The sequence below is a fragment of the Xylocopa sonorina genome, chromosome 13, assembly GCF_050948175.1.
Source record: "Xylocopa sonorina isolate GNS202 chromosome 13, iyXylSono1_principal, whole genome shotgun sequence".
NCBI lineage: Eukaryota > Metazoa > Arthropoda > Insecta > Hymenoptera > Apidae > Xylocopa > Xylocopa sonorina.
Genome location: NC_135205.1, coordinates 1,862,248 through 1,984,143, shown reverse-complemented (window position 1 = coordinate 1,984,143; position 121,896 = coordinate 1,862,248). Strand labels below are relative to the sequence as shown.

Genomic DNA, 121,896 nt, shown 5'->3' with positions numbered 1-121,896 from the left:
TGTCATTATGTTGGTCCTTTTTTTTGTGCTGTGGTTTTGATTTTTGCTATGTATTTTGTATCATGTTTTTGTTATATCTTCGTTAAATGGTTCCTGTCCCTTTTAGTCGCCTTTTACGACAAGCAGGAGTTACTGGGGATGTATTCTGATCCCCATCACACAGGGATATGGTGTATGACTTTACATTGTAACTAACTAGGAATGTAATTTTGTAAAATTGTAATTTTAAAACTGTAGTTTGAATAAGATATATTATACATTTGGTCGCACAATAGATGTGTGTTTAATATTGTCTTTTAACTTCATATTTTATTTTCTTTGAAATTTCGAATATTCAAATACATATTTCATAAAATTTTTTATCGACATTAGTAATTATAAAAAGTAATAATTAATTTATAATAAAAAATTTTTTTTAAAGTTATTGTAGCTTTACAATAAATGTAATTAAAAATAGAACGAATAAATTTTCCTGCATACATTTTGCAAATATCTTGGACATTTCGAATAATTATATTGACTTAAGGATCTGCTATCTAAACATTACTAAATATAAAACTATAAATAAGAAATTTCCATGAAATGGTTTATAGTGCATAAAATCGTTGCATCCAAAAACGCAAACGGGATGTTATTTTATTTACACAGATCAAAACATTTATTTTATTTACTCTGTTCTCGGATTTCAAATATTAAAGCAAAAACAAATTTTCAATAGAAATTGTAGTATATTTGCTCTTGTTCAATCAGCAGCTTTTTTTGGAAATTTCTCTATCAATCTTTTTATTAGTTATTTTTTTTAATTCCTAATTTATTGTTAACTCCCAGAATAAAAAAGAGCAAATTTATACATAATATATAACATTAAAATTTATATTTGGAATTTTTTTTGCTTTTATATCTAAAATTTAAAAACAATGCAAACAAAACGAAATTCACAGATATATTTAAACAAGACGCTCAAACACAAATTTCTATACAGATAGATAGCATAGCAATTAAAAAAATTCTGCAATGAGACGATTCCTGGCCGCACAACGCATCGCAGCATCCTCATATCGGTATTTCGAAGCGTTCACCAAAACGCAGTGTCGCAACGACAGAAAAGACGCGACGAGTGGATTCGTGTCGCGAATGGTTGCGCTCGTAAATATTACCGTGCACGGTTAATCCCTTAAATCGCGCAATTCCGGCTTATTGGATCAAGAGCGACGATATTACGGAATAATTGTCAAACCTCATGCGATCGAGGGTTGTTGCGTAACCGATGGAGGGGAAGCCTCTTGCGTAACACGTCTTGCGACCGCTTTTCCGTCGCTGCGCGATGATATAACGCTCGCTCGACGAGCGCCGTCCGATGGATACGATTTCACGTTGGTAAGGCACCAGGGCCCCGCGGTTCCGTGTCTCCATCTTCAGCGTTGGCGGACCGCGAGTAATTAACCGAAGTCGAGGATACAGATGATCGACTTAATTAACCGGGCAGAATTGAAAACGAAACGGACAATTTGAACGAAAACGTGGATTTAGTGAGAATTTCTAGTTTTCTTCGTTGCGTTTCCGGTTTTGTTGAATAACAGTTCGAGTACCACGTGGCTCGCATTTGAATTGCGTGTATATATAATAACGTGATCTGTTTATTTCTTTCGTTAGGTACAATTTGTAATGATACTGTATAACAGTTTTTAATGTTTGTTATTAATATCTCAATTTTTTTTATATCGAACACGTATTTAAAAGAAGGTTGTAAAGAATTATGTTAATTTTAGTTAGAATCAATTGGAGCACTTGGTATGTCGAATAATATAATTTTAGATTCTTAAATCAAATTAAATTATGGTCATTTATTACTTGAAAGCTAGGGGAAAAAAATGTATCTCTTTTTATAAACTAAAGTTAGCATTGTTCGAAATCGATGCTTTTTTCAGGCCTCAAACTCAATTGGAATACGCAATTGGGCTTTTAATTCTACACGATACAAATAAAATCATAATTCTACGATAATTCTACAATCCATAAAATTTAAATACATATAATTAATTAAGTTTTTATTATACATGTTTCTCATTAAAGATGCATGTAATATATGTATATACACATACAATAGTCCTAGAATAAGTTAATTACTATCGTTATACGGTATTTCATTGTAATTATATTATAATGTATAATTATATCTACAATTGCAAAAGAATATTAAATTTTTTTTAACTTTCCCGCCCAATTTTTCCCCTGTTACTGACAGTCGATAAGTATTGCTTCTCTCACGGTATATCGATATTCGCTATGTATTTCCAACTTATTTCGCGATTAGCTATATCGCATAGATCCTTTATCAATAATCCTAAAATTAAATAACATTCACATCTGCTCGAATTTCCACTTAAACACCAACGTCAATCTCCAAATTTTTAATATCAAATTTAAGAAAAGAACTATTCCAATTAATGTTCTCTAAAATTTAAAAAACAATTGTACCTAAACAACAATTTTCCTAATTTAATCCTGCAATAGCCTCCGAATCATCTTCGATGCGCTCATATTCCCCTCTCTGCAATCCCAAGAAAACTACAAAAATTGCTGCTGTTATCCTTAAAAAAAAATTTATTTATTTATCTACTTTTCTTTTTTAAAAATTAAGAAACTATTTAAAGGAGCAGAGGTAAATCAAGGTAAATCAAGTTTTGGAGATCAAGGCAGGGTTAAATACCAGTGGATCCATTCGTGCTCGTTGGATTTTCCCGGGAATTCGATTCGATCCGAAGGGGGATGAAAAGATGAGAGGGCGCCGCGTTCCTAAAACAGGTCGATACGACCTGCGCGCTCACTCACCACCGATAGCTCAACGGGGATGGACCCGTGCCGATTCTGCAGCTGCGGAACATGCCAGCGAAGAAAATCTCGCGTTTCGTGTCTTCGACCGACGTGAAAGTGGTCGAACTATATAAAGAATCGGCTGACGAGGCGAGAAAGTGCTGAGAATTGGTGGGAATGCAACGTGACGCCGTTCGTATTGTTTGAACCATAAATCGTTTTCGTCATTGCGTGTAATAGTAAAAAATGTTTAGAAAATAAAGAAGATATATATAAATACTGTAGAACCAATAGAGAATATACAAAATGGGGACGAGATTCGCGGCGTGTAAGTACGAGAACAGTAATAATTAATAACGTTCTTTGCATTTTCTTTTTTTTTTTATATGTACACTGTTTTGTTGTTTTAGATTCGTTGAAGCTGACTAGTCTCCACGACTATTATCAGAGGCTTCTTCATGGTAGCCAGCCAGTGCCTTCTGGTTTGGACATGGCAAACACAGTGAAGTTCTTTTCCCAGATGTTGTTGTGTAAGAAATTCAACGTTATCCCATCATTATTTCTCCTATTTTAACAATTATCATCAATAATGTGTGTTTTTATTGTTTTTAAGCTCTGTTGAAGGAAGTTCGCGAGGCGCCCCTCGAAATGGTAAAGTCGCAGAAATTCGACGCAGATCGTATGGCGCTTTACCCCAATTTGGACTATAAACAGCTGTACAACGCCCTCACTCAGCTGATGGACGTCGTTCCCTCCATTCATATCGGTTTGCAAGGTTCGTTCTATAACCTTTCTCTAATTTTCGTTAGGACGTTTAAATTGAAAACAAAGAGAATTAATTTTTCAGCGTTTGGGCAAGCATTGCTGCAATGTATCGCGAGTTTGCTGCCTTTCCTGGACCACGATTTAATCGAAAATGTACCTTACTTGACGGCCAGCTCGATCTCCGTGCTCCCGGTGGAACTTCATCAGGACATCGTTAATTATCTCTGCTTCTACATTTTACCGTTCACTATTAGTAAGTCATTCAATATTCTCACTCGAATCGTGAAATTGGTGTCTTGAAATTTGTCTGTTTGGTATCGCAGCAAGAAAAACCGAGGACGGAATGGAAAACGCGGCTAGCCAGTCGATAGCCGCCGTCATTATGATGATCTTCCAGTACTCCAATAATCCAGGTTTTCAACTATCGTTACACTGTTTTCTACATGTGTATAAATTGAATTTTCTACGTACTTTGTATTCGTTTATTTTTGTTTTCTTCGCGTCTTTGTTCTCAAATGGTACACTGCAATGTGCAATTTGAAATTTTATAATACTGGCCCGTTGCATAACGAAAAGTATGAAAAGATTTTTTTGATCAACTTAATAGTTACTGAATCTTGGATTTTTATCTTTAAACGACCGATGCAATTATTTTTTATATATTTTTTACCGTGTACATTTACGGACAGTTATTTGAGAAATGTTTTATTTTAGTGCATTGTTAGTGTTATAATATTGTATGTATACATGCAAATCCTTAATATAAAGATAGAAAAAATTCTAGCTGAAGAAAAGTACGACACGAGGCATTACAAAATTCATACACTAAATTAATCGCTAAACAAACATAATACAATCAATACAATCCACAACAAGTTACTCTACGTTAAAAACGAAATGAAGAATGCATAACGACATCCCTTCTCATGCGAGATTTCACATTCGACTAAACCAATGTCGAAGATTCGAAAGTATTACAAGTTAAAAAATTAAATACGTGCAATAAAAGGTGATCAATCAAGTATTATGAAAGGATTGAAGGTAAGAATGGACGATTTTTCAGCGCACCATTGCCAATTGTTGGAGTGTCTGATGGCTCTGAAACCGGGTGTTGTAAAAGATATTCTCTGCGTGGTTGCTTACGGCACGGCGCCAGCGAGAGCCTCGGCCGCCAAGTTGCTCTTCTACTATTGGCCATCCTTCAACCCCAACCTTTTCGATCGCAGAGCGGTTTTAGTTAAGTTCGCAAGTACGTTGGAATTTTTACGAATTTTTAGCCACGGAACGTGGACAGTAAAAATTTAAGGGAGCTGCAAACGTAAACAGGAATAAACGTAGATAGAATAATATGAAAACACTCGATAAATCAGTTGTCTATTACTTTAAAATACATAATATAATAAATGAATAATTGGCTTTAAAATTTAAATGCTACAGCATTAATGTCAGTGAACGTGTTAAAATATTTCCTTTGACCAATTTCTATTTAAATCAAATGTGCAAATATTGGAGGACTGGTTTGAATTTGATTACAGACGATTTGGCGCCATTCGTGTGCCAGAGGGACTCCTGCCCGAACGCAGGCAACGCGGAGGCTGGCAAAGTGTGTTACGACCATCGAATATCTATCACTTTTGCTACAGAGACGCCGCCACCGTTGTACCTTTGCATCGAGTGCGCGAATGAGATACACAGGGCGCATCCAAATCAGATGTTCTATGATATCTTACATCCTATGCAACAGGTGTCCATGATATGCGAAAACAAGGTGAGATTGGTAGAAACGAAGTCAGAAACACAGTAGAAATAGAAGACGGGAATTTGTCTATTTTTGATAATGAGTTGAATAAAATGGAGTGTAATGAAACATATTCAAGTATCAGAATAGAATATATGTATCACTGTATACATATCGGTTGTTCATTTTAAGGGAACAATTCATTTCAGTAGGAATAGTTCATTTTAAATTTAAGTTTTAATAGAAGTTGTTTGTTACAAATGAGGATATTATTATATGTTACTAACAATGGTGGAGATTTCAAAGCGAAGTTAGCTTTTTTTTTAAATGAAACCTTATATCATTTTATGTATAAAGTGATAGTAAAACATAGAAGAGATTTCGATGACGAGTCGCACGTATTTCCATGTAAATTTCTAAATTTTAAGGTTGAATTAGTGAACTGTGATTGTTAATGAGAAATTCATCTAGAAATTAGGGAATAATTCACAATATAGTATAATAAACAGCGAATAACTGCAATAATTATTTAAACAAATTTTTATGAGAACAAATGAACTGTTTTTAACGAAAATTATTTAGGTACCAAAGGAAACTTGATTCATAAGATAACAAAATTTCGTGTAACGCAATGAAGACGAATGAATATTAACAATGAAATTAACAAAGTATCGAATAATTATAATTAACAATTATAATTACCAACGAAAAAATAGTAAAAAATTGTACAACTCTAGTTACTAATGAATAAACTAGAAAAAAGTAGATAACTATGATTCCTAATAAACAAAAGAGCAAAAAATTTAATAATTTCACTGAATACCTAAGATTGCCTTGAAACGTAGAACTTCAATGCAACGCGATGGTGTTTCTTTGTTCTATGTATCAAGGTCTGCATGTTCTAAAGTTCCATGTAGCGCGTTAGAACTTCTTAGTTCTTCGGTTCAAAGTAAGTAAGTAATAAAGTCCTAAGCAACACGACGGTGCTTCTTACTTCTACGTAACAAAGTATATAAGTTCTAAAGTTCTATGTAACGCGTTGGAGCTTCTCAGTTCTACGTTTTAACGCAATCGTAGGTACAACTTAACTCAGATTAACTTAAACAACATAAAAAACAATTTATTTTCCATTCAATATCTTCTATACTCATACACGTTACACGCAACAAAAAAATAAAAAATATAAATTCCTAAACGTTCATAACAATTCAATGTTCTACCTCCCAAATTACGCCACTGCAGAACTGCAGAGCCACGGACAAGTCAGCGATCAGCGTCTGCTTCTCAACCGAGTGCGCCAGTTACAACGGAAATCACCCGATCCGGTACTGCCAGCAGTGCCACAACATTCGACACAATAAACGCCGTGGCGGGGATCACGTTTACCACACGGCGCTGCCACACATCACGAAATTGGATTCGCAGACGCAAACGTACATGGTCCAGGCGATCGTCAGGTGAGACACCCAAACTTCCGACTTCGTCCACTGTCCGCTGAGAGATCGTGTACCGCTTAACGTTCGACAGATACGAGAACAGGGGCGGGTACAGTTCGTCGGGGACAAAGGACACTCACAGTCGTTGTGATTTGCACGAGTTTTGTCAGACTGTCGCGACTGGGGCCAAAAGATTTTAATCGTTATCGTTAATAAATGAGATACAAGTGTAGAATATTTGTGGAATAATTTGCAGGCAATTAGTCGAGAATTTTAGAATTATAAAATAAGAGAGAAAGAGAACTGTGAAATATTTTCAATCTAAAGAATGGTGATTAAATTTATGTCAAATTTGTGTTCAAAATATTTGAGCGTCTCTTGGCCCTGGTTAATCGTCGGTGCCGAAACCCCTTCAGCGACAAAAGTGTTTTCGATTACGTGGAAGTATGCGACGCACGATTGGTTCCACTCGTGTTTACCAACCCACAGATCGCGACTGTGTTAACAATTGAAGATGTTAACGTTCAGATAGCAAGCTGTTGATTTATGAAAAAATTTTCTAGACTGAAATTTACGTTAAACGGACAGTTAATAAATGATTTAGTGGTAACAGGTCGCATCCATGCGATGGTTGTTAATCACTGTCCACGATGTTCAATCGTCGAACAGAACGTTCGAAGGAAACACAATGGCGCGTACTAACGAATGATCGCAGGATCATTATTGCTTTGCGTGTTTGTTCGTGCTGGTCCATCCTGCTTGGTAAGACATATTGCTGTAACCACGCTCGATTGAATGGTTAATTGATTAATTAAATAATTAAGATCGAATAGTTATGATTAAATGGTAATTCATTGAGCGTGGTTAATTGATGCTCCGTATTTTTTGAATATCCACAGAAGCGGACGAGATGTATGCCAACACGTTCCAATTAGAAATGTACTTTCCACGTTTCTATTTGTTGTATTCGATGGTTGTTTCGTGCACATCTCGATTCGTTACAAATGCTGGCATTCGTGGGCTTCGAAAGTCTCTCGTAATCTATCGAGGAGGAAGTAAACAATATCTCCACAGTTTTAGCGTAAAACGCAGCGTCAAAAATTTTAGATTCCGAAATTTTTAAGTATCAAGATTCATTTAAGAATTGGAGAATTTAAAAATTGCAAAATTGCAAAATTTCAAACCGTCAAGATACACTTTAAAAATGTGTAAAGTGTTAAGATTCCTTTTCAAAATTGCAGAATTTCAGAATTGCAAGTTATTAGAATTCGATTTTAAAGTTTCAAATTTTCAATGTGTCAAAACACGCCTTCAAGATTGCAAAATTTAAGAAAACCAAATATTAAAGCATCAAGATAATTCTCCAAAGCTAAAAAATTTCCAAGTTTCAGAATCTCAGGACGTCGAAATCACAAGATATTAGAATTTTCTGCTAGAAAACAAAAAAATGAATAACTTAAAAATTTCTCTATCAAAATTTACGAAATAGCTGACGAAACAAGTCATAAAGAAACCATCCTGAGAAAGTCTCAAAAAAATCTTATCGCAATAATTGCAAACACCGACCAATGGCGAAAACAGAAATTTCCTACTTCCTCGATCAACCAGGAAATACTTAACCTGAAACACTAGATCGCGGAGGTCGCCTCGAGAACTATGAATAGAAAGACGTTCGAAGCCGGACAGTGTTCAGCATGGACAAGTTTTTCACCGTGTTGTCCACAAGCGAGAGACACGTGACCCCGAAGCATTCAGCCTCACAGTAGAAGCATAGGAAAAGTGCACCTTAAAAGTTGCAATGCGAGGACACCACGCTGTATCGCGTCCTGGATACGACACACCAGCACCTGGTACCGTTCGACAAATAAAAACGGACCCACTCCGGTGCAGGCTTCGATAGATACCCATTACCCGAGACACACTGGTATGCTGCATGAACCTAGACACCATTTTAACAGGATACCATACGTGGACATTTTTAACTTAAAAAAATGAGAAAAGAAATCTTGTTTTTTTTTCTTATTACGAATTCTATGAGAGATTAGTTTAACGACTAATTATTCTTGATGAATTTTGATTATATTATTTACTTTTTTTCTTTGTTTTATAGTTGATGAGGGATATCGTTGATTGTATACCGATACATGGATACTGCACGAAGTTTCGATACTGCAATTGGCATGAGTCGCCATAGTTAGAACACAGAACACGAAACAGTCAGTTACATTTGTTGTCTCACTGGAAATAGGAGTTCTTTGAACGTTGATCTCGAAGATCGTTTTATGCTACGATAAAATCGATGTCGTTTCTTGCAGCGATCCGAAGTCGTGTCTGATCGAACGAACTTTGTGGTCGACGTAGATTAATCAGGTCTTCGTCGTGTTCAGTGCTATTCAGGAACATGTGTGAATCGTAGATCGACATTGTCGTTGTTCGTTTAGTATTAATTACACTGGACTCTTTCGCGAACGATGATATTTCAATGAACGATTTAAGAAGTGCGAGACAATTTTCATAATTCGCCAAGTATGAGAATACGTCGAGTCGTGAAAGAATTCAGACCGCCGTCGAACGTGGAAGCTACGATTCTTCGATGTTCGAAGTTCTTTCTGTCTGTCGTCGCCTGAAATCGTTAGTAAAAGACTCGAGTCGCGACTGATCAAAGGAAAGGTTTCAGTTAAAGAAACACGATAATGGCAATTATAATGATTTTTCATTGTCAAAAATCTTTGTAGGGTGGCTAAAAAAATGTTGATACATCATTTTGCAATTGTGTCCACGTCCATATTAGACGAGCAACTCGTTTTAACTTGCTACATCGACAAATGAAATGTAGAATTTGATCAACTTTTGGCCCATTTTAACCTAAAATTCTTTTTTTTTAAACTGTATATAGAGAAATACCATAATTGATAAAGGTATACACGTGTGCATCTAAAGTTTAACGGTTATGGGTAATTTTTTAGAAATAATGTAACAAAATATATGCTTTCGTTTGTTCACATTTGGATACCATTAAATGCTATTTAATAATATCATGTACTACTAAACTACTATTAAATACAGTTTAATAATATTTATTAACTTACTATTTAATTATTAAATAGCATCATCAGTAGACAGAGAACACAAAATTAAATCAGATATATTTTCGCTCCATTCGAGTGTTAAAATAATTCCACAAAGTACGCGTACGTATCAATACACTTTGCAGCTACCCTCAACCCATTCCTTCAAACCAACGCGCTTCACCAATTAATTAAAAATCGTCTAACGATTCCAAGCGACCGCTATAAACCGAGAATGTCGATCATCGCAGAGAATCGCGTCGAACAAGTCTCTTCGAAAAGTCAGGCCCAGAGAAAAAAATTGGCCCCGTTGAAGTCGACCACGGTCAGACACGGTTGCGGATCGCGTCCACCTTGGCGCTAACCATCCCCGTTCTCTTCTTGCAGCCTGCTTAAGGAGGCTGAACCGCTAAGTATGGATAGTAACCGTGACATCTCGGAAATAAGTACTAATAAGGGCAGCGCAGGATTCCCAGGGAGCAGCGGGAGCGGCGGCGGCGGTTCCGGTGGTGGTTCCGGCGGGCAATTCGACACGGCGACCCTCGAGGAGAGGCAGCTGCTCGGGAGATACGGTGTCTGGCTGCTGGTGGGGCTTTGCACCCCGAACCAGGACATCTCGATCGAAATACTCGGCCGTTTATTGTCAATGCTATTTCATTGGTTTCATGTTACTGCCTACTCTTTCGATGGTACTAAAAAAAGCCTTATGCACCTTATCTTTTCTGTTGGTAATTTAACACTTCGCATATTATACACTTTAATGATATATACGTAGAACGTAGCAGGCGGATGGGCGGCGGAAAGTGTTCGACGTTCCTCACGGGCGACGCGTTTCGAATCCCTGGGTATATTTCGAGCGGTGCCAGATTCTCACGCGCAAGAATTTTATAAATTTACTTAACTTACGGTTTTGCTCGATACTGCGAAACGTATTTTTAATATGTCGCGTAACGAAATGTGCGTTGAGAAACTGAAGATAGTTTGATTTTTAATCAGACAATTTTAAATACGATAAATATATTTTAATATTGTAATCTTGTCAAATTCTGTGTTAGACAAAACTAACTTTTCTCACGTATAATGTACAATTATATTTTCAATTCTATATCCTTAAAATATGCAATATTGAATTAATAATATTTCAAAGTATAATTGCTGTAATTCATAAATACATTTAACACTGTAAACTTCTAAAAATGCTTCAAGAACAATAAGCATCTCCATCGTACAATTTTTACCAAGATAACTTACACGTATATTTTTAACGCGAAAATGCAATAACCCGCGCGCTATTAAAACAGCCACTAAAAGCACAATAAATATTCTTAACGACACATGGACCGATGCCAATTTTGTAGCACATAAAAGCACGTCAGTTCAATTGATGCGAGATCGTTAGTAGGATCATTAATCATTGCACGAACGACGCGACGAAAAGCTACGGCGATTTGGCGCCGTTGGAATTGGCAAGGATCAGGCGCCAACAATTTTCACGCGTGGAAATCTGGCTTTACGTTTAACTCGGGGTTCGAACGCCGCGCTCGGAACGACTCGAAACGTCTCGAGCCCATCGCTAGACCGTAGGTAGTCTTTGGCCGCGATCGTAGGCACATTCGAGCGACTTTCGTTCTTTTTCATTCGCTCTGTCTTCAGACGCGCGTGAAAAGCGATTGCCACGGAACTATAACGCGACACTGATTTGAACGTTAGACAAAGCGGCGGTCGGAAAAGAACGAAACAGAGATCGAACAAATTTTCCATTTGAATAGGTAAAACCATAAATGTGTACGTGTTTGTCGGTGTTTCACCAAAGCTTAACATCGTGTATACCGTTTATCGTTGGTCGGTACTTGTTGAACAGCTTTCTGTGTCGCCTCCCTGTTTCTCTCTGTTCGAACCACCCCTATTTTTGGTGTTTGTAAAATTGTACCAGTAAATCAGTGCGTTCGATGTGTTCCTGTGTTCAACTAATTCTCGCGAAGACGTCAGCGATGCAACTTTTCTCCTTTAATCGTTCCTATTTTTTAAATTACAATTGAATTAATTATAGAAATAGAATGAACGAACGAGGCAAAATTCTAGTCGCATAGAATTTTGTTCTTTCACAGACATAATGAATTTTCTTCTCTTTTTTTTCTATAAATATTTCATATTCGAAGTAGAATAATTAACCTGGTTGACGTCTGCGTCAAAGTCGAGAGATATCGTTGCCTCTGCGTGTGCATGCCACACACATACACACACAAACACGCGTAAGCTTCTGTTGAAATCTCGAGACACGATGTACAAGAGTGCGTCTGCGTCGCGGCTGATCGAGCCTTTTAGCGATCGATGCATAGAATCTGCGAAGAGGTTAACGCTTCCCAACCAATCGACAAACGTCTCGCAATGTTTCTATGCATCGAAGTAGTGATCCCCTCTAGAATATACCGTAACTGATCGCGAACGATCACCAAAATTTTATCCCTCGATCGATCGTTCGAGTTTTAACGATGCATGCAAAACAGTAAAAGTAACACCGCCAATAGTAATTTGATCGGCTTCGTAACGTCCCTTTGTCTCTGCTGTCTTACCAGAAATTCCGCTTTTGTACCGTATTTGCGAACCAAAAGACACAGTTCTAAGTGTACGATATTCTCAATTATACGACGAATCTGATCAGTGACACATTTATATCCCCTTTTAAGAAAGCTCGCTGGTGGGGCATGCGTCTGATCTGTGATGGTGTTTTCTACTGCAGGACAAGCGGAGAGCGCATTGGAGAAATTGAAAACGGAGTACGTCTGCGGATGGCTGTCGGAAGTGATGAAGACTCATTACGAGGTATTCATTTCCTGCCTCCTTCCGCATCCGGCTGACTACGTTCGAGTTGGAGGCCACTGGTACGATTTACGATACAATCCTTATCTAACGCTCTATTTCTCTCTGCTTTTTGGAATAAATATTAGTTTAGAAATTTTGTATTTATTCGTTGAGCATCAATTTGGATTTCAAACGATATTAACAATTTTTAATTTGTGGTTCAAGTTATGAATCGCATTTTTACTCGACAGTATATAGATAATTGTATAGGTATATATATAATTAAATTTAATAATGTGGTAGTAATAATAATATAATCATAAAATTTGATATTATAAATAAATATTTTATAATTTAATAAATAATAGTGTAAAAATTTAAATAATTAATATAAAATTTTAATAAAAATATATTCAAAATTTTATTTAATATGATATAATAATTAAATTAGTAATATAAATAATGTATATATATACATAAGGAGTAAGGCAAAATTAATATGTTCACCTGTTTATCAAAAACATGGTTTATTGAATAATAATTTTATATAAATCTGCTCAATGAAATATTTTAAATAGCTGCAGTAAAAATAACTACTACGGTAGCATAATCAATTGTTTTTTAATTGAAGACTTGTATGGAAGAATTGATGAAATATATACTGTCTCATATTATATAATGAAATTAAATTTTTAATAAAAATGCTAAAATTAAATTATGGGATTATAAGACCCTATAGAATTTTATATACATATATAAACAATATTGTTCGAATAGAATATACTGCAGAACTGTAAAACTGTAAACAATATCCTAAATTGCAATAACAGGGAGACACTGGCTTCGAGGACATCGCACTTAAAGGACGGCCTGAATCGCCTCTTCTGCTTGGTACCGTACGAAGTGATCACCCCAGACGTTTGGGACTACGTGATGCCACACTGGATGGAAGCCATGGTGAACGACGTGCCGGAACACGAACTTCACGAACTAAAAATGATTTTATGGTACACAAAGAGAAAAGATCAGCCTCTGAATGCAACGATTCGAAGTAAAATTTGAAAATCTATCGGTTCCAGTAAAATCTTAGATCGCGACATGAGTCCCCTAGGCTTCGATGCGAAGAAGATGTATAATTTCGTGGCGAAACGGTTCGTGAACACTTGCGCGAAGGTTCAAGAGCAAGCCTTGAACTGGCTGCAGACGCTGACCATGTTGGAGATCAGCATCCCCCTCTGCCAACTATTCTCCATGTTCAGCGACGGCGTGGCGGTCATGGGCGCCATGAATTCCGCCGAGTCGGAACAGAAGCCCAGTAAAGGAACCAAGAAAGAAGACGACGAAGGAAACACCATATGTGAGCCGAATATATGCATACGATTCATTCCTAGATGAAATATTAGAGCGTCACATAACTTTCTTTCGCACCTCGCTGGAAATAACTTTAACTGGCTACGTTTGTATAAATATGCAGGCTTATCTGTTAACCGTTTATGGCATCGGTTTCAGTTGTCTCAGAGCTCTTTTAAAGTACGTTTCGTTGGTGGCACAGTCTCTTTTAAAATTTATTTCTACACCGTTTAATGTGGACAGTCAAAGGCGTGCAAAATTGCATGTTATGTTGGTTTTAAGAGAAAAACTGTTACAGTTTGATTGGAATACTCTATCGAATTCTGCGTTCTCCTCAAATCTTGCTTCATCCGGTTGGTATTTGTTTCTATCATTAATTAAAAAATTATCTCCGCGATAAACGATTCAAATTCGTAAATGAAATAATAACGCATCTCGAGGAGTATTTTACCCCACAAATAAACTTTAACAATTTTAGGAGTAATGAAGCTTCCTAAGAGATGAAAGAAGATGATAAAGTGAAACCGTTCGTGTCGACTTTAAAGAACAAATATTGTGTTTTCATAATCTTGTCAAAAGAAGAAAAGAAATATATGGGACAGCGTAATATTTCAGACTTTTTCGAATTTAAAGACTGATTAATTAATATTTGTGCAGGCTCTGTGGTGGAGAATGAATCAGGAAAGTCGACGCCACTATCCGACGATGTGGTTCCAACTCCCAGACACATGGAATTCACCACTAACGCTGAACTGAATTTATCGTGCTGCATTCTTATGCTCGATATTTTGTTGAAACAGGTATCAAATTATATTCCAACTATAGAAATTCTTTGCCTTTAGTCAAGTGTAAAATTATCAGTAGTTGAACGTATTCGCACCTCATAAAATTATTAGCAATTACTATAATACTATAGATAAATTTAAAAGATTTGATATCGAGTTGATAAAAAGGCGACCAGGTTTACGACTCTGACTTTCAGCTATTTTTGAGAGCAGTAAAATGATTCCTGTTAGGTCACACGAAATTTTATCTATTCTCGACTTCACTGACCTTACAAAATGAAACCTAAACGCCTACGAGAGGATTTTAAATTTAACTCCTTTAAGAACACTGATACACATATGCACTAACAATTTTTTTAAATTAAAATTATTTTAATTAAAAAAAAAGTTACTCAATTATCAGACGAAATACACACACTTCAATAGATTTTGCGCTTCAATAGATGTTCGTTTTTAGTGACTGAAATCATCCGAATTTTTTGGAAGTCCACTCGTTGTCTCCCTCCATCGTACAGAGGGTGAACACTGATTTGTATTTGTCGAAACGAAGCAAATTACTACTCAGTGTGCCTCTTCGAACGCGCGCGTTCATATCAAGCAGGTGGAAATATACCTGCAGGGATGTAGAACCTTCGAAAGGCTTTGAAATTTCTTTAAAATCAATCTTGGGTGCACCGCTATGTACTCGTAATAAAAAAAAAGAAAAATAATTTGTGAAAGCGTACGACTGACTCTAAAGAAATACTTCGTTTATGAAACAGTTCGGCTATTGAGGACATTGAAAGATTGAAATTTAATTCTAATTGATATGGCCAAGGTCCATTGTTCACGCTCTGCACCTTCATCTTTGAAGCTAAAAACATCTGATACAAAAAATAGCCTTTTTGTCACGGATAAATTCAGTTTTCGAAGACCCCACGTTTATTGTACCTCGACATCGAGCGAAACACGTCCTACGATATTTCTTGGATTAATAACTAGGCTATCGAATGAAAATCGCGTACGACGGAATACAATAAGTTTAATAAATCGCGTGAAGATGGAGTTGCAGAGCGTGGACAAGCACACAGGGATCAACACGTGGGTGTGCAGGGATGCGTGTCGTCTGATGAAGTCGATTGTCGCCTCGAACTGGAACAACTGTCACGTGTGCAACACGGATACCGAATGCACCTATTGCGAGTCCAGAGTGATCTGGCATCAGCTCTGTCTGCAGTTGGTCAGCTATATGGCGCCGGAAAATCCAGCTTACCCGCCTGACGTAAGTCCCTTGCTACACCACCAGAAATAATAGCTGTGACTTAATATTCTCTTCAAATGATTACAACGGTTGTTTGGTACTTTTGATCTTCTTTACGTAATCAATTCGACTGCCTACTCAACTCGAATGCATAAACATTCACGGTCCAATGATTGTTGATAAACTGAGGTATTTCTCATTCGTAAATTATGAAATGGTGGAAGTAATTATGGATGGTGTTTCTGACAAAATTTACGGTGGCATAGTCGCTTTTCAAATGAAATGCGCCGGGATCCTGCAGAAGAAATCATATTTTGCCATCTCGACAATAATTAACCGTATAATTGCGAATATAACAAATTTTATGAATCGTTGGACTTGTTTTGCATGTTGACTCGTTACTATCCATCGTTAAATAAACAATCAAACAAATTTGTGAATCATTGGGCTACGTTAGTAACTAGTGTTGAAGGGACAACTAACCAGCGCACAATTTGCAGAAAATCGTCGACGAAACCGCGGAGGATCACGGCCGTAAGAGTCCAGAAACGTCGAGGAAAGGAGAATCGAAGTCCGATGTGGTGATCAACATGCCGGTGCCGGAAATGCACTCGGTCGGCGGTGTCCTCGCGCACATGCCTCAGGTACATCCCGCAGTAAACCGACGATCGACTTTCTTTCTCACTTGCTGACAATTCTGAGATGTTCTCTCTCTCTATATACGAAATAGTTACACCGCCTAAGAGACACAGCATCTTTCTCTCTATCTCTGTCTGTGCGTGTGAAACACTTTCCGCAACAACAACTAAAATACGCAGCATGCTGTTCAACAAAAAAAAAAAAAGTTGAAAAAAAAAGACAAATACTGTATGTGCCTCTCTCTGTCTCTTTTCTTCTACTGCGAAATGGCGTTGTGTGAACCACTGACACGGTAGGCTAATCTATGTGGCCGGAGGTAGCTATTTTGATCGTTTATATCAGTTCTTCGAACAGATCATGACAGCAACAGTAGAGACAGTTTCGGAGCAGCTGGACCTAGCGGCTATCATGCCAACGGAAAAGGTCATGTCCGCTGTTGCGCGTGCTGTCACCCTCTCCGAAACTGACGTAGGTAAGGAGGATAATTTTAATGATAATTTTAATTTACAATTTGTTTCATATTCGATTAAAGAATTTCATTCCTCCTAATCTTTTTGAAACCGTTAACAAGACTATTTTTAATAAACATCGAACCTCTGTTTCAGCTACTGCGACAGTGAGCGTGGCAAAACCACGACTAATAGGGGAAAACGATCAACCATTGAATCTCAGCCCGGAAAACGAGACGGACGACTTCTGGCACACTTCCGTTGGCAAGTTTCGATTCAACATCGAGGATCTTCCTGAGCAACTTCAGTACATACACAAACTTTTAAAGGTACCATGCTAGATAAAAAAAGAAGATATATATTTTAAGCAATTTAAATTCATTTTTTCTTTTAATTTTCAGGAGATAATGACCATCGATAAACCGGACATATTGTACTACATGCTTCAATGTCTGAACGTGATGTGTCTTTACGGAGACGCTTTCAATATGGCAGTAAAGGATCACCAAGGATTCTTCATATGGTGCCAAGAGAATCTACTTATAAAAAAGTAAGAGTTTCATCTTAACTTCTATGAAATTTAATGTATAAAAATTAGAAATAAGGGGGAAGAGAGAGAGAGAGAGAAAGAGTAGAATGTTAGCATAAATATTTTGTACGCATATATTTTTATACTTCCAGAAGAAAACGCCAGGTATTTTTTAACACTCCAATGACTCGCAATTAACTTTCTTTCACTGTCAGTCATGCTTCTTTCTTCTTATAGTTTATGGGAGCTCCTGAATTCGGAACACTCCCACATAGCCCAAGTCACCGTACCATTGTTGCTCCATTGCGTGACGTTACCTTGTGGAACGGACACTTTCTGGCGCTTGATTCAGGAAGAATTCCACAATTCGGACTGGCGAGTCCGTTTCGTGGCAGGTGAGAAGATTAAGGATGCGTATAAAACGAAACGTTATCAATTCTATAATACGCTCAATAATTGCTCGACAGTCGAAAGAGTGACGCTGATAGCTAGATTCATGGACTCCACTCCTCTAAGAAACGTAATGAGTCTTCAGGCCGCTTTGGCGAACGCATTCTGCTATCTGATCGCCAGCATGGACGATGGCAATGTTTACGTTGCTCAGAGAGCCACGTTGTACCTTGGTACCATTCATGACACTGCTATGAGAGTAAGCATCTCGTGAAATAATTACTACATCTATTATAACACTTTTTGTTGAATACGTGATACTAAGTTGCTGAGAATTCGAATATCGCACTACGTGTCGTTCGAGTTTAAAAGGACACATACTGATGTGTCACTTCTTACATTCTCAGTGATTGGTTCTGACTAGTAAGAAACCTTCAGCAACTCGAGAACTTCGATTTCTTTGTAAGAGACTTTAAAAGAAGTATGGAACAATCTGTACATCTTGCAAACCGTGATGAATATAAAAAGATTGTTGCAAAAAAATTTAATGGTTTTATGCATGCCACACGTGACCGAATTCATTACACATAATATATTATTTTACATTTCTTTATCGTCATATCAGGTGTATAATCATATATCTAATGTATAAAACTTATTCAGTCCCTGATCCTCTGCTTGGAAACCCAATTCGACTCAGTAATAGTGGACCGCCCAATGGTACTGCAATCGTTGTACCAACTACACAACAGCCTCAGCGACAGGCATATTCTAACCTGGGAGTTCTTTCTGAACCGTTTTGATGCTCTATTCCTGGAGGCTCAAATTAATTTAGAAAGATCCGGGGACATACCCTACCCACGCGGTCAGTTTGAAGTCCATCAAACTTAAAATTCTTTATAGAAACTTAACGGTACATAATTTAAGAAGATTGATCGATGAATTAATTCGTAGATCTTAGAAACACGGATTTGAACAGCGAAATTTTTATGAAGAAGCTTCACAGGGCCCAAGAAGCTCTGTCACAGTCCGACGGAAGCGGGACCAACTCCATAAAGACGCTCAGCGCCAGCTTTGGTACCAAGTGGCCCTACAAACGCACCATGTCCGCGCCCGCCTCCATGATCCCGCGACAGGACACCAAGCAAGGTACACGACCAACCCAATTTGTGCAATGTGAATCACGATGCAGCTCAGATTTTTATAGTCAGAGATATACCTATTTCATTAATCATGAGATAGTAACGGACAAAGTGGATATGATTTCACTCAGAGACGTTAAAGTCCGAGAAAGGGAGTGTTCCTTTAACCCATGCAAAGTTCCGAGTCGTATCTGTAGGTTTGTCAGGTTGATAGTATTGCGTGGATCCTTGAAGAAATCGGGTGATTCGTGGTGTTGCCATTTTTATTATTGCACTCACAGTTGTTAGGTGTAGGATACTTTAGAATTAGAATTTAAAATATGCAAGTAAATGATAGAGAATTTCAACACATACACAATATCGTTACAGTTAATTTTACTTAGTAAAAATTGTTTCTTGTTTAAAGAGATATGCGTGATTTTATCGTAACGAAGTCTAAAGGTGCAAGAACTTGATATTTACCTAATTCGCAGAAAAACTGAATTAAAACAGAAACATTTGGTGTACAAGCTGTTTTAACAATTCTACAACGCCAGTCGACTGTCTGGTACAATTACGGTAGTCTAACACTAGGCGTCAGAAAGGTTAAGACAGTGTACGCCTGGTTGTCTACACAGAGGCGCCTAGAAGTGCATAGAACATCTGAAAATCAGAGAACCTACATTAAATATCAAAAAGGGATGCGAAATATAGTTACGAATAATTTCGATGGGTCCATTAATGTAATTCTATACCGGTTTGAACATCCACCACGAACCCCTGACTCTTCAAGGAGACAACAGTCCACGACCAGAATTGATCAGTTAGCATTAGAGTCACAAAAAAGCTAGTCGATCGTGCATCGCCTGCACCACTTCACGTCCTGACCTGTCTGTCACACGTGTTTCCGTCTGTCGGATCGCGCAGAAAAGGAGAAGGTGTACAACCGGCAATACTCGGCGCCAATCCTGAAGCGCAAGAGCTCCAGATTCGGACTGGGTCAGTTGCTGGGGTCCACCCCACCTAATAACAGTATACCAGGTAGAGTAGCGTTGCTGATGCTAGCCTTAGACGTGGCCGTTCCTCTGTGTCTATCTATGTTCCCACCGTACACACACATACACACCCCCTTTCTGCCCTTCTCTCTGTGTACGCGAATAATGTCACGGGACCGTTCGATGCAGACCATTTCCGGTAAGTTCGATGGTTCATTGATCTCCTCCACGAAGGAGCTCGCTTTTGGGTATTATCTGTGTGCTAAGCAATTGAAACGATCGAACCTGTTTTGTCAAACTTGCTTGTTCATTTATCGTGGATGATACTGATTTGCATTGAAAAATGATTACTCTGTATTTTATTTTTTAATTGTTCCATGAGCTTGAAACAAAATCAATTTTAGTAACGGGTGATGTTTCCAAGTTGCTCACAGTGACTATTTTGAACAGTTATTCTTAGGTACTTGTATGCGTAATGTTTGTTGGAAAAAGATTATTGATTCTGTGTGTGAAAGGGTTATACGACGATTTGGCTTTGCGTTGCTCATACTTTGGAAATGGGAGAACTTTGTAATCGAGATAATTGGCTTTTTTTGAAAACTATGAATGGTATTTGCCTTTGTAATTAACGTGCAGTTTTTCAACATTTTTTCATTTGCCATTTAATACGATCCTATCCGTAGATTGCTTGTAGTTTACTTCCCCTAATGTAGCACGAATGTCTCGAAATAGTTTTCTTACCGTTGTCGTGCATGATCGTAGATAATGAAAGATTCATAGAAAATTCTAATTTTAAAGTGGAAGCGTTGGCGGTAAGATTTTATTTGACTTCGGTCATAGTACTACGCATTCGATTTTCTTTGATCACGGATAGCGTTTGATATCGTTGAACGTTGCAGATGGCCACGTTCACTCGCTAAACATGGTGGACGAAACGAGCGCGTTGCCAGGGTACACCCATAAAATCGTCGACTTGGAAGAAGCTGACAAAGAGACCATGCACTTGCTGGTCTTCCTTCTAATGCAATTTCTCTCCAGGCAGGACCAGGTTGGTCAATCATTTTCCTTTTAAATCGTCGATTTAAAAGTAGCCGTGCATATTAATACAAAAAAATTTGTTTAAACATAGGCTTATCCAACGGATGAGAAGCCTCTGTCGAAGACGCAGGGTATCGTGCTACGCCACTTGTACCTGTTGTTGGGCTACAACCAAACTGAACGCACCTTCCATACTTCCCCTCAACGACTAAGGTATGTAATGATAACTTTAGCTAATTAAGAAGACCGAAACTTAACGAAGCACAATTGTTTTGTTATAGAGTTTCACCAGTGTTCAATGTGTTCATCGCGAATTTACCCCAATTGCTGGACCAGAACCACGTGATGGGATGGGTGATGACGCCTCCAGTTCTGGCTATTCTCCAACATTGCCCCTGTCCTCCGCAAGGGATGCCTCCATCTGATCACCAAACGCCCACCTACAGTCTTTGGTACCTGGAACCACAAAATAGGCGATCCTGGTTAATGTCTCTTCTCGTCATCCTCTACAAGGTGACTCAAATACTTTCTCAAATGTCCGCTACATCTATTCACATTTCCAATTTACGTTTTTAATTTTCGCCGCGTGCGAACACAGTGCCAGTACGGTCAGCAACCGTGGTGCAAACAGTTGCAAGTGTTGATCAAGATCGTGCTGAACACTCTGGACACGCAGCACCACCAGTGCAAGAGGATCCCCGCTACCGTAGTGATGGGTGCGCCTCCATCCAGATCACGTGGTACAACCGTTATTGTTTCGAACGACAAAAGCATCCGCGAGAGAAAGCCTGTCCTCGTAAAACGTTCCGTTTGATTGTAGACGTGTCGCAGCCATCTCTAGGCGTGGACCACGAGCTGATGACCGGCACGATGGCCGACATGAGCGCGGAGAGCCCTCCTATGAGGACCCCGATGGTGTCCGTGCACCAACGGAGTCCAGGCCCGACGCACAGTCAAATGGAGACCCACTGGGAGGAGAGCACCCCATCTTGTCGTTACACGAACAAACACTCCAGGTCACTTACACCTCGTAATTGGTTACAATGCATCCTAGATACCCCCAGATGGGCAGATAGAGCATTAGGCTACCCTCGGCTTGGAATGTTTTGCGAGTTCTGCACTCCTCACCGACCCTATTTCTTTTCGTTTCTTCCGTTTAGGACAATTACACGTTCCCAATACCACGGGTATCCAAAGTTACTATGGCATAACCTGATCTAGACGAACCATTTTCGCAATAATAAAGGTATCGATGCTCGTGTCACCCCCCCCCCCCCTCCCACCCCCCTGCCCGCCCCACGTTTTATCGGGCATGAAAGGAGGTAGCGATATAAAACTGGCGGACCGAGATTTGTCGTACGATCATCGATCGCGAAGTACCGTTTACTTTGTACCTTTTTAACAAAATAGCGAAATGGAATAGGCTTGAGCCGAGAGTGTCCCAGGAGTAGACAGGGTCCGGTGCGAGAGCTTACGACACGACACACAGAACTGTGCCTGCGCTTACACCAGTAGCTGCTTGTTACAATTTCCGCTATTGTGAATGCTCTGCAAAGCTACACGATCAATGCGGATGATACGGAGTCCGAGCTGGCCGCAATACCCGAGAGCCCAAAATCTGACAGCACCTTGCATGGCAGCAGCGGTGGGTCGCTTGGCGAGCTGGAAGAAACCCCGTCCGCGGTAACCAGAAGCGTGTCCCTGCACGGATCTAGATCCACCACGACCGACGTCGTCGCCAAGATAGACTGGAACAGCCAGAACGCCGGAAGGAAGTCGGAGGGGTCCAGCAGACCCACCTGGTTCCTCGGCGGCGAGGAGGACTCTCATCAGGTACTTGGAAATTGATCGCTGAACAACTTGAGACTCATCTTTTGTAAATTATTCTTTTCAATAAGCGTATACTTTGTCAAATACCTGTCCATGGCAGCAATAACATCCAGAGTGAAGGTGTACTTGTTACTCTTTTACAACACGTGTCAGAGATTCAAGATTTTTACTTTCGAATCCTTTACTTCACTGTTGTATTGTTCAAGTTGAAATGTTTTTGGGTTTATTATTTGCTGCGGTCAAATATTGTGTCACGTAAACTTGTGTTACCCAAGAGTATACTCGATATCTGGGATGTACTTTGTCATTTCTTCATAATTTTATTAACTTTTTTAATTTTATTAATTTTATTACTAGCCATAGTTTTGCGTTCGCTGTTTTTGATGAATATATTACGCACAATCAAACTAGACAACTGCCGCTAAGACATCTGTCAACGGTGCAATTTGACGTGGGATTAATTAGAAGCGACCAGTTGATTTACTTTTCATTGTTTCTTCGAGCAGAGTGGAAAGCCTGGGCCCCAGAAGAAATGGAGCGTGCACGAGGGAGTGAAGATGATGGTAACGAGCACTTTGCTGAGCGGCCAACCAGATTTACAAAAGTACACTACTCTGTCGAGATTTGAGAGGGCAGAGAAAGGGATCTTGGAGAAAGCGATAGCAGAGAAATCGGGGCCGGAAAAGGCTGTCCAAGAAAGAAACGTTACTGTTCAAATAGCGTTCAACGGAGACACTGCCTCCTCGAAACCCTTCGGGCTATTCAACGCCCTTGCAACTACCATACCACCGCAAATTCAAAGGTTACTTTCATTTCACATTGTCCTTAATGCACCAATCGAGTTGCAGCGTCTAATAAACTGTAAACGTCCAATTGCACTGCAGACACGAGCTACCAAAGGAAAAACCGCCCACAGCTGGGTCCAGTAACTCTGATTCGCCGACCTCGAAACATCTGGGTCGCCAAAAGCGCATAGATCAAAGCGTGACCATAGCCTCGCCTGTGTCTCCGGGTCAAGTGGTTACAGTGACCAGCAGCGACCAATCAAGTTCGCCAGCGGTCAGCTCGATCTCGTCCCAAGTGACGAGCACGGAGAATGGTCAGCATCCTAGCTGGCACGAGCCACCCCATCCCCTAACGGCGCCTACTGTTGAACGACTTCTACCAATTGGAACGACGATTCGTCCGGCTGGTAATTCTTCTCGATTAAAGGAGGCAAATGGGACTTTTGATTGACTCTGCGGTGATTTTACAGGCCCGCGACCAACTCAGCGAATCCTGCGTTGCGAAGACACCTATGGCTCGCCTGAGTCGCCTTTGTCCAAGATGGACGTGTTGACAGTCAGTGAGTATATGTTTGATTTTCCATGGTCGTATTATTTGCAAAATTTAATTTAACAGTGAGACATGTGCTTGTTAATTCAGTGTTGTTATTATTGTTGTCAGAAATGTTGAAACGATTTGAAAGTGTAAATAAATGTATTTTAGGTTCTTCGTTCGATCAGGACAGCGAAACGTGTATGTCAAGCGATGTAACGAGTCCTCGAAGCATATCACAACTGGAATTCCCTATGCCTGAACGATTGTTACCTATTGGGCCTCTCAGAGACTTCAGTGGCCTAGTGGAACACGTTTGCCAGGCCCTTGGTGTCCAAGAAATCGAAGGTACCAAAACAATTGCTTCCATTTGAAATAAAAGAAAGTAATTGTAACTTTTTACTCGTGAAATCTTCCAGATTCGAACAAATTCCATAACGGGAAAAGCAATGGACACACACCGGTGAAACAAGACAGTACAGCATCCGACAATTTGGTAAACGATCTTCACAATTTTCCTGTAATATAATTTAAACGCAAGATGAAAAATGTTGCGATTTTTCAGTCGGCATCTTTGGTTCCAACATCGAACGAGATACACTCGAGTAGGTCGACGAGTCCAAGGAGACTAATTAAACAAGTAGCTCTGGAATCGCCACCCCCAGTAATCGAGTCGTCCGACTACCCCTCGCGAATCTTCGACCCCGATCGAAGAGCTAGACCGAAGGACCATGTGCGTATTCAGAGAGACAGACCTCGAAAGGACAGCGGCACTGGCCAAGATGGCCCACTGGCTAGACGCACTGAATCTTGGTAAAAATTTGGAAATCTCAATAATTAAACTAATTATGTCAAGAAACCATTATTATAGAAAGTATTCTAATTTTAATATTGCAAAATAATGCTACGGTATATCAGTTTTTTTCTTCAAAATGGGACAAGCTCAAGATTTCGAAATCGTTTTATGACCGATTTTGTTGAAAACTTTGTGAAATATTGCAAGCAATTTTGTTCGCAATCAAAATTACACTATGGTAGCCGGAATCTTAATCAACACTTGCAACTGGTTGATTATACCGACATTGTTAACAACGAAAATTAAAAAATATAAAGAAGGATAGAATTGACACCTTCTTCTCATGGAACTTTCTATTATTTTATAAAAATTTCAGTTTCATTAACAATTAGGCAAGTACTTGGTAATTGCTTTAGTCTGCGATACCTTTCACGCTAATAATTTCTTAACTTTATTACAACTTTAAGTTTAAATTCTACGCAAAACATTTCTCAATATGGATAATAATTATTTAAGCCAAAAGAAATATTAATTGTTCGAGATTATTCCCATCTCATTATATTCGTAGGTCTGGCTCCCAATTGCAGCCAAACTTCGACGTCGCTTCTCAGCAGGCTTACCACGCCGACTTCAGTTTGAAACAGAGTCTATTTCGCATCGGGGACGACTGCATTTACGAAAGGTAAACGAAAAATTTACGAAGCCGACGGCAAACGTACGCGCGTCCTCGTAATTTATCTGTTCGAATCGTAGGTGTTCGGAGTGCGGAACAATAAAGGAGGAGTACTCCGACGAGGAGCTTGGACTGTGCATCATCAACTTGGGGACGTTCATCCATCGCGAGCCGTTCTTGGCAGCGCCTCTGTTGCCAGAAATCCTGCGCGTGGTGACAAAGTCCGTTTCGACTTCATTTTAAACTGTCGTGGAACGATCTGGCTTTCAACGAATGTCTGGTTGCAGGGTGGCCCTCAACGCGATGTACCCTTGGCAGAGCGAGACGAACATGCATCTGCCCGGTGGCGCGATCAGCGTGGCGCATCAATTCCTCCGATGCGTGCTCCATCAACTGGCGCCTAATGGCGTCTTCGTGCAGATGTTCCAAACGCATTTGAACGGTGCGCGTTAATTTTCTCCAATTTCTTATGAAAACGTTCCATTTTTTTTTATTTGTAAACGCCCATTTTTTAAAGATACACACACTTTTGATTGTGAACATTGACACTGTCGCTTAATTGCCATACATTCTTGGGAATAATTAGAATGTCAATTGTAAATTTTATTAAATGTTGTGCACTTTGTTTTGAATCTTGATAGATTATTTCGGATAATTTAGTAAGTGTTACTCGATAATATTATTAGAATTTTTCACAGAAATTAGAAAATATATAGTAGTGATGAAATGACAGGGTTACGCTATAATTTTGCAGCTATTTTTATGTATACCGTTTCTGTAAATTTAACAAAGATAAATAGTTGCATCGAAACAATACCATCTTAATGAAATGAAAATTATTTGAACCATTTAAACAACTGTGCTGTGCGATCTTATTGCTAAAGTGCACTAAATATACAGGATGACTTACTTAATTACACCATCTGAATTTACTGATAAATTACTTGCTGTATAGAAAAATATTTTAAACAAATATTTAACAAGTAGTTCGAAACATTATTTTATGTAACAAGTAAATGTAGATGGTAAAATTAATCGATTCATCCTGTATATACGTAACAGAGTTTGACAATGAATGCTGTTCAACAATAATAATTTATATCATATACGAATATCCTACTACATTCCAAGTGGATATGGTTAAGCCATAGAATTTTGTTCGCTATTCTCTTTTTTTTTTTTTTAATAGTTATTTATACAACGGTTGTTAATGTTTTCTTTCTTTTAGAATCAACGAGGATGCAATTTTTCAAGAGTGTCACCCAAGCCCTAGTCGACTTTAACGAACTGAATCCTATTGCACCTCTGCAATTACTACTTGAGGTATTTCCATGTAAATTTTTAATTTATTATCAAATTTCCAAATTGCGCAATGCACTTCTTAATTCACGATCAAATTCAGAACGAGAATATTAATTATTTAGATTAGTCAGACGATGAGATAATGTTTAATTAACCTGACGGTAAAACTTTTGTCGATCTTTCAAGTCGTATGGAACGCACTTATCCAATTTTTCTTTTTTTACCGATGGAATTTAAGTGAAATTAGCCTATCACGGCTATCGAGCTTCCGCCTAAATTCTTTTACCGCTTTTCGTGGATTATCTTCAACTGAGAGCAGAAATTGCTCGTCAGTGATGCTCTGCTCTGACCAACCACGAGATTTATTCTCAAGGCTTCAAATTGTTGATACCATCGACGAACTGTACGCTCATTGACTGCATCATCGCTGCATCTACATCTGCCGCATTCTTGCCACTCTTCCATTTATACAAGAACGCGAAACTCACGCTGATTCATATCGCAAAACGAATTGTAAATCTGTAAGATTAGATAAGCAAACAAAGCAATGTGGAGAGCAAATCTGACAAAGGAAAGTCTGCCCTTACAGTTACGTATAAAGTATGTCCAAAAATTTGTATGTTTTTTGTTAAAATAGAACTTAAAGTACCAATGAATCAAAGTCGGACATTTCATATGTTATAATCTAATGAAAATTATAACTCCAACCAAAGCTTTTCTTGCCCTAAAGACTTCGCTTTCCGAGTAATCATCCACGGAAATTCGATCAAGTATCTTTTCATCCGCACATAAACATTAATTTTCTTCCAATAAAAACTTTAGTTTCTAGAGAATCCTCAATTTCAAAATATTTCTCATCTACGCAGCAATCTTTGTGTTTCAGGCTTTGAACGCGAAAAAGTCCCTCCCGATAGAGCGTCTCCCAATAATTCTGTTCAACATAGCGTGCTACCTGGATTGCCTCCCATTGGAAGCTGGTTTAGGGCCAGGCGCGGCGACCTGGAGCGGTCTGCTCACGCAATTCGACAGCCTCTTTCGCAGGCTCGCGCTGATGCTTTCGTCCATCGAGGACACCACTCCGTTATTAAGGATCATGATCTCTTTACTGAAGGTTCCTGGCATCCAGCAAGCGAAGGTAAAACCGCGATTTATTCCATTTCTTTATCCTCCTTCGGGACTGATTTACGACGCGGCGAGTTCCTCTTTTGTGATCCTCGTTCTGGTTTAGTTGAAATTTCCGTTGATGTTGAATATGACGAACATCATTTTATTCTATATTTGAATTAATGTTTTATTTAACCTCTTATTTGGTACTTTATTGACCTTTTTTTTTAAGTTTGTTTATCGTTATTATGCGTCTTATTGTGCTTCATTTACTTCCGCTTCTTTTTATCATACTTACTCTTTTTCATCTCTTCTTATTTTCTTTTTTTTTCATTTATTTCTTTGACTTTCTATATATTTCAGTCACTTTTCTATTCGAAATAAGAAAGAAAATAATGAATTATTCAGCTGTTTCGTATATCTTTCAATTACGGTCTTAATTTCGAAGAAAAATTCGTAGTCTTGAATGATAAATGTTGGTAAAATTGTTTAGAAGATATTTTATGAAATTTCTAAATAATTTTATCTAAATAAATCATGAAAAATCATGAGACTTGATAAAAATAGACACCATCAAACATTTTAGTGAAACCAAGCACTGTATCTGCATAAAATGAAGATTCACCTTAAGTACATATACTCTCTAATTAACAATAAAAATCTTTACTTCCTACATTTCTCACATTCAAATTCCCGACTTTCCCAATGAGCTTATACAACGTTCGTTAAACACTGCGAAGAATTATTTAAATATATGTTCGTAGAGTATGCTGGATCCATTCGCAAAGGTGTTTAGCTACGCCATTCAGAATTCCACGTTGAAGTACAGTTACCTAACGGACCTCTACTACTTCTGCAGCAAACAATTCTCGCGGGACAGGGACAAACACTTGTTCGGCCGAACGATCGTGTTCGAGCTGATTCAGGCGATCAAATTCAAGACCACTATACCGGACTCGAATTTTCTCCTGCTCCTGCATTTCGTGCTCCAGGTAAACGGATAGGGTCGCTAGAAATTCGACACACGGGATGAATTGTGTTTGAAACCGCGGAATCTTTAGGACATCGGTGGATCGTTGCCTAGCACGGTCGCCCTGGAGAACGTGCAAACGGACACGTCGTCCATTTACAATTCGAACGCCTCCGAGTCCCTCAAGAATCAGCTGTCGGACGTGCTCGACTTCTTGACGGACTTTCATACGCTTAGCAAAGTGAAGGTAATCGTAACAACGCGTACAGTGGCAAAGGATCATCGTAAAACACGGAATTAAAAAAAAGTTATGAAACTTTGGGTTAAACATGTAGTTACACTAAGTTTTCTTTGCTTCTGAAAATTATTTTAAGGGGGCGAGATCAACTCTTAAAAAGTAACAACTTTTTCTGTATCTCTTAGGGTTTATGAGTTGTAATGCGAGATTGAAAAATATTTACGAATTGATTGCATGAATTCCTAAAGCGATCTACGCGAGTATTATATACTTCAAAATTTCATAATTTTTTTAATTACTGGGTTCGAGATCATTTCTTATGAGTCTCACCAATTTTTAGATGCAGTGTAACAAACTGCTGCTAAGATCAACGAACCGATAAATAGAAAACTAATTTATCGTCATATAAGTTCCTATGTGACATGTGCTGTTGCAAAAAATGATTAAGACGCGACTAAATAAATTTTAACGTTCTCATGTTTGTCTAGGGATGAAAATATGCATGTTAGAATAAGAATAATCTCAATTTTCTAAAATTATTACTAATTCTACGTCGCATAAGATCTCATGGCAACTGTCGATAAATTAGTATTCTATTTACCAACATATATGACCTTCCATCACGTTCCCTTCAACCATCAAACTTCCGGTCTGAGCAATTTAAACAATTTTACATTGTTACATTATTTTATATTTCGAGTTCAAGATAGATTCTATAAATTTTTTTATTGAATTGCATATCTTTCTTTATTTTGTAAGAGTTTTACAAAAAGATAAATTTGAACTAATTTGAATTTTTATATTTCTATGAACAAATTGATTTAATTCTTTTATAATAATAAAAAAAGGAACTTACAAATTTTTTTTATAGATAAATAAATTCAATTATTAATTATTAATGTATTCTAATAAGCTTCAATTTTTAAATCGAAAAGTAAATCGATTTTTATGAGAGAAAGATATGACCGCCACTGTATTATACTTCTATTCTGTTAAAGAGAAACGTTTATAGACTTTTGGGTTAATTTGAACCTCAGGCACAGAATTATTTAAATCTTTTTCTCGTGCCATTATGTACAGATAACAAAGCTTGATAAAGCTAATAATTGTCATTAACTGCTGCAAATAGAAGAGCAATAATTGTAAATGCACGAAAATAGATTGAGCGCAAATACTTGGGTACAATCGCTAGAGTACACATCTTTAAGCTATGCGAGATATTTAACAGATAGCGCATCTTATCATTTCTAGGTGTCAACAAAATTAATTAACGTTAATTCGTCAATTTATACAACTCCTGTATATCTGTAATAATTTTTGAAATATTTGTGTGCATATATTTATCACCTCACTATTAAGGGCTGCTTTTATTCCTAGATTTCAATAATTATCGATAAAAAGAGAAAATACGCGTCGAATATTTTTTCAAAATGCTATCAAAGACTAAATAATATCATACTTTATGTAGATTCATGAAATTTATGCAAAGCGGGATATATAAAATTGTATTAATTTTTATAATTAATAGTAAATCAGCACAGACAGACCTAATGACAATAACTAAACAACTTAAGATAAGAAGAACCTACAAATGTATTTATTTTGTCTGTTCATCTGTTTATCTACCTGTTTCATAACCAATTTATCCAAGTCTATCCAATACCTGCTAAAAACAATTCGTATTTAACAGAAAGAATATTTATATGCTATAATATTTATATATATCCATGATCTAGAGTTACAGTAAGGGAATGCAGGCAGGATTAAACGAGGACACACTTGGCGGTATATTGAAATGCGGTTTGGCGCAGTACGTAGCATTAGAAATCACCAGAGGTAACAATCGAGAGAACAAAGCTGTAGCTCGATATCTTCCCTGGCTCTATGGCGCCCCTTCGATGATACAAACAGGGTAATTGCTTCAAACAATCGTGCGAAAGTTACCACTTCCTTAATTATTCAAATTCATATTTTTATTCGTGTCAGCTCATCTTATTTTTAATTGAAATAAAAATTAATGAATATGGATTGAGAATTTTAGAATATTATTTTTAGGGCTCGAGAGTACGTAGACTGTATAGGACATATCAGACTGTTGTCCTGGCTCCTGTTGGGCTCTCTCACACACATGGCGATGTACCCTAGCATTAATAATGCGCACATTCAAGGACAGTTGATGCAGGGACAATCAACTCAGGGGCAACCGACCCCGACAGCACAACCGATACCACAGGAAGTATCCTGTCACGTAGCGGACCATGTGCAAGTTATATTTTCCGGGTTCCCAGAACAGTCTAAGGCATCGGTTTTACATATGTCTTCGTTGTTCCATGCTTTCATACTATGTCAAGTATGTATATTGTCTCATTTTGTGGAAGTATTGTGTGGAAGGTAAACCATGTTGATGAAAGTGTTGATGTTGTCTGCATTTTGTATTTCTTTGTATAATTGAATTTCTCATGAATGTATAAATATTCATGGCTCAATTTAGAGTTGTATGATTTCCATTATTTCTGTTCAGCTCTGGACAATGTATTTGGAGGAACTATCAAAAAATCATCCATCTAATAGCGAGAATCACAATACCACAATGAATATTTTGTTAGACTTCTGGGGTAAGACGACGCCTTGTATACTGCAACTAGTTGAATACTCGAAAGTTGTAAGTAGAGTCCTATAAAACTATCGATGGGTGGAGTTTACATATTTTTTCATCTTTAAATGGAAATTTGCATTTGCAGTTGGCAGAGATGGTGAACCTGCACTTCTTGAGCCTACTCGAAGCTCTCCTGGAGTGTGGATCGATTTTATTAAGTAAATTGCTACCTTTGTGGAGTCCCATTTTGTATTCTCATCACATTCAGGTGAATTATTAAATTATCCAAATGTATTTAAACTAATTCTCCATATGCTGTTTTTCTTCAAAGACTGTTTGTTATTAATAAGAAATTTATTTTTTGCATTAATCAGCTACCAGGACACTTGCAAGTACGTCTACAAAACTGTCGGGACTTTCCGCCCAACAAAATGTGCGAGCACTTCACCTCGTCCCGGCGAGAATCGAATGCTACGCTTTTAAGGTGGCTACATCGATTGCAATTTAAAATGGGACAGATAGAAATGCAATCCTCTGCGGCTACGCAGTTTTATTCGATTTAAAATGGACGGATCGAACAGATCAGAATTATCTAGTCGATAAAGAAGTATTTTATAAAAAGTTTCTGTGGGAACGTTCCATTATTTTAGATGAATGTTGCATTAGCACGTGTACTGGAATAGTAATTTGTTAATTGTTACAGAATATATTTATTATCGTAAAATTTCGTAACCAGTTATTCATTCTCTTATGTTATAGGAACTTTAAGTTTTACATATTCTCTCTCTTTCTCTAAACATATAGGGAAGATGCAAAAACTCTAGTTAATGGAGTTTTGCACACGTTACGTTCGTTTTATCGCGAAATTACTAACGTTACCGATAAAACGCGATAATATAACTGTCAATAAAAGGCTTGTGATTGATTTTGATAAGTCTGTTAGCCACCGCACAAACATAGCCGAGGGATTGGAATAATATTCGCGATGTGGTGCCTAGGGAATTTTTTTGGTAATTAGAACTAATGGTATTTAATTCTGCTCGATATATTTCGCAATTTCCCGATAATGTAAACAATTACCAAAGATTTGAATGTGAATATAATTTATTTTTTCACCAAGAGATACGACATTAACATTGCGCTTCGCCTAGTTATAGTAAATGCGACGCTTCCAGTTAAAAAATAACCGCAGAGCATATCACTTTCAGCGGAACTACTTTTATACATAATCAGTACGCTAGTTTTATGCGTTCTATGCATTTAATTTATTTTTTACGTATTCGTTCGATGCCGTCCTTGACCTTACACATTTTAAATGAGAAGTCGATCGTTTCAACTTCTCGTATCAAGGCCGTTGCGTTTAGGAACTGTATACCACAGTTTTATCACTAGCATCAATGACGTGAGAAACGAGGTTAGAAATGCTTTCGATTTATTAATCGTGAAAAATTATACATTTCTCATGCTCGACAGAGTGGAATGTATACAGTACGTGTATGCATATGTATTTCAATTAAAAGTAAAAGTATCGTGGAATGTGAAATATTTCAGTATTCGGCCGTAATTATACGGTATTTACTTTCCTCTCAGGCAGTCGTCAATAAAAGTGCATCGCTGTTGCATTCTTTTATTTCTCTCTTATTCTAACACCATCGAATTGTATTACATCGTATACAACATTTTTTTCATTCAAAAGTGCTTGCCAAGTATTGACATCGCGCCAGTTTAAAATATTCGATTTCAACAATTTTTGTTTCACATTGCCACCTGCGCTGTGCTCTCTTTCCAGTCCGAAGGGTCCTGAAAATGCCGTTTAAATTCCACTTGAAGAAAAGTCGACAGTACAACGTAGTCTCGAAGAATCAGTATGTGATCTGCATCGAGTTATTGGACACTTCCATAGAGTGCACATTAAGCATCGACAGTCTGGGTCAGGAATGCTTGGATAATGTGACTCAACGTCTGGGACTAGGACAGCCAGAATTCTTTGGTTTGCGTTACATCTCCAGACATGATTCTCCGTCTGCAAGATGGGTTGATATGGACAAGCCATTGAAAAAGCAACTGGAGAAGGAGGCCAAGAATTTTAGCCTTTACTTGAGGGTCATGTACTATGTTACCGATGTGCAACTAATTCAAGATGAAATGACAAGGTGCATAACATTTTTCGGCTATTTAGTATTTTCATACTTTTCTTAACTATCATCACTTATTTCTTTAAATAATCTTCTTCTCAGGTACCACTATTACCTCCAACTGAAAAGTGACGTTTTGGAGGGCAGATTTCCATGTAATTCTAGACAAGCAACTCTTTTAGCTAGCTACTCAATGCAAGCAGAGTTCGGTAATTATGATGCGGAAAGACATACAATAGAGTGCTTGCAACAATGTACATTATTTCCTAAGGTAAGGCTCCAGAAATCTTCTAATAAATAATAGGAAATTCTCTATTTATTCTTAATTTAATTTTCTCTTATTCGATAGGATGTTATCCAAGCAGATCCTGGAGGTCAAGATTCTCTTTTGCATACTGCTGTATGCCAATACAAGAATCTGGTTGGTGTCACTCAATCTGCAGCAGAGGAATTATACATTTCCATTGTTATGCAGCTAGAAGGATATGGAAATGAAACATTCTCTACTAAGGTACATTAACTCTTTCGAGTTGCTCGCAAATTTTAACTAAAGAGCATTTGGTGACATTGATTAACTTGTATTTATCTAATTGCAGGATAGTGGTAACAATGAGGTGATATTAGGAATCTCTATCAATGGGATCATGGTTGTTTATCCTAACACGCAAACAACGCAATTCTACAGGTATTCATTTCGTAAAACATGCAACAAATATCCCGAACTGGTAATCACAATGAAACTATATTCGTGCTTCAGGTGGAAAGACATAAGCAATGTGATCAATCACAAGAAAACGTTTAGAATAGAATGTCAAGCGGAAGGTGAGGAGCCGAAGCAGTTTATATTTACTGAATCACGTAATGCAAAGTATGTATGGCGTCTCTGCATAGCACAGCATACATTCTACATGCAACATCAAGAATCCAGACCGATAGAAAGATCAACTAACGGCTATTTCGTATGTAATATTTTGCTCGTCTAGAGACTATGTTACATTAACAGAAAACGTGTTACATCAATGAGAGATTATAGCGCTAACCAGACCTCCTCATTGGACTGTGCGTTTTTTGTTAATGTTATAAAATTCCTTAAAATCAACGGAATATCTTGGAAACTATAGTACCGTGGATGCGTTTCAATAAAAATGTTGTATCGTATTGTAGGATAGTGACACAAATGACTCTGGAGATCATGCAGTGTCGGTAAATTTGGACAACAGAAATGCAGAAGGTCACACAAGGTGGACTAGCTACAACGATCTCTCGACATCACCGTATCCTGTCGTGTCCGTGTCATCGACGGACATCAATAACTTACGTGCCTTACTCCCGTCCTACAGACCAGCGCCTGACTACGAAACGGCTGTTCAGATGAAGTATAACAACGGAGGGAATCCACCTCAGCCTTATTACGCTAATCAGTCCACGATCGTTGGAGCGGATATTTCGTGCCTTCTTGGTAATGTAGTTAATCGAAGTAGATATTAACACTTTCCGCGTGGATGATGTCGGATAACATATTGGCCATAGTCGACGCAAAAGTATTGCTTGGTTGTCGGTGAGATACGAGGGTAAATACAAATTTGCAGCCTTGTTTAAGATATGTAGTCAGTGTTGTCTTTCGAAAGTTAAAACGTGTTCATTGCGTACCTCAGATCTGTTTAAATAAAAGCTTTTATAGATTTCACTCTTGGTTCTGCTCTCTCGATTTGCTCGGGAGAGATTAAAACTATTTTTGCTCGCAATAATTATACCTTATTTAGTAAGACGAATCAGAGAAATACAGAAAACATTCTGTTCAAAGAAATGACCGTTCATATCCTATTTACGCTCAGTATATTTTCCATGTAAACTGTTCACATATATTGTCAAACCATGAAAACTCTATCGGTAATGTATAAGTTAATGTACCAAACAATGCTTCTGCGACGATTTTACGTTTGCGTAGAATTCTACACAGAATGTGTTAAAATTACACATTGCGAGGTCCGTCGTTAAAGGTTGTATCGAACAATGAAGATCGTCGCATCTCGAGTATTAACGTGTTTTCAACTGGAGCAGTATTTTCAAACAATCATTCACACATAGGCATATATGGCTTTGCGAGGAGAGTAATAGGGAATAATTTATAGAGATTAATGGTAAAGACTGACACGCACAACTTTACAAACTTATTCTTCTTTACACATTATAAATGTATTATTTTTAAATCGTTAATGTTTTACGTAGCGTTGCTTCAGTATATCGCGAGAAACACAGTTACAAGTTCCCCCTATTACATAGAAAAGTAATTTTTCTGATTATATTAATTCTTTTTTTTAACATTATATACAATGTTATGATCTATAAAAATAGTAGTAGTGTATACTTATAGTGAGTTATATAAGAGCTAGATAGTGCTATGTTGTAAATAGATAGTAATCTTATTTTTTTAATCAATATGTTTAGCAAAATAAAATATTTATTGTTATATCAAGAATAAAACTTACTAATATCATCAACCCATAAATTAGTTCAACTTAGAAGATACATTCTATTTTTCAGTAAATTACATATAAATTACTTAAAAATATAAAAACGAGTCGAATATAAGCAAAAAGATAGCTTAATCCATTCATGATATTGTTACACTTGTAATATATAATTCAAGTTCAAGATTAAAAACAATCATTAGCTCTATAATGCAGATGTTTATGTACATTTATATAATTTTGGAAAAAATAGAAATTAAATACAGTTTAATGGATTATTAATTATGTGCCACAATAAACATTTTTTTTTACTCAAACTTTTCAAAAGTTTCACATTCTTCAGCATCACGAATAGCTTCTAATAAAGATATTGGCTCAGGTTTATTTGCAGTTGCAAAATCTTTAAGACCAGCATCGATTAATGCTTGCCTAGTCACAGGTCCAATAGCAACTGCTTTTACATTGCGGATATCATAAGATTTCTCTCTTAATAAACTAACTATGTATTCTACTGTAGAAGGACTAAAGAAAACAAATATTTTAGGCACGTTGTCCATAAACTCTAGTAAATCATGTTCCAAAGATTTACTAGGTAAGGTCCTGTAAACAATTTTTTTATGAACTTTTATACCATTTTCACTAAGAATCTTTTCGATTGTATCTCGTCCAATTTCACTACAAGGGTACAACAAAGGCTTTGATTCCTTTGCGACAGAGGACACTAACAAATCTGCCAACTGTTTGGCATTACCAGTTTCTTTACCAAAGCAGTTTTCTGAACCTAAGTGACTTTTGGCAAGAGATTCAGTTGCTGGTCCTACGCAATATACCGGTAAAGTCTTCCATAGTTGCAGAATATTAATATCTTCTTTCGAAACACGGTTGATTGCCTCCACTGCACGTCTACTTGTAAGTATGAGTCCTACGAGTGAATCATTTAATTAAAACTGAACAAAATGTAATACCTAATAATTGAAAACTATGATTAATGCGAAATCAAGCTAATGATTAATGATTACTGAGTAATTAATGTAATATTAGTATACTTAAATTTCCATTTCGAGCCAAATTATTTCCATGTTTTAGAATTATTTAAAAGATAACTTGACTCTCATTATTTATGTGAATATGCATTTTTTGCTCTAATAAACTAATGCAGGTCCAGGTGTTAGATATCTTCCTCTAGAAAATCATAACAAGGAGGCCTAAAGTAAAGGATAATCCAATCTTTACGCAAAGCCGATGTATTGTAACTTCAGTCCTTGTTACGGTTTTAGAGGCATATGTATGGAATTTTATGATGTTTGGTTTTAAAAACACTTGTATAGGATAGGCCCTCTGGGAATTAGAAATTTTGCTTAGTATTGTTCTCGTTTATTTGTGTCTGCTAATGAAGTTTTGAACTTTCTTTGGAAGCAATACTAAAAGTTTAAAGTATTTTATATAATTATACTATAATTATACTATAATTATTTACTATAATTATACTATAAAAATTATATACTATAATTATACTATAAAAAACTCACATTTACTTTAATGTTCCTAAAAATTTTTAAACTTAAGAAATGTTCAACAATAAGAAATGTTTGGAAGACGCTGAATAATTTGCGGATACAAAAATAAAGGAATAACGAAATGATGTACATAATGGGAATAGGCAAACTATGATTTTGAAAACAAAAATAGGGTCTGCTTAATTTCCAAACAAACACGAACAGATTTTATTCAGTCACGTTTCTTCGAATGCAAGAATAATTTTATTCAATTCCAAAATTCACAAACTTGAAATTCACAACATGAAAAGCACAGTTAAAGGTGCTATATTCTTCCACAAAGAATAAGTTTTACATGTTCATGAACATTATACAGTTCAGCAACTGATTAAGATAATATCGCAATAGTGACTTAAATAAATGTCTACAATTTCAAATTATTACAGTCTCACGACATCGCATTCATATTGAACTGCAAAGAAATGCCAATATCATCGTTCAATGTAGAATATTATCTACAATCATTCTTCTTATACGAATATTTAAAACAATGACATAATTGGAATTCCGGTGATGAAGAACGAAACAAGCAATAGGATTATATCTTATTTATACGTATTATGTAACCTTGTCTTACTAATAAGTGAAACAACGTTTAATCGAATGATCAGAAATTCCTAATCTACTGTCATAAACGACAAATATAGTGCATATTACCGATTAATTTCTATGATGATCACTTAATGATTACGATTACGATTATGATTACCTTTAGATTAACCAATAACAAAATTAATCACGAAACAATTAATTGTTTTCCAATTTTGTATATGATCTGTGCAATTCAAATTTAGGAATAAAATTTGTATGTAACGTTACTACCATAGTACGAGGTCGGCGACAGAAGACACGCTCTCAGCTCTGAAATATTCACGAATTCAAAGCACAGGGTTGTTAAACTCTCGCACGAATAACCAGCAGCGTTTAACGTTCTCGCGTAAGCTTCCTGCGAGTCGTTGTTGTCCGACGAACCGCGGCACAAAATCACATTTTCGTAACGCGGTGCCATACTCGCGAATTTTTACAACGTCATACGCACACAAACCACGACCTTACTCCGATTACGCGATCAAACGTAAACACGCGCGATTATCTCGCGATACTCGTACGAAACGAAGGCACACAAGTGAACTGTACATCGTCAAATACTCAAGGATGCTAATTCGCGGTAGACTGACGCGATTCACGTCAAACACTCGATAAAAATGATAAGAAAAACAACCCGGCAAAATAGCAATTCGTATCGCGCACGGCTGCCATTTTTCACTAATGGCACGGCGATCTGTCGCCAGGGGTCGCGTTCTCTCTCGATTATCGAAGATTGACTTTCGAGATTGAAATATTCGAATAAAGTACGCGCGATATCTGATAAAATTTAAAGCATCAATTGTTAACCAGTTAACTGTGGAATTTAGTTTCAAAGGATCAAGTTTCAAGTAACGACGTGTATAGACGTCGAACGCAAGGCAAAATGGTACTATTATACATTTTACGAAAAACGAGGAAGGATTACATTTTTATTCGTCAAAGAAACTAACAATTCGTTTCTGAATATGTTATTCTTACTAAAATCTTGAAAATTGTCAAAAAATAATAAAATATGTAAACAAGAAAAATTGAAGATAGCAAGAATAAACGAGAAAAATAAGAAAATAGTTTACAAAATTTCAAGCTATGTATATAAAGGGAACATACCATTAAATAATATTCTTAATACGTTTTACTGAGATTTCAGGTTTTTATAGTGAATGGTAATTTTTTATTTTACACGACGAGTATACACGTCGAACGCACCGCAGCAGAGATTTGGTCCGACGAGTATACACGTCGAACGTACTTAACTGGTTAAACAACAAAAGGACAGGCTGGAGAATTGATTTCATTGTCAATTTTATTGAAACACTCTTTAGGGTACACAAGCTATCCTAGATAAGCATTAAGGAAAGTATAAAAAAAAAAAGAAAACACTGAACAACTGCTTACGGAATCACAAAGTAGATGTTTGCCCTCTTATAATCGATAAACGTATCATTCGAACGCGTGCACTCGAAGGCACAACGGTCCTCGACCCTTACGTATCGAGCGTTTCGCCACGAAAACACGAACCATACGATCAAAGAATTAACGATGCGTCACGCCGCGATGATTAAACGTCGTTCAACACCAATCAACTGCAACGCGAGGACGCGGACAATGATATATATCCAATGCCCTGTGAGATACTAAACTTAACAGAAGAAAGGGGGAACACAACGGAGAGAAGATACGAAGGTGGGTATGGAAATTATTGGTAGCGTACATGCGACAGTCGTGGAAGAGCGAAAGGTGGGGAGTTTTGTGCGGTAAACACTGGCAGCACTGCAATCTGTTCTCCTGGCAAATTCTCGGCGAACCTCGACATACGAAATACTCGTTCTCGGGTTCAAGAACGATTATAGCGCACAGAGTTCCATCGTAAAGGGGACCGAGTGCCTTCTTCCTCATACTCATTACGCAAAATAGAATGTTTATCATGGGAATCAAAAAATCTACACCTTAAACGTTAAAACTAGAGAAACTTATGTTACAGAGAACTGTAAGAGCTAGTACGTCGTACGGATTAAAACGTAATTCCTTATTATGATACTATCTCTTTGAACCGGAAAGTGGAACGAATCCTATTCGCTTCCGGTTCTACTTCGTTCCGCCCCCCAAATGCTGGGGGGATAAACTTGGTCGTTCTTGGCGGGATATTCGAATCGTAGAAATGTATAATTCCTTTCTCGCTTAATATTGTTAAAATCACGTGCTCTATTATCATTATCATTACCATTATCGTTATAATTATTAGTATCAGTTCGAAAAATATTTGTAACTACGTTCGCATTGTTCGCGTGGTTCGTTGATCATTTCTTTTCGCCCGTTCAGTTTCATCGACGTGAAAGAGGATAAGGGGCAGAGAGTGAAACGAATATCTTCGAGAAGAACATACGAAAAAAAACATTGTAAAAAGCCTAGTCTAATCTATATCGTACGCTTAAGGTCTACTTAAATAATAATCACAAATGTGAGACCAAGGTCCAGGTCGCGGCGTCTGGCCGGGATCGTTAACCGACAGGCGGTCTCGATACCTGACTTCCGATAAAGAGTTCGTTAAGCGGTTTCTTTTGCGCAATTCTCGGGTGTCACAGGCCCTCGTCGACTTTCTACAAAGCGCTCGGACAAAAGAGAACGTATCGGCAATTGGAAAACAAATCGTTCTGATTTTTGTTCGACGATTTGTTCGCGTGATCGATGCACAACTTTACAGAAAATACAACAATCAACTCACGCGGAGCTAATTGGTTTGCCTTCTGAGTCGTTCCATTAACTAAAGCTAAAGTGAAAAAAAAAGAAGAATAACAGAGAGTACTCGGTTAATATTTCATCGACGTACGAATAACAAATAGAGCGCTCGTCGAACGTCGAACAGGAGATATAACGAACGACTGCAATTTATCAAGCTCCCATTCGAAAGGCGAACATTCGCTACAAAAAAGGGCTCCTTTCGATGGGAACGGAAAACAGAAATCAGAATTCTGGTCAACATCTTCGTTCAGAAAGTCGACGACCATTGCCACGGAATCTTCCGGTACCGGGAACCATCGAAATTGAAAAAAAAACAAACAAACAAAATAGGCGTAAATGTAAATGCCTAAAGTAATTAAGTCGAAGACACTCCGATAGTGAAATATTATGCAACTTACGTACTTTAATTGGCCTTAAACGTAAACATTTAAAGTGTAAAGGTATGACTTAAGTACAACCACAAGAAGTTGGTCATTATTATGGCATTCGTAATCCTTAACTACGCTCCCTATTAGATTAACTAACGGCGCGTGTCAGCGTGAACCTCTCTGCTAATCGCGTGCCTGACGATAACCCGCAATAACCGCGTCGCGAGAAGCATTTCCAGAAGTAATCAGAATCGTCCTCGTTGTCTCCCATACCTATTACGATCGCCAATTGTTCTCCACTTCCTGAGAAGCGGTCTGACGTTTCCACGGAACCAATCTCGTATACCATTTCAATCGATCGTTACACGATTCCGGATTCGACTGGTCCATTCTTTCGTAATCGTCGACTAAACGGCTCTGCTCTTTCGTCTCGCGACTTGTCATGCTTGTTTCAAGGTGTCTGCAGTCATAAATCCCGCTCAGACTTCGTCGTATAAGTAATCTCGTAATAAAGTATATCTCCAAAATCGCTCGCCGAGTCTCTCGAAACTTACGCAAAAAAAGAGGACTCGCAAGTACAATTTCACAAAATTTGAATCTACGAAAACGATTTGCTCTCTGTTTTGCAAGAGAAGAGAAATTTTGTTTGAAAAATTGCTCTCTGAGCCCCCTTGAACAATCTTGTCGCTATTTTTCTTCGGTACGCTATATCTTACTACTACTTAACGCTAGTCGAATCAGAAACTCGGATCCATTCGACTCTACGACTGCAGAGATCCCTCATTTCGGATCGCGAGCGCCCTCTTTCGCGCGCCATTTCCGGTTTCCCTCTGGTCGCCCGGTCGCAGCTTCGCCCGCGGTGGTGGATGCTGTATCAAAATCGCTTCGATCATCGGCAATCGCAGAAAGCACGCGGTAGATATGTCGTCGTGATTCTCGCTCCTCTCTCGTTCCGTTTATCTCTCGCATGGAGACGCGAGCTAGGCTCGAAAGGTAAGATTTTCGAATGGCTGTAATGATTAAAAAAAAAAAAGGGAGATGGTGGGATCGTAGACGGAGCCTGGATCCGTTCCTCCGTCGTTGCTTGAGCTCTGGCTACGAGTTTTGATTAGTCGAAGACATCGGAGATCCTTGAACGCCCCATCCGGACCGCTCTTTGCCTTCTTCAGCCCTTCGTCGGTTCGAATCTGCAAAACGAAGTTTATTCGTTAGTTTACTGACACATTTCTCATTTAAGTCTGTAATAAAATAAATCTCGACTTTATTAATAAACGTATATAATAAAATATAACAGTAACAACAGGCTTTCGTTAATTTTTATTCTGAATTGCAAAACCTTCTTTAATTTGAACGCAAGAATTTTGCAAATAATTGCAGTATAAAACATAAAATACTTATTGAATCACTTGAATATTAATATTATTTAATAAATAAATTTCACATATTATTTTCCTCAACTAAGTTACCCCGATTCATCTCTGTGCGTATCGTACAAATGAAAAAGTAACGCAATAAAGCATTATCAGAGCACTGTTACACGTATAAACCGCAAACAACCCCTTATCCACCCTCATAATTTAGAATCTTTCACTCGTAACCAGTTTTCAGCCTCGTTCATCCCTTTCCCTTTCCATCGTATAGGGAACCGTGGCAGAGCAGGCCGTTGGTAGATCGAGCAAACAGCCGTGTCCAAGAGCATGAAGATCTCAGCTACCACCGCGCGCCATGGCAATCGGGGAAAAGGAGAACGATCTCCTACGGTCGTGCGAGCAGCCCCGATAATCAACCCTCGGAGCGTACCAATAATTTGACGTAATTTAATAAACGCGACCCTGGCGTTCGTCGTACGTGCGCCGGGTCGCGCGACTATCATTACCGACAGTTTGATCGTATCTACCTGGTGCGTAATGACGATGCACCTAGTCCACCGTCGGTGCACCCAGTGCTCGATCATCGGTCATGCAAATTGCCGATGCGGAATATCCCGGCCTCTACCGCCGCGGTATCGAACGTATCCTCGCGTACCACCTCTTACGTGGGAAACAATGTGTCGTGGCGTGCGCTACGGTGTCCCAGGAATGCGAGAAAGAGGTTAGGAGTGAACTTGGTCAGGTATACTGGTGGTAGTCTGATTTCTAAAATTGTTTTTGGTAGATCGAGATAGATTATTGTAAAGGATGCTTTTGTAAGTTTTACTTTTGGTGTAAATTGTGCATGTTATTTTGTGTGAGGTACACTTTCTTTGAACTCAATTGAATATTGGTTTTCAATGAGATTGAATAGAATTAAGTTGCCTTAAGTTGCATGTCTGTTAAAAATGGCGCCAATTGGTGCCTCGCGACAGAGTTAAACCCGAAACCAATCGTTTACGATAGAGGCGCGATCTAGTTTAAAAAGAATTAAATTCACGTTGAAGAATGTTCCCCATTCTAAACACCGTGGAAGGGTATTATTTCGCGTAAAAAATCGGTTCTCCAAAACCCAACCATCCGCCGCGTATCCGCTTAGTTGGAGCAGACACTGAATATTTAAAGTCGCTTGACTCTTCGACCCTCGCGTTCGTTTCCCGCCGCGACTCGTATATTCCTGCGCGTTCGTAATTTCCATCGGTGCTAGTAATAAACGGCCGTCCGTTGCTCGCCACCTCGTGTTCGCGTATCTCGAGGATGGTTAGCGGCGCTCTTTACGCTCCGTTTGATATTCAATTGAAACATCAAGAATTTCAGTGGCGGCCGCCGCGTTTAAATTGCCGCTTCGTTATATTCGTGCGGGACTCGCACGCTGAGAAGGCCCGTGATCGAATAAATAAATGAAATACGACGATTCCAGTGGAAAAGTGGATCGTTATCGGGATGATTCATTGGGGTGGCGGCAGCAGGGGTTGGCGTTCGTTCATGGCTGTTGGAATTTTTCAATGGCTGACGTACGACCAGTTTCGCGCTCTCCCTAACGTCTTCATTGGGAATCGTTTGTAGAACTGGCAATTAAAATCCCTCGTTTATTGCGGCCGCCGCCACGTAATACCGGAGGCGTAATAACACGGTTTTAATAACGACAAATGGCATCCGGAGGCTTCTATTTGTCGGACCAACGTCGCTGGACTGCTTCTTATCTATGTATGTGCGTGTTGCCTTTGGTTTATTTTTGTTGAACTTTCGGTGAATATTTTTATTTTATTGGAAAAGCGTGGTGATGAAGGAATTGAGAGACACGAAGGAAAATGGAGGGCGAGAAATATGTTTTATAATTGAAAATTTACAACTTGAGAAAAACTGCATAGCTCATGATTTTTTTGGATTTTTAATGATTTCTTTATTTTAGTAAATTTGAGTTTTCCTTTTCCATTTCGAACAAAGTTAATATTAGAAACAAATTGATGTGGAAGAGATATATTTTTTAATGAAAGACTAGACATAAAAATGATTTTATCACTTTCAAGTTCCAATACGTGAATTTCCTATTTAAACGGGGTTGGTATTTTTGTTTTCCGAATGCAATTATTGGGACACGTAAGAGTAGTCGAATAATTCGATTTTCATGCTTGAAAAATAGATTTACAAGAAGCTGGAAGGTTCATGCGTTTAATCTAGCAACACGAGGACTGGACATTGTCAAAAATGTTAAATTTTACGATAGTTCTCATATGATGTACCTTATAAAAAATAAAAAAATAGCAATAACAAATTTTTGTGACGATCTTAAAAATATCAATTTTTTAATGATAATGCATAACTTTTGTAATACCACTAGAAAGCTAAAAAATTGAAAGAGATAATAACATCTCTATTTATTAATAATGGCCGCGACACGATCATTCGCTTCGCGAAAAACAATTATTTCTCATTGCTTCAACATTATGTTTAACAATCATTACATCCAATTCCTAAATCTAAATAAACAAATTTTATTTAATTACTTAATACCCAACCCTTAAATTTTAATAATACATATATTTCTTTCTCCACAAAGATAACCACGAACAGATCAAATTTATCTCAACGAATTAATAAGAAAACAACTCATGGAACGTCGCGTGATCAACAGATTTAGACAACGACCATCCTCGACGAACCGAGACGATAAATCTTATCAATGAAGGAACGACGATGATCCGTTCGTGATCGATGGAAAAGGGAAGAAGAGGAGCGGATGGAGATTACGGCGCGTAAAAAAGGAGCGAGACAGAGGGTGCAGGGATTCAAGGTCGTGTTTGCGAAACGGCAATCGAACAGATCGATAAATCTCCTGGAGCATCGACGAGGTGGGCCCGCCCCTATGTACAATGTTGTCGTTTCTCAGTGACGGCGTATTTGCAAATTATTTATCACTCGAAGGTAGGTGGCAATTAGAAGGGCTGTGGTTGAGGCACACCGTCCGAGGATAATCGTGCGAAATTTGCGTCCGACAACAGCCAAGACCTTCCACTCGCTATTAATAATCGTAAACGATCATTAATATTGCGCCCGACGCTAAATCGATGGCTCTTTTTATTTTCATTTGCCCTCCTTTTCGTTCTGTTTGCGTTGGGCCGAGGATGAGATACGTGAGAAGAGTTCTCGAGCAGAGGTTGAACCGCGATGATTTCTCGCGGTTACGTGCAAAATTAATGGAAGGTATAATTTATTGCACGATGGTAAAGTTAACGCGTATGTTAAGATTTAGTACGTAAGTAATTTTTCTGGGTTTTGAAAACCATGGGCTTTTTATTTTTAATGGGACGAATCCGTTGGTGAAATAAATTTAATTTTATATAGTTTTTGCATTTATTGAAAATGTGAACTTATTTTGTGATTAATAATAAATTGGAAAAATGGAGTTGCTGTATGTAAATCAGAATTTTAAAATTGGAATTGTGGAGAATAGAAATTATTTTTCTGTCCCAATAAATATTCATGTAAGGTTTGCAAACTTATATAGAGCTTGCATCCTTATAGTCTCGATAGTCACGAAAAGATAAAATTTGAAAGTTTGGATAGACAGGGTGAGCTTCTTAACCGTGATACTATAATTTACTGTCAAGTTATTTATTATATAAAGAAATGTTGTTTGGTAACGATTAGACTTTTAATCTTGATATTTTAAGAAGATATGAAAGTGATAATCTGTAATAATAATTAATTTCGTAATACAAATTCAGTACTAAATAAGTAATCAACTATTAAATCATATGGAATAGAGGGAAATAGTTTTTAATCGATATTTAATTCAAATACTGAAACATTTTTTATGCAAGAAACAGACAACCAGTACATTACAATTAATATATTCACTCTGTATGCTATTTTATGTTCAGAATAGAAACAAGTATAATTTCTGATATTTAAAAATTTTATATTTCACGTAAAACACTAAAGTACAATTTTTAAAATTAAAAAATTTATGAATCTGCACAGAAATGGTAAAAAAGAAAAAAAGGATCTAAAGCTGGCTATGAGAGCCTGCAGGAAAGAATGGGACAAGCAACAAGGAGAGCGAAAGTAATTTTTCCAAGAATTTCTTCCACCCGAATGTTTTCGTCGAGAGTGAAAAGTGTCTGGCTTTCGCAGTTTCTTTCTTGTCGCGAGAATGGCCGCGTGGCGTCGTGTGAATGACACGACACGAGCCGCCGCGCACGGCACAAGTCGGAACAAAAACCCTTGTGCGGTGCTCCCTCGTGCGTGCCCGCACAATGCCCGTGCGTGCGTGCATTTTTCGGTTTACTATGTTAACCTTCGTGCCTCACCGTGCAACGAAAAGGAAATTGTAGCTCACGAGTTTGCTCAGAGGCAAATATAAATTCGTACCAACTTTCGAATCAATTGAAGCATCTATGCGTACAGTTGCGTTAACGGGTATAAAGAAACATTTTTTTAGTACGATTATTGTACAGCTATTGCTCGATAGTTGTTCCAACGATTTTTGAGGTTGATGACGGACGTTGTATTAATAATTGAGATTTTAGATTATGTTGTACAATTGAAGTAGTGTGTTTGAAAACTAAATATATATCTTTCTTTAATGTAGCATTTTATTAAGATTATTATCGTTAGCAGAATGTTTTGTAAAAAATGTATTGATTTCTTTAGATATGAAGTATATTGTAAGGTACACTGTTTTTTTATTCTGATATTTATTTTAGATAGTGCTAAAGCTGTGATTGGTAGCCATATTGTTTCACATTGCCTGATAATACTTTGTATAAACTTGTAATTTTTGAAAAAATCAAAATTGAAGGGTTAATAAAGAAATCTTTGTATATTTAAATGTTTTGCATGTAAAATTTTGCAGAGACTACTTTCACAAAATTAATAATACCAAAAACTTTGAGGTTTTGAAAAAAGTGAAATCTAAAGGGATTAACAAAACAATCCTTGCGCATTTAAGTAATTTTCGTCCAAAGTTTTGTGTAATTTATTTTACAAAATTAATAGCAACAAAAAACTTTTAGGATTTGTAAAAAAAGATAAAAATGAAAGCCTTAGTAAAACAATCTTTGTATATTTAAACAACTATATGTCCAAACTTTCGTGGAATGTTAAAATACATTTTGTAATCTGTAGTTCAAAATATGAAATTTAAAAAAATTGGATCAACCAGTTTTGGAACTGAGAAAAACCAACAATTGAAGAATTAACTTAAAATACATACAATACAAATAAATTCAACTTTCTTTGTAATTTACAAATATAACAAAGAAAATATCAAAATATCTGCTCTAAAAATACAAAATGGTTTTTCTATCTACAAATAGAACACCATTTTTCAAAACACTAACGCACGTTTGTTCAAAACATTTTGTTGTCGAATCAGTAGAAACTAATTAACTATCGTAACGATCGATCCATGGGCCCTGCAAGTGTAAACTCTTTTGCGAGAAAAACAATTTTAAGAATTATTTGCAGGTTTCCAGGAAAGTTTTTTCGTGCCAGGAGGAAGGTTGCACGTTGTTGTACGCGCAGTTTTGGCAAAGGCTGGTGCCGACGATACGTGTGCAAGGGTCACCGACCCGGATCCCTTCGTCGGTCCAGGATTCGCCAAGGGGGCCCAGCCTGGCTGGGCCAAACTTTCGGTAATGAACCCATTGTTGTGTCTGCCACCGTTTATCATGTCGAAACCGCGGCAGCGAATCTTCCTTCGAGCGGAGATCCTCGGCGAATGCAACCACCGTGCTTAATTCGATCGCGATCAAAGCTGTTTAACGAAAAATTCTACGTTTTACTGTTCAACCTTCCATCGAAGATATTTAAACTGTAATATATGTAGATTATACTCTTAAGCTGTATATTTTTGAAAATATAAAATCGTAGCGCTATATTCTTTTAGTGTAAATGTTAACAATATGAAAATAATTGATTTGTCGTGTGTTTAATTATATTTAAGAATGGATAGAAGGAGAATAATCAGTTTCAGAGACACAAAACTATTGGTCAGGTTGTAGAATTAAGACAATGATTCTTTTTAAGTATTACAACTCTTGTATTGACAGAAATTTTGTATAAAAATTATAAAACGTTATGCGATAATCATTATTTCTATATAACTAATATTTGAGTACAACTGTACACTAAATGAATTAGTAATAGCTATATATTTACATCGACATACTACACACATTGCACGATAATGCAACCACGGATATAAAAGGTACACTAGTTTCCAAAATATCAAATGAAACTAACAAGCACCTCGATATACCTCGCTCTAAAAATCCATCAAAGCTTTTGTTTTCCATCAAAGTCGTCAAATTAGCGAACTAACGCTGTCTCAAGTGCTTGTAGACAATCGTAAGAAAGAGGCTGGTAATTTCGATTTGTGTAACAAAATGTACGACGCGGCGGGAAAGTGTCGGAGGTTCGAAAACAAAGAACGATTCGTTTCCGTTCGCGCAGCTGCTCGCAGCCGCGGCAGCCGTCATAAAGGAGGACCTTTATTGGCAGTCGTCGCGTGGCCACGGGGAAAAATACGGCGCACCGCAATCGAGCCGCGAAAAAATTCGCCACAGCCATTGTCCCAATGCTGAAATGCCCTTACGCTCGTGCATGAATACGACTGCGATGATACCCGCAGCGTGGGTCGCTTTGTTCCTCCTCGTCGCTGCGTCTTACCCCGCAATGGCGTAGGACTCGCGAGGATTCATCTTTCTCGTCGAAAACTTACGAACGGATCTTAATCGCTGCCTTTCTGACGTCGGATCCTAGCGACTAGTGACAGTCGCGCGACAGTACAATGGGAAAGTATTTTTTTCCGTTGCAAAATTATGATTGCGATGGTTGCTAAATTTGGTGATTGCGATGGCAGATCGTACGAATGATTATTTTCTAATTTTAGACGAATTGTTTTAGCGAAAATCAATCTCTTGAAATGTAGTTTCTGTAATACGATATTCAAGCAATTTTATTCTTTATTTTGTTGTATCGAAAGTTTTAATGAGAATTCAATATTTATTAGAAATTATGAGAGAAGGTGGATTTGAAAAATTCGTAGTTTGCGTGAAGAGTAATTTTTTGGGAGTTTCTTGGAATTTTTGTAAAATTAGTAACTTTGTATGAGTAGATGAAGGAGGTTCTAATCAAACAGACCATGGAACCATAAACTTTTCAATCGACTTATATATTTTGAAATTAGAAATTCATTACTAATGTAAACTGTTACTAAAATATAAAATAAATTATAGAACTTCAGACGCAAAATTTATATTGCAAATACAGTAAAGTTTAACGTCAATACTACCAATAGTGACAAAATTGATGCTATAAATTAACAGCAATTTCTTCTAATTTTTAGTATGCCCTACACTTACATTCATCAAATTATTTCCTTTAAAACAAATCAGCCTACTTTAATGGTCAGTAGTTCTGCTATTAACAAATGTATTTGAAAAACATCCTACTCCATCAAAATTTATTAAACGAATTCATGAAATTTTGAAGAAGAGCAAACACTTGAACCTCGAACCAGCGGTCAGAAAACCCGAATAAATTCCACGAGCGTTGCACGAGGGGCTCCAAATAGCCTGAAGTGGAAGATCCTCGAATCCCAGGCAGACAAATGTCGGGCAGCGAAATTTGCACGTCCCACCGGCGGGGAGTAACGCTTGAAGAGCGATTCGTGGTTCAACGACCGATCGTTTGCGAAGCCCTTCAAGCCTGGCAGCCAGTCGGACGTCATATCTCAGCCACGATCGTCTCGGAAGAAACGCTTCGCTTTCGGATTCGCTTTGCTTCGGGACACGCAGCTTTCCGTCTCCCTTTTTCCACGAGCGCGTTCGTCCTTCTTCCTCCGTCTCGCCAATCGTTCCGAGACCGGGGATATTTCCCGCGAGACGTTGCCGTGCCTCGTAAAGATCGGCCTTAACATAATATCGCTTGTGTAAACTGGCGTAAACTAGCGTAAACGAGCGTGACGCGATCGCCGAGCAAAGTGGCTCGCCCTGCGCGCCGGTTCGCCGCTACCACCCCTTCCGCCATTTTGGTGAACCGTCGCGTCGCGCGTGCCACCGTGGCTCTGGATTTCTTTCTTTCTTTTCGACTTGTTTACAGCCGAAATTAACTTATTATCGATTAATAAGCTTCTTTTTGTAAAATTTCATTGTTAATTGATGGGTTTTTGCTTGGGGATAAACGCTATTATAAGTTTCTTTATATTAACTGCTTTTAATTGTTACATAGAATCAGTTGTTCTTTTTTAAGAAGCTATTTACGTTGTAGTTGGTGAGTGTATAGGTAATTAGAAACGAGTAAATCTGTTTCCTTTTAAGTCTTTTGGGAGGGTCTAAGTAATCATTTTTAGCAAAAGGGTTTGTATGTATATTTATTCTGCTTTTTTATATTTTAATATGTAATACTAAGCATTATTATAATTATTAAGTACTAATATGGAAAATATTGAATATTATTTAATTACAATGTTTATTTTCTTTTCAACAAAATTGAGCATGTACCAACTCCCAATCAGCGTATTTCATTTTTCTCGACAATTTAGAATAAAAAAGTGAGCCTAAATCGTGTGTAAAGCATTTACCATTTAATTAACGCCGCAAAACATTCTTCATCTCGTAATCGTTCCCAATACTTAAGATTTTACTGTTACCCGAACAATGCATAAGAATTAAGCAAGCGAAACCGGCAACGAATGTGTTAAGTAGATCGTGTAACACAGCGTACGTGAGAGTCGAACGAAAGAAAAAGCTGGACAAATTCAAATTAACCGAGGCGATAAAAAAGTTCCGCGAGAGAAACTGCGGTAGATCCGCTTCCTTTATTCACGGAGTGTACCCAGGAAAGAAGAAAGGATAAAGTTGCCAAGTAAATTCCTACAATGCTAATTGGATTCTTTATTGGATTCTTTTTTTCTTTTTCCTCCATTTTTTTTTTCATCCTATCCACCGTAATAATGCAACGCGGTGAGAATATTCCGCGCTTGCAAGGGTTTAGCCGATGGAACGAGCCGGTGTTCGCGGCCACGGCCTTGTTTCCCGATCAGGGGTCATACAGGAAGTCCTTTTGCAGAGTTCATACCCATAAGTTACCTCCGCGGCCTTTGTCGCGGTCCCGTGTACCGTTCACCACCGTGTTATGCTGCTCACCCGTACTAATACGTGGATCTTAGTTAAATCTTGTTCGCTTATCGAGAATGAAATTCGTGGGAAGAGCGTAGCCTCGGCGAGGCTCAGCCGCGTGGAAAGGGGAAAGCCGGACTGCGAAACCCGTTCGATGCTGTGTTCGCCGTCCTTCGAATAAGTACGCCTTACACACGTATCACGTGCCTGGGTTCGAATGTTGTAGTTGTAAATTTTGGTGACGCACGGGATCCGTCGAAATTCTTCAACGTGTTTGACAAAAGTAATAAAAAACGAGAGCACAAAGAGTTCTATTCGCGGAGGATGAAACAGAACTCGAGCGTCGAGGTGCGTGTCTTCGCGTCGTATCATTGTCGCGTATCAATGCGGACACTTGCGTTGCAACGTTGCGTATCAATGTGGACACTTGTCGCTACGTGCGAGGACACGCGACAAGTCGATATGTATCTTTGAAGAACGATTTCTTGAAGAAATTGTTAGAATATACGTACAGAAATATAAGGATATTGAAAAGTATCTTCACTTTGTTACGCTACTAAATGAAGAAATACAGATGACTGAAAGGATCACAAGGATCCCAATTAAGAGAGGTTATGATGTTATACACTATTAAAAAATGCAGGCGGAATTGTATTAATTAAAGTTCAGAGTACTTGTTACTGATTAAAAACCAAAAGAAACATTAATAAGAATACTTTTATGCGACGAAAGCAACAAATTGAAGTAAGAAGGGAAAGAAATGCGACACTGAGGCCGCGTAACGGTAACGAGCCGCGAATCCAGAGGCGTTTCAAAGGGACATTCAAAGTAGATCCAGGCTGTCGAATGGAGAAAACGTAACAACAAATGGCACGGAACGAAAGAGCCGAGTGCACGGCACGTGCACGTAGGCGAGCAGCCAGGCTATCTCCTCGATGCGCACACGTCGACTATGCCTTCCTCCTCGCGGTGCACGAGCTGCACAAAGTGCATTGTTGCGATGGCCCGACCCAGATCGTCCCGTTCCACTCGGCTCGACCGCTGTCGAGTGGAAAGGACCCCAAATTCTACAAACCTCGACGAAACTTCGAAGTTGTTCCACCAATTGTTTGTTGAACCATAAAACTTACATCTGTATTATTACAATTCAAAAGATAAACGAACCAATTTAGACCAGAGCACTTGTTACTTTCGATTATTAATTTTTATCTTTTCAGGGAGTTTAATATTTTGACATTAATTTAAAGAAATTTTAGTATTATTGTTCGTATTTGATAAATAAAATATAATCTGTAACTATAACTGTTAGGACCTGTTGAAACTATTTGGACACATGTCGTGAAGCAGAAGGAAATCCAACGGGGTCTGCTAATTTTGTAGCAATCAACCATCGACTCTTTCTTTGCTGACTGTCGAATTTAGCTGTATTTGGCAATCAGCTGATCAGAGCAGCAATACTATCTAAGAAGTCGTTACATTCGCAAGTCAAAATTTAACTATTCTTTACTATATATGCCTATTGAAAGTTTTCATCGGTTTACTTTTGTATCTTTTGCATCATTGTCGCACTGTTCAAGTCGAAGGGCTTCTTGGGTTTATTACTTGCTATGGTCCAAGATTGGGGACACGTGCAATTTCCATGTGACTCACCCGAGGATAAACTTGGTACCTGCGGGGACCAATGGTACGAGACGTCTCCTTTGTTAGAATTTTCCTTAACCAATTAATTCCAATAGCTGCTTCCTTCACCAAATTTCATAAAATGGCAATCGACGAATCGTCGATTGTCCTAGCAACAAGACACACCCACCAGACACCTCTCCTTGAAACTCTCCACTAATATTTGAGCCAGTTTTAAGAAAAATATCATAAAATACAGACCTACGAAAACTTGTTGCACAATTTTATCATCTTTACCTCTTGATCAGTTACCGAAAATGTAACTATATAATAAATAGGAGTTATTGAGTCGTTGATTCTTGTTTAAAAGTTTATTTGTCAATCATATCGTCGTTAAAGCACACATCGTGAAACAACAGTAACATTAGTTCCTTTTAAGAAGAAATAACTAATATTCACACGTCTCAGTATCCCTGAAGAGGACTTAAAATTTCTAGATGCCAAAAAGCGCAAGTGGATACGTAATTACGCAATGTTATACAAAATATTCGCGCAGTACGCGAGAAACTATTATACAACACGAAAAAACCTGTTTCTAATTGAATTATCGGAACGATTACGCGGCCAATTTAAGATACGAAGTAAGTTTTTCGCATGGAACGGGGGTTCTAACGATGTTGATCGCTTATGTAATCCCCGCGTACGATAGCCGCGACGAGATTTTCGCGCGAGGGCAATTATCATCGGAGCGGATCGCGGGTCTCGATATCGATCGGTATTAATTGGCCGCGCGCACTTTCACTGGATGACCTTTATAATCGACGGGGCGCGCGATCTATCATTGTCGCCAGAGAAAACTTAATTGGCCGCCGGTGGAACGTACCCGTCTAATTGATTTCGAGCTATCCGCCACACGTTTCCCTGCCCATCCGGTTGCGCAACCGGCTTCGCGATCCTCGCGTCATTTCCGCAGGTGTTACGGTCAACGTCTGCTCAGCTGCGACAGGTAATAAGGAGCGCGTCGAACTTCCCGACGTGGATACAGCGGACGTAGAAACGTGCTCTTATGGGTGACGTGTTGTTCGATTTGCGAATTTTTTTCTCGCGACTCGGTGCGGAGACATTTTATTCGCTATTGTATCACCCTTTGATTGCGCCAACCCTTGTAGATACAAGATTTTGCTGCTTTCAGTCTCGGTTAACTGAATTTCCTGTTTCATTTATGGTAAAATAGATTTTATTTATATTCTTGTTGTACAAGGAGTGAGTTTTGGAATGTTGAGGTAGTAACTTTATGTTAACTTGGCGTTTTGAAATTTCATTTTTCAAATATGAATTACACCACGAGGAAAAATGTTTCTTTATTTATTATAAATTATTGGGATTTTAAGGAAAAATAAAATGATGTGCATAGATCTCATTAATCTCATCCAAACTGTAACAATACTGAAAATATAAATTATGTTACTTTTCTTTCAGTTCATAATAATTTGATCACTCACTGCAATAGATTTCTTGAGAAGAAACGGAATTAAATGTGGCATTTCATTTTATGGGATTCTCTGACACTAATTTTTACCATTTTCGTTAAGAAAATACGAAACTTTTAAGAGTAGAACATTAAGATTCTGAATGGAATAGCAAATTTTAAATATACTTACTATTCAAAACAGCGCTATTCATACGAATTCACTAACATTAACCGTTTCTATTTTAAATTAACCTATACCCGACCTAAAGTACAGCTATGTCTAAAATCAAATTAAAAATCTCCATCGTCCTCCACTTTTAGGTCGTATCGACACTTAACAATGTACTCAAATAAGGAAACGCGTACAATTACGAAATGCTCGTCGACCAATTCTAACATTAATTACTTCGAAGTAATAACTAACCCCCGTCCTAATGAATTCAGCAACGCACGTTTGAGATAGCTACGCCAGCGCCACGGTAGACGGACCACCCTGTACATAAATCGCAGAAGGAGGTTCCCCTCGCGTACGAGCGTGCCCGTCCGAGTTTCAGCGTGCGCCAGAGCGGCGAAGGTCACAGTTAATCGACCGCGAGATACATAGTCGCTCACTGGTTACAGCGGGAAAAGTAACGAGTGCTATATAATTGCGGCCCTTCGTTTCCGTTTCGCCAGCCTAGCAAGGAACGCGTACGATCCTCGACGCTGGAACGATCGAGCCTCGAACGGATCGGTCTCTTCAACGTAGAAAATTCGTAAACGACATTCGGAAGAAAATGAAGGAAAAAGCGGAAGGTGAAAATAGAGAGAGAGAGAGAGAGAGAGAGAGAGAGAGAGAGAGAGAGAGAGAGAGAGAGAGAGAGAGAGAGAGAGAGAGAGAGAGTTGAGCGATATTTCGACCGCGTGGACAGACGATTTTCGAACTGGAACGAATCGAAAGTGGAAACTCGCGCGATCGACCGCGCGTGTCGAAGCGAGGACGTAGGAAGTTCTCGATGGAGGAAGACGCGTTCGATGGGCGGGACGGAGGGGACGAGGGAAACGGCACCGTTATCGCCACTCTTTTCTTTGTCCGGCGCCGGTAAAAATCCAAGTCCGTTCTGATACTGGCGAACGAATGCTGCGAACCATCCGATAGCGACGAGAAGGAACTAGTTTTTTGAGTCCTCGGCGCGGGGGACGCGTTAAATAGCGAATTCATTGCCCACCCTGTTTTAATCTACATATAAATAGATATTGTTCAACATTCGAATGTTTGCAGGATCCTCCTGCAGATATTTACGTGCGTGAAGGGGTTGTAAATTAAATTGTTATGGACGTTTTTGAAATCAGCATTCAATGACAAGAATTTTTACGAGAGTTGCGTATTGACAACGATTTTTAGTAGTTTCTATTTAAAAATAAAATACGTTTGAATGTAATTGTCCGAGTAAGTTTATGTTGGAAAAATAATTGTTAAGATAGAAAGAATCAATGATATTGAGAAGCAATGAGATTAATGGCAGCACGAATATGTATTTTATTCCATGCTGATTATAGTTAAACTATGTGCGTATAAAAATGAAAAATGGAAGGATGTAGATTTTATTATTATTGAAATTGTAATAATATTGAAAATATAAATTATGGAACTTTTTTTTTTACTCATAATAGTTTGATCGCCCTCTGCAATGTATTTCTTGGGAAGAAATGGAATTGCACGTGGTATTTTATTAAAAAAATAAAATAGAACTTTTTACTATATCTTCAATTTTTTTTCTAACAGAATAACACTATTGTTACTATTGTTACTTTTAGTTCTGCAAAACAAACTTGTAAGAAATATACATTATAATACATTAATCTATTTTGTTTTATTTATACAAAAAGTTGATTACATCCACAAAAGTCTATAGAAATGTTCCGAATTATTAAAAAAAAACTATTTTATTCTATTATTGAAATAGAAAGTAGACTTCATCTCACTGAATTGTAAAGAAATTTTTTAAAAATGTAACGACTGAGAAATATTAATTTTTAATTATCCTGGTTATAAATAATTATTATAAATAACAGAAATTCCTTTTGGTTACAAATATTTGTTATTAATACCAGGAAGATTCCTATTCTGCCTATTCTAGTAAAATAAAGAAGAGTCAAGTGAAAATAATTTTCTTCAATATTTGAATTATGAATAATCCTAAAAACCAGATAATTTAAAAGACAAACCCTTTAATTACAATTCCTAAAAAAATATTTTAGACAAAGACACAACTTTTACATATTCTTAAATATATAAACGCAAAAATATTTCCTCTATATTGCAAAAGATAAAAAAATCTACCAAAACATATTTTACAATCAAATACTTCAATTTCATCAGTACTCACCCAAATCACTTTCACATACGATTCAAACTATTACCGATAGATATCAAATATCTTAAAAAAAAATTCTAACTTATCAAATTTCCCCAAGATCCACGCATACAGCCACGTGCACGCGACTAACAACAACGTGGACCATCAATCTCGTACAGAGCACATCCCTCTCCCTAAACGATCGATAGAACGTATCGCGTTCCACGTTTCAGCGCGGAAACACAGAGAGGAGAGGAGGAGAGCCTCCAAGGATCGACGCGAGCGATCTCACGCGAGCGGTATCGTTCTCGCGGCCGGAAAATCGATCACCGTTAGCGGCGCGCGCGGTCGTGCGGCCGCTGAATCGGCGCCGGCCGATTCGTAGCTACGTGAGAGAGGATAACGATAACGGGAGTGCAACGCCTGGGAAAACGATCCGCGTGTTCGTACGTCTTCCGTGGGACGCGGGCTAATACAATGTTATTTATTTACCAGCCGGGAGAGTTACCGATTAAACCGATCCCATGGCCCGCGGCGAGCTGCCCCCGATGACGAGCCGCGGTCGATCGCTTTTTACCGTGCCCCGCGTCCAACGGAAGCTCGATGAGCCTATTAATTCGTGTCTGTTCTACGTGGCCGCGGGAACGCCGGGATAACCATATAAAGTAGCCATTCTCCGGGTTTTACTCGACTTTATCCGTTCGCCATTGAATTTTTCTTTGTTGATGTAGTTTTTTTTCTATTTTTTCTTCGATCGAATGGTGGATTGGTTGGTGATACTGATTTTTGGTACGATCAATTTTGTCGCATTTTGATTATATTTGTTTTTAAATTGTAATATGGGATTACTTCTTTGAGCTTGGACGGTGGGATGGTTGAATTGTTTTTTGATTTTTTTATGTGGAAGCTCAAACGTTGCAATTTGATATTAGGCAATAAATGAAAAACTAAATGTTTCTTCTATTAATTTAAAAATAACTTGAGATACACTTTTCCTTTATAAATATTTAAAGTTCCGTGATATTTCATAAGTTTTATTTTCTGTTTTATTATATTGAAATTTTTGATTATAAAGAAAGTACATTCCAAAAATTCATGGTTTATGAGTGAAGCGTTATTTTTTAAAGGTTCCTTAGGAATTTTATGAAACGAGTAGTTTGTCTAATTTCTGTACGACTTCATGTACAAGTAGATAAAGGAGATTATAGCCAGACAGACTGTAGAAATATATTTGATTATCTGTGTGATGGATCCATTAAATGGGTTATGATAAATTTTTTAAAATTCAACAGTGTGACCTTACTATTACACGGTAAATTAAAAATTAAATTTCCACCTCTTTCTACTTTATTAATCTTTGCATTTACATGCAACTCAATGTACCAACTTAACAATTATCAAATTACGCTCTTCAACGAAAAAACAAAAATAAAAAAATCTCATAAATCTATAAATATTTATTTCTCTAATAAATTAATAGAAATTAATAGAAAAAGTAGAAGTAGAAATCTAAAAAAAAAAGCACTGTTACAAATACGAATCGAGAAACTACCTGTAAATTTTAAATATCAGTTAACGAAAGCATCGTAGAGCTATTACAACATTGCAATTAATTTTCATATCAAAGCTTTTAAAATCTGAATAACAGGAATTTAAATTAGGTCAGGAGTACAACGCGAGAGGGTGGGACGCGCCATTTTTCTCGTAGCAACGGCTGACATTAAACAAGCGGAAAGAATCCAAGATCGTATCAACTAAAATAGAGTTCGAAGCAGATGAAATAAATTAGAGTGGCAGCGTTAAACGGGGAAACGCAGCGGTTCCGAGGTTCCCCAATAATTAACGCGCGCGTGACGCCAGCGCGTTACCAATCGTTCGCCACGATTTTTCAGCTCGCGCAAATAGTTTACGAGGCTCTCGTGCCCCGCTATCGAGGCACGTTCGAGCGGATCGCGTTGCCGCAATGCACCTCGCTCGGATCCGCTCTCACGCGGCGCGGTTACTCGCCTGGAAAATTATCCAGTAACCCAGTGACACTGTGAGAAGCTGCGCAGGCCTTTCGTCAATCCCTCCGTGCCGATACGCCCCGACTTCGATAGTCGATTCATTCATTTTCTCAAGCTTTCGTCAATGTTCGAAACTTTCCGAGCTTTTAATCGATCTTCCTAAATTTTTTAATAACAGACCATCGTGTTTAATTGCACGTACAGGCAACAAATGTGGAATTTTATTAAGAAAATAAAATATAACTTTTTATTACTTCTTCTATTTTTTTCTAATAGAATAACACTATTGTTACTGTTGTCACTTTTACTTCTGCGAAACAATCCAAATTTGTAAGAAATATACATTATAATACATTAATTTATTTTGTTTTATTTATGCAAAAACGTTGATTACATCCGCAAAAGTCTATAGAAACGTTCCAAATCATTAAAAAAAAATTATCTTATTCTATTATTTAAATAGGAAGTAGACTCTTCATCTCACTAAATTGTAAAGAAATTAAAAAAAATGTAACGAATGAAAAATATTAATTTTTAATTATGGTTATAAATAATTATTATAAATAACAGAAATTCCTTTTGGTTACAAATATTTGTTATTAATATCAAGAAGTTTATTCTGCTTATGGGCAATTAATTCTTATACCATAATTATTAAAATTTGAATCATAGTAATTTAAAAGTAGATGCACCAAAGGGTGAGTTACGCCATTTTTGTTCTAGTAAAATAAAGTCTCGAGTAAAATAAAAAAGGGTCAAGTGAAAATAATTTTCTTCAATATTTGAATTATGAACAATCCTAAAAACCAGACAATTTAAAAAACAACCCGTTAATTACAATTCCTAAAAAAATATTTTAAACAAAGACACAACTTTTACATATCCTTAAATATATAAACATAAAAATGTTTCCTCTATATTGCAAAAGATAAATTAAAGTATTAACGACGCATAAAACTAACAAATTACGATTTTTTAATATTTTAAATATTTTTCTTCGAATATTTGTTTCGAAAATCTTTATGTCATAGATTCTACAAGGTTTAAGTAAAAGATAGGACTAAGATTGCTCGTTTAAAAAAGATTGTGTTATAATTCTGAAACTGAAGAAAGTTTACATCTCTTTCTAACAAAAATTCAGTATTTTTAAGCAAGAATTGTGCGAAACACTGTAGAAATTCATTTTACAATATAAATTTTCAGAATCTTTTATAAGTTTTAAAACTTTTCTCCCGTTCGTTGATAATATAATTGACGAAGAAGGTCAGGCGAAATTAAGCACTCCATTGTGCGGATCGAATTCTATGCAACGGGGTGGCGACTTAATAAACGACGATAAATCAGCATTGAATCGCGAGAGGAATGTCGGCGGGAGGTAGCCGTGGCTGGCATCGCGATTTCTGGTCCGGAAAATTCTCCAGTAACCCAGTGACCTTCCCATCCGCACAATGCTCGTTCGCCAACGATGCGATCTCCGAGGCATTAACTTAATCTGCTGCCATAACCGACGACACGCGTGGAATTCCGGTTTATTCGCCGCGCTTCCGCGAAACCCTTCATCCCTTTAAGAATCGTTGCTCCCTGAGGTAGAAATGGCGCCATTTCTATTCAAACTACCAAAATGGGGCAGTGAAAATCGAGTTGATTCGTCGAATAATTTCACCAATCGAATTAAGTTCTATTAATCGTGTAATTTTTATTTTTAACTAGATTAATTATGATTTGTTTAAGGTAAAATGTTAGAATTTTTTTTTACCTACCCCTTTTCATGTTTTCAGAGATTTAAAGCTTTTACGATTCGATACGTTATAGTTATCATTGTTGAGGCTTTTGATTGGTAGTTGCAGTTTGCTAGAAAGACTGTTGCAATGTTTTATAAGCATTGCGAGTTATATTGTGGGGATTCCTGTGATGTTAGCGAAACATGGCGACTAGGCGTGCATCTAGCGGTGGTGTGAGTTGTTATTTATGAACCACGAGCGATTCGGTTGCGTTTGTTGTCAGTAAAGGTGGATTTTTACAGTGATTTGTGATTTTTTGTAATTGCTTCTAATTTAAGAGAGCATAGGTGTATCTTGCAAAAATAGCGCGTGTTATTTGAACGAATATTGCGATTTAAGGCAGCCCTTTCTACGCTCACGATTTTTAAATGAAAACTGTGGAAGATTATACAAATTCTTAATAGTTTGTCTCATGTTAAAAACTTTTAGAATTTTAAAATTTCTCTTCTGCTTATCCATGATATAATTACAAGTATTTATACCATAAATATTTTATACAAAGTATTTTAATCAAGGTCAGTAAACAAATTTCCACCAATCAAAGATAATTTAATCACAGACCCAGGCAATAAGAAAAGAAATCAACAGAGGTCTGCTCGAAATTATTCTCAACCTTCGTTCTATATTTTTAATGCTTTCAATTTATTTCTCTCCGTCCTCGAGAGACTACCATCGTGGTTCAACGACGACTCCTGCGTCCATTTTGCTAGCAGGGAAAAGGGTTCCGCAAAATTTACCTCTTGCGGCCGTCGAATCAGAGCGTGAAAGCCAGAAGTGCATCGAAGAAGGGCTCCGAGGAGAGTCGCGTGTTCGCCAGCGCGGAGGAGCGTCAGAGGGATCACCTCTGGAGGTGAAACAGGACGAGGATAGGGTGGCGAGGGGCGCGCGGGCACGTCGATATATTAGTTATGCCCGAGGCGAGGTGAGACGGAGAAGCGGAGGCGAACTTCTCCGCTGCCAAGGCGGCGCAAGGCGTGGTCTGTCCCTTTACTTTGCCTTCGCCTGCTTTCTTCTCCTCTTCGACCCTCCGCTCGACGACCGTGTTGCACAGGGTGTCCTTTTCGGAACTCGAAAGCGGATTCAGGTGGCGTCAATCACCGTTTATCGTTCTTTTCTCATAGAGTAGAAGCGTTTTCTTTGGTGCAATGGACACCTTTGTAGTTGAAAATGTTTGTACCTTTTTAGATAAGGGTAAATATTGCCAATTTATTGGTTTAGTACCGACATAATTGATTTTGACAAGCCAATTGCTGTTGGAAGAGAATAATAACAGCGTGTACGATATTCATATAATATTTAGAATTTGTAGGATACCTTAAGTTTCATTTCTTGAGTAGTGATTGCGAAGAAAGATAGAAATTTGCATTTTTTTGTGAACATCCACAGTTTGCATAGTTATTAACATAGAGTTATGTGTGCATAACTCTATCAAATTTTGTTATTTCAATCCTATCCTCTTCAACTGCGATATTTCAACACCTAACTGTGTTATTTCAACCTTATGATGTCCACCTTAACTGTATTGTTTTACCTCGTTAGTATTCTCTTCGACTCTGTTATTTCAACCCTATAACATTCCCCTTAACTGCGTTATTTAAACTCAATAACGTCTACCTTAAATGTAATATTTCCACCTCGTGGTGCACTTTGCAACTGTGTTATTTTAACCTTTTAGTGACCTCCTTAACTCTGTTATTCCAATCCTGCAACATCGTCCTTAATTGTGTTATTTCAATGCTGCAACATCGTTCTTAATTGTGTTATTTCAATCCTGCAACATCCTCCTTAATTGTGTTATTTCAACCCTACATCACCCCCCCCCCCCTTAAGCGTGATATTTCAACATTACGATGTCCTTTCCAACTGTGTTATTTCAATCCTATAGTATCCTCCTCCTCAACTGCGTTAAATAAATCCCCCAAAATTATAGAATCAAACAAACTGAAACTTTTGAAATATTTCTCTTCAAAACACTATTCGAGAAAAATGAAAACAAAATATTATTCGAATTACTCGTTGCTCGCTACACGAATTAACCTACAATTAAACACTTGACCAGTTAAAGTTAACTTGAAGCGTCTCAAACCTTAGATCAGTTTAAAAATTCGTGTTTTAATAGAATATTCGAAGAAGTGTTTCGTAACATTGTCTAAGCATTGACGGAAATCGTGTCGAAGGGGAACACCCAGTATAGAAGTAGGTTCGACTGGTTCACCTCCGCGGCTGGCAACAACTAACGAGCAGCTGTCGGTAAGGGCCCCGGCGACAATAACCCGTGCATTTTATATGTTCCCCGGTCGTGGCCGTATGCATCGATGCATCGATCTCGGCCGAGGTTTTTCTCGCCCACCGCCAGATAAGCGGCCACCGCCGTCTAACTGTTCGTCATTAACGTTATCGATGTCCGCCACTTCGCACAATCGCCGATATTTCAACGCGCAAGCGGTATCCCCGCTGTCCTTCGTTCCTCGTCACCAGAAAACGGCGAAGTCGCGCGAAACTCGAGGAAACCGCTCTCCAGCGAAAGCGAACGGTTCGCCAGTCTAAAATTTCCACCAAGTTTCTGATACGGCGAAGAGTATGTTCATTTATCGAAAGTTATCTACTTTTTAATGTTTAAATTACGTAAATAGTTGTATGTACATATGTAACAGATTTAGAGTACGGTTTGAGTAGCAAGTGCAAGCAAAATAAATATTTTCTCGTACAAATTGTTATTTCTGATGCACACTAAAAATTAGGTAGTTTGTATAAAAGGAAACGTAGAATAATTATAAATTATTATGAGTGTTGGTTTTCGTTGGAAACCAAATACAAAAATTAATCACTTGTCCTCGAGTTAGAAGAGATGGCATTTCTTTACAGATATATATTTCTAAAGTTTGTTTATATAAAAGGCACATATGATTGGTAACCGATGCTTTAGGTCATTGGCTCTATATGTTTTAACTTTAGTTCAATTCTCTAGAGAGAGTGCAAGGCAAAGGTCACTTCCAGTGCGTTGAAATAAAGAACATTATAGAAAAGTAAATCGCTATTAGTTATTTATAAAACCCATTTCCAACAATAAGAATGCTGGAGAAAATAGTTTATGAAGTATAATAAAAAATAATGTGTAATCACTTGACTGAACGAAATTTAAAGACAAATTTATATTAGCTACTAAAAAAATCTCTAATCTCTCTAACCTCTGTTTAATCTCTAAAGAGAGAAATATCTGTAGACTAATAAAAACGAGTAACTAAAGATTGAATAGTCGTATGTCAGAAAGGGTTAAATTAAACAGTAAACGAACTCCAGTGAAGCGCGATAATACTGACAGCCAATGGTTTCGGAAGGAAACAAAATATGCATCGTACCAGGTGGATACTTTAAAAGGCGAAAAAAAGAAAGAGAAAGAGAGAGATCGCTGTCACAACAATTCGAAGCTTCAGCAGGCAAGAATAATTGCCCCCGACAAGGTATGGCGGCCGTCACGGTCAAAGTCAGCGCCGAAACCTTGGGGCCTCGACATCCGGTCGAACCTGAGGAGATCCTCGATTCGAGATAACGCGTTCTTTCCACGGCGCGCGGCTGCCGCGCTGAAATTCGCCTCGATTGTTCTCGCGCGAGCGGCTGCCGAGGGGAAGAAGGTCGCCGCGAGGTCGCCGCCGTTAAACGCCTCGTCAAACCCCGTGAATTCGTGGCGTAATCGAGGATTGCGCAACTTCTACCTCTGGTCACTGTCGTGGACGCGGTCAGTGTCACGGGAAGCTTCCGATTTTCGACGAAATAATGAAAACGGGGAAAAGAGGAATGCTTGAAGCGATTTTGTTCGAATTTAGCTATCAAGTAACGTTGTTCTGCTACGTTATTCGTGAATTTTATACGTGTTTTCCGATGTGGCGATAAAATTGGGTTAATATTAGGAAAAGCCTGAAGTTTTTCGATGACGTATTAGAAATGGGAAAAGAAGTGTTATAATTAATTTTATTTGAATTCTATTTCCAATTAATCCTATTTCGCTATGGTTCTTGAGGTACGCGAAAGCTGATGTTATTTAAGCTTTACTTTCTGCTGATTCTGTTTTGTTAGAGTTTTCAACGATTTTAAATGTGTTCTCCAACATGGCGATGACCTCAGATCCAAAACATAACTCCTTGCAAATCTTACTACGAGTTATTCTACTATATTTTAGGTGCTTTAAAAAATTTTAAATATATTGATATTTCCAATAAAATATTCAAAGCATGAACCAATTCGATCACAATCTTACTTTCGTTCGCTGTCTCTTATTTTCAAATGTCCTTCAGAAATGTTCCAAACGTTCTCCAAAATTTGACTTGAATAACAGAAAACAAGTGCATTCCTTAGTAGCAATAATTCATGGTAACATTCTACTAAGTTCCCCCGGTAAGAGCAGGGCTGTAAATCAGAATGATTTACCAGCAACCCCTTCGTAAAACGCCTAACAACCATCACCTGCCATTAAAACAAGTATCCCCTGCAATTACTAATGGCATTTAATTCTAAACCACTAATAAACGATCGATCTCCCTCCCACTGTGTTCGCGAAACATAAATCCGCGCGAAGTACGCATTAGAACAGGGCAGGATACGCGCGCGGTTGCACGCATACATGCGCGAACGCTCGGTGCTCGCAAAAGAAACAATCCTCTCGACTTACGAGGCTCCTCGAAGCGTGAAAGGGTAAAAGAGGCAGGAAAAAGAAAGGACACAGCCGGATAATTCCGAGTGGCCGGCATTCAAATGCAAAACGCATCGTATTTCTCTCGAAGGAAGAGAAAGAAAGAGGGAGAGAGAGAGAGAAAGAGAGAGTTCCCATTCGCGTAGAGAATATGGTGGATTCCAAAGGCTGAAGAGTAGAGGCGATTCGAAACGCAGCGCAGGCTTAACAGGCCTGCAAAAGCGCGGATTCGAGCGTTTTCGCGGCGAGCTGAGCGGATCCGCAGGGACCGCGCGGCCTCGAGACTGAATAATTCATGATGGCCTCGGCAGGGGTGTGACGAAACAGCCGGAAGGGCGCGAATCATCTCCAGCACGGATTCCGCGGACGAACAACCGCGAAGTAGCCGTCAATAAAATTCAAATATCGCGTTCGAACCGCTTTTAACCGCGTTGCAGGGCCACCGCGTCGACCTTCCTGTCGGATTCCTCCGAGGTCGCCGTGAAAGGGGTGGTGGTGAAAGTTTTGCTTGAAATCGCCACTGTTTAAACCAAACTGTACCTTTTTTTTATATTTTCTTGGGTGTTTCTTTATATAAATCAGAGTATGAATGTAAATAGTTATTTTTCAGAAATATTTTGCTTGAATTTGTATATTCCGTTTGAAGAAGAATTGAATTTTCGAATCCTAAATCAAACTTAATCAGGATTCGACCGTTTCTTTCAGAAAGTTATTTTTGAAAAGTACAAGTGGTCCATGAACATTCTACGGAGAAATATTTTTCGATTTTCTTTCACTGTTCAGACGTGAGTAAATCAAATGTTCATTGTGAAAGAATAGTCATTCAGGTATGCTCATTTCGCACGTTGACATTAACGACGAGTTAATAGTTAAGTGTGGAGAACGAAAAGTATAGCACAATAGTTGAACACGGAAAACAGAATTTATTTAATATTAAACGATATTGAGATGGTTATGAGAAAAAAATTATGAGAATCTGACCTTGTTTACTTTGAGCATGCGCTTGTAATAGTTTTCATAGAGCGTATACTAAAAAATAAAACGTGCGGATTCATTAGCTTACATTTTATCAAGAAGTGTAGAAGGGTTTTCTTCGATTTTATTCGTCGAGCATTGTTTTGAGGTGAAACGTGCTCTTTTTTGGCTAGTCATAGTTCGTAGGTACGAAATTCACCCCCATGTAACGCACGGGAGAATACTATGTGCCCCGAACTAATAATTGAATATAAAATTAGAAAATTTGGTAATTGAAGTTATTAACTGTAAGAGTAAATTTATACTTCAAGTTGTTTTATGTTAGCTCTGATAAGGGAAAGATGTAACAAGCAAAAATGTAATTGAATTCTAATATAGACTAAGCAATAAAATTGTTAATTTTACTCTGTAGCATTCATGAAATAATAGAAAAGTAATTAAACAATAAATTTTCATAGAATTTCGTAGCCACAAATGCGCTTCCACGAATTTCAAACAGCTTTTCTCAAAAGATAGGTTAACCCTTAATTCCTACCTCAGATTTCAATATAAACAAATTCTTGCAAGATGCACAGCTAATTAATAACTGGAAAAATTCTCAGACAGAAGACCTAATTATTTCTTTTATGGTTACTATGCTCAAAAAAATAAGCTCGAACAGCACACGTATCACTTTTTCATTCGCAACATCTACACAGAATTAATTTCAAACTTAACTGTCTAACACCGCCGCTAGAATCAATATTCTCAAAGAACAGACCCTGCAACAAACGTGACGCTTGTTGATGCGAACAGTTCAGCTATCCCCTGAACACGTCGACGCTGTGACGCGTCGATGATAATCGTCAGCTAGGAAGAAGCGCGCGAGCGGATATTGCGTTCAAAGAGAGCCGGTGGCATCGATTAACCGATTAGAGTGTCGATTAATATCGGCACGGGAACGTTATCGACGGTCGATCGGCCGCACCTGGCCTCCCATGGGCGGACGCGGCCATCCTGAACAACGCCGTAGGAGGAAGCGCCGCGCTATGATTGTATGCTAAGCGAGATTCCATATACGAAATACCGATTCAGTCACGACGATTGCGGGAAGAAAAGTCGAACGACGGTGGCGTCGAAGGGTGCGAACTTTCCTTACGAAACGCGAACGATGCTGTACGGGAATTTGAAAATGATTGGAGGGACTCACGATGAGAGAAAGAAGGATAGGATGCGATGAGAACATCTAGGCTACTCTTCTTTCATCGTGATTGAAACTTTAATTACTGGTTGAACCTCGCTGGTTTAGCTTTGCTGTCAGAGCCTTGCGAGAAAAACCATTATCGCCAGATCGATAACATCCGAATGTAAATAAACGAGATTCCATATACGAAATACCGATTCAGTCACGACGATTGTGGGAAGAAAAGTCGAACGACTGTGGCGTTGAAGGGTGCGAGCTTTCCTTACGAAACGCGAACGATACTCGTGGGAATTTGAAAACGATTGGAGGGAATGGCGATCAGGGAAAGGAAGGTAGGATGCGATGAGAAGATCTAGGCTACTCTTCTTTCATCGTGATTGAAACTTTAATTGGTGGTTGAACCTCGCTGGTTTAACTTTGCTGTCAGAGCCTTGCGAGAAAAACCATTATCGCCAGATCGATAACATCCTGTGTCTATTTTACTATTTTACTATTTTATAGCAACTCATCCGCGCGTGGCATAATTTCGTATAATTATCGTGAATCGATAATGAATACTTATTCTGTATTTGTGACGCTAGACTTGGGAGAGAAAATCGAGATGTCGTATATATGTGACGCTGGTAACGAAAGGGTTAAACCTCTCGACGTTTCCGGTTCAATAGTAGATGGCGTGCCGTAAACTTTATCACCGGAAGTTGGCACCAGATTTGTTTTCCAACGAACGTTGAGAACCGACTGACAGAGCGTAGACGCATATATTTGCAGAATCGTTCTCGATATTTGAACATTTCTACCATTGGGTAGGGATGATTCCTTATTTATCAGAAACTTTGTACGAGGACACGTATCTGGATGAACGCGAAGTATAGGAAATTTAGATTTAAATTAAGGTTTAGTAAGAATTTGCGAAGAATTTTAACGAACTTTGCATTACAAACTTTGATAAATATTAGTGTTAGCAGATAATCGATAGAACTATTTGCCATATATTTCGATTCCACGATATTATATGAAGTTAACAAGTGGAGAACGTTTGTTTGAAGATTGAGTGCGTAACGATATAAATGAAATTAAAATACGAGAATAAGATTATGGGATCATAAGATCTCATAGAATGTTTTAAAGAAACATCTATCTGAAATTGCAGGAAAAGTAAAAACGGTAGTGGTAAATCGAAAAAAGCCAATTTTGCTTCATGACCATGCTCGATAGGATTAATCTTATCATCTCTAAATAATCGTGTAAAAGCTGAATTTTTTAAATTATGAAACTTTATCTCACCGACGAATTTTCATTTTCTTAAACATTTAAGTCACGTCCTCGAAGAAAGAAAAATTCTAACAGTAGGTAACAAGTAAACGTTGAAGACCGTTAAAACATTTATGCAATTAAGAAACTACAAACTTGTTGGAAAGTGTATAGAATCTAATGATGGTTATTTGAATGAAAAATATTGTTCATTAAACAAGTTCCACTCATTTAAAATCGCATATTTCATGTGTTTTATAACATAATACGTATAACATTTGAAATAAAAATTGTTAATTAGACGATACGAGGGTAATTGCGCAACCTAACGTCTCTATATTCTTGAACATCCTTCGCTGGGATGGATACTCCATCGAGGTAACTGAAAAACCAGCCAATTTTTCCTGAGAAAAATGCGCGAGAGGGGATACGGAATGGGCATCCGGGTTGCAAACAGGAAGAAGCGTTCGTATTAATTCTACGAGGCGATGAACGTACGCAAAGAGGATCCACGTTTTTGCGGACACAGGGGAGGATAGTTATCGGTTGGTTACACGGAAGTAGGGAATTAAGGGGAACCTGTAAGCTGATGGAAAAAACTGGTTTAGCCCGGCGCAGGAGGAAAAAGAAGCAGCCTGATAAGAGTTAATTGAATGAAAGGATCTAAGCGATGCGGGCTCATTTGCGAACAGCTGCTAGAGTTTAGGTCAGCATATCTGGAAACTCGTTTAAACAATTTCTGTGCGTGACTGTGATGTCAGTTTTTTCTAGCCGTTTCGATTCTTTTTTCACTTGAACGCATTGCGATGTGCATGGCAAAATATTTTTAGTTACTCGATGTTCTGAACCAGCACAATAGTTACTCATCTTGAACTACAAACATTACTCCATATAAATTATTTTATACAAATATTATGAAATTCAATGTATAACTTCCATACAATTTTTTGTATAATTCTAAAATTGTAAATCTTATTGCTTGCCACTACAATTGTATTAATTAAATATATTTATAATTGAACCTTAGTCTATGTGGATTAGGTTAGCAGATTTTTTCAAAGAAGAAAGATATTGGAAGAAAAAGTTAGTACAAATTGTGAACATATTTATTTTATAGATTTAAATTCAGAAAAACCAAATTTTATTCGTTGATGGTATTAATTAAATTATGCAATTTTATCTCACCAACGAATTTTCATTTTTTTAAACATTTAAGTCATCTCCTCGAAGAAAGGAAAATTCTTCAGCTAATAATAAACGCTGAAGACCATTAAAAAATTTATGGAATTAAAAAACTACAAACTTGTTGGAAAAAGTGTATAGAATCTGATAATTATTATTTGAATTAAAAATATTGCTCATTAAACAAGTTCTATTCATTTAAAGCTAATCCTAAAAATTGGATACTTTATGCATATTACAACATAATATGTACAACATTTGAAATAAAAATGATTAATTAGACGATACGAGGGTAATTGCACAACCATAATGATAAAAATAAAAAAAAAACAAGAACTTAGAATGATATAATTAGTAGAATTAAATAATAAATTGCATTTCACCGATACACGACAAATTTAATAAAGACTACAAAAAAGATACATTTCCTAATCTCGCAAAATGAGATAACGTGAATTAATACCACGCATAAAAGTTGTCTAATTACGAGTTAGATATTTACGAACAACATTAATACGTCGTGGAATATTTGCAATTAAAATTGCAAGCGTCGAGGTAACGAAACCTTGAAGATTTCCGGCTGGACGAAACGTCCATTAGGAAAAGCGAGACGGCGCAGCCGGGGAAAAGGCATTGCGCAAGCGTCGTAAATCACGGGCAGAGCTGGAGCCGCGCGGTGAAAGTAGTCCAAACGGCTAATAGATCATTCGAGAGCGGACAGAGCGCGCGCTGTTCAATTTAAATCGCTCGTTCCACGCCGGTTCTGGGACTCTAACGATGATAATTACGATATGAAAATTTCTCTATTGAAACCGAACGTGATACGGATCGCCACGGATTAACGATCTCAGGCTCGATCGCCCGTGTCGCGTCGTTTCGTTCGGTGGGTTAAAACGCGGCCTAACGAGATCAATGGATCGCTCTCTGTCGCTCGCGTGTTTCAGCGAGATCGAATTCGCGCCGCTCCACCTTCGATCTTAATTGAAAGCGGATTATCCACGCGTATCTGCGTTTCGACGTGGTTTTAATTAATACCAATCGGAAACTCGAAGGCGTTGTGATATCCGATCTTTGGAATGAGATACTGGAAATGGATCGAGATTGTAGATTGACAGAGAAATCTTTTCAATGTCGAGGGAAGTTGAGATTAGGTGCAAAACGTAGCCAGCCGTTTCAAAAAGAAACAAACATTTTTGCAAAGCTACGAATCTGCTTTCCAGAGAACATAGCTAATTAATAGCAAAAGTTTTCTAAAAAAAATAATAATAATCGCCTATAAATCTTTATACAAACATAAACACATAAAAAGTAGAATATTAGAAAAATTTATACGAAGAGTGGTAACATTATTTTTTTATCATGTAAATATGGATTTCGTTTATTTTGTTCTTCTTTCTTGATAGAAACACTAATAGTAAACTAATAATATAGTTCTTTGTCTAACTTAGAATTTTTACAGAGTCTAATCTGTCTCATACGACGCCATATTGGTCCCACTTGGGTACTTTAATGCATTCCAAAGACTCTCGACGAACAAATTATGTTACATTTTACTCATATTCATCAAAACATCAATTCATATACAGAGATGGTACTAGTAAGTTTAACTATTATAAAAAATATTTCATATAAACTCGATTCTATCGCTGTGATCAATGATCAAACGGATACACAAACAAGCGGAAGTTATAAAGATTCGTTTATTCTACACGCAAACACGAATTTCCATCTGTTCGAAGGTAGAATGCAAGCTGTGCGTTCGACGATGCTGTGAGAGTCGAACAGCAGAGGATGAAAAGAGTCGAAAGAGTTTGCGGCGAAACGAACGATTCCTGGTCGATGTCGATCGAATAGAGACGGAAGCGGATCGTGCGAGTCCGCTGCAGGGCACGGAACGATCTGCAGAGCGCACGCGCTTTCACTTAAACGCGGGAATCCACTTCGAGGCGGGTGGACACGTGGCGAACGATCGCGATTCCCGACCACGCCTCGGAAGCTTTCCTCTGCGCGAGGATTGCACAATCGCTGAGCTGCTGGCTTGGGACGTGACCCTCTTCGCACGATCGCGGAGCTTCCAGTTTCTACTTTCTCTATGTTACTGATCCTTACAGCAATTGGTTTGGGGTTCAGCAGAAATTGCATCTCAGATTTTGCTCGTATTGATTGTTTTATATTTTCATGGAAAATATAGTATAAGATTGAATTTATCATGCATTGAAATTATTGGAAGATTTTTAGTGAGTTGCTGCAATCGTGTTCTATGATTCATCTAGTTACAGTATTAAAAAAAAATGTTTTGTGGTAAATAGTGTCTATGATTTTTGAAATTATGAATGTGGTATATAATCCTGTAATACGAGAGTTCGAAGTGCCATTGATGTTGTATTAAGTAATTAATGGAAAGAGGCAAGCATTAGTTTACAGTAGATACTCGATAGTCGCAGGAAACGAGTTTGAAGAGATTAGTGCAATAAACGGGGTAACGTATAAGAGTTGGAGATGCGATTGATGTTTTATCAAATAGTAAATAAAGATTAAACGAAGCTAGTCCTGACTTATGCTAGGTACTCCATAGTCGCACGAAACGAGTATGAAGAGATTAATGCAACATATGAGGCAATGAATGAAAATTGGGACCACAGGTAATGTTGTATCAAATAATTAATAGAGATTGCACGAAGCTAGCATTTTCTATAGTAGAAATTCGATAATTGCGCAAAAAGAGTCAAAAGATGTATGCAATTATAAAAATCATACAATAAACAATGTAATACCTAAATGCTGAATTTACTTTTTCGAATTTAAATTGCATTTTTTCATTATCACTATAATCATAAATCGCAACCACTACTCTATTTTAACATTTCAAATAACAATAGAGCTGGAGCTGAAAATCGTTTGCAATCGCTCTCTCGCTGTCAGCTAGACCGCGCTTTCTCTAACGCGTTTACAATAACACGGTGTGAAGTAATATCTGATAAACAAAGGAAAGTAAAAGTGAAATGCGCTTGGCTCTTTTCATGCAGCAAATAAACCTGAAACAACACCAAGCAAAACCCACTCAATCTCTGGAATCTGATACAACTTTTCTGCTATCATCTGACAGTTAATCGTGTAAAAGTCCCAGAAAAGCGAACTCAGCAACAGAACCAATATGGCGACATGAAAAATCGTATCGATAGTGATCGATACCAAAATGGTTCTGCCCAGGGGCAAACGTTGCCTGTAGAAATTTGTCGAAAGGAGAAAGGTGGTCGCACAATGCTCAAGACCGAAGATAATGTTCGATCGAGCGACCCAGTAGGCCCGAAATGCACCGTGCAGCGGTAACCAAGGAAGCTTGAGGTCGGTCAGTGTCGTCTGTGGCCGATGGAAGCGGAGGCTGCCGGGCGAAGCTGACGAACCTAGGTCCTCGACCCTGCGGGCGCCACGGAGGAGCACGGCTCTTTCTCTCGCTACGGCGTACAGCCACTTTGCCACGACACAGCCATAAACATCTCTGAATGGAGACCACCCACCGTCCCTGCACACTTCTCGGAACTGCACTCGCGCATTTCACAAGAACACCGAGCGCACCAACCACCACGCCGCCGCTTTTGCGTGGCTCTCGGTCGTTCCTGCACGAAAAACCACCACGGCCATTCCGCGGCGTCGAATAGCGCGAGCCCAGGGTCGCCAGCCTTTTTTTTTTTTACCCAGCCCGTATCGATAGTACGCGGAAAGGAAACGCGAGTCCAGTTGGGAACTCCGCGCGAGACGGCACCAGAGGGAGTCTCCTGGGAGACGTTCGAGCTCGCCCATTCGAGCTTTCTTTCGCCGTTTCTTTCATTCGCCTTTTCTATGGAGCCTTTTCATTCGACGCACGGTGTTCGCTGCTTTTTTAATTGGACGTGGGATTTTTTTCATTCTTTTATTCGCCAGTTTGTTTCTTAATGTACTTGGGGTGGTATTCGATTGAGTTATTGATGCGAGAACTTTTTGGAGGATTGTTTTTTCTGTTTTGTGGAAGAACGTTGGCTGTTCTTTCTTTTCTTTTACTGATTTCAGAGTTTTAATTTATTAATTCTTTTAGGTTTTGTGGTCAGTGAGAATTTGGAATTTTCTTTTTATTTTATGGAGTTTTAGAGGATCTTGATTTGGGAGTTTTTCGATCAACTTTGAGTCCTTTCAGATTTTGGTAATCATTGAATCATGTTGTTACTAAAAATTTCAAGGAAAGTATTCGTATATTTTGTTTAGAATCTTCTTTGCGATTTTTTCTGGTTTTGTGTTGAGTTATTCTATCGCATCAAAAAATTTGTAAAAGATTTTTTATTTTTCTATAATCCTCTAAAGTCCACATTTTCCAAACTCAATCTATTTCTTGATATCAAATTGAGTCAACAATTAACTTTACAAACGTGCATGCCTCGAAGTAAAAAGAAACTTACAAAGTCCCAGAGAAATTCGATTAAAATCAGCGTAAAGCCATCAGAAAGAACTTTCGACGAGGGTAGAATACACGATTTTAACGAAACCCACGGCGCTCGCTTCGCAGAACCCTCTCGCGGCGTTCATTTTTTCCTCCCCGAGGGAAAACTTGGTAGCAGAAACCGCGACGGCGGAGGGGGGGAGGCGGAAGGGAAAAAAAAGGTGGAAGAAGTTAAGCGAGGAGGAAGGAAACAATATGCGGAGGGGCGGTCGCGAGCGGCGTGCAAACACCGGCCAGTCCGATTTCACGGTTGCTCGTAAAACACCGGGCCCTCGGCCGATTCCGCGGCCGCTGCACGCCGATGCAGGTGCAGCTCGGCCTCGTAGAAGGTGCACGGCCGCGCGGATTTTATACGCGGCCGAGCGCGTACGATGAAAAAGCGGATCACCTCTGCTCTATCGAAACTGCGAGCGACCGGGCTGCCAGAGAGAGAGGGTCGATCGTAAACCAGCCTTGCCCTCGTCCCTCTGCCGGAGAACCTTGCGATCCTCTTCGACGATGGAAGAGGAGCGAGCCCTGCGTCCATCCTTCGATTTTCTGCCGTTTCTTCGAACAGCGCGCTACTTTTTTTAATTACTATCAGTCTAACTTTTTAATGTCGTTGCTGATCTTTATTGTGCGAATTGCGATGGAAGTTAATCGAGAATTCAAGCATTTTTAACTCTAAATTTAAAATAAAGGGGCGTTGTTTGTTTACATACAGATATATTTGTTCCAACGTATACATTATTACAAGTTTCTCAGCCCCTAATATAACTTCTAATTATGTTTCGAGATACTTGTTTCAATCCTTAATTTATCATATGAACGATACTTTAGTAAAATATTAAGAATTCTTCAGCAATAAAAGTAAATTCGTACATAAAACAATCATTCTCAACTCGATTGTCCAATTTGGATAAGTTTCTTGAAAAAGCGAAATTCCAATAGCTCTACAAACGATATTGAAATTGACGTCGCCGAAAGCTAACAAGCATATCACCTACGAGTTACGATCGAACGCATGGCTTCCTTAAAAGAGCAAATATCCCACGGTAGCGACCGCTGGGGAGCCTGGACTTCGTCGATATAATCCCGCGAAGCCGGTTGAATCTTTCCTGTTTCGCAACGATCGCGGCGCGATTAGAGAAAACGGCGTAATCCAGCCGACGAGTATTACGTAACAGAAGAGGAGAGTCACGTGTATTACGCGATGACCAACGCGGTTAGGTGGGCATTGCTGGTTAAGCGCGCGGTTAGATCGGTAACGGAACCCGCGCGGGCGCCATTTCATCGTCGCGGGGATTATAAATCTGCGGTGGAAACAGCCGTGATCCACGACGCGTACGCTTCGTTGTAAATTTATTATTCGTTGGTCGTCCGCTCGGTTGATAAGCGTCCACGATCCGCGAAACTCTACCCTTTCTACCCTTTCGTCGATCAGAATCTCTCTCTTTCTCTCTCTCTCTCTCTCTCTCTCTCTCTGGCGGCCATCGACGCGCTCGCTGATTTTTATCGGTTAATTGTTGCATGCTTCACCCGCGGCGACTTTAATTGAATTTATACGCGACTCGTGTCGCGTTACATCGCCGTTCGGTCGTTGAGATTAAAGTTTATCTAGTCGGAGGGCTGGTGGCGGGCGCTGCGGTGGGGGCTCGATGCTGAGTAATTCGAGGACGAGGTTTAGAACGTCGATTAGAGGCGATACGAATCATTTTCACGCGTGCTACGTCTCGTATGTTTCAGGTGAGAAGTTAGCGGCGTTAGAGTCGAACCGTAAAATGTTGCATGTTCAAGGTCGCGTTCTTCTCGTATAGTTAACGTAACAAGAATTATATCAATCATCCTCTTTTCTTTACTATAGTTCATCTTTGAGTTTTATTATTTTTGCGTGGTTGTTTTGTGAAAATGCAAACCACTGTGATATTCTTTTACAAGATAACAATATAAGAAAGATGAAATCAATGATTCGTCACATATTCTGTTGCTTTTTATTTCGAATAATGTACGACTTACAAATGAGTAGAATTTCTTATCCTTTTCGAATAGAATGCTATTCGATTGTACTAAAATCTACTACTACACATCCAGAAATAAAATAGGTAAGCGTATAAGAAGTTCTGTCTCTAAAATATCCAAAATAAGCTAGTCTTTTTTTATTTGAGTTAACAAACCCAAGTACAAAGATCGAAAAGAAAAAATGGGTCTTAACTAACAAGGATAGCAATACTTTCAGAAAACTACTAAAACCTTCCACTTCGCAGTGCCACAAACGTATCAGCCGAAGACGAAACAGAAGCTCGAGCATTAAAACCGTTGCTCTCGAACACAATAATCCCAGCACTTCGATCTTCCACTCCACTAGTCGTCTGGACCGCGTTCGATCCCAGCCGCGGAAACCTCCCTCGCCGCGGATTCGAAGAGGAGTCGCGCGGGGTGAGACGCGTCCGCGTCGCTACTCGAACGCCGTTCCACCGCGTCGATCCCCGGGACGCAAGTGTAATAAACCCCGTGGCCGAGCGCACACGCAACCGTGCAACGGGCAGAGAGGTTGCCGCGGTGTAATGCGCGACGGTGCATAGTGGTAATAATAAAGTGGTAGTGGTTGGCACGTCACGGTCCAACAGGCCGATCAACCGGCCGTGCGCCGGCCTGGCTACCGGTCTCCGCCCACGCACGAACGTGCACGTACACGGAGCGTCCGTGAATCGCTGCTGCCGAGGATCAGAGCAGAGCAGCTCGAGCCTGGACGCGATGGGTATGGTAATGCGAGTCCTTGACGGACGGACGGCGAGCGCCTGTTCGCGATCGGGGTGCACAAGTTCGAGACTACGAAAGAAGGTTTCGTGGATGTTGGGATTGGTAGGTTTGAGGCTCTTGGGTGAGATCGTGGTTTGTTCGTTCTTAATCATTGACAGTGGAATGGTCTCGATAGTGGTTCAAATTGGGAAGTAAGGATCGCTTATCGAGTACAAAAGGTTAATATAACATTCTGGAAGCTGATAATTGCTGCTACCAAAAGAAGCTAGGTATTAGTGAAAGGTAGCTCTTATTAAGGCGTCGATTATTAAAGTTGGTTCAAATTGGGAAGTAAAAAAGGTTAATATAACGTTTTAAGCTGATAAATGCTGCTACTAAATGAAGATAGGTATTAATGAAAGTTGAAGGTGTCGATCATTAAAGGATTAATAAAGCATCTATGAATTAATTTAAACTTTCTCTCTTTTTCAACACAAAGAAGAGTAGATATTTTAAATTTCTACTTTGCAAGTACCAAATAAGCTGACTGACAGTAGAAAATAGAACACGCGAGGATTACCATTGAACTGGGAGTAAAAGTATGAAAACATGAAGATTTGGCGTTAATACCTCATAACAGATATCGTACTTCATATTTTTTCACAAAACATTATCACAAACCTACAATAAATAAAGTAGCATATTTCTAAGTTCAAACGCTACATGTTCGAAACCAACAACAGAGTCTCTCAGCGAGCAGAGAAAAAACAAGAAAAGCCAGGGTAAAACAACAAGGTGGACTCGCTGCTCGACAACCTTGAAATCCATTGATGTTACAGAGGTTATAGGCTGACGCTATTCCGCGCCACTCGAGGCGTTTATCATTTTCCGTTCGACTGGTCCTTCTATTAAACTCGATGGTCACTTTTATCGTCTAATTCGCCGGCCACAATCGATTCGCGTTTCACCATAAAATCTCGCGCGCTCCGACGAAGGTGGCGAGGAAGAGGCACCCGAGGCTGGCTAGCGAAAAAGAGATGGGGTTCGATTAACCGCGATACCCACGGAGGCCAATTACGTTCGCGGCGCGGAAGGATGCCCGACAATTTCGCCGCGAACCGAGTTCGTCGTCTTATTCTCGCTGCGGTTGCATGTTACACATACTGCGCGCGCATTGGCGCGACACGCGTGGCCAGATCCCATTGGACGATCCATTGGCGTGCCCGTGTTCGCGGTACACGGTAATAGCTACGCTGGATGTCGTACATTTTTTGCCCGCTGTACGCGTCGACAGTGTGAACTTTACCGGTGAATGGGCAAGAAAATATTGATTCTAATAATGGCGCGTAATGATCGAATTACGTTGTAAGATTTTGTGTACCAGTTCTATAGTTAACTCTTTAATGGTCAATGTATGGCTCTCGATGCGTAGCTTCAACGCCATTTACGTTGTCGTTGCAATATCAATTTTGTGTTTTTGTACGTGAGAGTTATATCAACAGTTAAGTTCATGTTTCTTCTTTTATATTGAGTGTTGTATATGTTATCTTAATACTTTTTAGTTATTTTATAAAGTGGAATTTATTATTAAGTTTTGATTTTAACTATTATTTTTATATTCTCCTATTACATGTATATAAAATTAGTATTATTTTATTAAAGTACTTTAATAACCTTTAACTATTATTTCTAAAATAAGTCGATTTTTGTAAGAAAAATATAATGTTTAACTGTTAGAATTAACTTAACCCATGCGATCAGGTTCAAATTCTAAGAAAACCAAATCTGAAGTTGCAACTCATTTCTCTGTCAAATTAAATAATAATAACGATTTATACATAATTTTTTTAGAATCTAGTAAATATACAATATATAGTTCAAACATCCAGTAAAATTGTATTCACCATATTTATTCTTTGGCAAGCAACTAGACGCACGCGAGCAATACTTATAAATATTTCGCAATGCTTTACAAATATTTCGCATGTGTTAAAAATATATCGTAACAAATTTGCATATATCTTAGCAATGAGATATATCGACAAGCATTTCTCTGAAACGACAATAAGATAGAAAGTAAGTAGTAACGCCCCACCATTGGACAGGCCTACCTCGAGCCGCGTCGATTACGCCACTGTCGTCGATGGCATAACGGCCGGACCATGCACCGGTATTTCTACTGGTCTTTCTTCTCTTATTTCCCGCGTGTCAGTGCCGCGTGACTGCCGCCACGATAAGCTGGTATCGTACAAGGCAACAATAACGCGGCGAGGCTAAGCGCGTTAAATCGACACAAGTAGCATCCACCGTACCATGCCGTCTAATCGCTTCTAATAACTGCGATAAACGATCGAGCGGCGAAGAAAAAAAAATAATAAACGGACGGATATCATCGTTACCGGCGAACAGTTAGGTTAACCAGCCGTTAAACGACCAAGCGGAATATAATGGCTCGTACGAGATTATTAACGAACGATAAAAAAGCGGCATTTAAAATTATCCGAGCGAATTCGTGGCAGGTACCGTTACGTTGTTTCACTTGCGAGTACGTTCGATTAATTATTAACGATAGAGCGATTATCAAAGGGACGCCGTACCTGGGCGAGTTAAATTTTTTTTTTGGTTACAGAACTAGATTTTCACCGCGCTGGCGCAGCTGCTCGCTCTCGTCGGCTGACCATGCACGGATACTTTCCACTTGCTCGTCTTTCTTCGTTTTTTCGAGGCCCTGTTATCGATCGAGTTTCGTGTTTAATTAATCGTAAATGGTACGAGCAGGGGCGTGTCCGACTATGGTATCCCATGCATGGATCCAGTTGTTTGGCGAAGGGGGAGAATTACGTGGGAGTGAAGACGTGTACTTATTAATATTCCATTTGATTTGTGCTCGCGAGGGAATGTTCCTCCTTCTTTGCTTTTATTATCTTTCGTTTGTCTAATTGCTGTCTTTGAGAATTTAAAATAAGCTGGAAAATGTTATGATTTGCAAAAATTCGATTTTGTTTGATAGTTATGGGTTGTTCTGTAAATATTGCGAATTCTTTTTTTGTTTTCGACAATGATGAAAGGAAAGCTTAGCTTGACGTTTATCAGAATAAATATGTGTACAATGTATGTAATAATTTTGGATAAAAGGTGATGATGATTCGTTAGAAATGATTTTCAAATTTCAGAAAGTTTCTGTATTCAAGTGTCCACGTATTACTAAGATACTTAGATGATCTGGTAAGATCAGAAGGTATCAGAGAGGCAATCAGAAGTGTAAGACACGTCTTAACACGTCGATTATCGCGTGAGTTTATAAGAAAATCTCGGCTAGAAAATCACGCGCTCATCATTTGTTCCTAATCGTAGCAGAAGATAAGCAGCACACTTAGAACGAAACGTTCTTGGGACGTGCGTTTAGTTGAAAATCTTTCTTCAAAAACGAAGTATCTAAGAAAGCATTTGAGATTTGAGAATTATTTCCTTTTTTACCAGATATTTCTTAAGTAGTGGCGAATAATTAAATTTTTTGTTGTTAAAACTTTCGTCCTAACTTTTGTAATGTTAAAAAGAAAAATGGAAGAGTCATCTCTTAGAAAATCATATAGCAGCGAAGGAAATACCTGTTACAAGGCTTACACAAATTCGAATAGCAGTGATGAAGAACAGCCGGAATTTTTCAGGACGAAAAATATAATATTCTGATTTGGACACTGACACATGCAGTAATAGTCACTGTAAAGATACTATTTGCGATACATTATAAGAATTGGTCGTTGAGGAAGAAAGAAGCGTTGATGTCGACGAATGTACAATTTAATTTAGTGTATGGAACGAATTTAGGCAACAACCATTTCTTTTTACCAAGACGGGCGGTCTTATTAGGGAATTACCTAGCGATATCGATCTCTACGATGTGTTTGTTTTGTTTGTTTATAACGAAACAATAGAACTGCTTGCATTAGAAATAAATAGATATGCTGGTAAGCACTGTATAGTAAGCACTCAAATAAGCGTTATCCGAATAAAATCTCGAATTTTCAGTAAAAAATATTGAAACACAGCAAATTTACTCAATTCATTTGATTATTATCTACTATTTATTTAGGAATATGAGAAACAAACTGTTAAAAACGCATTCCAAAGGACCAAGACAAGGATATTTGCCAATCTAATTGCTTATCCGTGTCAAAGTGATAACATTTTTATTATTCATGTAATTTTAAATTCAAGCAAATTGTAGGTAGCATATTATTGCAAAAAATAATTCAACGAAGACTCTCTATATCTCTCTCTCATTTATAAAACAGTGATGAACACCTGAGAATCCATTAAAAAAACTTCTCTCATACAATAACAATTGAAGTATAAAATAAACAAAAACACTCAATAATCCTCCATTTTATTCCATAGTAAAATACCACTTAATGAAATAAAGAAGAAATCTCAGGAGACAATCAATTACCGGTGCGATCGCATGACGAGCGTTGCGTTTCCAACGGTACCGCCATCACGAGCTCCTCCGAATGGCACCCACGCTCGTAGACGCGAAAAAGCTCGTCTAAATTCGTAGGTGGTATCCTCCCTCGTCTCCTCGTCGTCGCTCGTCCCATCATCGTTCCATCCCTGTTCGCGCGCGGGAATACAGCTGGTCGCTCGTCGTAAATGGGTGAAAAAGTCGCGCGGTTCGAGGAAGGGGTGCGGTACCGCGGCGACGGCGTCCACCGTGGGCAGACAATGGGACGGAACGTCTGTCCGTGTCTGCGACCGTGTACTCGCTCGCGAGTAACGAGCGCCGGAGGAGCTCGTCCGTAATTTGCATGCAATGCAGCCGGTAATGCGATAAATATGCATGAATTCGGGCGTAAGAGTGAAAACACAGCTGCGCGGACGTTGGGACCAGCCGTTGCGACATGCCTGTCGATCATCGCGACCCGCGTGTCCTCGCGTATAAACACGAGCTGCGAGCAGTTCAGCTGGAACTGCGATGTTGTTTCTTGGTATGGAAATTGTCTGGGTTTCGCGAGAAGATCGACAGATGGTGTAGGGTTCTATTATAATTATCGATGCAGGGTTACGTTTTAAGATTGTAAAGAAACTTCATGTTTGGACAGTATATAACTTTGAGACTTTGTAATCTTGTAGGGTTTTTTGGAACGTTTCTTGAATCGTTGATGACCTTAACGATATTTGATCGAGAATTACAGTAGCTAGGTATAATATTGTAATATTTTTTAATCAGAATACTAACTGGCAGAAAGAAATTGCTGAATCCTATATTCGATTGGAAATATTCCAGGTTTTCTTTTTACCATCAGTGAAGAGGGGAAATTGGAATTCAGTGAAGACGGAAGTTAATTTGTAACGAATCGAAAGATGGCACCGGGGCGCGCTCGATTCCTTGATCGTCTCGCTAATTGTAACAGCGATAGAGCAACGGTGGCCATAAAATCGTTTTATAGATACTCGTACCCGTTCAGCGGAACATCGATCGTTTACGAGTTAATTACTTAATTAGCCGATTAGGCGTTATAGAATGGCGCGCGTCCAGGTTACGGCTGGTAAACAGAGAACTGTAAGAAAGACGTATCCATTGAATGACATCCGTGGTACAGATGTGTTAACACTGATTGCAGGAAATTAATGTCTACGAAAAAGCTAGAAGAAACTGTTTCCTGAATTGATTGCCTACCCGCCGGTCGACAAGTTAACAGTACAGTTTCTTGTTTCTACAATTAATTAATCTTCCTATTCCAGAAATTCTCTCTGTTGGGAACAGTAAATGCTGGCTATAAAAGCTGAACAATTCGTAAAATAGTTTAGCAAGAGAATTCATTTTTAGTGGTTCACATTATTGTAATTCCATCAATCCTCTTTCTGAAAATGTTAAATAATGATTGTTAAAATTTCGTGATATATTTGCACTTCAAATATCCTTCTTTCCACCCCCTTTGCTTAAGAATAATAAATATTAATTTCACAAGGCTTTACAAAGAATTTTAAGAACGATTGAGCAACACTCACGAATTATCAATTCACAAAATAACATCCAAACGAAATTAAATCTTCCCAAAAACTGATTAAACAGTAACTTCAAATCATAAAAAATAAACTTATCTACGAATGTTCCCATATCTTCCTTTTCTACGCAAATACTTTTACCAGAAACAACTTCAAAACTCCAACACCAGTACCCAATTTCCAAAAAAAGAAGCAATTGCTGTTAGACGAAGAATAAAATATTCCAGTCGACGATAACCCATAGATTTATAAGCTGAAGACTGAGCGAGACGCATTTCCAGAACAAACGAGCAACTCCATCAGCATGATCCTCGCGTGGAACGCGGTTGCTTTCGACGGTTGAATCGCGATCGTTTACCGCGATGGACCGACCCAGGGTACGCCATTAAGAGCGCGGTGGAGTCCGTGGCCACGGTTAGCCCAGGAGACGCGGACGGAAGCAGGATCGCTCGAAAATATAGATCGCCGCCAATAACGTCGAGCGTGGCGGTATCGCTCGCTTGGGGACTGAGCAATCTCCGTGGTAATCCCGGCGTTCAGGAACAGAGGAAAGCTCCCTAGGCACGGGTAATCGCAGGAACGTGTCGTAGAATTTGTTGATATTAATCAACGTCCAGACATGGCGTTGCCTGCGGCCAGCGCGGGCGATCGCCTCTCGGATCGCGCTTCTGAATTAGACGTTTCGTCACAGACTATTGGTGGCGATCGCTTTTCATGGGAAAAAATTAAGGTAGCTTTAAGACTGTTGTCTTAGAAATTTTGTGGACTTGGTGTATGTTGGTAAATATTAGTCTCGATGAGGAATGGAATTAAGCTTGATTAGTGATATTTCGCGGATTTTTGAAGGTTAGGTTGTATTTTAGAGGTTAAGATGTGTACGTTTGTGATGTAAGGCATTGAATACGATATGAGTACAATCGGATTTTTTAATTGAGTGATTTTTCAAGTTATGTTTATTCCTGTTCGTCGCGTACAAATTTCGTATCATTTATTAGTAGAAAATGTGTGATTAAAAAATGGTTTACATTGAAGCAAGGAAAAATTAAATGATTGTAACAAATATGGCATCTAATTGTATAAATAAGGAATGTGAATTATCTGCTAAACGAATCTATCATGCGTTTAGGTTATCGTTATTGATGATGGAAGCTTAGTGAGGTTTAGTTTATAGTTTAGAGATTAATAAGAAGTGAAATTTTACTGATTTTTCTGACTTTAGTTTGTCTTGTATCCACGTGCCGTATCATCGTTGCGTATCAATGTGAACAATAAGCATTGCATCGTTGTGTATCAAAGTGTATGATTTTATACACTACTTCCATGTGAAATGCCATAACGACTCCTTAATACCCCCAACCTTATGGATCTATTTCACCTCTTAAATCTTGACCATTGCCAATAAACAAGAAACATGTCTAATATCTTCAACTACTCCACAAGCGTACTAAGTTTCTATAATATCGGCGAGTAAAACAAAAAGTAAGTTTACTTATGAGTAACATATTTCCAAGATATTGATTTAAATACATATAGCATCGTAATTTAAATGTACAACGTCGATTTAAGCATTCCTTAACTTTTAAATTATATTTATTATACACAAGGCAATATATCTGCAAGAATGAAGTACTTTGAACTTTCAACAAACTTAACCAAAGCATAAATTTCTGAACAGAGAAAAACTCGATACGAGCAACAGGTAAATCTGTCGTTCGTTATGCAGACAACAGTTTGTTAACCTCGCATAATCGTTGCTAATGAAGGATCGTAAAAGGGAGAACAGTGGGCAACTCTCGTATTAGAAAGATGAACGAGTCCTCGTGTGCGTCACGTTGCGCGAAGGGCGGTCCTTGATAATGAATCAGCTTCGTAAATGTCGGTAGTTAATCCGACATCAATCAAGGGGACACAGTGTGATTTTCGACGCGTCCGTCGCTATTCGTTTCGTCGTTGCCCGGGTTTTTGTCGATAATTCTCTGATACGAGGCTGGCCCAGGAAAGCACAAGCCAGTTATTATCGAACGTCACGCGAATTCGATATCATAATCCTCTGGTGTATAATGTTTTTCTCGCGATTCATGCGTCGTTTAGCTCTTAGCGAGCATGACTTACGTGACCGTGGCTTATTATGCTAATGACGGAATCAGTGGTGAAAAAAGTCTGCTAAACGAATCTATCACGCGTCTAGATTATCATTATCGATGATGGAAGTCGAGGGAGCTTTAATTTGTAGTACGAAAACTAATAAAAAATTTTACCGATCTTTCTCGTTTTAATTCATCGCGTATCCTCGTTGCGTATCAAATATGGACGATAAGCGTTGCATCGTTGCGTACCAAAGTGTATTGTATTGCATTAAATACGTATAGAATCGTAATTCGAAGGCACAGAATCGCTTTAAGCATGGTTTCAAGCAGGTAGAAGCAATAAAATAGAAAGCAGGAATTATTAAAGCCAAGAACCAGACGAATCTTGAAGAAACAAGAGCTGAGTCCTCGTGAAAGCAAAATAGAGTTGAATGGGAACGAATGAAAAGCTTTCTATTGTGCGAATGGAAGAATTGTGTATCTTGAACAATCTGTGGTTCTTGCAAATCCTCTTTAATTGGAATCACAATCATGTACAATGATCAATATTTTAACAAGCATTTCTTAAATGAGAAATCCTCAGAATATTCTCTGACGATCTACACATTTTCAATCTTAACGCTGACCAATAAACGAAAGAAAGATCTGTGAAATATATTTTTCAAAGTTATTATATTTCACAATTTCAACGTAGCATGTATCTTCATTAAATCTTGAGATATCCTAATTTAAATTTCGTACTAGCAAGTGCCTAATTTATTCTTATCGGTTGATCGCGTGTTCGAGATTCAAAGAAAAAAAAGGAGTCATCCGAGAAGGCAGAGAGGGAAAAAAAAGTAATGGCTGTACTTAATTTAATCGCACGTTACTTGAAACCCATAATTATAATAAGGGGCAAGGGTGGCAATTCGAAGTTTTGTAATTCCTTAATGAAGATATACACGAGGAAATGAGCACTGGCTCGGGCCCTGCAAAAACAAAGGAACAAGGTTACTCTTTCCTTCAACAAGAACCTACCATAAGTCCACCGTGTTCGCTCATCAATCATAAGATAGCACCACCCAGACTTCGTTCGCACGAATGCTCCGCTACGTCTCACTTACCGCGCTCTATGCAAATTCATGAACCCCCTTAACGACCGTGCCTCTTCGCATATATTTCCTCCATTTTACGTGTTACTAATTTTACAACTCTTTTACGCCTATCAACGATACTGCTACCCTTAATTAAAATGTTCTATCTACTCGAAAACGTTTTCCTAAATTCTTCATTCTCCTAGCAAACTTTTCATACTGTGTTTTATTTATTTGTTGAACGCGTCTGATTTACTTCGTCGTATTTCACAAATAATATTCATTTTCCATTTTTAAATATTCAAATCGTTAGATAAAATAAATAAACCGTAGAGAACGTAAATAACGGTCTACGAAAATATTTGATCTCACTTTTCAGCGAAGTTTGAATTTTGGCTTTCACTTTTTATAAATCTATTACATATCAACATTTATAAACGTTCATTAATTCAATTATAAATGTTAGTTAAAGTTCAAATTTCAACGTCTTGCATTCTGAAATATTTGGAAGATCATTCAAAATGGCGACTGACAATCGCCTTTGAGCAAAATATTGAAAGATTAAATTCTATTTAGTAAATATCGAGCAAACACGGAATTTCAAATAGTATTAATTGCCAATCAATCAGGTTCGAAGACGCGAAGTGGATAACGTTCAACCGTTCCACGAGCGTTTCGATACGAAATTACCCCGGCTCGTCACTCGTGGGGCTGCGCGTGCACGCGCTCGGTTGAAAATTAACCAGGTGTCCCCCGGTCGAAACGCCGTGGAGACCGAACGGCGCTGCTGGCTGGTTAATTAATTAAGCAGGAAACGGTGGCCTTGGTTATCCTTCGCGGCGCTTGGGCCGTTCAACCTGACGAGGGGTACAACCGGGGCGCGTAGAAAAATTGAGCGCCAACTTCCTCCGCGAAACGTCGTGTTTGTCCGTAGTGGAGAATCGCCGCAAAAAAAGCGGTCACACGAGTTGCTCGCGCTCGAAACGAGATCCTGCGTTTCGAATTAATCGATCGATTTGTTCTAATTAAAATCGAGCGTTTTGCAACTTCTCGTTTGGAAACCCCAGGTTTCTGTAATAATATTCCGTGGAGGAGCCTCTCGTAATTGTTTTCAATTGCGTACTGCATTCTGCAAAACTGTATCGTTTAGTTTCTGTTTTAACAGCTGATTTTTTATGTATTCGACATTGCTTGTAGCAAGTATATTAGATATTAACCTGACTTTCTAGTGTGAATATAATTTTTTTAGAAATTCGTCCTGGTATTTTTTATAGTTTGTAATAACTTTTATGAATTTTATTATTTCTTGAATAATCCTGACATGTGACCTTCGTGTCTCTGAGAGTAAACTCTCAAGTAACTTTCCATGTATTTTTATAGTATACAAAAACTTTTATAAATTCTACAGTTTTCCATAATATTAAAAACTAATAAGATTACCCTCAAAGTCTTAATTTAATTAATACTCTATCAATTCATTTCAGATTTCTAAAATGCTTTTGTATTCCTACAGAAATCTCTTCGAGTCTTCCTCATTTCAACCTAAATTATTCACTGGTAAATTCAACTTTTCTACAAAAACCTCGCAGAATCGACGAGTGCACCTTGTCACCCCTTTCAATGTATCCATGTATAACTTCCGCTTGACACCGCTGCGCGGCACCACGCATGCGTCCACCGCCATTCACAGAAGATTCAGAGATCAAAGCCACGAACGAAGGAGGACAGCCTTGCTCGAACGCTCGATCCCGGTTTCACCGGGAGTAATCGTAATTTTCGTAATACGCGCTCGAGTAGTCGGGGAAGAGGGTTGGCGGGGGCGCGGCGACGGTGAACGCCGACCGGAAGCCACGGTTTGCTCAGCCGTTGAACCTGCTCTCGTTTAATTCCGCTCACGGAGCGGCTTCGAGGCAAACCAGAGCTATTACACCGCCGTGCCTGCCGAGGATGACGTTACGCGTATCTCCCGTCTTTCTCTCGTTATCTCCACCCCGTTGCCTCCGTCACGTTCCTCTGACGTCCTCCTTCACGTCACTTCGCTCTCCTCCCTGTCAACCCTTCTTGACACCTTACGAACGACTCAAGTATACTTTATAAGAAGCCGTAATTACTTCTTAACTCAAGTTTTAAATATTGTCACGCAATCATTGACATCTTTTTTTTGTTAGAGTGTAGGGTGATTTGTCAATGATCGATGATATTAGCAATAATTAGTGTCTACTATGGATATGTGTAGAACAAGTACTTTAATAATGTAGGAAGTTATAAAAGTTTGAATTTTTTTTAAATTAAATGCAAGGATTACTATTAATTGTTAATGTAATTCACGAGATATTTTTTATTGAATAGTTTTCGCAATTTTTTTATTTATCAATACATATCGAGGAATTATTAATAATTATTTGCTTTGAAAATCATGCGTTATGAGTTCGACTAAATTGAGATGAACATGGACGTGATGTAATTTGTGTTTTAAATTAATTAAATTAATTTTACAAATCTTTGTTAAATATTTAGATTTCCTTAATGGACGTTATCTCAAACGTTTTGTATTTAAATTGAAATTATATTAAGACGATTGTGTTAACATGTGTGCACAAAACACACCGCGAGCATTGTCATCCTTAGAATTAAGAGAAAAAGTAAAAGTACAGTCGGAACGCTTTAAATAACCTCAAGACATCCCATATAGCGTATCTGAATCTACTTAACCCGTATGCAAATTCTCTCGAAGCAAGTTAAACTCCACACGGAACGCACGCTCCGTATCGAAAAGAGGAGCGTCCCTGAATAATACCTCGAGTGAAATACCGACGCGAGTGTCGCGTAGAATGCTCAAGAACAGAGATGCATACGCGCGTTCGAACGTTACGTAAGTCTCGCGCGAACCTCAAACCCCATCATTTGAATCCCATTGTACAATTTGATTATGCACCAAAATGGCTACCCTCGAGTGCACCTATCCACTCTGCAGCATACGGTATGATTATTAACGAAAGCATTCAGAGAGCCACGGGACGGTAACATTCCGAGAAACACGGCACCGTTCCCGTTAATTTGTCTGGAAATGGGAAAAGTTTGCCATTCCGCGGGCAACAATGATAGCTCGGAACGCGGTCGCTTCCGGGACCGTACAGGTGCGTTTCCTGGCCGCGCAGGGTGGTGATTAAACGGGGAAGTGGTCGCGACCAATAGGGAAACACTTAAGCCGCGTTTTATAACGGCCAGTAAAACGCTTCGTTAAAGCTTCGAACCCGGTCGGGGATCCTGTAAATTTAACGATTCTCGGACAAAGTACACTGTAACCGCGGCCGTAATCGGTCCACGCCTGTTCCTGGGCCCCGTCTCCCCTCGTCGCCGATGGACGCGTATCGCGGCTGGATAAACTCTCGAGGGGGGAAGATCGATCGCGTTTCGAGCTGTATCGACGCGATTATTTGAAGAGGATCGCGGTTTTTGCCGCGAGTTTACGAGGCGACGAAGTGGCGCCGGTGCCGGGGAGAGGCTTCGAGTTTAACGATAGCTGTAAACGCGTTCGATGACGATCAACAGAAACGTTCGCGGTCGAGGCGAAGGGACTGTTAAAGGCGCGCTCCTTGATCTATCGCTCCGTTAAAAATTCTAAAGGGACTATTTATTGTCCTGTTCGCATTTAAATTTTATGTTCTCCTGTTCCCATTGCTATCCGTGAAAAACACCGTGCACCAGGGTACAAGCAATTAGCGTTCCTCTTGCTTTTAAATGGCGGAGCGTACGAAACGTTATTTTATTAATCAGAATAGAACCACGCATTATGGTTAATTAAAAAGTGTCAAATACACAATCTTATTTATTAATAAAAGGATTCCAAAAAGAATTATGAAAAATTAATACTTCTTACGATAAATCTACTTGTCAGAAGTTTAAGTTTTACGAGTAAAATTGTAAACTATACAATTCTCAAGCGATTGTGTCATCCGGAGTCCAACGACACGCGACGATCATTAGTCTGACGATTCTGCGTCACACAGTTATCACTCTGAGACCACCACGCATAAATATCACAATTGCATTCGTCGCGACTCCAATAATACAGGTGTAACGCTCGAAACAGTGATAACAATGCAACGATCACAGTTGTGGAAGCTTCGAATCTCGCTGTCAGATTTTGAAGAGAGAGAGAGAAACGGAAAGATGAATGGAAAAATGGTACTCACGAGTTAGAGGTAGAGCGTGCCAACACGCCGGGGTGCCACCACGGTGACAGCCAGACGTGGTCCGCATTTAGTCGGCGGCGGTGGTGCTGCTGTGGCGGGCGGCGGTGTTTCCGGTCTCGCGCAGCCGAGGCCGCTTCCGCCGCGAAGCTCCCACACTAAATTCGTCAGCGAGCGCGGTCTACTCAGACGCCGTGATCTGAGTAAACGGTCAACGACTCCGTTGTGAATTCATGACAGGCTTCGACGCTCCCGCATCGCTCATGCGTAAGAAAATTAACATAGAACTGCAACCATTAGTTTACAGAGGACAAACACGCGAAAATAACAGTCTAACATTGCAACGGAACCGAATTTCTTTTTTTTACAGAAAGAAACTAGAATGCAAATATAACAAATTTGTGCGATTACAGTTGGTTTCTTCTTTACCTAATTTTATATAATAAGAAATATTTTCGTTTCTATATTAATAACACATACATGGAATAAAACAAAAATCAATATAGATTGCACTTCTTTGTATACCATTTAAAGTACTATTAATTTGCATAAACTAACGAAAATTGCAAGCTAAACTTAAAAATAGTAATACATAACAAATAATAGTATTAAACGAGTAGATAAGCGGACTGAATTTACATCCACAGCGGAGATGCATATAGATATGTATACTAAAAATACTCTAAAGGACACGATAAAAAAATTCTTCAAGGACTCTTCAATCTTGTCAATTTTCTTCCAGATGAGCGATACGAATCTACACCCACACAGCTTTACTCCGTAATAAAATGACTGAAAAGAAGCAAAAAATGAAAGGAAGTTGGTACCGTTTCTCCGGCAGTTTAGCGCCAGCACCAGAGTCCCCCGACGTTCTACCCCCGGAGTGGCTCGAGTCCAACGTCCCATCCAGTTCCATGGCCTGCTGCAGGTTCGTCAGGCTCTTGTATCTGATATTGAACAGTGGCGAGCCACCCTTGTACCCCGGAGGCGTCTCCTTCAACGGCGACGCGCTCTTTTGCCTCATCAGCGGGCGACCCCTCTGCGTGCCGCTGTTCTTCACGTAGAGTTTCGCTAACGGCGGCTTCTCGACCCTCGGCTGAGGGGTCTCCTTCACCGCGCGCCTCGTCCTCTTCTCCGCCTGGATCTTCTTCGTCGGTATGGTCTCTATCGGCGGTGGTTCCGGTCTGTCGTCGAGCAGAGGGGCGATGGTCACCGTGACTGGCGTCAGAGGCGGGCTGGAACTCTGCGCAACCGGCAACGGGCTCTCGTATGGCGACTTGACGCTCTTGGGCAGCGGCGCGAACCCGCGGACGTAGTCGTAGATCTGATCGATCTCGTCGTACTCCTCCGTGCAGGCTGACGGCGGCACGCGGTTCTCGTCCCTGTAACCCGCGTGCCCTGAGGACGGTTGGTGACCGTTGCTGTGATAGTGATGGTGGTGATGGTGATGGCTCGCGTTGTTCCGGTGATGACCGAGCGGACCGTTGTCCGAGTTAGTCGAGGACCGCCTGAGGAACCCGGATCCGCTTCTGGTCTGCCTGGAGGGCTTGCTCTCGCCCAGTCGACCGTCCAACACGTGCGCCCGGTCGGCTACATCCGCGACGAGACGCGAGGCGCGCTCGACGAGCCTCGTGAACTCCTGCATCGACCTGAGGGCCTCCTCGTTCCGCGCCTTGACCAGCTTCAACGGCGCGGCCAACGGCAACGCGACGGCCGCCCCTTCTCTCTGCAACGGCAACGCGAACACGTGCTCCTCCTCGAACGTGGACAGCAGTCTCAGCTCCGGGACGAACTGGGACGACGACTTGAGGCCCCTCGGCGGTTGACCGTGGACCAGTCGCACGGTCAATGGTAGACGCTTGCTGAGCAACGCGCGAGCAGTGTGCACGCCGCTGATGTTGTCCTCGCGGGCGAGCGCGCTGAAACGTCCGCGCTGATCCATCCCCAACAGGACGCTCTCACCGCGGCAGTCGACGCAGCGCAGGAATCGTCCACGGCCAGGCAAACTGACCTCACCGGCTGTTACGATAGTCTCGCCGGCTGCCAGGGTCCTCGTCCCTTCCGGTACCACTATTCCGGATTCGTCGTCCACTCTGCAAGCTATCCCGCGCACTGTCTCGCGCACCAGCGCGCCCTCGTCCGGGCATCTGCGACAGAGCTCGCCAACGGACTCGATGCCGCGCACCGCCCTGCCCTCCTCGCTCAGAATCTCGAAGTAGCCAGCGTACGAGTCGGGGATGGCCAGCCTCGGCCCCACGCCGACCACTCTGCGACCCTCCTTGATCTTCACCGCCTGAGCGACGATCTTTCGTCGACGTCCAGCCGATACCAGCAACGCGGTACTCTGGAGGCTGGGCGCTGGTAGCGTTGGTACGCCCAAACCGCCGTACTGGCCCTTCGTGATCTTGATCACCGCCGGGAGACGGTACTTGGAGACGAATTCGCGTAGGTACGTCGCTTCCTCGGCCCAGCGTGCCGCCGCAACGACGATCTGACCGTCGGTCGCGGCCATCGCGGCGATCTCACGCCGCCCAGCTTTCTAGCGAGCACGGGCCCCGACGTCCCCGGACTGAGGGCCCGCTCAGGGCCCCGGCAAGCGGTTCTCGCTACTGATGCTCCTGCTGATCGGACGCCGCACCCCTATGCTCCATCTGCAACGGTAATTGATAGATGTCCGTTAATTTTTGGAGTTTCAGGGAACGGAGAAGGTTTTTGTGTTCCATTTGGGTGATCGTTGAAAGATGTTTGTTAATTTTAGACACTTGGATCACAAGTTTACACCATAAATAATGTTAAGTGACTAATATTTATTGAATTAGTTTTAAATTATCTTCTTGTATTATCATAGTAATTTGTCTCGACTAATGTATTTGTGTTGAATAAGTTTTTGGGGAAATTTGTTACTTTCGTTCAAGAGATTTATTATTGATACTTATTAGTTTAAGTTAAATTTGTTTATTTTTATAAGTTTATCTTCTCTAATATATTTCTAACAAATAATATTAATAAATAATATTTATAAGTCTTAAAAGTAATTATTTATCTAATATTCGTAATTTTCCTTCTACAGCTTCATTACTGCTATTAATATGTTTAAATTGAAAAACTCTCAACATTTCTATCCCAAATACGATCTATCAATTATGTTATTTTATATTTTTTGTTTTTCATTTATTCGAGCCTTCAGAATCATCCCTAAAACCTTCATTTAAACCAGTGATCTGGTACCACGTGCTCCTTAAATTCCTCTCTTAAGCAACATTTTAATTTTCATTATACATTCAATGTTATGCTGTTTAACCTCAAAAAAAAGTAAAACTGCCATTCAGCTACTTCTTTGCTCCCAACACTCTACACCATCGTCCTTACACCAACTGCAGCTAAACAGCTCTCGAACTCTTTTTACTTTCGTAAAACAGCAGCAAAGCTATAAAAGCATCGATCACATGCAAGGATCGAGGAAGAAAGCATACACGTCCGTGACCAATCGAGGCAGGCTTGTCCCAGCAAGTCGAACTGGAACGACGAAACGGGCCCGTTTCCCGTTACTTCCTCGTGAGGGGCCCGCGTATCATCGGCGTGACCGACGATTAACGCGGTCGAACCATGGCCGGCGTATCTCGTGCTATCCGACGGACGTACGTACCTGGGCGTTGCCCGCTCGATTGTTTCGAATTTTACGAAAGTACGTAGAGTACGCGGCGGAGGGGGTGGGACGGGGCCCGAGGATCGTGACCAACCGATCGAGCATCGCGCTAAAACCGATTCCCCCGGACGAATTGCTTCACGGTTAGGCCGCGCGATCGCCACGGAAATTCCGCGGTGTCGTAACGCTTGGGAACGGGCGTGCACCGACAGAAGTACCCTCGTCTCGATGCTTCCGTGTTACCTCTCTCGCTCGGTTACGTAAATCACGTTCGAGCCGATTGAAACGTCTCACCGTGACAATTATCGATCCTCCTCGGATAACGTACGATTCCTCAAATACGAACTCGCAGAGCTAATCTCGTGGACTCGAACTTTCAAAATCCAACGAGTAATAAAATTGCAATCTCATTTCTACCATTATTGGTTCTACATTTATCTCCAAAATCATCGTTCAAGATCGAAAACCCAGCACTCTTCTCGGAACGTTTCAATTCCACGTACGAAGGAACCCCGCTGAACCGTCCACGAGCAAACAGCCACGTCTGCGAGCGCGAGCGCGAACGCGGGCCACGCGGAAGCGACGCACTCGATCCAACGCGCGCAATTTATCGGCGGGCCGTGTGAAAGGCCCATTCAGAGCGGCGGGCGTATGCTGGACCGATGTATAATGAAATCGCGCGGTGAAAATCGAGCCGTCTGAAAGGGGAGGAAGGAGGGGCGCGAGATGGCCCGTAGCCAGCCGCAGATAAGCACCGGGGTGACCAATGACCCGGGGCGTCGTGACAGGCGCGCCTCTAGGAAGTTATTCGACACACTCCTGTCCCGCATTCTCCGACACGACACACGTACGCTCGAACCTGGTCGCTCTCGGTCCCATTGCTCGTCCCCGTTCGCGATCTGGCGCGAACCCGGGATCCCCGCCGCTCTACACACCTAAGCTTTTACTCGACATGCAAATTTGTATCGGGACTCCTTTTTTTCCCCTCTTCTCCGACTCTTTTCCAACGGGCGAACGGTGCTTGGTTTGATCGAACGCAGGAAACCGTTAAGTTCCTTCTCGCCGGGCGTGCGTGTTCCCGTGATAAGGCGATTACGCGATACGGGAACAGACGGATCGCATTGTATCTGATAGAGCCGGCCAGCGGAGGAGAGGGGGACACCCTGCGCTTTCGAACCGATGGGAGTGTACCGTTCCGTTGGAATCTCCCCTTTTCAGCCGCGGAAGAGACATCTTTCTCAAGGATGTACGCGAGGGATAACGCTGTTGCCCGCGAGCTTCAGGAAGCGTGGCCTTTGGCTACGCGGCTTGGGAATTTCTCAGATCGGATTCCTCGATCGTTAATCCTCGATTTTTTTGCGAACGCCCCGCCGTCTGACGTTGTTCGCCGCGCTGATACATGAAAATACCCATTTCTCTACTATTCTTTTTCTCGTACCGAAATCGTTAGCCGGATCGGGTGACAATCTTTCGTATTAGAAATTTGCAAGCTGACTGCAAATGTTAACGTCGTACACAAGTTATACAAAGTTACTTAGACACGTGTATCATGTATCCTACATTATTAGACTGCGTGACTTCCGCCATTTTCGTACAATTTCACACTAGACTCTAAACTCAAATTCCACGATACGAAAATTTGAAAACACTCGATTCACGCGTTGATTTCAACAAAAAAGAAAGGTATTACCACCGCTTAGTCTCCACAAAATGGTGGTCCTTCGACCTATAATGGCAACGGTCGTCTAACAACCCCAACGCCGGAACTCGCCCTCCGCCATCCCACGCGGCGACGCGTTCACGGTGATTCTAAACGCGGAATCCACGGAATGTCGAACGAATCAGGACGCGGGATCGACGTAACAGTACCTTAGAATTATCTCGGCCGATTGGAACAATGGCAGCGGGAATCGAAAGCAGCCAGCTCGAGACGAGTCAATGGAAGGGCGAGATTCGTCGGGCAGATAGGCGTCGTTTCTTGAAATATATACGATTAAAGATTCAAAGGTGGACTTTGTGTGTTACGATGGGGACGAGGGGTGTGCTCGATGGCCTGCCGCGATACTTATCGGACCCGATGACGATATACACCACGGTGGACGCCTACGAGCGGGCGGTGTCGCAAACTCGGAAACACGCCGTCTAATCGTAATGTTTTATTGTTACACGGCTCGCGCGGCGAGCGGCCAAGGAATTAGTCCGCGGTTCTACGGCCGCGGAACGACATTCCGTGTGTCACGGGGATCGACAGCACGCGTAAGATGGCGGCCGCAAGGTTTATGCCGATTTTTCGACGCCGCTCGAGCGAACGAGCATACCAAACTCGTTTCGAGGATTTTGATCGTAAAACGATATCCTGAGTGGCGTTTATAGTTTGGTTTAATTAGGAGGTGAGTTTTATGGCTGGAATTTTATTTTTTATTGGGCTTCTGTGCGCTGGGTTTCTAGGATTTTTTTTTATGGATGTACGTAAATCGTGCTTTGAAGTTAGTTAATATGTCTAATGTGATATGGAAGATTAGCTGGAAATATTTTCTTCGTCTTCCATTTCTGTTATTTTCATTGGAGTTCGTTGACTTACTTCGTTTCGTGTTGAAACGATGAATTAATGGTGAATAAAATGTAGTATGAAATTTAAATTGTGATTTTTTACACGTAAGTCCTCAATTTTTTAAACAATTGTTCTTAATAGTCTCTGGTCTTTAATCTAAAGCACAATTAAAATTAGTAACTCGAAAGAAGTACTTTGTTAGTAGCCAAATATTGTGAAATTGGCTTAGATTAAAAAGTCGATGAAATTACTTTCTTCGTTATTCTTCTTATTCACATTTCAGGAATAATTATGGATTTAAGGGAAACTAGCGTAATTCGAAATCTGTGTAAAAGCACAAAATATTCAGGGTATACATTAAAATATTAAATCCATTCGCAACTGCGGCAACTCTACAACCATCACAGTAGAATATGATGAGTTTGGTCAGACAGAAAACCATCAATTATAGATACACGTGAAATAACTTTGTCTTTCAATTAAAAAGAATGAAAACATATAATTACATCGAAAAATATTGCTAATCTGCATTAAATTACGGTTAATATTTATTTTTCCTATAATTAATTTTTTGTAATAGTAACCAATAAAAATATTTTTGTTTGTGGATGAAGTTTCCTGTTTCAAGCTGAGACTAACGAGTACATGAACAATAATTATCGACTGTAACTTTACAAGTGTTAACTTTATTCTAAACTGACATATGGACCCTAGAACGAATGCAAGGATACGAAAGAGATATGAACGATAGACTTAACAAACTCCCTACTAATTTTCTCATTTTTTCGACATTGATACTGAAATACAATTTTAGACATTCAGAACAGACATACAGAACTTACATAAAAACAAACAAAAAAAACAAAATTCTAAATTTTGTACTTTAATTTACCCACTTGTGGACTTGCGAACTTTATGCGTTATAAATCCACACTCATGAATATATTAATTTGCTTGAAAATAATTAATTATATTTATGTACGAATAGGTATTGCTACGTTTGCAAAATGAACGCTTTTACCAGAAAAAAGAAACTACGTTTCGACGCCATTTGGTTCCAATTCGCTGAAAAACCCACAATTCTCCCTTGAAAAGGAAAGCACAGAAGGAAGCAGCCCCGAAAGCAGCTTCCTCGATCATCGTGGCTGCAGTCCATCGGCGCGGCCCTCGATCACGAGCGACGCATGGGAGACAGGACGCCCACGAGTAGACGAGCGCGTGTCGCAACGCGGCGTCCCCTCTCGTTCCAACACGGCTGATTTATCGACATGCCCTCGAATTATACGCCGCGTATACCCGAACCAGCTTTCACCCGTGCCCCCGGCACCGCGATCCTTTTGTTTCGACACCGCAACGCAAACGATTGTCGCCGTTTCTCCCCTTGGCTCCCCCTTCCTCTCGGTGGCGCGTGTCGACTTTATCGGCACGCGGAATGCGCCGCGTCTGTAAAACTCTCAACCGACCTAACACGCCGCGTTTCCTTTGAAACGACCACGGGACCGCGTTCAGCGTGGACCAGAGGGCAACAGTGGTGGTACTTTAGGGGATGATCGCGCGGTTTTATCGCGTGTTGATGTTGTAGGGTGACTTAGATGGGGTGGACGATGTTTGCGATTTTTTTTATACAGGAATTAATATTATGAATGATGTTTTTAAATCTGTACTGTTATTGGTAGTTATTTGTCAAATGTTGAGGATATTGTTTAAATTGAATGAGTGGAGTAAAGTATCATCAGTGCTGCCGTGTTGATTCTGTAGTAAATCGTTCTCTAACAGACTTGGAATAATTTTAACCAGTTAACTGTGGAATATAGTTTGAAAAGATCAGCAGAGGGTGCGGAATTAAAAACAAGCAACGACGTGTATACACGTCGAACGCAGGGCAAATGGTACTATTATATATTTTACGAGAAACGAGGAAGGATTACCTTTTTTATTCGTCAAAAAAACTAACGATTCGTTTCTGAATACGTTATTCCTACTAAAAGCTTGAAATAAGTCAGTTAATGGTAAAATTGAAACTTGAATAAATCAGTTAATGGTAAAATTCTGGTGACTATTGTATCGAATGCTTTGAAGGTTATTAGATAACCTAATTCAGAGTAAATTTGATTTTTTACTTTGAATGCTTCAACTGACTCCACGAAATATCTATTATGCACTCTTCATCATGGAATGCGTGTAATGAAAAGAAAAAAAGGGTCTATAAGTAGAAATGCAGAATGTACAAAAGTAAAAAGCATATCTGTTTCCAACTTGAAGAGTGCCTAACCATTAGACATTGTTACATTTGCATAAAAATCATTAAACAACTAATTAAATGATACACATTTTACACGTGCATCCGCTCACTTTTATCATCACGTGGTGCGCTTATCTAAAAACGATTCTAATCAAATAATACAATTTTCCATCAGCTATTTCTAGTAATATTTTTCATGCATATAAAGACACTCCGCGTATAACGCGATTTCGCGAAGCGAATTTCTAATGCAATATTCATACGGTTTAACTAAATCGACGATACGATCTCTTCTCACGGCGATTTCACGAAATTGAACGGTCAAACGAGCACATCGGATTTGCATAGCGTTGAAGCGGCATTAAGGCCCGTCAGCTTTGCGCTGATAACGCGTTGAAAATTCCCAAGGCCGATATACATTAGTCTTCGTCCCAGTAATCACGTTTCGAGCCACGCCTGTGGCGAATTAGCATAATCGGTATCCTCTGCGGCCGTCTGCCCTTCTAATCCCGGCCTCCTTTTCGAGTGTCACGCGAGTAACAAGAGAGAGCGCGCGCGGCCATCCATTCTCGAAATGATTTACTTCTTCTGGCCAACGAGGATCCTGTGCTTTCGAGGATGCGAGAACGGACGCGAGAGGTGTGAAATTGAAGAAAGAAACGCGACTCCGTAAACCTCTGCGTCGATGAATGTTTAAGCGATGACGAGGAATTTCATGGAAAACTTTAACTTCTGAGCGTGGAACGCGTTTGTATTTTCGAATTTTAGGATTTCTACTGTGACGTTAATTTGTTTGTTTTGTTTTATTAACTATTTGGTGCATAGCACTTAACTTAGAAAGAATTAAAAATCTTATAACACTTGAACTACAGTCGATTTTATTCAATTCTAATTATTTCCTTTACCGTAAAAAATATGGAAAATTATTAAATAAAGATTAAATGGTTTCATAGTTTAAAAAACTATTTATCCTTATCTTGAAATAGCAACGAATATAATTTACATGCACCGTGTCTAAGTTAAAAGCCTTCTAGAATTATCAAGATTCCGTATACTATTTATAAATTCGCAAGCATGTAATGCATTTCTAAACATTTTCTATAATTTCTCATAAAAGTATTTCTTCTTCACGTCCGTTTTCTCACAGCGTCCGTTTCGATATCTGCCGCGTCGATGAATATACATGCAGCTCGATCGCCGCCAGTTCTGGTATTAAAGCGACTCGTCTTTCCGACTGTCGGAGAAAAAAAGTGTAACTAACCGTGTACAATCCGCGGCGGAGGTATACTTTGCGCTGCGAGTCACGAATATTCAAATCGACCGTCACGCCATCGGCGTAAAGGATCCGCATCAACGAGGTGTCAGCCGTAGAGTCCTCGAGCGTCGATCGTCGCCATTGAACGGTCGATGGTAAATTATCGCGGGACGACGCGAAATTCCTGTCTCGCGCTATCGCGGAGCGGAAACGGGGCTCGTTTATTCGACCGGTCCACGCTGCGAACTGCTAATCAGGCAACATTGTAAGCGATGCTCGGTTAGAAAACGCCAGTTTCCGTTTATCCAGCTTACGCGAGCGTGCAATTACAACGACGTCCTTTTTGGTTAATTACTTGGTCGTTCCGCGTGCAACCCGATCCCGTCTGACGTAACTCTTTACGTAGTTGTTGGTTTAATGGCGGCCGATTAGCTGGCTCTTTGGTTTCCGCGATAGAATTGAAATTTCCTTTCACTCTGTCGAGGGAAACGTGACTCTGGATTATTCTCTTGATCGTGTTAATTACTTAAAAGTAGTTGAACCTTCAAGCATAGTGTCCCTTCTTTAAGTTAGGTTAGGTTAAACATGGCTGACGATAAGTTTGGTTAACTTAAAAGAGAGAAAAGAGATACTATGTTTGGAAATATAAATATTATTCTGTTCGAAAGCATTTCAGATTCAGTTAAGTTAGATTAAACATAAGTTAAGCTATGTGAGACTCAGTCACAGTGTCTTCTATCTCAGCAAAATCGAATGGAAGATGAAACCAGAGTGCTTTCTAAACATTTCAGCTGCTATTATATCCTTATTTTCATTTCATTAATAAATGTCGCAACAAGTAAGAAAACAGCGACGCCATCCATTGCACAACGTGACATAATAAAATTTCTAACCTACAAATCCTCCTGTAAACGCGTTGCAAAAGACGCATTGCACAACATATCTGCAAAAGTAATCGGACAGTGTCTGCAAAAGTGTAATACTCGATTAAAAAATTCAAAACGAACCCCTGTTTACATTTGACCGAGCGAAAACAAAAGAATGCCCAGTGTGCCAAGCGCAAAGCGCGAAGCCAGCAACCCCTTTCGCCCCAGCCAAACGAAACGAAACCACGGCGGATCAATTCCGCGGAGGAGCAAGAAACGTCATCCGATACGAGGGAAGAAAAAGGGGTTCGTCGATCGAGCTGAAGATTGCTGGCGCTCGTTAACCAATTACTCCAGTTGGTCCTCCGGCTGCGGATAGGGGAGGGCGGTTTTCGATGGGATTTCCAGAGGGCCGCGCGCTCGACATTCCGAGCTTTTTTCGACCGCGCCTCGGTTAGCGTACCGCTCGCGCGCGTACCCGTAATAACTTCCTCCGCGAGCGGACAAGAACGGGCCTCGCCATCCATCATACTTGGACCGGAGTCCTGAAGGTTCGCTGATGGCTCTTGTTCCTGGTTCCGCGATGATTGTGATGCATTAGCCGCGAACGCGGCGGAGGACGGACACGCGTTCTCGCCCCTGCCCGCTCTCGTGTGTCGCGGAGACGTTCACGGTCACCGTTTCCGATCTACGCGTTGATCTTTGATAAATGCGAATTTACGATGGCGTTCTTCTTTGACACCGGATTGATAATTAGTGATGGAAACGCGAATGCAGAGAATTGTCAAATGGACTTGTTTCTTTTGCGACCTTGGAATTTTGGGTTAACGAGCTTTTGGTAGCGAGTTGCCTGGTCGTAGAACGTTTCGTGCAGGCAGTGATTTTGTGAAGCTTGAATTGTTAGAAGTTTTATAATTGTGCTTTCATTTTTGGATAGGAGCTTTCAAGGTTGGAATTTCTGAGCTTGCAGTATCGAAGTGGAGGGCGTGTGCTATTTTATGTGTGTGACAAGAGAAAGGAGAGAGAAAGAAAAAATTAGGAAAAGAAGGAAGAACAGAACTGAGGATGGAAATAAGAAATTGTGAGAAATTTAAATTTATGGCAAATGGTAAAGAACCAACCGAAAAAATGTTATTCCCGAACCTTGCAGCCATCTGCATAGAATTATTGTAAGGGTGCAGTTGGTGTGGTCATAAAATCCAATACTTACTATTTAAAAGAAGAATGAAGTGGAGATGGAAAATGGAGTGTTTATTCATTAATAAACCTAAAGTGTAATTAATTGTGATGAAAGAAACACTTGAGCTGCCCGCCATTGCTTTTCATTTGACAAATGGAGTGATCTGTAATCTGCCCAGAACAATATCTTCGATGTGACAATCTTATATATAATAAAAAAATATATAAAAATATCAGAGCTTTAACAAGCTTGCGATCGTCTTCGATGTTGAAGTTTGACAGTAATTTGACGTTTTTACGAAAATGAATGATTTTTTCATCGAAGTACGTCGTCGAGTGCAATTAAAGGGAGCGAAATCAGCGAAGTTGGCGAAGTTTTTCGCGCGGCGAGTTTCAAGTTGGCGACAGCCCGCGCGCGGACGTGCCCCTCTTAAGATTCCGTGCCGAACGCCGAAACGTCTCAATAATTGCTAATTAGAAGGTGGCACAAGTTTAAAAAGTGGTCGCGCGTCGTCCATCTCGAATCAGCCGCCCTGTTTCTCCCCTCCGCTTTCGCCTTCGACGAAGCGCGCAATCACCTCTGCAACTTTCCCGCCTCGTGCTTCATATTTCAGCCGGTGACATCGATATTACTTCATCTCCGATGTTGCGCCTATTTATCTCTTATTATTTCATGCAAAATAAAAGGACTTACGGAAATGTCTGTGGAAATTTGATATCGATAAATTTCAGCTTTTTATACATTGGAAAAGAGAAATTTAATATCTCGTAATTGATCTTAATTAACTTATGAATTTTAAGCAATCGACATTTTAAACTTTATGGGACAATTTATTAATTAATGTTGTAAAAATGTTCGATTACTTTTTCATTTTGTTACCATCTAATCTCACTGTCTTTTATTTTTCAGAAATTAAGTGGAATCTCAAGTTTTTAGAAGTACAAAATGATCATCTGCAAAAACTTGAAGAAGGATTTCTTTTTGTTAATTTGTTTTATTAAATGTATAATGGTTAAAAAAATTCTTGAACTATGTTATATAATACTACTATGTTATATAATATATATTTTCCAAAAGAAGTTCTTTCTTCCTCTAAACATTTGTTTTCCCATTGTTTTATATAATATATTAGGCTAAGAAATAAACTATATAAAAATTAAAATTAAGGCATCACAAAACTGCACAATTTAATTACATCGTCACGTTCCTAAATTTCCAAATTGCTCGAAAGTCAACCCGATCACAGAACTTTTCAACCCCTATTTGATTATCCACGCCATTCTTTTCTTTAAATTTAATTCCTCTAGAACGCACCTCATCACAGATGGATTTTCAACGACTATCTAATTATGTGCATTATTTTTCCTTCAAATTTAATTTCCCTAAAACCATCCCATCGCAGAATTTCTCAACTCCTATTCGAGATGATGCACGAGATCTACGTTATTCCTTCCTTTAAACTTGATTCACCCAACATTACTCCATTACGAAACTTCTCAACCCCCTATTGAATTACTTACGCTATTCATTTCTCTACATTTAACTTCCGCAGAAATGCCCTCTCTCGCGAAGCTTCTCAACCCCATTCCTCAATTTCATCCCACCTCTGTAATAATATTCCCAGCACCCTGAAAAAAAAAATTCAACAACTCCACCCAGCGTACTCCTCGAGACCGTAGAGCCTGAAGAAGCAATCTCTAACAAAACCCTCTTCCACCCCAGGGATCTCTCCTTTCTCTGATTCATTCCGTCACGTACAGGGTGCACAGACGAGGAGAGGAAGATGCATCGCGATCGTGCATCGCGCTGGTCGGTGCATCGTTCGCGAGATGCGCTGCTGGTAAAAGGTCTCTTCCTCTCTCTCGTCCCGCTCGATCGCCAGTGCTCCTCGTTCAACCGAGCGACGCCAGTATCGCCGCGGCGTTCTCCGTCTTCCGTCGACCACCGCCGCCTCCTCTGCGCCCTCCTGCCCCTTTCCCTTTCGTGCCTGGCCGTCACTGTCAATAAGTTATGTAGCGGCGCACGTGCGCGCTCGCTAATAGAAGCACAAAGCCCGGCTGGAAAGCCTGGTAGGAAAGCAGCTACCGTGCCAGCGGCGAGAGGCACCGACGAGTGACCGCAGAATCATCGTTCCACCGGTACACGGACGCTGACAGCCTTTCCAATTGTGCAAGCCAGGCCAGATGCAACCGGCGGATCGATCGGCCGCTCGGCGGAATTTAATGCCGCGGATTGTTAACGTCTGGTTAACACTGCTGATCCCCCCGAGGCACCCAACCGACGGACCGCGCTCGCCTTCGATTTATTGGCAACCGATTCTGTCTTTTTTTTCTTTTTTCGATATCGCGACGAGTGTTTTGATTCCTTTTTATTTGTCCACTGAGAGGAGGATTTGTGGCTTTTGATATTTGATAGTGGTAATATTTGGGAGGCGTATTTAGAGCGTAAGGGATTGGTTATTGAAGGATTTGTAAAGTTAGAATTATCTGACTTGAGACAGTGATGGAATTGGTAGTTCTTGAATATGAAATTGCTCGTTTTTAATTTATCGCTATAGAATTTTCTCTATAGTCAGAGAAAATGATGACGATTAGATTTTTAATGGGGTGACAAAGAAGGGATACAAAAGCTTGAAAAATCTTTAAAATTTGACGAAACTTAGGAAAGTCCAATTCACAGAAGCATAACACGCAACAACAATTGAAATCGCTGAACAATAATATGCTCCTCGAATTTCCAGCAACCGCAAAAGGGACGCGCGGCGACGCGTGAAATGAGCGAAGCGTCTAAAACACCGATTTGAATTTCAAGAGCAATCGATTCGAGGCGCGTGACAGACGAGGAGCAGGCCAGCAATCAACGAGCCATTCCCTCCACCCAATAAATAACCAAATTACTGAGAAACCTGCCGCGGAGTGTTCAATGCCCGAGTTTATCGGCCGAGCGGACACCTCATCACCATGAATAATTAACCAGCCCCCGGGGGAATTAATCTGCCGCGGTGGAACGAGATCGCCGGTTCACCTTGATCCCGAAATTTATTAATGACCGTGGCACGACGGTCCCCCTTGGCGTCTGAACGCGAGCTAAGTCGATATCTCGCAGCGGTTTCGCGTAAGATACAAAGGTGGCCGCGGTTTTATCGGACGGCGTCGTGGGTGCATTAAGGGCGCGGTCCTTGATAGGCTGCGGGTAACCCCGTGCCAGGGCTGTCACGCGTCAGGCCCTCGTTAGGGAGGCATTGATTTATCCCGCCGCTTATTTCGAGCGACACTGCATTAATATCCGGCGTTATTCCCCGCGGTAATTGCGCCCGCGTACTTACAGCCGATAAATGGCCGGCCTCTGTCGCCGCGACAGGGTGTATTTTACTGTCCGGGGCGCGAGCCGCTCGATTCCACGCGGACCAACCCACGGTATCGACAGGGTTTCACTTTCTTCGCGGAGCTTGGCCAAGTTTCTATCGTGTGCGTTGGTTCTCGTTGGAAGTCAAATACAAAAATTAATATCCTGTCCTTGAGTAAGAAGAGGTGGCATTTCTTTACAGGTATATATTTCTAAAGTTTGTTTATATAAAAGGCACATATGATTGGTAACCGATGTTTTAGGTCATTGGCTCTACATGTTTTAATTTTAGTTCGGTTCTCTAGAGAAAGTGCAAGGCAAAGGTCATTTCCAGTGCGTGAAATAAAGAACATTATAGAAAAATAAATGGCTATTAGTTATTTATAAAACCCATATCTAACAGTGTGGAAACTTTTTCGTTTTAAGTTCGAGGTAGACCGGGTATTTGGTAACTGGTGTTACAACCGAAAAGGGGTTATTCTAGATGGAAAAGTAAGTCGAAAATGTAGAATAACAATTTTTTATTTGAGGCTTTGTTTTCGAGAAAATCGACTTTGAATTTTCGTTGGGTATGGGTGCAGTTGATCATGTTTCGATATAGCAGATCTTGTTGTAGATCATTGTCTCGATTGAAGTTATGTTGATAAACACTTGCAATATCACGGAAATGTTTTCCTAGCTGTGAGAGATTTTTTAAATCAATATTATCAAGGTTAGATTGGTCGTGGTGGAACAATAGCTTGGCCACCACGCTCTCCTGAGCTTAACTCCACTTAACTTTTACTTATGGAATCGTATTAAATCGATTGTGTATTCTGAAGAAATCTCAAGTGGCGAAAAATTGAAAAAAAAAGATTATTGTAGCCTTTCATACATTAAAACAACCGAATACCTTAGAAAGCGTTCATAGAATTAGAAGAGCAGGATTATGTTTTCAGCAGGATGGCCAATATTTTCAGCAACCTTTGTAAGAATAAACTTTGTTACAAACTTCAAATTTTGTTTCAAATATTCTATTTCATTGCGTGTTCGTAATCATTTACGTGTCCCATCGAGACAATGATTTACAGTGAGATCCATTCTAACGAGACATGATCAAGTACACCCATACCAGCGAAAATTCAAAGTCGATTTTCTCGAAAACAAAGCGTCAGATGAAAAATTGTTATTCTATATTTTCATCTAGAATCACCTCCTTTTCGGTTGTACCACCAGCTACCGAACATCCTGTATTTTATACTTTCTAACTCTCATTCAGTGGCAATCGATTGTTGATACGTGGATTTTTATACTTACCATTTGCAGTTGAACTTTCTTTTGGTCAAGAATATACATATGTTGTTAGTGATGCTTGTTTTTTTTTTTTTTTTAATGAAGTAATTATACTACAATTCAAATTAAGTAATATAGATAACGACAAAGTATAGAAAATTTGAAAAAAAAATAGTATAATAATACAAATTTTCATATTCTATGCAAATATCATCAACTATTATTCTTATTCGAATTCACCTACCCCCCTAATCAAACCTAACTTAATTTAAAAGCGCCACCCCAAAAACCTCAGTGATCGCAGTCACTTAAAGCGAAACACACGAGAACAAAATTAAAGCTCAATATAAACTACAAAATACAAACTTAAGAAAGAAATTTACCAAACAGATTACGAATCGTTATATCGTGGATTATTTCAACATGTCAAAGTAGACACAGAAATGAAATTTTGTGTTAAGGTATAGAATGCTGAATGTAAACGGTGAAATAAACCTACGGATTCGCCTCCAACTGTTTGTACCTAAGGGTCTGAGAAAAACACGTGCAGACATTGCGTAGTCATTTCTCTTAAGCGAGAGGACCTCAGATTTTCTATCGAATGTCTTTACTGCTCATATAACGCTAAAACACCTTCGAAGTCTAAATAACAAAGTCACACTAAAATACTATTCAGATTATATCTCGCGCATCTATTCCTAATACCAATCACTAATAATCAAGAAACCAAACGCTATAAAGAAGAAGCGTACCAACCAAAATCCTCACCGCGTCTCAAATAACCACGACCACGGTCAAACGAATCTCCCTCGACGCTCGCACGTCGAAGAATCGCGAAAGCGAAGTTCTCGTTCGCGTCACGTTCGACTGCGGTCCACGAATCGCGCTCGAAATCGTTGAAATGGATCGATCGTGTCGCATTAACGCGTCGCCTGAACATTGTTTCCGAGAGGCGGCGGAAGAAAGGGTAGCTGCCGGGGCGAAGCTGTTTCGTAACGAAAGCCGCAGTTTCGCCTGCGGTCTGCGCGGAGAGGGCAGAACGCGGCGATGGAGGCGAAGAACGCGGAGGGGACGCGACTCTCGAGGGCTCGCGACCTCGCCGGTTTTTAGCGGCGACGACGCTTACGTAAGGATTTTCTACCTTCTACGAACAGCCTCACCTTTTACGACCGCGTCAGGAAGTTCGAACCGCGGTTCTTATGGGGACGCAAGGCCGCGCTGCGGTTTCGCGGCAATTTTTCAATTCAGACTCGACTTGGAGGTGGCGATGGCTGTCTGCTGATTTGTGCATTGGTCTTTTTTTCTTGGTCGAATTTCGCGATCTTCTAACCTGTTGTAACGTCACGTATCCTGCTCTTTGTTGACGATGGTTGTGAATATTGCTTTTCTTGTTACATTTAATAATGAGAGAGATAAATTTGTCTTAAATGGACTGTATATTTTCTGTGTTTTCTCAAACTATTAGTCTGCTTGATGTGTGAACTTATTCGTCGTTGTTGAACACATTACACGTTTGTGGAATTCTACACTACTGTGTGCTTTCTATCAAACAAAAAATATTTAAAGGATGTGTTTTACTCGATCAGAAGTATTTCAAAAATTATATCTTGAAATAAACAATACACTTGAAAACAAACTATACTGACAAAGAAATTAAACTCCTTTCAATGAACAAACATTATAAAAGTAGTATTTACAACGTAACATCATAATTGATCAATTTTAAAAAGAAAATTGTAGATCTTCTTAAATGTCGATAAAACTACCAACTCCTCTAAAATTCCAACTGCCACTTTCTCGCAAATAAAATCAATTTATGCGTTTCACGAATATGCTCATCATCCCTTCGTCTTTACATCGTAACCACAAAACTTAGTAGCAGCGAACATCTTAAATTAAAAGTAGAAACTTTCGAATTCGCCTCTCTATTACTTCATCTGTCGATCGAGATAGAGTCAGCCATTTTGCACGGAAGACGAAAGCGCGAAGAATAATATTTGAGAAAGGTCAGAAGAATTTTTAATAACATACCGGGTGTACTTAAGTTCCGGACGATTTGCACTGAGAATCGTAAAAATGAGAAAATACTTGAATGGCGGCTGCGACGGGAACGAAGCCTGGTCCCGTTCCGAGAAACCGATAACGAGATGGGGCACGTCCTGGCGGACGGGCTAGAAAGCAGGGATTCGATCATAGATCGAGGAGAAGGCGTTGCCGTTCCTCTCCAGTTGAGATCTAAACGGCGCGACGAGCGGCCTGGGACACCCAGCTGTCTCGGTCGAATGATCGAAAGTAAACACGATCACCTTCCACGAACGGGCCCCGTTCGCTGATTGTCGCCCTAACGAGCCACGCCGCCGGCAAGAACGCGATTCGTCTAACAAAGAACGCCGTTTCAGGCAAGAAAACGGACCCCTCGTTTCCTCGAAGGTCTCGACATTGAACTTTCGAGGAAATCGTCCGCGACGCCATGCTTTCGAGATCGAAGTAATCGAAGGCAGCTCCTCTTGGAGGTCAAGGCCTTCCACCATCGACGTCCACGCGTTTTTCCCGCCATTTAGCTTTCGAAACAAGTCGAGCTCGCATTTGGTTTTCGAGGTTGAAACTTCAATGTCCTCGAATTTTGGTTTTTTTTTTTAAACGATAAATTTTCATGGACAGAGATTTCTGGAGGGGTGCATCGTGCAGTGTTTTCAGAGTGTTAAGGGGTGGAGTAATTAAGAACCGTGAAAGACGAGGGAAATAGAGGAGACGGAGATTATTTTGTTCTCCAGAACCGTTTCCAAGCGAGTTAACGTCACTTGCAAGCAATGTTCCGCGATTTTTCGCGTTTTAAGTTACGTTCTCGAGCGACTCCTCAGACGAGCGACTCGTCAAACACTTGGAGTCTCGCTTACTTCCTCTTCAAGCTCATCGCGGTGCTTTCGAGCCGCGTCCACTCAAACGAACACTCGTCGCTATCTGTGAGAACGTATACTGAGTTTGCGCGCCAAATTTACCATTTTGCAAATCAATTTTACCTCGTATATAATATATTTACGGCATGGTACTGTTTTTTGTAAATTGTAAAATCTCTAGATCAGTTAATTTTTGGTACAACTAATAATTTAATAAAAAATAGAATTGCTACAATTTTAATTTGCATATTGTGCACAGAAAGAAAGATAAGAAAGATAATAGCATAAGAATTTTTTTATATATAATTAGAAGGCTTATTTCATTTTTTAAATTGCATTATGGCAATTGTTACACGATTGTCACAGTTATTACTTAAGATATGATAAGCTGAGTTACCTATTCAAATAGAATAACATAAATAACAATACTTATTTTACAAAATGATGAAACGCCAATACTTTCGTCTTATGCTTTAAACGTTTACTTTTTCGCATCTGTCTTCCAAGTTGTTATGCGTTCGCCAGGATTGAAGGGTTGCCTAATTTTTGATTTCTCACCAGCTAATTTACATTTCATGCCTATTAATATAAAATATTTAAGCAGAAGTGTTTGACTTGCAAAAAGATGAATTCTTAATTTCCAAACAAAGAATAACTATGGATCTTATTTTTGCAGCAAAAGTTTAAGAAAGCGAATTTATCGACAGACTTTGAGCTCAGCTTTCAAAATCTGAAAAATTTGTTTCACGAGAGGGTGAATTTCATCTACAAAAGAGTAAATATCACCAGTAAAGCTCTGAATTTCATCCAGGAGAGGAAAACTTCCGATATCGAACCGTGCACAGTCGCCTCGAGCGCGTACGCGTTCCTCACCCTCCGTCCGCCATTTTGGTTCTCGATAATCGCGACACCTGCGGCGCGCCGCCGGAAAAGCGGTCGATTTGAATGAAATTGCATCGTGCGCGACGGAGCCACGCATTACCGCGGAACGATCTTGGAAAGTGCGCGATAAACGTCTATCATTCCGACGCCATTAACATTAATACGTCGTTAGATCGGTCGCGAGGCGCGTCTGTCACGCCACGGGTATCGTGGCTCCGTCTTTTTCCTCGACGATCATTAAGGAATCACGGAAAATCTGGACGCGGTATCGCCGCTCGAGAGGAATGCGTAATTTAATCGCGGCTGCAGCGACGCGTTTGTCTCAGGAATGATTGAAATGCGCGATTCTGAGGAGTCGGAATTTAAATGACTCTGTTGGGTCCAACGGAAGCCTTGCGATTAAGATAAAAAGCGATGGAAACGATATATCACTGTTTATGTGAAAATTCATGCAGGTTGTAATTATTGCGAATCGAATATGCGATGGAGAGAACGTTTAAAGATTACAGCGATGGAAGGTTAAAGTAAGATTTTCAATTTCAGAAAATTGGAGGATTAGAATTTGTATTTTATTTAGTATCACAAATTTTAGTCAAAATTTTGGAATTGAGAAATTTAGAATCAGTTTGGAATTGTATTTTCTTGTTCTGTGTCCTTTAAAATATTCCAGGCATCAGAAAAAAGGGTTGAAGAAACAGACCTAACAAGTTTAATGAAATTGCAATAGTGGATTTCAGAGAATTTAGAAAATTTAGACGAAGATGGTATTGTGTTCCATCTGTGCTCAGAGAGTTTTGAAAAATCTGAAACAAGAGCAGAATGAAGAATCTGATAACCCTGAAAATTAACCAAAATTTGATTTTTGTGGGTGTTTGCATATTATTTGTACAGAAAAATTAGAATTTCTGAATTATTACAGTAATTACTTACATGTGTAATTATTTATTACACATTATTATATCTAAAGTTCTACACATTTTTTTGACCTTTTTAACAACTTAAATTGGAATTTATTATATATCGTATATTTTCAAAGAACGGCTATAATAATAATAATTAGGAAAATAGAAATTTCTCTATGCTAGAATAGAGATATATCAGATATCTCAGATATCTTATTATTGTCAAATAAATTAACTACATAATAACTCAACTTTACATTTACTTTGCAAATAAATATTCTCACGCAATAAAAAGCGTTTACAAAAAAGTAACAATCTTTTTCTGAAATCAAAAAATGACCACATCTTTCACAATTCTCCCTTTCAAAAATTCGCTACGCGACTCAAGGTTTGCATAAATCTAAACACTTAAAAATTTCCTGAAATCCAAAAATGTTCTCAGAAGAGAAGTTTCGAGCGATCCATTTCTCAGCAGCGTCGGTTCTCCACGAACCGGTGAAGATAGCAGCGGACAACAGAATCAGGGAACGAAACGAACGGTGCCCTCTTAGCGGCGTTCACGGTGCTTATTCCGCGCGGGAAAGAACCAGACGAGTGTCCGCAATTAAGAGGCGGGACGGTGCAAGAAAACATCTGCAATGTAGATGCAATCCACTTAGTCGCGGATCCCCTTCGTACACCGTTCTTAATATAGACACGATCGCCGGTAAAAGGAAGCAGAAACGAGTCGCCCGTTAGCGGGAAACCGCGATCCCTTTTTCGTCCTCGTCGTCGAAAAGATCGACTTACAGCCGAGTCGATTTTTTCTTTTTTTTTTTTTCATTTTTCTAACCGAACGCTGGATGTTCGTACACCTCTACGATCTGTTCTTCCTTGCATTTTTGTAGTCGTTTATGGCGCAAAGTACGACAGTGTAATTCATATGATCGTGATCGTATGCATAATTACGAATGAAGGATAATTTTGTTTCAGTCATTCCTTTTGCTATGAAATAACTATCATTAAAATCGTCAGGTGTCGAAACATTAATTTTGTGAAAGAAAGAAAATACAAAGTGAAATTAAACGTTAAAATTATATTGATTCATCTTTCAAAAGTGATTGAATACCAATCCTAAAAACTTTTATTTTTTCTTATTTAATTTCTCTAATTTTTAATATCTACTCCATTTTAAGTGCAACTAAGGGTGCTGTCTTCAAAATTAAAAATTAAATTATTAAATAATAATATTACAAAATAAAATAATAACAATGATATCAATACTATTACTACTACCACTACTATCGATAATAATAATAGTAATAATATTAAAAATTATCTCCTAGAAGTTAAAAATAAAATTATTAAACGATAAAATTAAAAATTCCAATAAAAATTAAATTATTAAATAATAATATTAGAAAATAAAATAACAACAATGATATCAATACTATTACTACTACCACTACTATCAGTAATAATAATAGTAATAATATTAAAAATTATCTTCTAGAAGTTAAAAATAAAATTATTAAATAATGATAAAATTAGAAATTCCAATCGCGTAAAAAAATGTCATTCTTTGTACGAATCTTTTCCAAAAAATAGAAGCAATTCGCAGTTGTACCAGCACTTGGTGAATAAGGGATGGAGAACCGTGAGTCGCGTCCGGACGAGCGTCTCGGACCGATATTATCGGCAAGTTCGACCGATCCGCGGAGGCGGATTCTTCGACGGGGTTTCCCACGAGCTGAAGAGGAAGGAAGAGCCAAGCGGTCGACATTGTTACGCGGGACACCTCATGCAAAGTACGATCCCCGTGTCTGCCGTCCCATTAGTAAGAAATTAACAGCGCTTCCGGGCAGCCGGTGATGCGACCGGTTCGCGATCTTATCGCGGTGACGAGGATTCGTTCCGTCGGTTCTGATCGGGGAAACTGTCGTTTCCGTTTCTTCGTTGACATTTCCACGCTTGGGAAACTGGCCAACGAGTGCGCCCGTTCATTTCTTCGCGCAAAGTTCACTTTGCTTTCCGTACATTTCAAATTATTTAATTTACATATATATTTGTTATTTTTTGTGATATGGAATTTTTCTTATTTTTTTTTTGTCTGTAGTATGATCGTTTTTATTATGAAATATTATGTATGTAATAATGCGTAAGAGTACTTTTCGTAAATTTCTTTTTTGTATAATGTTTTTACGTATTTATATATAATATTATACAAGTCCCAGATTGCATTATATATCGTAATAATTATACGGTAGAGACTTTATTATTGCGCTGAAATCATGATCCATAAATTTGATAAGAAATTCACAGTTAAATGTCCAGTTCCTTTAAAAATATCATTAACGAGTAATTTGATAAATTATCGATTACCCATCTTCTTTGATACGTTACGAAACTGCGCGCATAAAATTTTACGAGAAATTCCGTAATCAAATAACGATTACATTTTAAAAGGGATCCCAATGTACTCGTGGTTGCGTTCCTGCTCCCACATCGACCGAAATCGCCCGTAATCAGCCATTGTCCGCCACATAAAAGTATCTCTGTTCACACAGGACTAATTTCACGAATTTCGGAGATAATCGAGTCTATTCGAAAAGCATAAAAATTAATCCCAGCAATCTCGAGGAGGAATAACGAGCCTGGCCAAAGGGGTTTAATCAACCTGGAAGGATGGGCACCGCGATGGTACATCGAAAATCGGCAATGTATCGTTATCTTGGACGGTGCTAATTAGCCAGGCGGCTGGCACGGTAGCAGGAGTAGCCTGGACGCCAAGGGGACCGTCGAGAGGATTCCTCGAAGAAGCTGGCGAAATCGCGAGTACCGGGCCCACTTATCTCCCGTCTCGATTAAGAAAGCCCAATTGAATGAGATCGGCCGATCGCGGGGAATTCACGAGGGAACCCGGGCAAAAAACCAGCGATTCCTCCTTGATGCCTTGATCAGCCAATTAAGAGCCGAACGGGCCCGGTCCCCCGACAGAGGTGTGCGACTCTTCCGTTTTTATGCGCCGACGCTTAATAAAACGGTCCCGCGAGCGATCGGTATTCGCGTTTCCGTATTTCAACTTCCTCTCCGATCTTCTCTTATTCCCACTGCAATCTACGAACGATCTTCTCTTCTTATCCGTCACTATTCTATCGGATACTAATCAGATTGTATTACAGAATTTCTATTATTTCTTAGTTTTATTATGGGATTTTTTCTGTTATGGAATTATCTAGTACGTAAGTAGGGATGTAATTAAAAGTATCGTTAATACGTTGCTATATGTATTTATGAAATTGAATTGTGACACGAAGAAATATGTGGAACAGGTTGTGCTGAACGAGAGGGGAGTAGAGTGGAATATGTTGGGTGCAGATCCATCAGAGGTCATGTTAAGTTGGGTTTAGAGGACTGCAAGGGGTTGCTTTAGTACTTATGCAGTTAAAAGTAACGCTAATATTCGTTTTGTTAAATGGAAAGTAGAATTTTGCTAATATAGCTTTCGTTAATTGAAATAGAGTATTCCATAAGTAAAGGATTAATGTTCGAACTACATATATCACGATGAGTTTATATAAATAAATATAATTTAAAACATATAGTCATCTAAATACTACACGACTAAGTATTTTAGAAATACTTAAAAATTTATATTTGAATATAAAATTGCCACCAAACATGTCCACGTTTAAACACATTTTCAAACATACCTCTCAAACCAACGATCCTACAATTCCCACTATTAATCAGATGAATGAATAATATCATTAATGTTCTCTCATTCTTTCACTATAAAACAATAATTCCCTCATTTCTGTCAATGTTATGAAAAATTGTTCAGAAATTGGCACTAAAGAAGTGTCTTACATGGTTCGTTCAACCGATTCTTGGGTTTTTGCTCGAATAGATTCATAGAGGAATCGTAGGGTCCAGCGAGAGAGGTATGGCGTCGTCGCGTTTACGACGTCGGTGGATCACACCGGGGCGAGACGTTCGGCGGTTCGAACGGGGCCCGATCTCGCGCGAGATCTCTCCCGCTGTGGAATCGCGCGAGGCGGTCCCGGGGAGGGCGGCGGCGAGTGTGATGCCCGGCTAAATGTAAAACAAGAAGCACGAAGCCGGTCAGCGTGAATCTAAATATAACTACGACGCGGAGGCGCCCACTGCTCTCTCCTCTACCGACGAAAGAGCACGAGAGAGAGAGAGAGAGAGAGAGAGAGAGAGGGAGGTGTGGAGCGCCCGTTGGCGATCTTCCGCTGGAGCATAGCCGCGATCCTGTGCACTCGAGCCACCTCTGCCCTCTAGTGAACAAGGAGGGGCGAGAGGAGACGGACCCAGGACCCAGAGGGAACGGACCAAGGGAAACGGGGATCCTCCAGTCAGATGGATCGATGAACCGGACGATCCGTTCGATTATAAAGGACCACTGTCTATTCGCTACCTTTGAGATTTTTGGAAATTTTGGGGTGCAGTCCGTGGACTTTGGGATTTATAAAAGTACGTGAAGTTTTTGGTGCATGTTGATTTATGGAATATTAGATTGCTAGCAGTGATTGTGTGTTCTCTTTATTTGGGATTTTGGGATTTTTAAGTTGTGGTCTTGGGATTTTGGGACTTAAACATAGGTTCATATGGTTTTAGATGAAAATCAATTAAATAAATGTAAAGCTGGAATTAGGTGTTTGCTACTAACTTTTACAATTTTGGATTTTCTTTAGGACGCAGTCTCACGATTTTAGGACTTAAACATGGTCTACTCTTTCATTATGATGTTATATACTTTCAGGATGCAATTTACGGAGTTTTTATTATTTGAAAAAAATGGATAATAGGACTGGAGTTTAGAAGAGACAATTAAAAATCCACGTTTTAATGACTTCTTACAAATTGAAAGCACTATTATAACTTAAATCTGAGATGTAAGCATTAATTTGTAGAATTTCGGTCAGTCATTATCTATTCACTCAGTCCTCATCAGTCTTTCTGTAATTCTGAAAAGAAGTGAGGTAGTAGAAGTAAAGAGAATCTTTGGAATTTTATCTACAAAGAATTTTAAGTTGCTTCTGAAAAGAAGTGAGACCATAAAACTAAAAGGAAGCTATGCTAATTAAGTAGAGGTGAGTCTTTACTGAATTAATTGAAAACCTAATAAAACTTTACAAAATCGAAGAAATACAAGTTCAGATGTAGCAGTTAAACACGTTCCAGCGAAATCAATAATGTTACCAATGAATAACGATACTATTTTCACTACTTCGTCTTAAGCAAAGTAATTAGAATCGAAACTCAAACGAATGTCCATCGAGTCTCAACACCTACATCTCCCCTAAATAAAAACAAATTTCAACATTAACATCAGAAATCAATGTCATATCTTCCATTACATTACTAATTTTTACAATTACCTACAAATTTCTCCAAGCAGACTTTCGAACAAGAAGACTCGACTCCTCCAACCCGCCAGCCACCAAACAAAAAAAACCACAATGGCATCAGACACACTCTCACCCACAGCGGGCGATCCACCCCAGCGAAACGAATAATAATCCTAGCCGCTCGAACCACGAGCCCGTTATTACCTTCGATTAGAGCCTATTAATTTCACCAGCCCGATAATCGTTCGCAGCGCGAGCAGACCGCGTCGAATGGACGTTTCACGCGTGCCACCAGCGCGCGAAATCGCCGGGGCGCACGGAAACAGCGCGGAATCACGGCGTTGCGTAACGTCCGTCGAACTAGATAGATGGCGGGTCGGGGTGATCGATCGTGACCGACGGAACGCCATCGTGGACCAGCGATTGGACGTCGTCTCGAGTTACGCCGCGCGAAATTAAGTAAAACCCAACGGTTTCCACGGGGTGCACCGACGGAGCACCCAAGCGGGAACAGCGCCGATTCCAATCTCGCTTCCTCGCTGCAATCTTTATCAGATACCACTGATTAGCTACTGTTCCTGGCTTGTATGCTGGGGGGATAGCCGCTGGAGGCGGACTGCCGGTTATCTCGGGTGCTTAAGGCCTTCCAGTTTAATTCTTCTCCATCGACGGCACCCGGTTACGCGTCGGTAAGCATCGTGCTAACGGATGCCTCGGATCTTCTCCTGGCTCTTTCGAACTCGGTCAATATTTACAGTCCGCCAAGCTTTTCAATCGGTCGATATGCGATTCTGAATCGTTTGTAGTTCAGAAATGATTTGCTTGAATAGTTTGATCGAATGTTTTGTTACAATATCTACTAGCTTTTGAATACAGAGGAATATGTAAGTATGAAAATTATACATCAAGGATAAAGGACAGAATATATAAAATGTGTAAATATGAATTTTAATATTTTGTTGGATATTCCTCAGATTTTCTAATGGCTTCTAAGGAAACGTGTTGGGAATGGAAGAAGAGCATCTTTAACTTTGATGCAGAAAAAAAATGACCCAGAAAATTGTAAAAAACGTCCATTAACACCATATAAGCAAATCAGAGGAGTCCATCTGAATAGAAGAAATGTAACTTGTCTTCAGTATCGTCATGAAAAAATATAAGTGTGTGTTCATTGTTAATTAGATTACTTTTCTCATGTTTTTTATATATGTGAGAGAACGATCAGCGAGCGCTAGGACCGCCAGGCAAGATGGCGTGTGTCATTTAAGCCAATCGAAGAAACAAAAGAGAGCAATAAGTTTTTTTGCACATTTTTTCCAATAATACTCATTTGCACTAATCTCTATTTTCTCGATAAAAAATCACTAAAGACACCTTCAGCAACGCTTAACTACTCGCAGACGACTATTAAGAAGTGGAGAGTATAGGAAAAATAGTAAGCGAAAGACATAAAAAGTAAAAATTAAAACTACACCCGAAGATGAAGAAAAAAATTATGAATATATCACTACAAAACGACCAGTGAAACTGAAAGAAAAGCGTATAGCAAAAGCGTATAGCAAAAGGAGTACAAGCATTTTTAAAACCACGCCACACGACTCCCGCTCATAACTATCAAAGCAACACCGTAAAGGTTTAAACGAATCTCGAATTAACCAACAGACAGATAAATTGATCCCATAAACGTACGCAGCGGAGGATGGCAGGATCGTCGCAGGAAGCATATAAATCGGTACCACAGAAGCAGCGCAGCGTCTGTCGCGACAGCATATTCGCCACCGTGACACGCAACGAGCGACGAAGCCGCGTGAGGCCGCGCCAAATTCATCAGCGGCCGGTAGAAGAAGAGGAGAGGATGGTCGTGGCCTAAGGAGCGTATTTTACGATCGAATCGATTATCCACGGGTAAGTTCGCCGCGAGCAGTGTCAAGGCCTCCTCTCTGCGGGCATTCCGTGCCCGCTCGCGCTCTAAACCCTCCGCGAGCCGTGCAACGCGACGTTCGCCGGACGCGTGGAGCCCCAGCTCGGAACTGGACGCTGACAAGTGGCTGATATTTCTTTCGCTTAGCTCCCCCCGTCGCGAACCTCGATTTCGAGCTGCCTTTTCATGCGGCGACCGATGGGGCGCCTTGCCAGGGGTGGGCGCTGCCATCTCCGCCCTGTTTTTACTCTCACGATGGACAGTTTGGGTGGAGACAGCGTTCTGTTACGTGTGCTCGCGTAGATTATTAGTCGAGGCTTCTTTGGTAATTGTAATTAATTTTCTTTTTTAAATAACTGAAGTTAAGATAGGGAAAGTTTGCATTTAATAAATATTAAATGCAATAATAAATATATTTCGTGGAATATTATATGTGAAAGGGTTTATGGTCACGCGAGGTATCAGAGAAGACTGATAATATACGTTGATCGTCTGGGGTACAATAACGTATATTATTGTCTGTATGTGTTATCTAGTCCGCTACCACCTGTTGCATCCTCTAAATAGGACACTACCCTTTGCAAGGATACTTTAAATAGCTACAATTCCGAAATACCCTGATTGTAGGTCGACACGAAATGTATAAGGGTGATACGAAAAAGAAAACAGAATTTAGGGTCTAAAATTTTAGCTTTGAATGTTAATAAAAAACTTTTGATACTACATATAACAGTCTCAGCTTTCAAGTTATAATTGTTGTTGACTGTTAAGGATGTCCAGTGACTGATGATTCAAAAAATGGTATTAATGTAGTTTCCATGAGGAGTCTTACCTAAATGAAAATTCAAGCGATATTGGTTAAGATATACATATATTCCTGTCCGCCATAGATCTGCTACTACTACTACTACCAACAAATTTATTATTAATATCTGTACAGACCAGAATTATTTGATTAACCTTCTTCAACTATTACATTATACAGTCAGTGAGAATACTAAAAAAAACATGATGAACAGAAGTACCATTTATCCTCCAATATAACAGAATTAGAGGACTTTACAATTTCATAAAAATTTAATCAACAATTTTTCTATCAGTTAGTTGATATCTTGACAGAATTTGCCCCAAAAAATTGTGTTATTGAATAGTATGATAATTAATAATCATAACAGTTGAAGTGCACCCTGATTTTTCAACCACCCCTTTAAGTTTCGTGTCGTTCAACAATCAAGGCCAGTTCAAAGATTTAACCCTCTAAATTGACGACATTTGAGACTGTACAAACGCGCTCCAAGCACAATTCCCTTGAAACCCGTAACTCTATCCCTGGAGGACATAATTCTACCCCAATAAGCGTCCCAGGTCGCGACAAACTCCCGTGACTCGAGGCTCGTTCGACTCTCACGACAGGAGCGTTCCCAACGGTAACACTTTTTCACATCGTCGAGGCGAGCATCGCGTTCCGCGATCGAATCGATTATCCACGGTAATGCGCGCGTAGAAAAGTTCAAGCCCGCGAAACGTGTGTCAGATGCGCGCGCGTGCGCCCTGCCAAGGTCGAGCCATCGACTTCGTACTTAGTTACGAGTCGTTGTTGCTGTCGCCGCTGCTGTCGTTCGCTGCGATTCAGTTTGTCCAGAGGGGATCGAACCCTTTCAGGGACGAAACAATAGGCCGTGGACGCCAACGAATTCGAGAATAAACAATGAGTTTGGGGAGGCCGTCGTTCGTTCGCCAGCCACGCGCCATTATGGTGTCCCACGCTGCAGAAGAAATTGGTTTTCGATGGATTAGATTTGAATGTTTCATTAGATTTTCTGGGCTAAGTGGATGACACGAAGAAATTGTGATTATTCATGTCTACAAAATGGTCTTTTGTTTCTCGCTATTCGGATGTTTCAAATTTAAATGTCGATTAACGTTAATTACACGATATTTCACACTTAAACGTTAAGTGTATTGAGAAGGTGATGAGGCAATAAATGGGTTTTTCAATGATTTTTAAGGATACGCAGAAAATGTTAAATGACTAATATAATTTATTAGCAGCTGATTAATCGGTAAGGTTTACTGGTAGTTCCGTATTAGTCATAGAGTCACTTTAAAGTTCAAACTATCAGTCTTACTACTCGCTATTAATAGAATAAATTGTATT

The 121,896-nt window shown here is 39.5% G+C and overlaps 4 protein-coding genes across 17 annotated transcripts; 2 read left to right on the top strand and 2 right to left on the bottom strand.

Moving 5' to 3' along the window:
* Positions 1-3,068: 3,068 nt before the first annotated feature.
* Positions 3,069-32,701, top strand: Unc79 (UNC-79 domain-containing protein). Of its 10 annotated transcripts, none has more exons than XM_076906401.1 (48): positions 3,069-3,142; positions 3,225-3,344; positions 3,428-3,589; positions 3,662-3,832; positions 3,903-3,992; positions 4,643-4,828; positions 5,115-5,347; positions 6,560-6,774; positions 10,209-10,234; positions 10,289-10,549; positions 12,562-12,703; positions 13,454-13,630; positions 13,703-13,980; positions 14,631-14,773; positions 15,798-16,019; positions 16,499-16,642; positions 16,980-17,109; positions 17,243-17,415; positions 17,488-17,636; positions 17,853-18,010; positions 18,083-18,264; positions 18,669-18,870; positions 18,960-19,154; positions 20,054-20,125; positions 21,021-21,169; positions 21,251-21,372; positions 21,441-21,672; positions 21,758-21,899; positions 21,980-22,175; positions 22,716-22,992; positions 23,496-23,791; positions 23,874-24,181; positions 24,245-24,334; positions 24,478-24,654; positions 24,726-24,802; positions 24,872-25,119; positions 25,671-25,784; positions 25,856-25,996; positions 26,063-26,217; positions 27,004-27,098; positions 27,961-28,212; positions 28,946-29,173; positions 29,243-29,398; positions 31,126-31,301; positions 31,445-31,739; positions 31,911-32,051; positions 32,131-32,253; positions 32,360-32,701. In XM_076906401.1, the coding sequence occupies exons 1-48, from the start codon at positions 3,121-3,123 to the stop codon at positions 32,546-32,548; spliced, it is 8,232 nt and encodes a 2,743-aa protein (XP_076762516.1). In that variant the 5' UTR covers positions 3,069-3,120; the 3' UTR covers positions 32,549-32,701. The 10 variants fall into 10 exon arrangements, with proteins under 10 accessions (XP_076762516.1, XP_076762510.1, XP_076762508.1 ...); XM_076906395.1 differs by having other exon boundaries at positions 20,054-20,167; XM_076906393.1 differs by having other exon boundaries at positions 10,209-10,510; positions 20,054-20,167.
* A 150-nt stretch (positions 32,702-32,851) lies between these two features.
* Pez (protein tyrosine phosphatase non-receptor pez) lies at positions 32,852-35,901 on the top strand. Of its 4 annotated transcripts, none has more exons than XM_076906360.1 (7): positions 32,852-32,995; positions 33,775-34,138; positions 34,223-34,391; positions 34,470-34,631; positions 34,717-34,805; positions 34,878-35,079; positions 35,285-35,901. In XM_076906360.1, exons 1-7 carry the CDS (start codon positions 32,971-32,973, stop codon positions 35,606-35,608), a joined length of 1,335 nt encoding a protein of 444 aa, XP_076762475.1. In that variant the 5' UTR covers positions 32,852-32,970; the 3' UTR covers positions 35,609-35,901. The 4 variants fall into 4 exon arrangements, with proteins under 4 accessions (XP_076762475.1, XP_076762476.1, XP_076762477.1 ...); XM_076906361.1 differs by lacking the exon at positions 32,852-32,995 and adding an exon at positions 33,063-33,399; XM_076906362.1 differs by lacking the exon at positions 32,852-32,995 and adding an exon at positions 33,063-33,473.
* Positions 35,902-36,888: 987 nt separating this feature from the next.
* On the bottom strand, positions 36,889-39,219 carry Uros1 (Uroporphyrinogen III synthase 1). The gene is made up of 2 exons (XM_076906159.1): positions 38,970-39,219; positions 36,889-37,513 (listed from the first exon to the last, which is right to left on the bottom strand). Exons 1-2 carry the CDS (start codon positions 39,154-39,156, stop codon positions 36,900-36,902), a joined length of 801 nt encoding a protein of 266 aa, XP_076762274.1. The 5' UTR covers positions 39,157-39,219; the 3' UTR covers positions 36,889-36,899.
* A 3,376-nt stretch (positions 39,220-42,595) lies between these two features.
* Sano (CABIT domain-containing protein serrano) lies at positions 42,596-94,065 on the bottom strand. Of its 2 annotated transcripts, XM_076906426.1 has the most exons (3): positions 92,250-94,065; positions 91,426-91,621; positions 42,596-43,029 (listed from the first exon to the last, which is right to left on the bottom strand). In XM_076906426.1, exons 1-2 carry the CDS (start codon positions 93,932-93,934, stop codon positions 91,429-91,431), a joined length of 1,878 nt encoding a protein of 625 aa, XP_076762541.1. In that variant the 5' UTR covers positions 93,935-94,065; the 3' UTR covers positions 42,596-43,029; positions 91,426-91,428. The 2 variants fall into 2 exon arrangements, with proteins under 2 accessions (XP_076762541.1, XP_076762542.1); XM_076906427.1 differs by lacking the exon at positions 91,426-91,621 and having other exon boundaries at positions 42,891-43,029.
* Between the last annotated feature and the right edge of the window lie 27,831 nt (positions 94,066-121,896).

Bases quoted from the DNA above. Each gene is read 5' to 3' on its own strand.
- Uros1 (XM_076906159.1), bottom strand. From the start codon at position 39,156: ATGGCACCGCGTTACGAAAATGTGATTTTGTGCCGCGGTTCGTCGGAC. The intron at 37,514-38,969 runs GTAGTAACGTTA...ATTCACTCGTAG, and splicing joins GTCGCCGACCTCGTACTATG to GACTCATACTTACAAGTAGA.
- Sano (XM_076906426.1), bottom strand. From the start codon at position 93,934: ATGGCCGCGACCGACGGTCAGATCGTCGTTGCGGCGGCACGCTGGGCC. The intron at 91,622-92,249 runs GTACCAACTTCC...CCGTTTACTCAG, and splicing joins GCTAAACTGCCGGAGAAACG to ATCACGGCGTCTGAGTAGAC.
- Pez (XM_076906360.1), top strand. From the start codon at position 32,971: ATGTGGTGCCTAGGGAATTTTTTTG. The intron at 34,139-34,222 runs GTGCATAACATT...TCTTCTTCTCAG, and splicing joins ATTCAAGATGAAATGACAAG to GTACCACTATTACCTCCAAC. The intron at 34,806-34,877 runs GTATTCATTTCG...TTCGTGCTTCAG, and splicing joins CAAACAACGCAATTCTACAG to GTGGAAAGACATAAGCAATG.
- Unc79 (XM_076906391.1), top strand. From the start codon at position 3,121: ATGGGGACGAGATTCGCGGCGT. The intron at 4,829-5,114 runs GTACGTTGGAAT...ATTTGATTACAG, and splicing joins GGTTTTAGTTAAGTTCGCAA to ACGATTTGGCGCCATTCGTG. The intron at 13,981-14,630 runs GTGAGCCGAATA...ATATTTGTGCAG, and splicing joins CGACGAAGGAAACACCATAT to GCTCTGTGGTGGAGAATGAA.